The sequence below is a fragment of the Pholcus phalangioides genome, unplaced genomic scaffold, assembly GCF_987345545.1.
Source record: "Pholcus phalangioides strain wild (caught in Gottingen) unplaced genomic scaffold, Ppha-v1.0 ptg000017l_1, whole genome shotgun sequence".
Taxonomy (NCBI): Eukaryota; Metazoa; Arthropoda; class Arachnida; order Araneae; family Pholcidae; genus Pholcus; species Pholcus phalangioides.
The window spans coordinates 14,547,962-14,692,140 of NW_028301610.1; the positions used below are offsets into that span (position 1 = coordinate 14,547,962).

Here is a 144,179-nt window from a genome sequence, read left to right on the forward strand (position 1 = left end):
TTTGTAACCAAGTATATAGTTATTTTCATTATTCGGCTTCAATTATAGCACTAAAATTTACATTATTTTGCTTAAATCACGGTCATGAAATTTCCATTATTTTGCCTAAATCAAGGTCATGAAATTTCAGTAATTTTGCGTAAATCACGGTCATGACATTTCCATTATTTTGCCTAAATCAAGGTCATGAAATTTGTATTATTTTGCCTTAATCAGGGTCATGAAATTTCCATTATTTTGGTGATGAAATCAAGGTGATGAAATTTCAATAGTTTTGCGTTGATCACGGTCATGAAATTTCCAATATTTTGCTTAAATCTCTGTCATGAAATTTTCATTAATTTTCCTAAGTCACGGTCATGAAATTTCCATTGTTTCGCTTAACTCCCGGTAGTGAAATTTTCGTTATTTTGTCCCATAATTTTCATTATTGTGCTTCAATTAGTTACGAATATTTCATTTTATTCTGTTTTAATTCCAGTCCTAAAATTTTCATTACGCTGTTGTATATAGTTCTAGTAAATTTTCTTCTTTCTTTTTTCCGCCATGAAATTTTTGTTATTCAGCTCCAATTATACTGTCATGAGAATTATTATTCTTATTAAGAAGAATTCATTATTTTGCTCAAATTTTAGTCGTATATTTTTCATTATTCTAATTCCATCAGTCATGAAATTTTCATCATTTTGTTCCAGTTGGTCACAAATTTTCTTTATTTTTCTGTGGTCCCAGCCACGAAGTTTTCATTATTCTGCTTCAATTTCAACCGCAAAATTTTTCTCATTCTCAGTCATTAAATTTTCATTATGACTGAGAACATTTTCTTTTGCTTCGTTTACAGTCACAAAATTTTTATTAGTCTGCTGCAATTTTAGTCAAAAAATTTTCATTATTCTACTGCAATTTCAGTCAAGAAATTTTCATTATTCTACTGCAATTTCAGTCAAGAAATTTTCATTATTGTACTGCGATTTCAGTCAAGAAATTTTCATTATATCCCTTCGATCTCACAGTCGTCTCATTCATTCTTTTTTTCTTATTCCGCTTAATTTCAAATTTTTCCTTATTCCGCTTCGATTCCAGTCCGGAAATTTCATTATTCTGCTTCAATTTCAGTCGTAAAATTATCTTTATTCTACTGTGATTCCAGTCACAAAATTTTTATTATTCTGCTTCAATCACAGTCTAGAAATTTTCATTACTCTGCTACATTTTTCAATATTTTGATTCCGTTTGAGAAAAGAAAATTTTCATTATTCTGTTTCATTTCCAGCAGGAAAATTTTCATTATTTCAGTCAAATTGTGGTCACGAAATTTTCCTTATTCTGCTTCGATTCCAGTCTGAAAATTTTCCTTATTTTTCTTTAATTCCAGTCGGAAAATTTTCATTCTTCTGCTATACTCCTATTCACTTTCAATTAGTCTGCTGCAATTTTACAGCAATTAAATTTTCATTATTCTGCTCTAATCATAGTCACAAAAGTTCCATTACATCGCTGTAATTCCAGTCACAAAATTTTCCTTATTCTGCTTCGATTAAAGTCAGAAAATTTTCATTATTCTGATACACTCCTAGACACTTTTCATTCGTCTGTTCCAATTACGCTCACAAAATTTCATGACATTCCTTTAATTCCAGTCACAAAATTTTCCTTATTTTGCTCCTATTCCTGTCACAAAATTTTCCTTATTCTGCTCCGATTCCACTAAAAAAATTTTCATTATTCTGATACACTCCTAGGCACTTTTGATTAGTCTGCTCCAATCACACAAAATTTTCGTGACGTCGCTTTAATTGCAGTCATAAAATTTTCCTTATTTTGCTCCTATTCCTGTCACAAAATTTTCCTTATTCTGTCCCATTCCACTAAGAAAATTTTCATTATTCTGATACACTCCTAAGCACTTTTCATTAGTCTGCTCCAATCACACAAAATTTTCATGACATCGCTTTAATTGCAGTCACAAAACTTTTCTTATTCTGCTATAATTCCAGTCACAAAATTTTACTTATTCTGCTCTAATTCCAGTCACAAAATTTTCCTCATTCTGCTCTAATTCCAGTCACAAAATTTTCCTCATTCTGCTCTAATTCCAGTCACAAAATTTTCCTTATTCTGCTCTAATTCCAGTCACAAAATTTTTCTTATTCGCTCCGATTCCAGTCAGAACATTTTTCATTATTCCGCTACACTCCCATGCACTTTTCATTAGTCTGCTCCAATCACAGTCACAAAATTTTCATGTCATTGCTCTAATCCCAGTCACAAAATTTTCATATCATTGCTCTAATTCCAGTCACAAAATTTTCATGTCATTGCTCTAATTCCAGTCACAAAATTTTCATGTCATTGCTCTAATTCCAGTCACAAAACTTTCCTCATTCTGCTCCGATTCCACACAGTCACGAAATTGTCCTAATTTTCCTTCAATTAATTCCACAAAACTTTCGTAATTCTTCTTCAGTTCCAGTCTAAAAAAAAATCATAAAAAAAAAACTCTTCCACAGTAAAATTTCTATTTAAAGAAGCACAAATGATGAAAAATCAGAAGGAAAGAAAAATCATGTCTTTAAAACCGCAAAATCGACATATATTACACAATTTTATAGAATTTCACCACAAATCCCAGACCTGTATAAAATATATCTCACTTAGTACACCGTACCCCGCACTTTATTCCTTTTTTTTTCAGGATAGGGAAAAAAAAACTGCATATGTACTGGATACATAGAAGGAGCTGAAAAAAGTCATCTGGCCCAAATCTCCTGTATCAGGTCCTTTTTGTTCTGGTTGAAAAGGGAATCATAATTTGACTATCCCTGTGGAGACCTCAACCAAAAAAAAAAAAACCCCGATTTCATTCATTCTCTCTTTTTTTTCTGCCCTTGAAAAAAAAAATTTTCGGCAAAAAATTGGGAAATGGGGTCTCAAGGTCGCCCCCAAAATTGTACCCCATAACCCACTCACTCACTTTGACATCACCGTGGAAAAAAAAGCGAGGGAGTTTTCCAAGTTTGAGGTCGTCTGGAGGACATATTATGACTAACGATGTGGATATTCTCGTACAGGTGAAAACAAAAGCGTACGTTTGTTACGCGCGGTGGATCCGGTTATTATGCATAGTAATGGCAGAATCGCCGACCATTTAGGAAAGTTTGATAATTTTTCTAAATTTGCCACTTTTATCGGCGATTATCAATAATACCCAAACGTCGTTGGTGAATATGATAAATCTTTACTAGATTTATTAAATATCACATTCGCCGGTTATTATGCATAATCGCCAACTATTTTGGTAAGTTTGATAAATTTATTTTAAATTATCTGTTTTATACCGGCGATTATGTATATAACCCAAGCGTCGTTGGTAAATTTGATAAATCGTACTAAATACATCATATTAGCCAGTTATTATACATAATCGCCATTTCGTATTGGTGGATATGATAAATCGGACCCATTGTCATGATAAGATTTATTATTTAAGTGGCCGTACTTGTGAGCCATAGTCTGAACCGGATATAATGAATTCTGATTTATAACCGAGAAGGTGTTAAAACCGAGGTAGTTACAACCGTGTTAGACTGTATTTGCCAAGTTTAACCCTATAAGCGGGAATTAGAAATCACTAACCCCCTCTTCAAAATGCCATATCTTTTTAAATGAAGTAGGTTATCTGGGCTTAGCGCATCTAGGCTAGATCATCGATTGATCGAATCGACTATTTCAACTCGAGAGAATCGATAGTCGATTATTGGGAGATTAGACGTGGATTTTGAATGTTTTACTTGGTGGTAAAAGCTATGGTTTCTCAAGAATATCGAGGATTTTTGTTGCATATTATGATCCTGATAGTGCTTTCGCGATCTCTAATAATGATGATGAGTGACTAGATACGCAAAATTTTTATATCAGATTTGAGATTTGAGGAATAAATTATAACTTTTACGCATCTAGAGCAGTGGTTCTCGACCTTTTCCAGCCCGCGGCCCGGTTTCATTCACTTTTGTGAGTCGAAGGTCCGGTCAAGCACACGACCAACGAAAAATGAATGAGGGAAAATTAAACGGCTAATCTCACTCGCCGCCCGGTATGAATGATGTCAGGGCCCAGAACCGGGCCGCGGGCCGGCGTTTGAGAAACACTGACCATATTTTAACCCTCTATGGCCCGGTATATGCTGTATATTTGGATATATATTCTCTCAAACTCGGTTATAACGACGGCTATAACATAAATGGCAGTTCGAAACGTGATACCCATAGAGAATAATGTTAGTGAACCTTGCTTTGTAATGTCGATGAAGAGCATCCACCTCGGATGTAAAGGCAAAATTTTCCGGCACTTTTGTTTCCGTTTTAATGAAGTTTTCTCAAGAGGTTCTTAAGATCACAAGAAGTTCTTGGATATACTCAATTGTAATATATGGGATCTGTGTTTCTGGAGGTGCATACTACAATAACACATAAACAAGTTAGATAATATATATAATAAAATCAGATTCGCAATAAAAACCTATTCCCTCTAACCAAAACAAAACTGAGTGTCACGCATTATCCATCAGACAGCTATACAGAATAATAAAATTTGCTATAGCAAATGAAGAATAGTTAATAAAGTACCAAAACAGATCATCAACTAGATTAAGTATTAAATATCAAGTGCCAAAAACAAATAAAACTCTATTCTCTCAAAAAAACTTTTGTTACACTGCTCCAAAAATATGAAATAAATATCAAGCTGCTAATCATACTCATAAGAGATTGAATTATAATATTTTTGGTTTCGCGAAGAGTATAGATTTTGAAACACTGAATATATGTATAAAACAGAAATATTTGCATTGAAAAAGGTTTTTTTTCTGATTTTTATATGCAATACATGTGTTTATTTTTTGTTCATAGAGATATTTATCAAAAATATTCAACAATTTGCATGAACACTAATCATCAAAATTCGAAGAGATAATACTAAAAACAGGGTATAGTTATTTTAATTTGCAATTTTTTTGACATATTTTTTTGTTATATATTTTCAAAATTCAATTATCGTGCGTGTAACCAGCACCTCCTAGAGATAGAAGGCCTCTGCACTGTTTGCCATAAACGTCATCCAGACTACCTAACAAGTTTTCCACATTTTGAAACACAGCATCCTATTTCGTTTCTTCTTATTTTGACGTAGAATCTTCCTGATTGGCTCACAAATACCGCATAGTGATTGGATGTGAGGCATAGAAATCGCCAATTCTGAGCCCGATCATTTCTTTTCCTCACAACGATGATACTGGCACGAACAGGGAATTTGTTCCCCCTGAATATTCTGAGGGAAAATGAACTACTTACTGACGTCACAAGCTGAGTGCGGAGGCCTTCTATCTCTAGGAGGTGCTGGTGTAACACGTGTATAAATGATTACTGTTTACGATAATAGAATTATAATGAATGTTGCTTTGAAAAATAGAAATCTAATATTATAAATTATTTCGACCTTCTGGAAGGACAAGCAGTCTCTTGAGAGTGGTATTTTGTATTCTGTATTTTGTAACGTGTTCTGTACAATGAAAAAAAAAGGTTAGAGCTGATCATATCGAAGGAATGTTTGTCTGTTGTTCAAATTATTGCATGATTTGATGTTCTGACTTGCTCTTCGACATGGGAGAGAGAGACACCACTATACCAAATATTTTATTTTTTGGCCCTTCCCGACTGATTTTTATAAAAATGTCCCTTTGTTTTTTTTAGTTTGCTTTAATTCACAATTTTTACTAGAATAAGTAATGAAGGTAATTTATAAAATTTATAAATTGTGTTATATATGAATATTTGTAGTTATGTTCATTATATATCTCGCATATTCGCCACAAATCCATTTTCCCCCCCTGAAATAGGGGTACTCATAAACAATACAGCATCTGGTAATTTGGCAACATTTGTCAACGTGTTTGGCGAGAATCAGTACCAGTTATATGTATATTTAAAAAAACCATTATATATACGCTGGTGAAATAAATTAAGAGAATTTGCATATTTTATCGAATTTCATGAAAAGAACTGAACTGAATGTAAAACCACTGCTTCTAGAGACAAAAATGCAAATTTTGTACGTCAAATACGTAAGCGTACACGTGTGTGTAAGCGGAGCCAGTAGAGAAACAGGCGTTATAAGCGCGCATAAGTTAAGACGCATTTCGTTCGCTAGCACACATCGTTTAGATGATGGAATGAGGTGGTGAATTGTGGGGAGGCTAGAAGCAGGCCAATCTCAAGTAAAGATTTGTAGAGAGTTCAATTTAACGCCCAGCGTCGTGTGTAACTTATGGAAACAGTTCCAGGATACCGGATCCATCGAGAGAAAGCCTGGGCAAGGTCGTCCAAGAGCCACGACGGCCAGAGAAGATCGCCATTTGTCGATTATAGCGAGGCGTAACAGGAGTGCTACAGCTTCTCAGCTCTCTCGTGACTTGTATGCAGCCACAGGAACCAGTGTATCAAGGGTGACTGTTTCCAAAAGACTTCATGAGAGAGGGTTGTTTGCAAGAAGACCTGCTGTTTACGTCCCGCTCACTTCTACGGACAGGAGAATCCGTTTGTCATGGTGCAGAGAGATTGGAGTATGGATCAATGGGCGACCGTTCTCTTCACTGATGAGTCCCGGTTCAACCTAAGCACTGATTCTTACCGTACGTTCATATGGAGAGAACCAGGGACCCGCTACCTACCCTCCAATGTCCGCGAAATCGACCATTATGGCGCAGGAGGTTTAATGGTCTGGGCAGGCATCATGTTGGATGGCCGCACACCTCTCCATGTCTTTGAAAGAGGCACTGTGACTGGTGTGAGGTATAGGGATGAGGTCTTGGAGCCCTATGCTTGCCTTTTCAGGGGTGCAGTTGCTCCTGAGTTCATTTTAATGGACGATAACGCGAGGCCACATAGAGCTCTTCTGCTCGACGATTTTCTAGAGAATGAGGATATTTGCCGGATGGATTGGCCAGCCAGATCTCCAGACCTTAACCCTATAGAGCATGTCTGGGACGCTCTGGGGAGGGCAATTGCAACTCACAACCCCCCTCCGGGAACCATCCAGGGAATGAAAACAGCGTTGCTGAACGAGTGGGACCAATTGCCACAGGAAATGATAAACTTCCTTATTTCAAGTATGAAATCACGCTGCGAGACCTGTATATCTGTAAGAGGGGACCATACCCCCTATTAACCCATTTTTTTGTTTATTCTGCAACCGCTGTTTCATACCTTCCGACTCCAATGAGTGTTACGCACGATCATGCGTGTGTATTACAATTATTGAATGGTTATTTGTTTTTTATTGTATCAATATATGTACATATCAAATTTCATTAAAATCGGTACAGTAGTTCTAGAGATAATCGACCAAGTCTGCAAATTCTCTTAATTTTTTACACCAGTGTATATAAATAACCACCACATAAACACTAATGAAATCTCGGGTTATAAAATCAGCAGCTTTATAAAATCAAATGGAAAAAACGAAATCTAATCAATAACAACAATCACATTACAAAACTTCGTTCAATGAATTCAACCGCGACCTTCGAAAGTAATAATGTCACTCACGTAGGTCACGATTCTCAACCCGCCGCTTTTAAAAATCAAAAACATTTTTGAAATGAATTTCACTTGCTAGAAAAAATTGTGAGAAACTCAAAAAAGGAAATTCAACATTTTGAATTATTTTCTCTAATTTTGGCATTTGGTCTCGTTTGCAATTATTTTTGCTGGGTTTTTTTCCCGAGATGAATACGTCTTATAATTCAGTGTTTCTCAACCGCTGGGCCCTGTCATCCGTAAAACTGGGCTGAGAGTGATTCATCGTTTAATTTTACCCCATTAATCATGTTTATGACCGGGCCTTCCACTCAAAGGAAAAAAAACCCAACCGGACCGCAGGCTTCTAAAATTTGTGAACCACTGTTATAATTCATCTGACAGTACTGGATCCATTATTAAAAATTTGCGTAACAAAATGCTTTGAATGCTTATGTCTCGGGACGTACATCAGTGTTCTTTATGTCTGCGAATAGATCTGATTGAGAGAAATCGAATGATACCACTCTGGTTTTAATACCTTTTCCGGTCTTGGCACCAGGCCAACACCCCCCTATAAATAAGAGGAATATGGACGAGGTGCATGTGTGTGGTTTAGCAGTAGACCGGAATAGTTCTTATAAGGGGTGTTTACAAGGCTCGCGGGCGCATTCGTAACGAAATTGTTACACGCAATATCACTAGCGCTTTGAAATTCGAGATCTTTATACTTTTGCACATTACCAGCCAATCAGAGTCAAGCAACTGTGACGCCATAGAAACGTCACAGTGGACCGCGAGGCTACCGCGACTTTTGATCCCTTTGGCGCCACCATATTTCCTAGCCACACTTAATAATGGATATACTAATCTCTACCCAAATCCTGCATCCACGATTGGTACAGTGGGAAGCTCACGGGACACACAAAACAAAGGTTGTGAATTCGATTCCCCTTCCAACCCATCCTAATTGTTTTCCTTTTTTTTTTGTCTTTACCATCTTCCTTTGAAAAATTTAATTTCTTATTACATTTAATTTCTTTTAACCGTTGCACAGGTTAAATGTGATTTATTATAATTCGCCACCAATTGTCAAATGCACGGGAATGGGGAGAGGTGTTCCCAAACAGCGAACGTGGCAAGACGGGAATGGGGGCCGCCCCCGTACACAATAAGTTATCGTTAATCACTAAAAAACGTTTTCATTTTTTTCTGATTTAATCCAAATGTGGTTCAGCTGCATCAAGGTGACAATAATAACGGCTCGTGAAGCTGGGCCCTGCCGTCATTTATTGCTTCATAGGGTGCTGACCCATTCCTTTGTTATTGGTTCATAATGAAAATAGATTCATTAGGAAACGAAGAACTTGCGTTGTGGCAAGCCGTTGTATTTATTGCATGTCAATATCATTATTATTATATAATATATCAATATTATATATTATGATCGTTATATTATAGTCCGTTATATTAAATTATATGTCATTGTAATATTATCGTGTGAGCAACAAGACGTCATGACAAAATAAAAGCGAAATCGTTAATAGACCCTGGTGTTTGGAGATAAGGTGCCAAACGTATCGGCCCGATTTTTTACAAGAAATCGCCTCTCCTCATATTACGCATACAGTAATGTTTTAGTAGCTCGATTCTGATTGGCTCATAATATGCTCAAGTATAAAGAATACACAATTTCTAAGCGCTAGTCGCAATATCTCGGGGGGGGGGGGGTTTAACAACACCAATGTTGTAGAGTGTTCGCCAAATGGCCGTTGGCGGCTTGCTGGTAGTCTCCTACACAGCCGCCAAGCTTGCTCAGCGAGAGAAACCTGTGGAGCAGCCTTGGGGTGACGCTCTTTTTCTCGACCCCCTTTTTTTTGGTCTTTGGGGTTTCGCCGCGCTACAGAGCGCGTCTTAAAAAGTGATGTTCTACATCGCTCGAGGATTCAATTGCAGAAAGATGCGCTAATTCCCAAATTAAGGGGAGAATAATTCCCCTGATCGATTCCTCCGATGCCTAATCAGATGTGAACTCAAAAATATCCACGGTGATAACTTTCGCCGACAAGATGCTCTCGGATCGGCACATATGACTCCACGTTGAATCAACTTCGTCGTAAAAATTATGTCCATCAAAACACATCACCATTCGCTTCACCAGTTCATCCCATCACAACCCACTACACCATGAGGTTGTTTCCAGCCCATCCGGAGGGAGAATCATCCGTTTCACCAACCCATTTAATCCTTCATCGAAGCTTATACGGGTGAGGAAATGTGATCCAGGACTCGTGAGGCCTCAACCAACATCCGGGACACCACGAAGACATGTCCTTTACTTCCATGAAATTTTGATGTCTTAACTTAAGCCGGGGTTCCCCCTTCTCCCACCAACCCGATTATTGAAAAATTGTATCATGCTTAAATTATTTGAACTATATATGCTAATTAAAGACAACTCATTCTCTGAACCTCCCTTTAGTAATCATTGAGTTTTCATGTGTGTTTTGCAATGTATTTTCCTACACGATCACTGCCATCGCCCCCCTAATTGGAAGGCTTAACTTTCCAACTGAGTCTACCTCGTAACACCAATAGAAGCCTAGTGATATCGTCTTATAGATATTATTGAGACAAATTCGAAAGTACCACTCTGATTTTAACCTTTTGCGGTTTTATGTAGGGACCACATCAGGAAATAACGGCACTTAATTGTTACTGCGACCCTCACGATAATAAGCGGCCCCCTGTGAATTCAGCTTCTTAGCAATACTCATAATGTATACAAAAACCGTAAAGGGACAAACATTCAGAGGCCTTCCTCATTGCACGAGGCGCTATAAAGTGAGAACTGTACCAACAACGTGCGGAAAAAAGGGCCGCAAAGGGGTAATACCTCTTCCGATCTACTACTAAACCCCACATGCACCTCGTCCATATTCCTCTGAGGAACTTCTAACGAATTGGTACTTATAAGCCCCGTTCACATGAGCAAATATTGCGGTAGCATTGGGAGTTCTAGCACCCACTTGGTGGCTTTTTTCCTTCGTAAGGAAAGAAATGGAGAGCAGTCATTGGTGAAAATTCTTGAATCGGGTTTTAACCCCGCTTTTTCTATTCCTCTCCACTTGTTAATACAATATTTATTGAAAGTGAAAAAGACTGGTTACTTATAAAGATATGTGTGTATGTGTAGATTACAAGGAAGAAAATTCATCACTGTGCTCCCACGGGGACTCGAACCCCGGTCTCTTGCTTGCCGAACGAGTGCTCTACCATCCAAGCTATGAAAGCAGATGGAATATTTCAACCTTGGAGGGTATATATGAATTTCCTTCCTTGTAATCTTCATCACTAATAACCAGTCTCAATGAATATTGGAATTTGTACTTGGTTGGAATGTGCGTGTTGTGAACCTAACGCGAAGTTTGTTTCTGTGTAATGCTTGTTATAGTTCTGCCATCTATTTTTCGAACTATGAGGGAAGTGTGATGATTGGGGAGTTTTGTACCGTTGTAGTCCTGTTGCTCTTTGTAGTCCGGTCTCTTTCTTGCTCTACCGTTGTAGTCCTGGCGCAACTTTTTAATTGGGAGATCAGCTCGCATTCACTCCTCGAAGTTAGGAGCCACAAGATACCGACTTCAGCCGACCACCACTGTGGCAATGGTGGGATTCAAACAACTATGACCACTCGACCACTACAGTGGCCTATTCCGGTCTGGGCACTAAGCTCGCGGGCCTCATTCTTAACGAAATCGTTTTACGCAATATCTCGGGAGGTTCACAACGCAAACCGCCAGAAGTGGCTGCTGTATTTGGAGTTTGTAAGAAAACATTTCGAGACAATTTCATAGTATTCTGTGTGTTGACGTCTTGCTCAATGAGCATGCAGTTACAGTGTTGCGGATCGACCCCTTCGGTCCGATAATGTTCTGAACGGCGTGAACGTTTGCTACAGTCGTGGCAGACCGCGGTCGTCTAATGCTGCCTACCAAATCATCTGCAACAGTACCTGTTCGTTTGAATTTCTCGAACGACTTTTTTATTGTACTTGGATGTGCTCCTGGGGTTACCAGACATCCCCTTTTTTGATGTCGTTTCAAGCGGCCCCTATATGTTTCGGAAAATTTGTCATTTTGTCCTTTTCCGGTTTTCGAAGTTATTTTCCTTTTTTTTCTAAGGAAAATTGGGTTTATCCGCTTTTAAACATCTCTTCATTTCATATGAGGGTTTTTCTTTTTTTCTAGTGGTTTTGTGTTTTAGTTGGGAACGATGATCGTTGAGTGGCCGGTGTCGATATCACGGCCACCGGTTTATTCGTCACGGCGTATGAAGGAGACAAAACTAACTCATTCTCACTATATTCTTGATTAAAGCTTTATAGAAAAAAACTTACATATATATACAGGGTGATTCAGAAAACATGGAAAAACTTTAAGTGGTTGTTTGACAATTGTTTGTACACACCAATACAAACAATTGTCATCTAAGAATGCATGGTCTAACATCAAACGCAAATGCGCTAGCGCGTTTCGAAACAGCCACTCCGCAAACGTTAAAACGACATTCCTGTTGAAATTTATCTGGAGAAAAAAAAACACCATGCATATTACAAATGTAACTTGGAGAAGAAGCCGTATGCAAATCTACGTCACGGTGAATAAAAGGCGCGGACGCCAGCCCTGTGAAGCTATTCCAGCGTGCAACCAGCGTTCTAACAGTTGTAACGTACGGGATAATGGCGCACTTTAGTAATACTGAAAAAGCAGACATGCATTTCACAGGGTGTGAGATGCATGTCTGCATACGGTTTCTTCATCCTCACGTTACATTTGCATGCATGGTGTTCTTTTTCTCCCAGTAAATTTCAACAGGAATACCGTTTTAACGTCTGCGGAGCTGTCGTTTCGAAACTCGCTAGCGCGTTTGCGTTTCATGTTAAACCATGCATTCTTTGATGACAATTGTATTGGTGTGTACTATCACCTCTAAAAGTTTTTCCCATCTTTTCTGAATCACCCTGTAATCTCACACTACATATTACTATTGTCCACGAAAAAGCTGCGGACCGAGCATTCCTCACTTTTCCTTTTCTCGGAGTTAGCTGCTCGCCTCTTCCCGCCACAAAAAAGTTCTCTAGAATGTCTCTTTTCATCTCTCTTTTCATCCGGGGAGGACCTTTGGAGTTCCCCCTTCCCTCTTTGAGCAACCCCCCTCACACAAATGTAACGCAATATCTCGGGAGGTTCACAACTCTGAAGGTGATTACTGACAGTTCTGACATGCCCACCCTAATTTTAATAAACAAAGATAAATCATAAACTGGGTGATTCAAAACTCAACGTTCAAACTTTTAGGAGAGGTAGAAAACACAAAAACGAAACAGAATCGCATAGGAGTGTATGGCCGGAAAAACCCCAACCTGATCAGCTACTACACCAAACACCCAACTCTGGCCATATTGCTACATTGCAATTTACTGCCATTAATGAGATGTGTTGGAAATGAAGGCGCTATCTATCAGTGGTCGTCTCAAGCTCGTTAGGGGAAGTATCTATCTATATCCCCCCTCGGGTTTAAACGTGGGACCACGTGACAACAACCTTCACGGTGGTAGACGAGCATCTTACCACCACGCCACTCGCGCCTACCTGATCAGCTGGGGGATAAACGAAGATGCAGAAATGATAAGCCAATAACGGGTGGTGAGCACTTGTTGTAAAACTTGACGTGTACACGTATTGTCCTCGTGTAAAGTATCGCTAAATAAGAGTTTTTCTACCATTACTGGCTTGTCATTTCCGCATCTTCGTTTATCCTCCAGCTGATCAAGTTGGGATTTCCGGTCACACATTCTTATGTGTTTTGTTTTTGTGTTTTCTACTTTCTCTAAAAGTTTGTACGTTGAGTTTTGAATCAACCTGTCTGAATCAACCACCATTAAACAAAAATTTATATGAACGTGCATGAACAAAGAAAAACGTTGCTTTTCATTGATCATGCACCTTGTATGATACAATCACACTATGGCATCATATGCCACGTCTTTTCACAATCGAGACAAAGCATCGGCACTGCGGTGTTGCGCGCCATGTCGGTGTGCGAGTAATTATACCGTTGTAACGCTAGGGTCCATCTCGTCAGCTTGAGGCTCTTAGGAGTGGTCTCCATCAGATATTTGAGTGGATTATGGTCAGTTAAAATCTCGGACCGGCTGACGAAAATCCATTCGTCAAATTTGTTCAACCCGAAGAGTACGGCCTCTACATTTTAGAAAATTCGTCCTTTTCTTCCCTCCTTTTCAGGTTTTCGGAATCATTCCCTCTTTTTCAGGGGATTTTTTATTTCACTCTGAAACATATCTCTTCATTCGTCTGAGTGTTTGCGTGTTTTTCCCCACACATTTTTACACGCTTTGGCCGACGCTCTTGAAATTCCCAGACGAATACACGTTGCCTCCAAGCAAGGCGGATGCTATTCTAATATGGCCCACCTTGCCCAAGAATAACATGAAAAAAGACAGTCAGGAAAACAGCTCTGAAGAAGAAAACCGCAACATCCATCTATAGCAATGATTCCCAACGTGGGTGTTAACGCCCCCTTGGGGGCGATGGAAAGTTCCAGGGGGGAGGTAGAAGCTACGGGTATAACATAGGATCCTATGGGTTAGATTGCGTTGGGGGGCGATGGAAGAAAAAAATTTCTGAAGTAGTGGGGCGATGGGATAAAAAAAGGTTGGGAAACGATGATCTAGACCATAGTCTCCCAAACTTTTTGCTCCATCGCCCCCTTCATCAGAAATTTTTTTCCTCTCATCGCCCCCCAACTCAAGTAAACCCATAGGATCCTATGTTAAACCAGTAGGTTCTATCGCCCCCTTGGACCATTCCATCGCCCACCAGGGGGCGATATTGCCCACTTTGGGAACACTGATCTAACCCATAGGATTCTGTTATTCCCGTAGCTTCTACCACCCCCCCCTGGAACTTTCCATCGCCCCCAAGGGGGCGTTAACGCCCACGTTGGGAATCACTAATCTGGAGTATAGTTTCTCAAACATTTTGTTCCATCGCCCCCTTCAGAAATTTTTTGTCATCGCCCCCGTCCAACTCAAGTGAACCCATAAGATGTTATACCCGTAGCTTCAATCGCCCCCCCCGGACCATTCCATCGCCCACTTTGGAAAACACTGATCTAGGGAATACTATTGTTTGCTCTCCAACAGCAGCAGATGCCATGTACTAAAGTAGTGAAACGGGGGGGTTACCTATTATTTTCAAAAATTTTGAAACTGTGATGTAAACAACACTCTGCTGATTCCTCGGACAAAAAAAGCACTTCCAAAAAATTTACAGAAAAAAACTTCTGAGAGTATAGAAATAAAAATCACCTCCTTGCTCTAGGCGAAATAATAAAACTGACCAGACAGTGGGCACAATTCATTAAAAACGAGGGGAGACGGATCGTTATTTTTTCTTTTTTTGCTCCGACTCATGTCTGTGCTAGAGATATACTATATCAAAACGTCAAGGCGTTTCAAGTCCAAGACTATTGTATAGCTTTTTGGCCGTCATCGTCCTATTCTTATTTCAACCTAGTAAATTCTGAAGGAAAATAAATTATCCAATGGACGGAAACATTAAATGAGCTTGACAATTGTGTGTGTAGGAGCGACGTATCACTTTTTGCAGATAATGACGGTTCTATACTTCACAAATATCTACTATATGATTAATGTATATATTCCTCTCTTTGTTGACAACTTAACCGTTGCGTTCGAATAACCTTTTTCGTTACTAGTGACCGGATTATGCGCAAATGCATTCGCACAAATTTCCGCCTTTTTCAGTTTCATCATCCTAGGCTGGAATTCGAGCAAACTTTCCGGTAAATTTAAATAATTTATAGACGATTTATATCATATTTACCAATACGAGCTGGGGATTACACATAATCACCGGTGAAAAACAAAATTTTTCAAACTTACAAAAATAGTTGGTAGCTATGCATTATATATATATATATATATAATAATAGCATATATAATATATATAATAGCAGGATTTATCAAATTTCCGTAAAAAAACATATAGTGGTTCTGTTTTAGTCGAGAAAAATTATTGTGGTTTCCTTTTTTTTGGAAGAAAGCTGGCGCCATCTATTGCGAAAATTAGAGGTAATGGCGTCATCAAGAGCGCGCGAGGTATCCTTTCTCTATTTTCAAACCTGGAAACCCTATTTTTGTGTAATTAAATTTTCCCCATACATTCCAAAAATGTGCTGCCATCTACCGGGGAAATGTGTGGTCAAGTATTTTTACACTAGAAAAGTATTTCACTGAATTTTTTTTTCAAAAAATTAATTTGACCTCTCAAATTTCCCGAAAGAAATACATGCCCAAAAACCAGCTAGAGCTGCTGTTGGCATGCCTCACATACAGTGATATGCTGTTGCAGCGGCATCTGTTGGGCAAAATTTGTACTACCGAAAAGAAAGCGAAGTAAAAAATTCCTGACCCGTAAGCATCGATTGGGGGGTTCCGATTGGCTGACTTTTGATGACGACGGGGATTTGAATGACGCTTATACGTCATCAACCCCTTTTATAAAATCATGGGCGTGGGGGGGGGGGCATAATGCCCCCCCAGCATCAAAGGTGAAGTCGACTGATCTAATGCATATATGTATAGATGAATCGACATCATCATCATCTTGCCCCCCCAGCAATAATGACCATGCCCCCCCCAGACTTCCAAGTCTATCTCCACCTATGTATAAAATGAGAAATATTCTTAATGGCATCTTACTCGGTGCATCCAAAACGAGAAAAACCTTTCGCTAGGGGCCATTCCATAGGCGGAGATTGACTTGGAAGTCTGGGGGGGCAAGGTCATTATTGCTGGGGGGGGGGGGCACGATGATGATGATGTCAATTCATTTATACATATATTCATTAGATCAGTCGACTCCACGTTTGACTATGGGGCAATGCCCCCCCACGGCCCCACCCCCCGTATCTCCACCCATGGGTCATTCAAGTATTACATAAGCAGATTTTAAACCATTTTTAACCCCCTCCCCCCTGTCAGCAAAACACTGACTCCCTCCCCCTATCAGCAAAATTTCGTCAGCAACTTAGAATATTTCTTATCTTCAAAAAGGGGTGGTTGATGACGTAAGCAACCTTCAGACCCCCCCCCCGTCATCCAAAAGTCAGCAAATCCGAAACCCCTTCACCCCCCCCCCGATGCTGACGTAATACTTGAATGACCCCCCCCCCTAGTTTGTGGGCACCTGAACTAGTATTCTTCCTATTGATAAGTCCCCTACAAAGTCACTTCAGTGATCTCTAAATGTTTCGCGGATCCAAGTGATCTGGAAATGTGTCCGGACAGCAGTGCCGTCTTAAGGCATGGGCCCACCCGGGCACGGCCCGGGGGCCTCAAGAGAAAAGGGGCCTCACAAAAATGAAATGTGGTTGAAATTTCCGAGAATTCACCACGTAGGGCCTCAGAAAAACATTTGGCCCGGGGGCCCACGATGCTCTTAAGACGGCCCTGCCGGACAGCACCTATAGCAGAAAGCCTCCGCGCGAATCTTTGACGCCACTGAAGTCGTCCATTTCAACTGTAGCCATTGGATAAAGCAGAGTGAAGTATGCGAAATCTTTACCTTTTCTGCAGTATATTCAATGACTATAGGTGAAATGGACAACTTCAGTGACGGCACGAACATCGCACGGAGGCTTTCTGCTATAGGTGTTATATTCGCAAAGGCACCGCTATTCCTCGATTACACGATGATTTTTTTCGTAATTTTTTCCACACAACTAATCACGTTGCTTAAGCCTCTACGATAATTTGCGTAACTCTTCGATATCTTCATTTTCGTATCTGATCGCGGAACAGCGGTGCAAAAAAGGTAGACATTTCCACCGATGTTCCGCGAGATATTTCAAATGTGCAATCGCGCTATTTTCAATGTTATATAAACGATTTTATTTTTTAAACCAACAAATTTATACATTGAAAGCAAAAATTCAAACAGTTAAAGGAGGATAACGATTTCAAATTTCTGAAAATGTGATAGAAAATCCTTGCAAATTTTAGTAAAAAATTTCTCCAATTTATCAATGCATTTTTCGATAGCAAATCGACTGAAAATAAACCGATAAATTATAGTATGAAAAAATATATCGTGCATGTTAATAATCGTAAACAACTATGAAATATTTAAATAGCAGAACTTCAGAAGAGTAAAGATATGCTAAAAGGAATTACATTTTTTAGAACATTATTATTGGTCTTAATAATTTTTTCTACCTATTTTTTCTGTTATAATATTTAATTGATTTATTATATACTAAAAGTTTTAAGATTCGGCAAAATATAAATACATTATATATTCGGCACATACGGAAATATTCAAACAGCTAAAGGCGGATCACGAAAATCTTTGCAAATTTTAGCAAAATATCTCTCGAATTTATCAATGCATTTTGCGATAGCAAATCGACTAAAAATAAACAGAAAAATTATAGCATAAAAAAATATACATATATATATATATTATGCACGTTAATCAGCCGTAAACAGCTATAAAATATTTAAAAATTTGAACTTACGAAAAGAAAAGATACTAAAAGACTACGTTTTTTTTATAACATTATTGGTCTCAATTTCTTCTGCATTGCTTTTGTTATAATATTTAACTGATTTACTATAAGCAGTACTTGTATTTTAAGAGTCCGCAAAATATATTGTATATATAAAATGTATTTCATCAGCAAAGAAAATTAAACTGTAAATCATTTTCTGGCGAGGAGTGGAAAAAAACGGATAACTTCCACGAGCTGGATCCGAACCTTGGTCCTCAGTCTGATGCACTATATACAGGGTGATTATAAAAAAACTATCCCGACATATGGGCCCCTAACTATCACACCATTCACAGAAACTGAATGAAATTTTGGCATAAGGTATTTTGATGTATGCGCTCAAGAATGATATGGAAAACAACAGTGTCACTCTAACAGTTACGGTTACAGTGAGAAAATTTCGAAAATATCAAATGGCAATACCAAGTTTTTTGTATTGGAATGTGATCTCCATTGTGAAAAACCCTAAATAGCGTTCGAACGGCAACTGTAGCATGAAAATCACCGGCGGTAGATAGGATAAAAGTGAGGACAACCAATAAGGACAGAGAAGCAGCATAAAATAAAGCATTTTATTGTGTTTCACAAATTTTCCACATGACCTTGTGGAGGACTAATCAGGCTGGGATCTCAGCCGAAGAAACGGTGTGACGAATGAAACGAACATTAATGCTCTGGTGCACGGTAAAGTCCTTTTTACTTTTTCCTTGCCTAGCTCCGGGGATTTTCGTGCTACAGGTGCCATTCCAACGCTATTTAGTGTTTTTCAGTATGGAGATCGCATTCCAATACAAAAAACTTGGTGTTGCCATTTGATATTTTCGAAATTTTCTCACTGTAACCGTAACTGTTAGAGTGACACTGTTGTTTTCCATATCATTCTTGAGCGCATACCTCAAAATACCTTATGCCAAAATTTCATTCAGTTTCTGTGAATGGTATGATAGTTAGGGGCCCATATGTCGGGATAGTTTTTTTATAATCACCCCGTATATCGCCTACATAATAAAAAAAATTTTTCGAAATGTATTACCGATTTCATCACTTGCTACCATTAACCACGGAATTTTAATCCTTACGCGAATTAAAATAAACAATTTTGTTTGGCATACAGCGTGTTAATCTTTCAGAATACATTCCAGTAATTACATAACGGAGCCACCTTAGACCGAAAGCACAACAGATCGTACGATATTAAGGTAGTGGGAATTATCGTAAACCAAAATTTTCGTAAACCAAGAAGAGGCGTGATTGGCTGAAATCGTGCGATCGCAGAATAGCGGTGCATTTGCGAAATTAGCGTCCGAGCCACTTACGTGCTCTGAAATTGTGCCACGTATCACTCAAGTGATCCGTAATTATGTCACGAGTAACTTGAGTGATACAGAACTGCACTGGGGGCCGCTTCCCAAGTATTCGCCTGACGTCAAATATGACGTATAAATTTGGCATTTTCTCTGAATGACGTCAGTCAAAGAAACACGTCATTTCAAAGTCATTTAATGACCACAAACAATAAAGGTCAGGAAATAACGTGATACTTGATGACCTTAATGAAATGACGTGATATTAAATAGTGTAAATGATTTTGCGTCATAAAAATCACGAATTTCTTACGAACTGAAAAAATCTGTTCCGGATGAAAATATCAAAATTATCCAAAATGTTTGTTGATTTATAATTAACAAACATTTTGGATAATTTTGATACGGACGGTTGCGTACGGAACGAACGTAGCCCTATTTTCATTACTGGTTGTCACAAGATAAATGAAGTAATTTTAACCCTTCGACAGTTACGCATATTCAGATAAATCCTTCGAAAATGGGCAGAGCCTGTTCAGGAAAGACGATGCTTTCCCCCATTCTCACCAGCAGGTAGCCGGATTTTCGGTTATTGGGGATCCTCCCATCGCAACAATACCTCAACAACATGAATAGACCTATTGTAGGTTAGCCACAATGGCCTCACTGAGTGTTTAAATGTTTATGAAACCTAGGAAATCATTTTTCCCTGATTTCTTGGAGAAAAATTAGAAATTTTCATTTTCACCAATTTCTTTCTATTTTTTGGATTCATGCAAAAAGATCATTATTTTAATTGAAAGATAATCATAAATAATTATTATTACATGAAAATCTCGAGCGTCAACGTTTTTTCATTCACAACAAAGTATTCGATTGAAAATAATGGAAACTTCGAGAATTCCAATAAATTCTATAAATTTTCACTTCTGAAAAACGTTCAATGTTTACTAATTTATTTTTTTAATCAAGTAATGGTAAAAAAAATTAATAAAGAAATCAAAGAACGTAAGTGGAAACGTACGAAGAATTTTAATCTTTTTTTTTTAAATTCTTTGACGAAAATTATGTGCGTCTTACTTGAGGCTTCGACGACAATATTTTTCCACGAAAACTTTTCTTTTTTCCTTTCTAGATGTGGCTTATACATCCTTACCGGAATTTACGGTGATTGAATCGAAAGTTTCGTGAATACTCAATATAAAATCAATTTCTATTGTGTGACACATCGTGGACATTCAATGTTTACTGGATAAATGTCAGTCTGTTAATTTATCTGTTGGCATTGAGTATGCGATGATACGAATATTCATATATGTACGCTATATTTAAACTTCCGTAAAATGTTTTGAAAAAAAATATTAATAATTAACAGTTGATTAGTTACCATACAAATGAAATAATTTTTTCGTGGATAATTTTGTCTTCGACAAAGTTTCGTGAAATGTTTGTCTTAAGCTGCCCCAATTATTTTCAATATACAAGTTAGTTTTCATCAACTCCTTATACTAGGTGTCCTGTAAGCAGGACCGGAACTACAGGTGTGCGGGAGTGAACTGCCCGGGCGGCAAAATTTAGGGGGAGGTAGTTTTAGGTGGTAACAAGAGCACTTTAAAAAAAAAGTATATCGAATTTTAAAGTTGTGGCGGTTACAAAATAATGTTGGCTCCGGGCGGCAAAAATTCTAGTTACGGTCCTGTCTGTAAGTACTAGCTCTGCCCTTATCTCATTAACCGTCCGTCGTAGAGGTATGATTTCAATTTAAAAAACGCTCAGCATGCGTTCGAAAATTCCCCTGTACTAGTTTTGAGAGTGAAAATACAGTGTGTAGCAAAATAAAAAAACTTAAATTTTTATACCGTCCTCCGTGCTTTCAATTAGAAAGTTGTTGTCCTGTCTCTCCCGATGCCCAACAAAAAAATTCCATGGTTTCTAAATGCTATATTCACAGAGGTATTCGAATTCAAAAAACGGAGGAGATTTCGGAAAAGAACAGCGTTAAATGCGGGAAAACAGTTTTACACGCTTTTAACTCTGTTCTTCCCCAAATTGCCTCCACTTTTCGAATTTGAATATTTCTGTGAATATAGCACTTGGAAACTTGGAATTTTTTTGTGGGTTGTTGGTGTCGCACCAACACGCTTTGATTTTGGTGCCACATTATTTTGTTGAATATATTCTGCAGCAAAGTCATTGATCTACGTTACTATGTTTTCAATAACGGGTTCATAAAAAAAAAAAAAAAAGGTTTAACTAGTTGAATGAATTTGAAACGTTGTATAGTGGGACCTATATGCCTGGGTTCCCACTAAAATGGTGTACTCGAGGTGGTGGTGGAATTTTCAATACAACACGACTGCCCTAATCTCTTACACTCTGGAGTTCATCGGATCATCTAAGATTCGGATGAAACTGATGAAAACGAGCAATCGTTCTCCGAACTTGATATTAACTTCTCTCATCGAATTCCTCTTCACTCAATAGAGCCAGTATTATTGTACTTACGGGGGTTTGCTTTTACTCGCCTGTCAAATAGTATGAATGTTATAGTGAATCATCAAAAACCATTGTGAAGCACACATGGCTAAAAAAGTAGAAAAGAAGAGCGAGGAGAAAGGAAATAGGTGGGAAAGTAGGAATGTGTGAGATCACGAGACAAGCATTGTTCGAAACAACCAAATGCTTATTTGTGTTTACCTCTGGTGTTGGCTATAACAAGCCACGATGATAAGAGGCTTATCCTAATGGGCGGATACAGATAACTTCACGGGTACCAAATGAGAAATTCTTGTCTTTTTCTTGAAATTCTTCCTCTTCCTAGAATTTAGTTCTGCGTCGTTCAGTTATGATCAGCTCTGGTCAATACAACCAATTTATTTTGAATGAACTGCTTGCTTTCTTCCATGGGGGTCCGCAAAACCTACATTTGGGGAGGGGGTAAAAAGAGACACTGGTGGGATTGAAAAGAAGGAGTGTTCACAGAGTCTCTTCCAAAAAAATTGAGTTAACTCCCTAATCCAGACTGATCCGTGGTCCCGTCACATTTGTCAAGCTGTTTTTTCTTTCAAACTTAGGCCGTAAGAGTTGAAGAAAAAAAACCAAGTTTTTCTTCGTTTTATTTGAATGCATTAACACCTTATATAGTTCTCTTTGTATAACCTTATAATCTTCGGACATCAGTATAAATACCTTTCCAGCTCAATCGAATTTCCTATTCAGTTGTGAAATTATCAGGTTAAAAAATTTTTTAAATAAGATGACAAAAGCTAATGCTATACAATTGATCCTAGCTGATAAGACAGTTAAAAAATTTTCACCCATGGCACAGGATACATACGACAGATCACCAATGATCTTTACTGAATAGAAACAGGACGTGAAAGTTTTTGCTCTTTGTGGGAGCTTTCTTTACTTTTTAGCACGCAGACAGATAGTATAAAAACAGTGAGAGAATAAAATAATGCGAGGAAAGAACGAACACAAGGCTTTTCCTTTTCATTGAGTGTAGCACTCACTACGAGGAAAAAACAGATCTCTGATAATACAGATTCAAGAATTGATCGGATAATCTGGTTTTCAATGCTCTGCCCAAAGTATATGCACCTGTTTCTTGGGCATTGTAAAATATATTGAGCATGAGATTTTTTCTTTGGTGACAATGAAATCCGAAATTTTGACACACCACACGCTTTCCACCTTATTCTTCTTTCTACCATCGCCCAACTTCTATTCGGTGATCAACTTCAAAAACTGTCTTTTTTTTCGGAATACCTAACGGCCGTTTCATAAAAGTTTCATCGTACTTTCAAAATGTTATTATTTTGAGAGCGACAGAATTTTCCAATGAACTGCATCGTATATGCAACCCATGTAAGAGGGCATTCTGTGATCCACGCAGTTTCGCTACAAGAGCACTTTTCTGAACACAATATTGACATTTATCAATCACAGAAATAACAGACAAGACTACGCCAAAGAGGTGAATGTGATCATAGGCGTAGGCAGGATTTTCTCAGAGGGAGAGAGGTGCGTTTCAAAATTTAATATTTCCTTGTGGGGGGGGGTTACGTTTTTTCCTGTAAAATAACACTATTATACTGGCTCATGGGGGTAGTTAGACCTTCCCTTTTGCGTTAACTCAGGAATGTGATAAGTTAGGATTGGAAGATTGTGCAGGCTTGGGAAAGTGTCACTTCAAAAACTTCACAGAACTGACTGCAATGTACGACCTAAAGTTCCAGAAGTTTAAAATAACTATGGTAATATTCAAGTTCGATGTTCGCAAAGAACGTGAAAGATGTGTAATGGATACTAACATTTCTATGTTTTTGGAATACATCAGCAGTGTAATAAACTCGATTTATAGACTGTGAGGTCATTGAGGAAATGATATGCATAGATAATAACGAGAGATTGTAGTTGAAAAAATAAAGAAATGCTGAAATTGCGAAATTCCTTACATTTACTCATACAATATTGTTTGTCGAGACCGATGCAAAAGAATGTGTTTGATTGTGACAGACTGTGATCAATGATAGTTGAGGGGAGAGAGTTTTTCCATTCGACTATAGGTGTGAGGAAAAACAAACTATATTTAAAACAGTCAGAAGATGCAGAAATAGGATTTAATTTTTGGGGACGGTTTACATTATGTTAGAGATATAGGATGGATGGCTCAGTTACAGTATCATAATTGACCACGGATAATTTTATATAGCATAGTTTAGCGGAAAATAAGTCAGTTTATGATGAGAGGGTGAAGGAGTGGGGGGGGGGGGGGTTCCTTTCTTTACTACGAAAAAAAATTCAGCTCAAGAGGTGTTAGTTTAACGTTCATAGTTATTTTGAAACATAAATTCTGTATCATATCCATTTCTAAACTAATCATCACCCGAAAGTTTCAAAAAAAAAAAAAAAATCAAATATAGAAGAAAATAACTGAGTGAAAGGGAAAAAAAGCGATACTCTATTTTTGGACTGAAAAAAAAAATACTTCAGACCACAGAAACATCTTCAAGAATTCTCTTTCCCTACAACCCTTTGCACCTCAAGATAGCAATTACAATGCAAGGGATAATAGCATTGTTACCGTATGCTTTCTGTATTGTGTAGCTGTATAGAGCGTCCTACAATGTCATGATCTCTTCTGAATATTGGAGGAGGAGCTCGTCAACTGCAGGGGCGACAGATTTACACAAAGAAAGTAGGGGAAGGCAACTGATCAGGTCGGCCGGATATATACGGCGCTGCCCAGATTCGCCACAACATTTTTGAGCGGATATATACGGCGCTGCCCATCGAAGGGTTAATTGCAATTTTGTTTGTGTGAATGGAAATAAATGTAAAACTTTTCAATGAGTAATTAAATTTATCAACACGTTATATAAATTATAATTGCATCCATATGTTTTTTACGGAAGATCAGAGGATCTGTAAAATTTGTCAACAGTTGGAAAAGATGCAATGGATTCTTTGACATGTACATTAAACTAAAATAAATGAATTTTAAAATCTTTTTCTTTTCGATAATTATAAATAACGCAAATAATTATATTTATAATTATTTTTCAAGGATAAAAAAATAAAATAAACGAAAAAATAACTCAACAGATTAAGCAGAAATTGTAATATAACTAATCAATACTTGTGAAGTCTCTTCATAAAATAACATTCGACGGCTGTTGCTATGATAGCTCGATCTGTAGAGGCATGGCGTGAGATGGGAAAGAGTTAATCCTCAACGCTCTGGGTTCGAATCCGAGCAAAGCTGCATTAAGAGTTGCGGCTTTGAATCTGAGCTATGCCACAACTGCCTACATTTTCCCTTCCGTCTCTTCGAACAGCACCATCTGTCTTCCTAAAGTCGAACTATTTGCAAATGGTCATTTTTTTTACGTCATTTTTGACGTTTCCAAAATGGATATAACGACCATTTTATCACGTCATGTTTGAGACATTTTGACTTCCAAAAAACGTTTTTATTGACGTCAGACGACAACTTGGATTAAGTGCTCTAAAACTGTGCCACAGTCACTCAAGGGATCTCTAAATGTGCCACGGACCGCTTAATATAGCTGTGGAACTGTGTCGCGGCCCAAGTTGTCACCTGACGTCAATAAAGTTTTTTGGAAGTCATAAAATGTCTCAAACGACGTGATAAAAACGGTCACTTTGAAGACGTCAGAAAAATGACCATTTGCAGATAGTTCGACCTTCGGAACATAGATGGCACTATTCGAAGAGAAATAAAAGCGTACGATTGGTGTGCAGAGGTCGGATTCGAACCAAAGCTGTATTAAAGAGTTAAATACGCTTTGATCAAAGCAGCTCTCTTATGCAGCTTTGGATTCGATCCGACACCAGTCTCGTGGGATTTCTCTGTATACCATACCATATCTCTACCGATCATGCCATTGCAACAGTGCTAGTTGGGTGTTATTTTGGAAATATTTCACAAGTATATTGATTTATTACAGAATTGAATATTTCCGTTAAATAACACTGATAAACAAAATTTCACTTTTTCGTGTTTCTTTGATCAAATAGCGTCATTCTTATAGTATTTTTCCCACTGATTCCGAATCTGCTTTCAGAATTTGTGTGTCAGGCATAGTTTTTGCGTAACACGCGTTTAAAATTTTTAAAAACGTATATTTTTCGCATTTGCTCTCACAACTTGAAATAGCTTAAATTCTAATATTAATGGCAGTTCAAAAGGTGTTTTTACATGATTTTCTTCTGTATTTTGCAGCAGGAATATTTCTTTTTAATGTCCAACAGTAATCGGCCAGCATGTTTGGGCTCCACTTGCCTTGATAATGCGATTACATGATGTCCTGGTGGAATCGCTCACCATGCTCATCGCTGGCATCACCTAGGTTTTCTGGGAAAAAATCCAAATGTGAATGAAAAAAATTTATCTTCAGTGACATATTGCAACCAAGAGCTTTATAGTTCTGAAGTAATTCCTCCACAAGGTCCTTATATTTGTTCGTCTTATTTCCAAGAAAGCTCTGACTACTTTGAATGACTCCCATGCTGATGTTTCTTGCTCATTTAGGGTGGCATCGAACTCAGTATCGTTCATTAATTCTTGAATTTGAGGGCCAACGAATATGCCTTCCTTGATTTTAGCGCCACTGACCCGTGAAAATTTGTTTTTTATAAAGCTAAAACCGTCGCCTTTTCAATTCATTCCTTTAACAAAATTTTTCATCAGTCCCAGTTTAATGTGTAGAGGTTTCAGGTAGACATTCTGAGGATCCACCAGGGGCTGACTGACGACATTTTTGGTTCCCGGAACGAGCTTTCTTCATTGGTGGCCATTCTTCTTGGTGTTTTTTAACATAATGGTTTTGTCTATCTCTGCTGTCCCACAAGCACATGAAACAGCAAAATTTGGTATATCCTAGTTGAAAACCGAGTACAAGGGCAATGACTTTCAAATCTCCACAAAAGTGCCAGGCATGTCTTTCATACTGGACCATCCGTAATAAAGCTTCCATGTCTCCTTCATGTGGGCCCCGTAAGCGATGCGAATGGAGGGGTTTTTGTTACCATTGTGCAAAAGTACTGCTTTCAAGCTGGTTTTAGAGGAATCTATGAACCTCCACTCTAGGGGATTATACTGATGACCTAATGCAACGTACAGAGCATCGACATCATTTCAATAGACTAAGTCGTCTTCCTTTGAAAAAAGGTGCTCAAATTGCTTTTGCCAACGAGCAAACCTTGGACAGTTTGGTCAGGAATTCCCTAAAAAGGGTGAAAGGGACTCATAATTCCCTTGTCCCCATGGCTAGCACATGATCAGAGGTATCTCAAAAGAATCTTGATTCCATAAAATTTAGTCAGAGATGAGGCAAGTTTTAATATTCATAATACCCATTATTAGGCTAAAAATGTTGATCTTCTAAGTATAGAGTATTAAGGCTGGTTAGGCTAACCTGCATAAATGGAAAATGCAATTGCGGAAAAGTGGTGCCTGATGGACGATTTCTGACAACGGATTCATAATCAGCATCAAAAAATACATAAGCAGCAGTACTCACCATCAAAGAAACAAAAACCTTGTTTACCAGTGTAATCTTTCCTATTGAGTTTAGCCGATAACAGTTATTTTTTCTGGTTTTCTTTTATTTTTCTTATCCTTAAAAAATTATAACACTAATAATTATTTGAGTTATTTATAATTTGAAGAAAAACGATTTTAAAATTCATTTTTTCAGTTCTATACACGTCAAAGAATCCACTGCATCTTTCAATCATTGACTGATTTTTCACAGATCCTCTGATCTTCGGTGAAAAAACATGGTGTAGATTCAATTATAATTTACATACCGTGTTGATAAATTTCATATGAAGAATTACGTATTGAAAAAAGCTACATTTTCATTCAAATTTGCAATAAACGTACGTTCATTTGTTTTGTGACAATCAGTAACGAATATAAGCCTAGAGATTTTGAAACACATTCTCTGGGTTCATTAACAAACATTTTGGATAATTTTTGATTTTCTAATTCAGAACAGAATATTCCAGTTCGAAAGAAATTTGTGATTTTTATGATGCAAAATCATTTATGCCATTTAATATCAAGTCATTTAATGACCTTTATGACGGATGAAGGTCATGAAATGACATTTCATTAAAGTCATCAAGTATCATGTTATTTCCTGCCATTATTGTTTGTGGTCATTAAATGACGTGGTTTTTTTTTACCGATGTCATTCAGAGAAAATAACCAAATTTCACGTCATATTTGACGTCAGGCGACTACTTGGGCCACAGGCCTACTTGAGTGCTCTGAAATTGTGCAACGGGTCTTTTAAGCGATCTGTAAATGTGCCGCTTAGTTTATTTTCACAAAATTAGATTTGAGAGTAGGTAGGCTACATCAGATAACCCACAGAGCCACATTTGGTCCGTGGGCCAAGGGTTTACCATATACGGCTTAAACAGTGGATAACAATGACTTTCTTAAAAAGAAATTTTGAGTTCTTAGCTTTCAAATAGCATTGAAATTAACAGAAAAAAAGGTTTTTTTTTGGAATTTCCCTTTTTTTAAAAATATTTCTTACATTAAAAACATTCTGGGGAAGGGGGCATGAGCTCCCCATGACTCACCCGTATACGTCTCTGTTCCCACCAATATGCGATAGGAAGCACAACCGACAAAATTTTGCTGACAAGGTGGGGAGGGGGTCAAAAATAGCTAAAATTTTTCTGATGTAGTACTTGAACATCCCCATTGCACATTTGCAAGGACTTCAATGTCTGTCACCGTTTTCTTGCAATCCCGTTTTGAAAACCATCAGTCCATTTTGGTACACTCTGTATGCGAAATGAATATTCATGCAATTTATAAGTTGGAAAACATTTTTAGTACTTGATTTTAATGCAGAATAAAAATTAGAGTGGGCCTTGTTAAAAAAAATACAGGGAAAATGGTCATTACATGTTTTTCCACAGAATTAGTTATAATAAACTGCAATTTGTAATAGTGCTTCATTTCCCGTTATCTGTGATTTTAGCGATAACTAGAAAATTTGGGAACTTTTGGCATTGTTTTTGCAAATTCCCGTACTTTTCTTGAGGAAATATGGTCGGCCTAATAATTTATAAGTTATGAAAATAACTTAGTTTTATTGAAATCAAGAATTAAAGTAATCTTCATTGCGAAGAAATGGGGGTGGGGGGGGGGGAAGACAGGACATTAGTTTTAAAAAAAACAGGATGGCCACACATATATATGGTCACCACAAATATGACAATAGAAATTTTCTTATTTTTCATGTTTAACATTTTTACATAAGATACATTTGAAGTCACATCCTTTACTTCAGCCATTGGCAATATTTCCGCGATTTTAATGGTAATTGGCAACTTTATACTCAATGATATACCACACATATACAAATTGCCATATTGAAAGACTAGTCTGGAATTTAAAAATGAAAAAAATTATATATATAGACAAAAATGTGTCTTTCCATCCCCCCCCCCCCCATCTCATTGATCAAATATGGGCTAACATTTTGGATGAATTTCCTGCATAGTGTGAGAAGGATAAAATGCAATCTCAAGCATAGACACCGGAACCTGGGTGCTGAGGCTGTTTGAACCCCCCCCCCTTTCCAAAAACCAATAATTAATGAATATACAATGCAACACACCACTCCTGCATGAGGGCTTGAATCCTGTATATACAGGACAACTGGCAATTTCAAGTCCCCTCTGGTTTTTTTGTTCATTTTGGTGCCTCTAATTTCAAGTTGTTCAAAAGTAGTTCTAAACTGTATTTCTTTCTCATTAAAGTGCAGAAAATTAAGTGAAATAAAACTGAATAGAAAAAATATTTTTCATCACCTTAAAAAAAAAATCCTCAACACATCTCTGGATATTTAATAAATTTTTATCAATGACTTCAGCACTGTTCATTTTAGCCCTGCCTTATATGAAAATCTCCATTGATAAGGTACTCTCAATGAATGTAATAATGTTATCAACTTTTATATAAGAAGCAACAATTTAAGTATTGGCACACTTTATGCTGATAATATACATTTATTTTCTATTTTTTGTATACAAAATGAAAAACTACATTACTGATCTGAATTCTTTCCTGAATTGTAACGCCAAACATCAGAATCTGTGATAAATTCATTTTATCTGTATATACTCAGTTATAAATATTGAAAAAAAATCCTTAAAATACATAAATTTTAAAAAATATTATCACACAATTGGAAGTACCAAAAAAACTAGTCGTAAAACATACGTCAAAACTTAAACACCTCAGAAGCACAGTGTACTACATCAAACAGGACTCGAAGAACAAATGCAAGGCTGCAAAAAATTCCTGAAAAATAAGTTCAGCAGAAAAATAATAAATGTGTAAAAAAGTGATACAAAAATATACACAAATTGATAATATATTCCTCACACGCACAATCAAATCCCAGTTGTGGTATGGATGTTTACTAACACTAACAATTTCCCTAGACCGCATGCACATCTCTTGAAAAAAAAAGCTATATATATATATATATACAGTAAAACCTCGTTAAGTCATCACCCTAATAAGTCGTCACTCCGGTTAAGTCATCGTTTTTCTTCAGGCCCTTCCACCTCTCATAGACAACAATGTTATTAAACCCTCGTTTACTCATCACTAATAATTTCAGTTAAGTTGTCACTATGAAAAAATTTGAGAAAGAGGAACAGACAATTTTTATGGCTCCTATTAAATAAAAAAGAGCTTGTTAACAGCATTGCCATATGATTAAAAGTCACCATAAAATCATATATGCCCAAACAAAACAGTTTAAGTAACGAAAGTTACGCTGGGGAAGTTCATTTGCCGACTAAGGTTTTTGGAACGTTAGGGACTATTCAAGCTAGATCTCATTTCTGCATGGGCTCTACTGGAGAAACCGCGAGACACCCAAGCTCTGTCGCAAGAAGCAACGTAAGCACTCCCCCCCCCCCCAGGGCATCTCCAGCAAAACCAAAATTTATTGATACGTCAAAGATTATACACAGTGCAAGGAAATTAAAAATTATGTAAATCGATGAATCAAATTAATCAAGTCAAATTGCAACGGCCACGGATAATAAATAATCATAGAAAGCATGGGCTTTACTAATTTAGGGATTGAAATTTAAACAAAATATCTTCGTTGAAAAAAATTTGACATTCTTTCCCAAGTGTTGAGGTCTTCTGTTTACTTTTCCCTGCCCAGGGCCCCTCCATCAAGTCAAAAGTGTTCAAGATTACTTTGTAGTTGTATCATGAACTACTGGTGAAGAATTAAAATGCTAAAATTAAATTTTTGATGTCTATGTAAAATTAATGTGCAATAGCGAGTTCAGATCTATTATGAAGAATAGCTACTTATAGCTTTAGACTAATAGTTGCTCTGTTAGTCTAAATTAAAAATTACTAATATAAATCAAAGTGTACAGTACATTTTACCACAATAATTTAAGTAACAAGAGATAAGAAAGATAAAAAATTGCTATTATTTACTCTTTCGCGATCTATAAATTTTATTAATATTGTTATTCTGATTCATACTTTAATAAATTCCATATTACTTTAAATTTATACGATTTTCACAACATTGCACATTGAAACTGACGGCACTCTGCTTAAGTCGTCACTCCGCTTAATCCGTCATAATTTTTCGATAACTTGAGGTGACGACTTATCACGGTTTTACTGTAATTATATTATTTAAGAAAAAAAATTCTTAGTGGAAACTTCAAGAATAATGAGAGACCATTTTCTTTTGGCCCATCTACCACAGCACTTGTTTGTAAAAACAAAGTATTACAGGCTTGTCATGCTATGCTTACACAGATAATAGCGACTAGATAATTTTTATTTTAAAAACACAATCTCCAAAAAATTGACTGTACATTACCCCATGACATTCAAATAAATTAAATTTATGTTTCAAATATTTAGAACTTGTTTCAGGCATTTTATTAGCATTTTTTTAAAACAGTTATACAATGAAAATCTTATATGACAATACCCTCTATAAGTGTTTCTGAATCTAAAGACCGGTAAGATGTGTGAAACAATTAGACTGACCATAAACTTAAAACATGACAGTGTCCCATATTTTACAGGACTGTCAGAATGGCCAGATTTTTGACTGTTCCGACTATTTTATACACCTGTTCTGCTTTTTTTTTCAACGAAGCCTGGTCCAGTAATCTGATGTTTTTAGGCAAGTTTTTTTTCGAGCATAGAAGAGGAAAACATGTCACTGTACGTCTGTACACAGAAGTTCTAACTTACTTCCAGTAATATGGTGATTTCGGTAATCTGGCACAACCTAGTATGATGTGTGCCAGATTAGCGAGAGTCTACAGCATAGTTTCCCACACACAAACTTTAATTCCATCTCCCCTTCAGAAATGTTTTTCTCTCATCACTCCCAACTCAACTGAACCTATAGGATCCTTTGTTTAATCCGTAACTTCTATCACCCACTTTGGGAAACATTGGTCTACAGCATATTCATGTGTATCATTACACATGCTGAAAACTTGTATGCAAATAACTTGTGAGTCGTGTTTCTCTATACTCACTCCGTTAGTTATAGAAACACACTTTTAGTTACAAAACGTATCAAAATAATGCATATTTTAGATACTGTCATTTGTTTTACTAGAGGAGCGTATGTACTGATGTACAAAATTTAAACTTATGTACGGTCCCCCCCCCTCATCATCTAACATCAGTTTGTAAGTTGTTGCCCTGTCTCTACTGAACCCAACAGAAAGAATTCTATGTTTCTAAGTGCAATGTTAGGTGAGATATTTGAGTTCAAAAATTGCTGAAAATGATGGAAAGAACATATAATAAGGGACAAGCTTGTTTTATGCTTTATATACTCAGTTACTTTTGAACTCAAATATCTCAGCTAACATTGCACTTAGAAACATGGAATTGTTTCAGTTGGGTTCAGCAGAGACTTTCTCAGCAACTTTCTAGCACATACTTTTGTTTACATGAATATTAAAATAAATTAAGAAGTTGCCAACGAATAAGGCACATACACAAAAAATACAAAAACTTATAATGCCTTTCAACACCGATGGGTGTGAAATAAACAATGGGTAATTTATTACATTCCATGCAGTGATTGCCCTCTTGGTTACATAGGACAGACAAGAAGAACCATAAAAGCAAGATTAAATGAGCACGCTCGCTGTGTTAAGAATCAGGAATGTGAAAAAATCGACCATCGCTGCTCACTGTTGGCAAGAGGGCCATAGATTTAAATTTCAGGTCAAGAGTTTTTTCACCAAGTTCACAGTTGATTTAGATTTCTACGAAGGCACATATATTTGGGCCTTCAAAAATATACTGGTAAACGATAATAAATCTACACCACCAATCACAACACAATGGCTTGAATTCCTTTTAAGCGGGAATTCTAAGAAAATTCAAATAGACCAATCTGGTAGCTCCATTCCACAAGCATCCAATCAGGATGCTGCATTAGTATCACACTCAGCCTCCCAACTTCATTGTGACCACAATGTTTGAAGTGAACAGACATACTCTTGCTGAGTAACTGAGAGTTAAGATTTGGTATTCACCCTAAGCGGGATTACTCAGTCGGTGTGATTAGTGGTTAAAAAAATATTTTTTTGCTCTGAAAATGACACCCATTGGTGTTGAAATGCATTAGGAACTATTGTATTTTTTATTTTTATTTTTTTGTATTTTTCGTGTATTTTCCTTATCCGTTGGCAACTTCTTAATATTCTTTTGGCAAAGTTGATTAACTCTTCCATGAGGAATCAAGTTAGGGCAAACAAGTTTAGGAACACTTTTAAAAACACACGTACAATAACAATACATGCATGCATATACCAGAAAATACATACGTGATTAGTTACACCACGAGAAATGTTAAGTTTCAAAATCTGTACAAGTGGCATCCAATCTTTCATCCTGTCGATAGTTTCACCACAAAAATCTGCAGGAATTTCCTCCCCCATAAAATAATGAAACCTGGTGTCCAAATTCCCTGCTGCTTCCTTAAAAACAAAATATACTTATTTTGTATTTGCTACTAAATATGTTATTTAAAGGAATTACCCCTTATATTTCTGAAGAGAAGGTTTTGAACTATAAACACTGTTTATAGCAGATATAGTATAGTAGCAGGTGGATCAACGGTAAAGAGAGAATGTTTGATTAACAAATTGATTACACCATTACTAGGGATAAAGTTTAAAAATTTACCTGAGCAACATTCAGTAAATAAAAGGTTATTCTTCTTGAGATCTCACTTTCGTGTTTTTTTTAAATAGCATATTTCACTTGATTTATGCAAATTAAATAATGTAATTAAAATAAATAAGGGAAAGATAAGATATATATATACACAGTATATATATTTCTGTTTTGGGATGTATAAAGTAAAATACAAAGGCCACAACAGGCAAATTGCCATTGAAGTGGCTGAAAAAAATTCCCATTACATACGAATGTCAAATATAACCAAAATACAGCAACCCAATATAAGAGCATATATCAAGAAAGAAAAATTATAATACACCACCTATACAATAATTACAATGCACTGCCCATAAAAAGATATTATGGTTGTCATATCTAAGTATGGATACCTTCTCGATTTATCCCACTATGTTTGTGGTACTTCTTTTTAAACATGTCAAATACAGAGTAAGGAAGTAGCAAAAATTCTTTATAGTAAGTCACAGAGGTGTATGTAGAAGATGAGGGGGAGTGGTAAAAAATGGGCTTAAAAGAATTGAGAGAGGAAACACAAACAAAACTTTGCAAAACAAAACTTTTTTTGAAATTGGTGAGTTATATATTATGATGAACAAAACTTAGATATATTTTTGCAATGTAAGTGAAAAACACAAGGAAAATTTAAGAATTCTCAAGATTTCCTATTTTGAAAATTCACCAATTTTCCTCATATTTGGAATTGGTGAAATAAAACCTATATCATAATTAAGCACTTCCCATAGAAGAATCTGGCGATAAATTTGAATGATTTGTATTAGACGTATAGGCAATAAATGTGAAAGCATGGTCCATGGTAAAAAAAGGAAGAAAAAGAAAGAAAACAAGGGTGAGGGTGGAACAGTACAGAGATATAAGGATAACAGAGTATTAGTATAGTATCTTGTTGTTTTAGGTCGCATCTTCAAACTTGTTTTGTAGGTTTCTTTTTACTTACTCTTTCTGACTTCCATGTACAGTATGTAATAGAAGGATTAGTTCTAAGAAAGATATATGTGTGTGGAAAAGGGGGGAAAGCTGGGAAGAACCCCCACACCACTGTTATCTCAGTTTACTCGTTATCAGTTGATCACTATCTCATTGAGATATCATGCTGGTGTGTTGGGAAAACCGAGAGGGGGAAACACACACAACTTTGTTTCGTATGGGTGCAATAAGTTTGGCATTGAGGTAAAAAAAGAGGTTGAAGGAATAGAAAGCTTGATTGAAGTCATTTCTCTGGCATATACGTCCCTGATCACAGAGGTTACCATTCACTGTGAATTTTATAAAAGCCCTTCAAACTTTTTGAATTCAAATGGTAATTAGTTGATGATTAATTGACTAAAACAGTTGTAAATATTCCTCAGAGGGCCATTGCAGAACATCTCTGTGGAACCACTCTGGAAACCACCAAACTGTCCTTTCATGGATAAATGGTAAAATCGGCAAGAAAAATAAGTCAATTCACTGTCGCCAAATTATAGATTATAGCCAACCATGACAGTGGCATGCTCCGCATGAAAGAAATGAATGGACTTGCCTCTTCCACTATGTATGTTCTCTACGGTAACGTCTTTTCTTTTCAGTACGTTAGTCTGAACTAGAAAAAAATTCAATCATTTGTCTTGTTAAAAATTGTTTGGCAGACTTAAAAACAAAGGGCTCCTTATCTTGTTTGTTATTTTCCATTCTCAAAATATATATTTATCAGTTTGCTCTAATATGAGCAGAGTTTGACAAATTCATAAAAAAATTAGGTGCCAACCAAATTTCTTAGGAGCAAAATATTTTTTTAACGAGAAACAATCCAGTTTTTTTTTTTCTGGACTTGGTCAATTAGTAAAAATGCTAACATAAATTCTAAAAATTATGTCGTTCTCAGACTCTGAGTAATTGTACTTTTAAGCATCAACAACAATTTTTTAGTCATCAACACAACAATTTCTTGGTTGCCATGGCTACCTGGGATTTTTTTCAAGCCCTAAAGGGACTTAAGCCTTTCACCCACATTTCTCTTATGTGTATACTCGAATCAGCCAGATTTTGCCATTTTAATAATGTAATGTTTCAAATTTGCAAGTTCATTAAAAGGATTAAATTTAAACTCTAGTCCATAGATTTCCAACTGTTGTTCTGCGGAATAGTTTCTTTTAGGTTCTGTAAAATCAAATGTCATGAAACCCTTAAAAATCTTGGAACTGGGAGAGATTTCAAAGAAAAAAACTTCAGCTTTATGAGTATCAATAATAAGAATCTGTTTTGAAATTTAACAAAATAGTGTCATTTAAAAAAATTCAGACTATTTGGATGATAAACAACTGTTAAATAGTAAATTAACCAAAAGCTGGTTCCAACTCCATGCATTCAATGAACATCATAAATGTTATGTTTTATCAAGAAATTAAGTTGTAAAAAAGTTGGTGTTTTGGAAACTTTTTGGAAGAGGTTAGAATTGAGGAATCTTGAACACAGCAGAACTTATATAAACTTTATGGGGCACTCTGTATATCAGAGAAATATTCAAAATTTTAAGGTTCAGTGGAACAGTCTCGTAACCATTAAGGGTTCCGTGAGAGATTTTATCTTGAAAATTTCTGCTCTAAACCAAATTTCACAGGTTGGGGTTTTTTTAAAATTGACTTATAACATTGTGTTATAATAAATGAATTGAGTTATAACAAAAACACAGGAATACTTGCGTACAGGGCGAATTTGGAGTGCACAACCTTTTCAGTCAGTGAGCCATATATCCTCTGAGGAACTTCTGAACAAATGCTGATATTAAATGAAGTTTTGTATCCTATTTGTGTTTCTGGTTTTCTATGCCATTCTTTTTGCCTAACTATCTCAAAACAAACTCCACCAAGTTTTGGAATTCTCTTAGATCAAAATCAGCCAGTCCTTCACCTCTTAAAATTACAATAAAGAAATAATTTCTCTCCTTACTATTGCCTCTAAGTTCAATCAGGTCTTCCATATGTTTTATTTCTTCTGATTCCACTCCTTCCCAATACTCTTTCATCAATTCACTACATAACTCCAATCCACTTTTTTTTCACATAAAGTGCTCTGAATCTTATGAAAAAAAATTAAACCCCAAATTATATTCTCATATTTTGTGCAGCTGAAATCTCAACTACCTATTAATTATTTTTAATGTTTCATTCATCACATAGAAATTGTCCTCTGAATGGAAAAAAAAGTAATAAAATAATATGTATCCATAAATCATCTGCATCACCCAATTTGTTTTTTTTATACATGACTTATATACTGCTATTGACAAAAACCTGCAAACCCATATTATATATTTAGATTTTTCTGAAGTATTTGACACACACAGGGTGCCCTCATAATAATCTACCACTTAAACTCTCAAACTTTGGCCTGACACTTGATTGATAGCTGGTCCTTCTTTCATCTTCATTATAGAACTAAAGCCAACTCAATAACTAATGACTTATCTTTCACAGACTTCTCTCTCTATTAACCCTGCTCTCCAAAACACTTACAATATTAACACTTCTCATATCCTATCAAAATCTTCTCATTTTTCCAATAAATGTAAAAACTTCCAATAAAATATAAGAAAACCTACCTTAGGAAAAGTCTTGTAAAGAGGCAACCATCCTCCTATGCTAAAGATGCCAGCTAGCTTCTGAGGGTACTTGAGTGCAGCATACAATGCCAGCGCACCGCCTTGGCCACAGCCACCTATAATTACTCTTGTTGATGGAATACCAAGGGCGATCTCTTTACTCAAGATTTCATGCACTGTATGTCAAAAGTCGATATTGAAATTCAAAAACATTTTGTACAAGAAAAATGTCAAACATAAATATCAAGCAGGATTGAAAAAAAAATTTAACAATGTAATGTTCAGGTTTTGATAGGCGTTACTTGTGTTGGATAGGTATGGATCCAGATAACATGTCAGGAGGGGAAACATATTTTGTAAGATTGCAGTATCATTTACAGGACAAACCCCTTTCTCATATTTTCCAGCTCTTGAGAGGGGCAATCTCCTTCATCATGCCTGTCTTGTGTCCGAGATTAAATATTTTTATCTTCTTGTTAACCCTTCAGTATGGTATGATGTGCAGTCGAATGAGAAAAAATTACATACCACATACTACTTTTGGTCAATCGATCATTCTTATCACACCATAGTCACTTTCAGCACACAAGGACTAATTAGAATGGGACACACTGGCAGCATTCAACATTATTTTTCATATATCTCAACGAGGGGTTGGAGAGCTAACCCCTTGGTGGGGGTACTTCCTGCAGTAGCAATATATTCTGTAGTCATTTATCATAACTTTTGTTGAACCTCTGCGTCCAGAAAGATACTGAGCAGGACCAATTGGATAACGAACTCATGAGGCCTAAGGCTGTGTGCTTATATTGGAGCAAAAAGTTGCAACTAAGAAGAAAAAACACATAGGGTGGAAGAAGAGGTATCCACACATTAGTAGAAGAGGCTGGAGGGGTTCTCAAATGTAAGGGTGGGATGATGATCCCTCTGCAGAAGAGAAAAAAGAGGAGAAACAGACCAGTTAGCAGATAACAAAAATCAGCAAATAAAGGTGAAAACAAACAGGTTTTTTTAGGTCATGCACTTCACAGAGTGGCCTCTTTCTCTCTTTTGCCTCATTTCTCAAGTATGTGCAGTATAGAACAAAACAATAAAATTGTTTTCCTCGCTGGTCTCTATTATACACTGACGTACCTCGGTAATTGCACCAAGTGTGCGACCTAATGTGCCTTATACTTTTGGTGTTGGTATTCATGTGTGTGAAATGCCGTATTGTAATCCTCTTCACATTTTCTGTGAAGGAACAAAAATCTTTTTCGTTCACTCAAATTTTCTTTTTCTCTACAAAAGCTGTGCTTATGAGTTTTGGAATCACAAAAACTGGTTTTTACCTCAGTCCTGATGAAAAAAAAATTCTGAACTAGAATATATTTTCCTTATTGTTCACCAAGATTTTATTTTTGGAAACTTTTATTTGTAGGGAAATATATAACATTGCATAAAAAAAAAGAAAATCTATACCACATTGAGATAATTTTTGTTGCATCATAGTCATTTTCTATACACAAGGGGCAATTATACCTAGGACATACAGTTGATTGTCAATTCCAACTGGCAGCATTTGTTTTAATTTTGCCGACAGGTTGGTGTTCTGATTCCTTGGTAGAATACTTCCTGTGGTAGCAATGTTTTTTTCTGTGATCTTGTTGCCTTTTCTGTCACATCTCCAGATCAAGAACGATACTGACCAGGAAAAATCTGGTATCAAACTCGCAAAATCTTTAAATATCATTTGTGCATCAGGCAAATGTCTTATTGACCTGAGCGTTCATATTGAAGGATCAATAATGCTTATTTAAATAAGCATTATTGATCCTTCTATATTAATTAACCTTATTAATAATGCTTATTTGATTTTTTAATATAGTGCACCATGCAGTTTTCAATGGTATTCATTGGCGGAGATGGACTTGAAAGGCTTGGGGGGGGGATGACAATGTCAAATCATATATACGCATTGGCTCTTACATTAGATCATTTGGCTTCCCCCCCCCCTTTTGATGCTGGGGGAGGGCCTGCCTTACCCATGGTTATATTTGGTAAGCTAGCATTTATTTGCATTTTGTTAAGGTTGGTTAATGCTATTTGTGCTAATTTATTAATTGGGCATTTTTCAGAAAGTTAAAATTTTGTACCCATCTGAAGTTTTTTGGTAAAATTTAAGAATGACTGCAAAAAAGAATAATATAGCATGGGAAAAAAATTTGAACAGAGTAAATAATTCAGAGATGGTTTGGTTGAGCATAGAAAAGAGAAGGAAAAGTGTATAAAAGTATAACAATCACAAATGTAACTCAATAATGACATTTTTAAGGTAACTATGACAACTTTTGAGCAATAGTGAGAAATTTATAGGTGTAATGCTTGTGCTTATAACACCTTGAAGATTTCAGATACATATAGTATAACAAAGATGCATAAATTTTACAAAAAATTTAAATAGGAAATTTTGCATTAATTTGCAAAAAAAAATTTCAGAAAATTGGCATTTATTGCAAAACTGGTCTGTATATTCTCTTTAGCCTTTGCCTTCTGTCAGTACAATGTTGTAGACACTAAAATATATTGCAGTGCAACATTCCCATGCACTCCTGGATCATTAACACATGCAAGTTTAACAGACAACAATAAAGGCTGAAACATTTTTTAAATTTAAGACTTTACTCATTAACAATGATTATTTCACAAAACATTAAACAAAATTAGTTTTCTAGTACAATTACTATTTTTATCAAGTTAAAATAATTAAATTAGATTCATCATGGAGAGAATCACAGACATTACTAGCAACATGATCAGACTGTTTTCACTCTGGTAAAGTCCAGGCTTTTCTAGATGATCACAAGTGTCCATCAGCTGTGTAATTTTTGCAGAAAATCCATAAAACTCTCACGTTTTTGGCCAAACACTGAGTCATAAATCCAATTCACACTTTAGCACGACCATCATCATATACCAGGAAGTAGAAGTCTCAGGAAACATAGAATGTATCAACTGAGGTCATTGAAGTCACCGAGCAGATCATTAAGAGACACAAAGCAGCAAAGAGGAGGAAATCATCACTGGAAAACAGCCAGAACCATACATGATGAACATCAATGAACTTCAAGTTCAGAGAACCACATTCAGAAGGAATCTGATCTCTTTCTGACCTCTAAAATTAAGTTTTAGGTATATGACATCTAAAACCCAGGGGGTCTATTACGCTCATGTCGTTATGCCCGCGTTTCAAACGTGTTTGGGGTTTGCGGTGCATTGTGGGATAGATTTACGTCACCATCGCTAAAGGTTGATTTTTCTCACATCATTACTAGCGATTTTCGTTATCACTATGTGAAACGTTAACTGACGAGAACCGGAGACCACTCGTTATGTTTGCGTTACGGAAATAAACATGGCCGCTCGCGCATAAATTTTTCGATGGTGAGAGCAACGGAGACAAATTAGTTAGAATTGGAAATTATTCATTCATTATTAATTTATCAAGTTGTTCATTATAATGAATAATAATTCTCTGAATTACGTTACTTAATTTAGTAACATGATTCAGAGACAGCATTATCGTTTAAAATGCTATCTGTACACATACTGATTGAAAAAAATTATTCATAGTAGTAAATCGTTATCAATTATTATACTCGGTACAAAGATAAATCACTCTACACAACTTTCTTTTTTTTTTAAATCTTGCATGGAAATGCTTTTATTCTAATCTTAAACTCATCTCAATATAAGAATATTATTTAACTGGTAAATCTCTCTATCGCGATTTTTTCAAGACATTATGAAATTCGCGCAATATTTTTTTTACATCTCGTTCAAAAAATTGACGTCAATATATATTTAAATGTCTCCAGATTTTCCCCTTCTTAATTCGTTTAATAACATTGATATTTTGTAATATCACTGATAGTGTTAAAGTAATTGTACTTTCTGTGCAGTACACAGAAGTGTAATGCAGTAAACACCATTACACACACTATACTCTGCACGCCGCTGTGGTGGTCGAGTGGTTATAGTGCCGGACTCGTGATGCGAGGATCCGGGTTCGAACCCCACAGTGGTGGTCGGCTGAAGTTGGTTTTCTGTGGTTCCCAACTTCAAGGCGCAAATGCGAGCCAATCTCCCCGTTAAAAAGTCTCGCCACAGAGAGCAACAGTCCTACAACAGTAAATCGTTCAACCATAACACTTCACTCATAGTTAGAAAAACTGGGGGCAGATGACAGCACTACACATAACAAGCATTACACAGAAACAAACTTTACGTCAGGTTGCACTACACGTACACGCACATTCCCGCATGTACCGTTTCGTTGGGGGGTTGCGCGCGGGGGGGGGGGGTGCATGTGTGGTGTAGCAGTAGTAGGTAGGGCCTCCAAAAAATGGCTCGGGGATCCATGATGTTCTTAAGTCAGCCACCTCGTTGGGCAATTTGCCTGTTGTGGCGTCGTATTTGTATTGTATTTGTATTTGTACTAAGTACACTATAAAAAATCAAAGTAAATTTTATTAATCAACAAATAAATTTTTTCTAATCCTTGAGTGCATTTTCTGACCACAGTATAAAAGAGATGTCAACAACAGTGTAAATTTGATGGCACTTCATTTTCATGTGTGAAACAAGGTAACCAATTGTCTAATTAATGATGTAAATAAAAGGTTACTTGTTCTTGATTTTGACTTAATATCAAGACGGTAGATAAATATGTTAAAAACATGGTAATATATGATGATATTTTTGCTAGTCGTTTTGGAAATTCATAATATCATTGAACTTCAACAGAAAATCATTTTTTAAACGTAATAATTTAGAAAATTTCCCAGCGCCAGTATCATGTGCGTGCATAGCCTACCTTTTTCTCAAATATTTGATGAAAATAAAAAGAATCTGGATGAATTTTAAAAAAATTGTAGCTTAGAAAATTAGGGACAATCAACACACACAAACGCGCACAAATAAATAAAAATAAAATAATAATAATGCACGTGTTTCCCCACTCGTTGATAGTGATGATGATTATCAGCAGCGGAGAAAATTATCCGATTGGCCCATCCCTTTCGGAGCTAACGCAACTCTCGGACCAGGGAGTTTTTCGTAAAATAGATGACATACCGCGGGTTGCTGAGAAAAATCAAGTTTTTGACGATGGTCGCTGAGATTTGCGTCATGGGGCTCGTTGAGAATTTGCGTTCAGGGCGTGACATCACTAACGACCTCGTTGTATAACAATGTGAGCATAATACACCCCCAGACCTGCCAGTGACTTGAAGGATGTGAAGGGACACAGATTATTAATGAAGTTACATTTTACGGGATATATTTTCAAGTCAAAAGCCAAATGAAGTGTATGTAGAAGTACAGAGTGAAATACCATGAAAAGTACAAAAGAATGTAATGCAACACGAACCAACCTTAAACAAGAGCTATAATCATACATAAACAAACAAGTTTGAATGGATTAGAAAATAATCCATCTTAAGATAAAACTATTTCAAGAATTTCTCAATAATTTTCATATTCACACAACACAAGTAATATTTCCACTGTAATACGTTAAAATGGCAACACCATGGGATGACAAGGAAACAGTTATTTTGCTGAGGTGAAATTGGAAAGAAAAGTCATCACGTCTCTGCCGGGACACGAACCCAGGCCCTCTTGCATACCAGCCAAGTATGCTACCATCTACACCACTGGAACATGACCTTGCCTTCCTTATTTCACGCACTGTGGCATAAGGTGCTGAAGTAGAGACATTAGTGGCCTTTCTTAACTTCAGGAAATTGACTCCAGGTGGACGATGACTTTTCTTTCAGAGTTCACCTCAGCATAATATCTGGAAAATAACTGTTTCCTTGATATCTTGGGCTGAGAAAAAGCCATCTATCTCTCTCTAAACCATGGGATGAACCGGCCACCCCACTATTGCCAACAGTGGTGGTCGGCTGAAGTTGATTTTCTGTGGTTGCCAACTTCAAGGCTTAAATTTGAGTCGATCTCCCTGTTAAAAAGTTTTGCCACAGAAAGCAACAGGCCTACAATTATTCAATCATTACACATACATAAAAATTATGGTTTAAAATTAAATTATCTGTTACTATATATCTTGCTTTATTAATTATTTTTTCAAAGTGCCAGAAAAAGGTATATTACTGCTTTAAACAGGTAAAAACAAATAAAAAATCGCGAGAATATAGGCGATACCAGTTTCCGCTTTCACCTCTCCCCAAGTGCCAATGTTTGATAAATGGAACATTGTGAAAAACAAAGAAAAAAAAATTTTTCTTCAAATTTCAAAGTTGATCTAGGCATAGGCATGCAAAAGAGCCTCAAATTCCAAATTTCAAAACAATGAGTGATTTTGTTCATAGTTCGGCCTTTAAACGTAATTGCATCATGGAATGTTTTTCTAGCTCTTGCCATCAAATTTGATCCCTCAAAATTTTTTCTTTGTTTTTCACGATGTTCCATTTATCAAACATTGGCACTTGGGGAGAGGTGAAAGCGGAAACTGGTATCGCCTATATTCTCACGATTTTTTATTTCTGGAGTAGTTATCTTACAAAATTTTCTATTTTGGACTACAATTTCAAATTCACAACACATACCGGTTTTTTTAGCATAAAAATGTGTGTGTGTGAAGAAAACTTAAATTTTTTTATAATGTCCGTGGTAAAAGAAGGAAAACATATTTGTTTGACCCATTTGTCACATTGGTAGCATATAGTGTTTTTTGGCAAACCGCACACCATCCTTGCGTTGCAGACACAATATAATGGCCATTAGATGACCTGACATCTTTTTTTCAGTTGACAATGTGGACCTGTGTGTGGATGAATAATTAACCCATCCTTTCGTAGAAGATTCATTGTCACTCCTCTTCGGAATTCCAAATGCAAAATAAGATCTGCTTCTCGCAACTCTGAATGAATTATCCCAACATGCTATAATGGTTATATGGCAAATCTTTTGAAATGAAAGATGCCTGCTTTAGAGTATAGAACTGACTCTAGTACCAGAATGTTTAGGGCCAGTTGCAGGCACCAGATGGCTGGCTCAGGACAGCATGTTTAGAGGGGCATTTTGATCGTTGATGGTCATAATTTTTTTAGGTAATTTAATGAACTGTATTATGTTATTGTGAAATTCTGTTACCGAAATGTAGTAAGTTCTAAAAAGCATTAGTATAGCAAAACATTTAATTACACAACAAACAGGCAAAAGGAATAGACAGAACATAGAATGCTGACACATCCACCATCACAATAATGTATTTTATGCATACTTAAAAGTGTTGTATAAGCCAATTTTAAGATCCTGCTTATAACATACATATTGGTTACAATTAGGGATACATAATTTTTGTATATTTATTTTCAATAGTCTAATATTTTCTGTCGAGAATGGTTTGATACTTTCAATCTAATATTTCCAGTCGAGAGCAATGTGATACTTTTACTTGAAAATGGTCTGATATTTTCAGTCAAGAAAAAAATATAGGATATTTTTGAAAATATGTTTACAAACCCTGCTTCTCTAGTTATATAAATGGATAAAAAACATTTAAAATACAGTCAACCCTCAGTTTACAAATGGCTTGGTTTGCGAACAAATTGGTTTATGAACTATGTCCTTTTTATGTGTTCATAAACCAAGATTAATCTCAGAAGACTGTGGTCATGTAGCTGTTATTTTTATTTCAGAGATTAAGAGGTAGTTGAAGAAAATTTGATTTCATCTGAGTGCCCTAAAATATGACTCCTATTATCCACTCTGTGATCCATGTATCAGCAGTTCATTTCAAACGTCAAGAAGCTTTACATAAGAGAACATTTTCAAAAATGTTTTAATTTTTGCCATAAAACTAACTCTCTCAATGACTTCTCAAAACATTATTTTAATATTCTACATTGCAAATTGCTTATTGGATTTGCTATGATTGAGACAAAGCTTAGCAGCAAATATTTTACAGAAATGAATTTGGCTTGGAAGATATTGCAGCCAGATTATGTTGCAGGCAGATTTTTAGAGCTTTGACACTAGGCTTATAAATTATATTAATTTAACCAGACATGACCCTAGCATTGTTTTCATTACAGCTCTTACATACTGTGGTACTTTTTCAGTAACTTATTATTTTAATGATTTTCATTAGTTTCACTTTATGCACACAGGAGCTGCTGCAAAAATTTACACTAGAAAACTTTGGGGTGCCAGGAACAGATAAATTTGTTTTACACTGATTCTTATGGGGTAAAAGTGTTTTGGCTTACGAACAGACTTCAAGAACAAATTAAGTTTGTAAATCAAGGGTTGACTGTATCTTATTAATAAATACCAAATGGAAGTCTTGATGTCAAGTTTGGAATGTTCTAAATTTTGGTTTAGAACATGCCTGAAAACATTTATAATCAATAAGTTGACTATTCTATTGAACTAGGAGGATTTTTTTTAATGGATAACTATAGTAATGATATGTAAGTTATAAAAATTATGGTTTAAAATTAAATTATCTGTTACTGTACATCTTGCTTTATTAATTATTTTTTCAAAGTGCCAGAAAAAGGTATATTACTGCTTTAAATCTAAAAATTTGAGAAATAAACAAAAGTGGATCCATAATCCTGAATCACCTGGGTCTGAGAAGTCTGGAAGAGGGCCTACTGTACTATATACAAAAAATATGATGATATATATGAACCTGGCTTCTATGCAAAGTCTTTACAGTCTTGCTATGCTGCTGTAACATGCCAGGATGGGATTTACTTTTATTACTCCTTAGTTTTTGAGGCAATGAATGAAGTTGAGTACCTTTAGACCTGTGACCTCCCAGTTACTGGAAACCACAGGTGGTCTCACCTAGCATACTGCCACAGGCTAATTTGTTCATTGAGTCCCTCAACCAGAGGGTAGGGTTCTTCCAGCTGTTAAACAAGAATGGGATTGCAGGTCGGGCTGCTGGTGTCCCATCCAAATTCTTTTTTTTTTTCACTCTCATGGTAAACTAAAGAGTCTATACCAAAAAACTGGTATAGACATGCGTATGCAAATAAAGAGATATGGAACCAATCAGAGTACGGTGCTGCGATCGGCAACGCCTATATAACACAACAAGTGTCTGACATAGTTGTTAGATCGGTTACTGCTGCTACAATGGCAGGTTATCAAGATTTAAGTGAGTTTGAACGTGGTGTTATAGTCGGTGCACGAGAGATGGGACATAGCATCTCCGAGGTAGTGATGAAATTTGGATTTTCACGTACAACCATTTCACGAGTGTACCGTGAATATCGGGAATCCGGTAAAAAATTAAATCTACGACATCGCTGCGGCCGGAAAAAGATCATGCAAGAACGGGACCAATGACGACTGACAAGAATCATCACGTGACAGACGTGCAACCCTTCCGCAAATTGCTGCAGATTTCAATGCTGGGCCATCAACAAGTGTCAGCGTGCGAACCATTCAACGAAACATCATCGATATGGACTTTCAGAGCCGAAGGCCCACTCGTGTACCCTTGATGACTGCACGACACAAAGCTTTACGCCTCGCCTGGGCACGACAACACCAACATTGAACTGGAAACACGTTGCCTGGTCTGACGAGTCTCGGTTCCAATTGCTTCGAGCTGATGGACGTGTACGGGTATGGAGACAACCTCATGAATCCATGGACCCTACATGTCAACAGGGGACTGTTCAAGCTGGTGGAGGCTCTGTGATGGTATGGGGTGTGTGCAGTTGGCGTGATATGGGACCCCTGATACGTCTAGATATGACTCTGACAGGTGACAGGTATGTAAGCATCGATCACCTGCACCCATTCATGTCCATTGTGCATTCCGACGGACTTGGACAATTTCAGCAGAGGACAATGCTACACCCCACACGCCCAGAATTGCTACAAAGTGGCTCCAGGAACACTCTTCTGACTTTAGACACTTCCACTGGCCACCAAAATCCCCAGGCATGAACATTATTGAACATATCTGGGATGCCTTGCAACGTGCTGTTCAGAAGAGATCTCCACCCACTCTTACTCCTACGGATTTATGGACAGCCCTGCAGGATTCATGGTGTCAATTACCTCCAGCACTACTTCAGACCTTAGTCGAGTCCATGCCATGTCGTGTTGCGGCACTTCTGCGTGCTCGCGGGACCCTACACGATATTAGGCAGGTGTACCAGTTTTTTTGGCTCTTCAGTGTAATTTCATACAGAACCTCTGGTCAAAACTTCATCTTGAGTAGTAATTATTTTTGAATTGATTAGAAATTTTGTGAATACATTGTTAAAGTGGTGAAAGCATATTGTTATTGTATGAGAATGCTTATTTGTTTCACTGGCGGACAGCTGTGGACTTACGCTGGTAATAATAGAATCCATTTTTTTAATATCTTGTTCACTACTTAATAGGCCTGTCATGCATATTGAGGGAACCTGGCCAGTTCATCATCCTCCTAACCAGATCATGGCCCACTTTTGTGTTTCAATAAAAAGATTTTAGCAGATGGTAGAAGACCTGAGCCATACCGGAAGCTGTGCATGTATGTGAACATAATGTTTCTGTGTAATGCTTGTTATGTGTGTGTTGCCATCTGCCTTCAATTTTTCCAACTATGAGCGAAGTGTAATGATTGAATAATTGTAGGCCTGTTGCTTTCTGTGGCAAGACTTTTTAACGGGGAGATCGGCTCAAATTTGTACCTTGAAGTTGGACATGGTTGATTTATGGACAGCCCTGCAGGACTCATGGTGTCAGTTACCTCCAGCACTACTTCAGACATTATTCGAGTCCATGCCACGTTGTGTTGCGGCACTTCTGCGTGCTCGCGGGGGCCCTACACGATATTAGTCAGGTCAATAGTTTTTTGGGTCTTCAGTGTAGCATTACACATACATTAGTTGGAACTGTTGTCACTAGATCATTTTCAACAATAACATCATCATCCGTGATGTTCCCATTTTCATTAGCAAGTAATTGGCATATATATGCAAGTTATAAATATCCTACTAATTATGCATACATATATCTAAATGTTTCTAAATATCCTACAGCTTTTTCTCATGTGAGATATCTTCCGGACATGGTTACATACAGCTGAACATAAAAAGACTATGATTACCAATCACAGTTTGATTAGTATGCGGTTCACAAAAACATGTATTTTCAAGAAAGCAAGAATAAAAAGTACTCAACCAATATAAATAAAACATTTTACTTTCCAGAAAGCACATTCCTCTGTTTCATATTACCCAGAATTTGCTCCATACACATGTCCAATGATGACACCACCCTGGGGTTCGAACGATATCTAATGTGCATACTGCACATTAGATATCTCTAGAATCCAGCTCTCTTGCAAGGCCAATGTTCCATAAATGGAACATGCATATTAGAATGTGCGTAGCTCTTCAATGTTTAACAGTACAAAGAAACTAATTGATTTACTTTGATTGATGTATTAAGTGGTAGAAACACACAGAATAATTTTCAATTTACTTCAAAATTGAAATTTTGGTAAATTTTAATCAAAATGGGGAAAAATGCCCCAAAAATGTAAAATTTCAAAATTATGTCAAAAAATATTAAATTAACATGAAGTTTCTGAATTTATTTGAAAAAATACTTTGAACTCTCTTGTATATATGATAAACAACCGGAAATATTTGAATAAATTTTTATCTGATATTTTTGCAAATGAAAACTATGTTACATTTATGGAACATTGGCCTTTAAATGGTTAAAGAGGTTCAAGAATGCTAATTCACGTTTACTTGGGAGTACAAGAATGAGAATCAAGTTCACTGGTCAAAAGGTTAAAAACCACTGGCTTAGAGAGATTCGACTTTACCCAGAATGAGCTTGGGTGAAGCCAGGTATGTTATATGTAAATTTAAACTTATTGTACCATTTCGGCAGGCATTTTTGATGCCTTCTTCATCTTCTTCTTCCTGAATACTCCAGTTTTTGACATCAAAGTATGCCCGCGAATTCTTACCATCGACAGTAAAATAACTAAATGGCCTAAAAAAGGAATTAAGACTTCATATGTGTAAATTAAGGACACAAAAATGTCATTTCAAATCAATCCTCAACAAGCAAATGACAAAATGTATATTAAAATGTACAACATTCTGTTATTTAAGATTAATAGTCCAGTAACACTTGGCTGCAGAAGTGAAAAGAGCTAGGCTGATTATCAACTTCTTTGATAAACAATTTTTGTTCAAAAAAACCAAAAATTCAAAAATGATCAAATAAACATTGTCACTAAATATAAAGTAGTGATATCTTAAGTTTCTTTTTAAATAATACTTGTTTAAATGGCTTGTTGCAGATGCAACTACAGTTTTAAAAAACTCAGTATTATTTTTAAAAGTTAATCATTAATTATTAGAAAATCCTCAAAGGAATGTTGTGGGAGGAAAGTGCTTTTGTGTTGTGTCTTTGTACTGTATTTATATGTATGAAAATAATAGTAATAAATGCTTTTTTCGGAATGTCTTGGAGGTCATTTGTAGCTCAGTATTATTAACTATCAAGTACCAGGTTAATAAATTTGCTATGTACTAATTTTTTTTTAAATTATTTTTTTAGTTTAATTAGAACTAAAATGACCAATCAAAAAATGTGATAATTATTTCATTTTTTCATATTGTGGTAGTGAAAGGGTTAGTAATTTTGTTACTAACTAATAATTTATTTATTTTAATCAAACACAAAATAGTACTATGCAACACACAGCTGGTTAAAATGGTTTGTTTTTTTTTTTTGCATATAATCAGTTTTCATAACCAGGGCCACAACTAGACGCTTGCTCAGCCAGGGCAAGCACGCATTTTGGCGCCCCCTCATAATGTCGAAGGAGAGGTTAAAAAGTGAATTTTGCGCTCCCTCTAATCCGGCACACCAGACCTGCCTGCACCCCCCCCCTAGTTACGGCCCTGTTCATAATGTGTGAATGAGTTAGTGTTTTCTAAACAGATTAATGTGGGTGAGAAAACTGTAATTCTTATACAGCTATTGTTTTGTTTCTCTCGCAAGTAACAGCAATTATATTTCTTTACAAACCACACAAAACAATTTCTTTAAAAAATTTTTTTGAAGAAATAGAAATCTGTATATATATATGTGTATATATTTTTAAAAATCATGTTTGTATAAACTTGACACTAATAAAAGGCATTTCAAATAGATTAACAGCACTTGCATTATGAAAAAAACAGGTAAAATTTTTTATATAAAATTGGAGCTTTTTGGCTTATAAGGCTGACCTCATAAGGATTTCCATGCAGTATTTCACTCTAGTGCCAAGCATCTTCAGGAATAATGTGAAGTTGAGTATGAAGCCATGTTCATATCTTATATCCATTGTGCTGGTTCAATTTATTGTTATTATTAGTGATTAGGTGGTTTGATCAGTGCTATTCAATATAGCCTATTGTTAGACATAAAACTAGTTCGTTTTATCTGTGATTAGGTGATTTCATGTGTGTTATGTGATTGGGTGTTTGTCATGCTGTTGGTCTCTTAGTCCGACAGAGGCAAGATTTTTGAATTTTCACTAAAAACTGGAATCCTCATTTTTGGATTCCAGCATTGAATAAAAAGTAAAAAAAACTCTTGCTTTCTGTCATATACTTCGTATTACTCCTTAAGGTGCTTGATACTACTGTGAGCGAAAATTTTGCATGAAAATCCCAATTCCTGTTGGCCTTACAGCCCAATACACAATATTATGAACCATGACCCCTGATGGCCTTATAATCTATATTTTAATGAACTTACGCAAGAGGACAAAGTAATTTAGAAGAAGTTGGCATTATAGCCCCCAGTTCTTTGCTCCAGCCAATGCTAAAAAAAAATTGTGAAAGTAATTTAAAAATATATTAAAAGGCATTAAGATAATCAAATCCATTTCAACAACTGCAAGAGCACCTTTTCTCTTACCTAGAAGCACCAATATCATTCTAAGTGATTGGTCCAAGGATTATCACTATATAAAACAAGGCTTGAAAAATAGCAAAAAAATCTAGGTGGCAGAATAAATTTTTTTTGTAAAGTTTATTTAAACATGAAATAGTATATAATATTAGAAACAAATTCACCAAGAGATCCCGTAGATCTGTACTGATGAACACAAAGTATCAATGAATAATTATAATGCAATTTTAAGGACAGAACAGATAAACAAGAAAAAGAAAGGAAAAAAAGATTGATAAATGCATCGAAATTAATTCCGCATCTATGAAAAAGTATACAATCAAAATATAGTACGGCATTTCAAATATACAGTACACTTTCATATGCATTATCAATGAAGAATATAAAATGCTAGAATGATGCGAGAATTGTTTAGCAACTTTGACACTTGGAAGCAAATAGCAGGAAGTGTACTTAGAGATTGATAAAATTGGATTTAGCACTGAATGATAGAGCTGTTTTTTTCAGAAATTATCGTTAATATTAGCTATTGAGAAAAGATCATTTTTTAAACGTTTTTTCAGTAATGGTATGGAAGGGGGAAAAATATTATGCAGTAAAAGTATGTTTTTCATGTTTCTTTGTTGTTTTTTTTTCACAGACAAAAACAGGTTGAAAAATATTTCAACTTTTTCCAGACACAGTAACCCCTTTCCATATTGATGGATACGCTGACATGAATTTCAAAATTTTTGTGTTGTCCTGACTAATTTAGCAATTACATATATAAAATTTTAGATGCTGATTCCAATATTTTTAGTCACCATGGCAACCTGGTGACTGGGTCCTGCTATATAATGTCCAGCCCTGTTATATAATGTCAATTTTAGTATTAGTTTTGCCTATTAATGTGTAGATATTTATAAACAAGGAAATAAAAACTTTTATGAAGCTTGATAAAATTAACTTTTATGAAGTTATAGAGAGTGGAAAAGCCCATATTTGCTCCTTCGAAATAAACTACTGATGTGCCATACAGCTGCTTTGGGGAGATTTTTTAGTAAAGATGGGGGAAAAAAGAAACGTCTGTTTCAGTTTCAATGCTAAATCAGACAAATCTAATACACCAGTCAAGTTTTTTGTACTAGTTAAAGCAGGTATTCTACCTTGGTATAAATATTATTGGCATGTATGAAAAAATTACAAAATTTCGACAACTGTGCTAGTTTTAATCATTATTAAGTCTCTTGAAATGACAAACACAAGTCAAACAAAAAGACCCATAAAAACAAGATTAAATGAGAACACTTAATTGTGTTAACAGCCAAGAATGTAATAAATTGACTATTATTTTACATTGCTGACAAAAGAGCCATGAATTAAAATTTGATAAAGTGATAGTTTTGCAAAAAGTATAATCCCTAGCTTACTTGGATTTCTTTAACCTGTACAATGTTTCTGACATAAAATGTTAGTATAAACTGTAAATAAAATCAATGTTCTGATACCAGAAGCTCTATGATTCTTTTGTTTACCAAGTGTGTGTCAATTTGAGATAAGTAACCTCAAGAATTTTTTGTGCAAATTAGGTAAAAAGACGTCACGTTTCCTCCAAAGCTTAGCTATTTTTTGTCAATAGTTGAAAAACAAGCTTATGACAAATAAAAAAAACCATGAAATGTTCTTCAGCTGTGTATATTGTCTATTTGATAGTCTATTGCCTACTCCCTCATTAATAGTATAGGAGTACATTCCAATCAAAGAATGAAAAACCTCCCCATGGAAAAGAATTTTCTAATAAGAGCTTCTAGAAGCCCCTTTCAACAGTCCCTCTCCAGAATAGAACTTATTCCACCCATCACCATCCTTCCTTTATACACGTGAAACCTGCCTTCTTTAATTTGTTAATCACTATCACACACAATCATAAAAATATAAAAAAAATTTAATTTAAATATGATTTTTTTTTTTTTTGTAGTCATGAGATTTCAATTGAGATACCATGCTCTGAACTCAAAAAAGGTGAATTTAACACACTAACTAAACGTACCATATATACCAAACATAACACTATATAAAACATACCAATCTTCATCATGGGCATGAAGAAACAATATCTAAAGAAAGAAAACTAGTAAAAATATCAAGAAAATTTTAACACAGTCATGCAAATACTTCTAAATTAAAAAAAAGTTAACAAGATTGACATGATAAAATTGTTGCGACGCATATTAACCTCTTAACCCATTGAAGCCGGTTGGTAAGAAAATTTGCCATTCAAAATTTAAATTTTTTTCTTTGCCAATAAATGGTGGGAGTGGTTCCACTCAGTGTTTTTTTAAAACTGTCACAAACTTTATTCAATCAAATTCATTCAAAAACACAATACAATATAATGTGATATATCTAAACATATGCAAGTGAATCGATATATATGAGCTGTAAAGGGGTAATTGTGCCCGTACTGACAACCAATCAACAAAATTAATGATCATAGTCAAAACAATTTTCACAGTCATATATAATGTACGTGTTAATAATAGTCATAAACATAAAGCAAAAATTTTAATTCAAGTACTGTATTCGCATAGTCACGTGATATACATTTAAAAATAGTCTTCAATGTTAGTGATAGCAACAACGCGTAACCAAATAATTCCTTCTTAAATTTAGAATATGAAGCTATATTTGTTAATTTGAATGGCAAGGCATTGTAAATTTTGGGAGCTAAATAGAAGAAGTGTTTTTTAAATCTCTTTTCTATGTAAAGGGATTTCAAATATTTACTGTCAAAGAATCAGTCATCTTTGATGGGTAAATATATAGGGGCAAGATATTTAAATCCTGAGTAAATGGCAGAATTACATTAGAGTTCTCTTTCCTTTCTTATAAAACTCTTTATTGGTAACCCGGTAAACAATATTGATATTTTTTCTCATTTACCTCAACATTACCTTTTCCTTTTCTACCTCCTTACTGTTTGACAAATTAAAAGAAAGTAAATGCATAGGGAAAGAGTTACTGGGAGAGGAAAAAAATAGAACATCTACTCTCATCTTTTTTACCCTTCATTTCCTATATGTTAACAATAATACCAGTTTGAGATTTATCTTTAGTATTTTAACTGTATATAGTCCAAATTTGTTGCCAAAAGTCTGAACATAAAGGGGTTAAGAAGTACTTATGACTTTGTAATATCACCGTGTAGAGGTCCAGCAATGACTCCTAAAGGAGTCAGGTCATGTTGAATGAACACATTTAGAAGTTTAACATACTCTGTAGACTCTGCCCACAGCAGAGCCATGACCAAAAATTTAAGCCTTTAAAATTTAATAATGTAAATTTATTATGAATTAATTAAATATTACACAGGACATATTAAATTTTAATTACTTATTAAGCCCCCGTCTAGACTAGAAACAGTGATACTGAGCATGCTCATGAATGCTTCATATCAGCTCAAATTTGTTGCTGGATTGTGGGAATTTTTCAGGGATTTTACAAGCAAAAAATAGCTGTTTCTTGTTTCTGGTCAAAATGGAAAACATTTGTTCCAACGAACAAGTTTCAATTAGTCTGCACGTGTTCAGAAACATTGTTCCATAAACCACACAGGGAATTTAGCAGGGAAAAAACGTTCCAAAAACTAATGTATTTATAAAGGTTTTTTTTATCCACATTAAACACAGCAATATACACATGCGAGAAGTATAAATGAAGAGTGATAAAAAAACTACATAGGTAGATAGATAGCATTTGTGGTAATTTTAAAATGATTCTAACACAATCAACATGTTTTATATATTCTTGCAATTCTCAATAGTTTAATTAGAAAAAGTAATTATGGCTTCAATCTTTTCAGCCATAACTAGCATTGGTTATTTCTTTGATAGGTTGCACAGTGGACCACCCCTTGAAAATGTATTAATTAAAAATAAATAAAAACGTCAAAAGGGGGTCACTGTGCCTCACCTTCCCCTTTTTCTGTGTGGATTACCAATAAAATATTTTGCATTAATTGAATTTATACAAAAAAAAGGGAAACTCCAGTCATTATTGAAAAATTACAAATACAGTGAAACCTTGCTACAATAATACTTGATATAATGATAAATCCCTCTAGAATGATATTTTTAAGACTTGTTTGGAAACGGCTATAGTCTAATGTCAAATAATCGCCTATTGATATGTATAATGATACAGATCCTCAAAGTATTGTTATATTAAAGCTTTACCGTTTACTGTATAAACGCATATTGCTATGAACACTTAAAATTGTATTAATTGCTTTTTAATAATAAGTAACTTGTGCTTATGTATTTTTTATAAAAATTAAAATTTACAAAAAATCCAAAAACAATGGTTTTTTGTTTTTTAATTTAATCTAAGTGATGGTGAAATTTATTATTGTGTTAGCCAAATGATCTGACCCTAGCTGCTTGTACAGCAAAGTTCACTCCAACATTGTCTAGAGCAGCGTTTCCCAACCTTTTGAAGTTCGCGGCACCCTTGGGAATAACATTAAAAATTTGGGGCACCCTTCCTTGAAAACAGAATGCAATTTACTACAACATTTACCACAACAAAAATCACTAAGTAAAAATACATCAGTAGAGTTTTGTTCGATTAATCATTAATCGAAACTTGATTAATCATTAATCGAAATTGATGCCTAGAGAACAGATACTTGAAATCAGGCTTTACACGTAAATTGTTCTCTAGGTCTTGCTCTCTATTTCTTGACAGATGGCAGCACTACACATAACAAGCATCGCACAGAAACAAACGTTGCGTTAGGTTCACAAAACATACACGCACATTCCGGCATGTACCAATTTAATAGAAATTCCATAGAGGAATGTGAATGAGGTGCATGTACGGTTGAGTAGTAGTAGTCTGTTTCTTGCTTTGTATTTTATTGTCGCCATATCAGAGAAAGCTTGCTTGCATAGATATGATGCTGGAAAAAGGCAAAAGTGCATTAATTGCATTCTTCATTGGATTAGGATACTCCTCTCTCACAATTCAAAAAACAGCTACACTAACACCTCACTCTTGGTGAACTTACCTTTGAGTGTGAGATTGGTGCAAAGATCAATAAATTCACCTCGTTCGCAAGCAGTGAAATCCATTTCCTCTGCACTGTCTGCAAAATCAAATGGTGAGATAACCCAGTCGAAATTCTTAGTGGAAAAAGATGGAATCTACATATCTATTGCATCTTGCAATCTTCATGTGTTGACAAATGAGATTTTATCAGCTTATCTGAAGGTGTATGGGTGGGTGTCACACTCTTTTATTACTTTGAAGGTTTCGGCAGCTGGCTGATGCAAAGGTAAATCCAAGAAAGAAAATTGGCCTTGCTGGAAATCGAACCCACGTCCTCTCAATTGCAGGGTGAGCACCCTAGACCATTAAACTAGAAAGCCAATGAATTCTCTTTCCTTAGAGATCGTGTGTGCTGAACGGGGCCGTACCTGGACAGCCAGGCCAAAGCTTACATTGCTGATGCTGCCACCAGATGGCGACTTATCCGATAAATCTGTCATGCATGAGATCTCATGAGTAATTAATTTGACTTAATTTATTTTAAGACCCTAAGTGGACTGTAATATTTTTTTACTTATCTCCATAATATCTCGCGGCACCCCGAATGGGAAACACTGATCTAGAGTTTGGAAACCTAAAAATGTTTACAGAATGCAGAATAGTGTTTAGCAACAGTGTTTATAAACAGTTGTGAAACAAGTTCAGAATTGTTCAGCAACATTGTTTACGGTATGGACCCCCAAAGCAGAATGTTTAGTACTGTTCTGCGACGAGCCCTCGGCTGACTGGAAATGTTCTGCGGTAAAAATCAAAAAACATGTAATAGTGTTTTTTGCACTTTTTCTTAAAGTTCTTCCAAATTGTTCTGCAGTAGCGGTAATTGTTTGGTAATTTCTGCACATTCTGCTTTGGGAGTATGGACTAGGCTTTACAGTTAAATACTGTTATCTTTCATGAAAAAATACTATTAATCTAAAAATATTCTACTCACAATTGAGCTAGTTGGACCAACAGAATTCACTGTATAACATTCATATATGGATTTACCAGCCTCGAATGAGGCACATTCTGCACCATCAGACCCAAATACTACATGAACACAAAAAAAAGTAAGATATATTATTCCTTGAATAACTTAGATTCATGTTGAATTGATTATGCCATTACATTACACACTGGGCTCAAAATTGCTCCAATAAGAAAAATATAAATAATGATTGAATTTTTTGATGAGACGTGAGGATCATTTTGTCCTAAATGGACCAGATGTGTCCTTGCCTTACATTCTTTCAAGATGTTCCCTTTGGGGAGGGGGGGAATACATCTGGAAGTCTTCATTTATCTTTAAGAAATCCACATTGCACATTGGTGTCAGACAACTGATAATTATGACAAATTAATGCATATATATCAGGGATTAACAAATCCCAGTTGCCAGGTCACCATGGCGATTAAAAAGTTGGTACTGGCTAAAATTTGGTTTTATAACAATATTTGTTCTTTTCTGGAATTTGTCACTCCCCTAAAATTGGCTGCTCTGGGAAGTTCTACCTTCCCCCTCCCCAGTTCTGGTCCTTCTTTTAATACTTTAAGTGGTACAGCATAAATGACTAAGCCCATTATAAAATTCTACTTTTTTTAAATTAAGTACACTTTCTTCCAATTTTCAGCAGGTGCAAAGTATAGAGAAAAGTGATTCATTGAGAAATAAATTTTGCATTTTATCTGGGATTGTTAATGCTTAAATAAGTGGCCTTTAAGGAGGTGAGATATCTTGTCAATTCTACCAAAAGGGTTAATATGATATAGCCTATACAGGGCTTGATCTCTCAATACGAGAATACCGTTGGGATCAAAAGCTGGACATTCACTTGAACAATTTATCCATTTACCGAATCATGAGAAATATAAGTGAAATCTGGCTACAATAATACTTGAGATAATGATAATTCTCTCAACTTTGTTTTTTAAATCTTGTTTGGAATTGTCCTTGGTCTCTAATGAAAACTCCTCTCCATACAAAAATATTGTTTACTACAACAAATTCCTTTTATAACAACATTTTTTAGAGAGATTTTGAAACCACCAGGGCTTGACAAATTCCAAGTTGTTATGGCGGCTAAAAAAATCAGCGCATTGGCACCTAAAATTTCCCATGCATGATGACTAAATGGGAGTTTGAGGACAACGCAAAATTTTTATAATTTGTGTTAACTCTCCAACTAATGCTCATCTAGGCCTGGAGAAACATAAGAAAATATATTTTGGCTGCTCTTGTCGAAAAAAAATTATCCTAGAATAATTTGGCTGGTGTGTGCGTGTGTTTAATTTCCTTTTTGATTTGTATAAATCCTTGATATATAGGTTTAAACTGATTTAATTTGGTCATGGTCGAATCAAAAATTAGTTCAATTTGTTAAAAATTTGTTTTATTTTTTGTCTTGAACTTCAACTAATTAAGGATTGAATTGCAAAACGATCCTTGGAATCTGGGTTTTAGTAGTGGGACATAAAATTTCAGGCTCCAACATCAATTTATTTAGTCGAAAAGCCCTGGGGTTTGTCAAGACCCTTGAGTAGATTGCATATACAAGCAGAGGTGTGTTTACAAATGGGATGCTAAATGGGCTATAGCCTAGGACAGCAAATTTTAATAGATGGTAGTTAAGAACAGGGGCATTGAAGTGTCATGGACCTGTGGGTCTTGGGTTTTCAATGTAGACTTCAATTTAATTCTGTGGGTGCTTGAGCACAATGCCACTGGTTAAGAACATCAAATAAAAGAACAGTACAAGAGTGGAAAAGCTATACATAAATCTGCCTTTGCATATAAGATTTGAGAAATAGAACCAAAATGGATACATTGGAAATCAATGAATTACAACTATTTCTTAGATGCAGTGAAGCCAGGATATAACAACATTCCTTGGAACGTAAAAAATATTTGCTCTATATTCCCAATATATTCATTATAACCGATACACGATAAATACTCAAGTTTAATAAGATAGGTCTATTCCAAATGGTCTCTTCAAACCTATGGTCCACAAAGTTGAGACAGGAACTTTTGACTGCATTGAACTTAATCCTATGGGAAAAAATTCAGTTCTTGCCAAAACTTTGTTATATCCAATATCCATAAATAAGACATTTCGTTATAAGCGATAGTTTGAGATTTTTAGCATTGCAGGTTCAAAAATAATTTGTTATATCAGATACTTTGTAGCGTGGGCAGGGATACGGAACATGGGTCAATGACTGAGCGAACTGATCTATAATGTATATACATATATCTCGGGGGGTGATGTTAAAGTGAAGAAAAACCTTAAAATTTAATAATTTGCAAGCCAACGAAATGAAGCTAAAAAGATTGTCTGCACAGAAAGGGTGGCTATGAACAGGGCCGTATTTACACTTTTGCCGCCTGTGGGCTATACAAATTTTGCCGCCCCCCCCCCCTCCCATTTCAGTCTAACTTTTTACCCCCCTCCCCATTATCAATAAATCATAAACAAGCAAAAGACAAAAAAGTGGTACTGTATATAGTTGCACCGAAATTTTACTTTTCTGTCTTGAATTCATATCCCATTCCGATCCATAATGATTGCCATAGGGAATGATTAATAGGGAAGGGGGATGTTCAATCTCCGACCCGTAGGCGTCAACACATCTATGAAAAACACTGATAAATTTAATTTGAATGTATGGTGCATACATTCGAATATTAAAGTATCTCAGCACCAATCAATGGTGACGAGATATTTTCTGCGTTCTTGGTTATAGTCTAGCAACAAAATCAATAATGCGTTACATATCTATACATATAATGTTTAACCGCATGTCCTAAAGAGTATTTTGAAATAGTGAAATACTTTTTCAAAATTGTTTCGTGGACTGACTAAAATTTTAGACGAGGCCCGTCACTGGTTTGTGCACTCTTGTGATTTGAATGTGCTTGCATTACTTGAATATACAAAGTGGTTTAGTAAACAATATAGTTTAATAATTATATATTAGTTACAATAGAAATGATGCATATGACACTTAAACACGTTTACGAAGTGTGAATTAAAGTGTTTTTTTCTCTCCCCACCCTCTTTTATACTCCAAAATTTGCCGCCTCTAAGAATTTGCCGCCCTGGACTATAGCCTGCTTAGCCCCCCTGTAAATACACTACTGGCTATGAAACTGGATTCATTTTCAAAAAAATAATGCAAGAATAATTGGCTTTTTTTACTAACCGAGATGGCACTGCAGTTGGTCTAGCTATGCATTACATAGAATAGTACATCAGATTAGTTCTCGGCTTACAATAGTTCAATGTGGATTCTGTCATTCAGTAACACAGATGTCAGACGAGGAACCATGCTGTCCAAAGCATTAAGCTACATTTCGGTCAGTATAGCATATTATGCTGCCGGATAACATCTCTCAATATTGCTAATGATATTGGTTGATCGCAGTAGACCTTTGACTTCAAATATCCCCATAGCCAAAAGTCACAAGGTGTCATATCGGGAGCTCTACGTGGCCATGCATGCGGAAAGTAGACTGAGGACAAAATCCTTCCCAAACATTGAACATAGTAATATTGTTTCACACACATAGCAAATATGCAGTGGTGCTCCTTGCATAAAGGTGAGTGTATGCAGCTTTTGTTGCACTTACAATTCTGGAATGTTGCTGTTTTGTAACATTACTTCATATCTTTTCGCCAACAAAAGAAGCTGTTTTCACAGTCAGTCTCCAGGGCATGGGCGGACATATGGGGGCATTGCCCCAGCGACAAAGGTGGAGTCGACTGATTTAATGTATATATGAATTGACATCATCGTGCTTCCCCCCCCCCCCCCAAACTTTCACGTCTATCTCCGCCTAAGCTCCAGGACTTGACACCTTTTTATACTACTAATCTGATATATGCAACCCGCCAATGCTATCTGTTAGTCAAAAAATAAACTAATCTCACTTTTTTTTTTGACGAATCCGGCTTCTTAGCCACCCTTACTGTGCAAGCAGAATCTCATTCGATTCATTGGTTTGCGAAGTATTGAATTTTTATCGACTTTCGGATTATATATACCCGGTATATGAATTGACATTCTCATCTTGCGCCCCCCCCCCCCAGTCTTTGAAGATTATCCGATTTCATTATAAGCGGTTCCACTGTACTTATTCTAAAAATAAAAATTTATTTACATATGTTACAAATATGTTAAATTTATAATTACAAGAAATAGTTTCTTCCAACGACATAGCTTTTGATTGTATTCGATTGGAAATCGAAACAAAATTAAACGATCGTATGTACCACTGTATTTGCGTAGATTACACAACTAATTTTACATCCAATCGAGAACACTTTCGTACTCAACGATGACTTCGTCCCTTTCATCAAACAATCGATTTTTTGAAACAATGACGTGATTCCAGTTCTACCAATTTTTATAAGTTAAAACTTCAAAAATCATTTTGTAATCAATGTGGCTAGTGTTTTGAATGAGTATTTAAAAAAATTTGTTTTAATTTTTGAAAAAAAAATTAACTTGAATGAAAGAGAAATTTCATGATTTCTGTTGAAAAAGAAAAATCCATGGAGCATTTGCTTCGGACTATACAGGATGTCTCGTAAGTCCTAACTCGGCCTCCATCTCATCAACCGTTCGTTGTAGAGAGGTGTAGTTCCAATTTGAAATGTCCAAAATATGTTCAAAAATCACCCTGTATGAGTTTTGAGAGTGAAAATGCAGTGTGTCACGAAATACAAAATCTAAATTTTTTATACGGTCCCCTCGTCTTTCTTTTACTTAAAAGGTTGTCTCTTCTGAGCCGAAAAAGAAAATTCTATGTTTTCAAGTGCAATATTCGCCGCGATAGTATATAAAGGTATGAATTAACGGACAATACTTCTTCCCTCATTTTTATGCTGTTCTTTCCCCCCTTTTCTTCGATTTTTGATTTCAAATATCTCGGCGAATATTGCACTTAAAAACGTAGAATTTTTTTTTGTAGTCCTCGAGAGACAAGGCAACAACAACGTTCTAATTGGATTTTAGGAGAGGGTGTCAGTATAAAAATTTTACGGGGCGATGAAAGTTGCTCGTCGTCCCGTATATACGGGACTCAAGCTCGTATACAGGATGGTACGTTACACTGTATATTCGTTAATTATTCGGGTGGGCTCACAAATAGCCTCAGCCAACAGGTTCCAGTGCCTATGATCTTGGAATTTCCCTTCAATAAGAATCCCTGATCTAAAGCATCCCCTCCACGGAATATGCCCCACTTGCCCATGTGGAAATCTGGTCCTGGCAGGGCCGTTTTAATGCATGGGCCCACCTAGGCACTGTCCGATGCCCTCAAGGCCATTAGGGGCCTCGTGAAAAGAACATTTCGTACTGCGATTTTCAGGAGCAACAATATGAATAAGTAGGCAGATACATTGAGTTGAGTGGGGCCCATAAGCGGAGATAGACTTGGAAGTCTGGGTGGCACGGTCATTATTTCTGGGGTGGGGCACGATGATGATGATGTCAATTCATATATGTATATATACATCAGATCAGTAAATTTCACCTTTGACGCTGGAAAGGGGGACAATGCACCCACGCCCCCCCCCGTATCTCCGCCCATGGTGGGGCCCCAGAATATCACTTAGCAGGCCCGTAGCCAGAAATTTCGTTCGTAGGGAGACCACTTTCATTTCGGGGGGAATTAAAGTGATAGAACGGATTTGGGCGTCTTTTCCCTTTTTTCGGTTATTTTCTCACATTTCTGGGGGGGCAGACCCCCCCCCCCCAAGTCCCCCTGCTATGGCCTTGTCACAGCCTGGGGCCCATGGTGCTGTTAAGATGGCTCTGGGTCCTAGATGTGAATCTCACCGGTGTGTCACTGAATTTCAAGCGGCCATTGAATTTCTACTAGAACGGGGGTGCTGCGAGATATTCTAGAACAGAGGTTTCCAACGTAAAAGCTTTCACGGAACCCTTTGGTTATAACTTATAACCAAAGGGTTCCGTGGTAGTCTTTTAACCAAAGGGTTCCGTGGTAGTCTTATAACCAAAGGGTTCCGTGGTAGTCTTATAACCAAAGGGTTCCGTGGGTTATAAGACTACCACGGAACCCTTTGGTTATAAGACTACCACGGAACCCTTGATGATTATGAAGCTGTTTCGCGGAACCCATGCAAATCTCGAGTTTACGCAAGTTCTGCAGTTATCTTTTTCACGACTCATAGATGGAGATGTTTATTCATATATACACATATACAGTGTCGTCTTAACGCATGGGCCCACCAGGGCACCTCAAGAGAAGAGGGGCGTCAGAAAAATGAGAAGTAGTTGAATTTTTTGAGATTTTGCCATGTAGGGCCTCAAAAAAAGTACTTGGCCCGTCTTAAGACGGCCCTGCATATACATTAGATCAGTCGACTCCACCTTTGACGCTGGGGGGGGGGGGGGGGGGCCCGAATTCCGTCCATGTCACGACTTATATTTTATACATGAGTCGTGGAAATGACACTGTTTCGATATTCAAATGGTCTGATTTTTTTATCATTCATTTCATAATTTTTTAAGGCATTGTTTCGTTAGATATTAGAATAACAAAAAAAAAAAAAAAAAAAATTACCAGTAAAAGTAACCAGAAAGTTTTTTTTTTCAATTCAAAAACTCCGGGTTCTCTCTCTGGTATTTTAAAGGGCTCCGTGACATTTGATTTCGTGGAACCCTAGAAAAGCTTTCACAGAACCTAAGGGTTCCGCCATAGGCGGAGATAGACTTGGAAGTCTGGGGGCACGATGATGATGTCAATTCATACATATAGATAAGATCAGTCGACTTCACCTTTGAAGCAGGGGGAGGGCAATGCCCCCCCCCCCGTATCTCCGCCATGAGGTCCGCATAACACCATCACCAGTTGGAAACCTATATGTTCTTGAATTTCAATCTGATTGCCAAAGGGTGTTGAGAGAACAAAAAAAGTTTGGGAATGTCCATTATAGGCAGGATCGTAAAAAGGGGAAGGTATGAGTAGAACTCCTTAATACTAAGACGCCTTCATATATTAAGGAGTTCTACTTAATACACGTATATGAAGTCGTCTTAGGTATGAGCGGGCCTGGCACCCTGAGCAACTGACTAGAGTGATGATTCCTAACGTGGGGCTATTTGAGAATGAGTTTTTCTATTAAGGCTTGGAATTTTTCGGAACACCCACCATTTTTATATCAAATTTATACTTTTACGTTCAAATTTATACTTTTTACAAATTTCTTGATGACTTTTTTTATTCTTCTCTCTTTCAATGTTCTCTTTGGAAGGGGTTTCTAACGTTTTGTGTTCCACGAACAATTTGTGCCAGTAAGATGAGGTTTACGGACTCCCCCCCCCCTCCCTCATCTTGTGTCAAGAAAAATGGAAGCCACAGACCCCCTTTACAAAAGAATATTCAATGTGTATAGCAATGTAAAAACAAAGAGTTAATTATTTTATCATCCAAGATCACGGTCCCCTAGTCAGGGCCGCAACTAGGGGGGGAGCAGGCGGGTCTCGGGCCACGAGCGCTGGACCAGAGGGGGCGCAAATTTTATTCTCATACCTCTCCTTCAGCATTAGAAGGGGACGCCAAAATACGCACTTGCCCCGGGTGAACAAATATCTAGTTGCGGTCCTGCCCCTAGTTAAGAACCTATGCTTTTGATTAAGTAAATGAACTTTTTGGCTCCCTCAATGGATAGGGGTTAACTTTTTGAATAACAAGAATCACAAGTGATGGGAAAAGTAGGCGGAGCTAGGGAAGGGGGGCAAGGGTCCCGGGTTACAAAATTTAAGGATGCAAAACAAAACGAATGGTTTTTACATAACAAAAAAAACGTTGTTATGGAAATATGAAGTTTAACGGGGTGGGGGGGGGGGGAGGAGAAAGGGAATCTTCTGACAAAAGTTCTAGGGATGGCCCTGATGGGGGGGGGGGAAAACATCAGTATTTCAGAGAGAGATGTTTTGGTGGGGCATGGCCTGAAAAAGGTTGTGAACCACTGGACTAGAAGGAACCAAATTCATCTTTTGTTCCTCCAAAATTAAGGGGAGGGGCATTGAAATCGATTGCCAATGGCCAATCACAAACCTGATTCCAGAACAGACTTACCTTTAATTACCGTGGCATGCTGGTTGTAAGTTTTTCACTGCCCTTCCAAAGACAGATGATAGATAACTTATCACACACAAAACACTGTAAACCAGTGATTTCCAAAGTGGGTGCCAGAATGAATGAACGACAGGACCCTGCCACCGGTCTTATCCCGCGCGCTGCCGAGATCTCTTCCAGCCCAGCTTAGTGACAGTCTGGAACAGAGTGTGTAACTAACAGTGAGTGCGTATCCAGTGTCGTGTCTGATTTTTCAGTGTTGCCATATACATTACAAATACGTGGGTGAAGTGTAATGGTTGAATATTTGTACCGTGTAGGCCTGTTGCTCTCTGTGGCAAAACTTTTTAAGGGAAAGATTGGCTCGCATTCGTCCCACGAAGTTGGAAACCACAGAAAACCAACTTCAGCTGACTACCACTGTGGCACCGGTGGGATTCAAATCGGAGTTCTCGAGATGCGAGTCCGTCACTATGACGACTTTTTTTCTTTTTGATTTGTCAAGCCCTGATCTACACACACACACACATCATCCAGCAGAACAAGCCAGCAAAGAACCATAAAATAATAAAACAGTGGAAGTCTGTTACAACGACAGCTCACAATCACGGGAAAAATTGTTGTAACGGACTTCTCGTTATAAGCACAAGTTTCTTGTAACAATAACTCTTTGACAATCACCTGCAAATCACTCGTTATATCGACATTGCCGTTATAAGCCATGCTCGTTATCAGGGCCGCGACTAGATGCCTCATCAACCGGGTAAGTAGGAATTTTGGCGCTCCCCTGTAATGTTGAAGGAGGTGTTGAAGGGTGAAATTGGTGCCGGGGCACCAGACCCACCTGCCCCCCCCCCTAGTTGCGACCCTGCTCGTCATAACGGACTTTTCCTGTAATATATACTACAATACTAAACTGGTTGCCCTGCTGGGTAATTAAACTGCAATGTAGAAAACACTGAAATTTGGCCATTATAAATGGGGCTGAGGTTTTCAGGACCTTCTTGACAAAAAATTATAATCAAAATAATCAAATTACTGTGGATAAATTTGTTTCTTCTGTTTCTAGGAATTTCTTGGGAAAGTACCGTCGTTATATACGAGGTCGTTACATTTTCATCGACGTTATAAGCAAGGTTTTTCCTTAACATTATTCTCTATGGGAATCAGCTTGGACCACCAATTATTTTCGTTATAACCGAAGTCGTTTTACCGAATTTTGATTAGGCTCATAACATGAAGCTTTAGAGTTCAAATTCAAGATGAAAAGCTTCCATATACAGAGAGAAAAATTTCTTCAAAAATTAATGTCTATAATTAATATACGTAATTATCGCACAATTATAAGCAATGATTACCTATATTTCACGGTCATTAGCCGAAAAAATGATTTCCAATTGAAATCGATTTAAGACGATTTATTGGTGAAAATCAGCTTTTCATTAGCTTTTTTAAATAATGTGTAACAATAAATTATTTATTACCATCGCAAATTGATAAATTTTCTTCCATACAAATTTGACAATCATTAGCTATATTTTTTTAAAGGGCAACTTTTTATCTCTCATGCTTTTACAATTATATATTGTGTTAGATTTTATTATAACTTACTAATATCAAATGGAATATATTAATTTGTAATAAACCTTAAAAGTACAATCAAGTTAACAAGGCTAACTACTATTAAAGTCCGATATAACGTGAATCTCGCTAATGAATGAATTAAAATAAAAGTTTAGGGGTTCAAATTCAAGATAAGTTAATAAATAATTATAAGAAATTATATAATATAATGATAATTATAAGGAATATAAACCTTTCAGTAATTAGTGCTATAATTATTAATCCGTAATAGTCAACAATTAATAAAATATTTCGTGGGAATTAGCCGAAAATTCAATAATTTCGGAGTATATCGATTTATTTGCGAATAAGCTCTCTTAATTAGCTTTAATTTTTTTCATTTCCTTCATAATATAGGCTAATTAAAAACTATTAATTACCACAAGATATTGTTGGATTTCTTTATAACAAATTCTATTTTAAAAAAAATTCTACCTCCGCAATCACATTTATTAGATTTTATTATCTTTCCTATTCAATAATAATAAATTTAAGATACTGTATTAACAGCTATGAGGTAACTAATAAGTTTCAAAACACAGAAAAAAAAATTACAAAAAAATAATTATTGCAAGCTATCTAACAATTATTACCAATTCCATGGACATTAAATTAAAATATTCCATGGACATTACCAGAAAATAATTTCCGAACATATATCAGTTCTAAATTATTTATTTGCAAATAATCTATTGGTTAACTTTCATTATTTTTATTAAATGCTATTTTTAAATAAGCATAATTAAAATATCTCAGAATTAATAATACGATAATTAACTACAAAAAGATTTAAATAAGATTTTAATATGTAATAAAATTTCAAGAGAAGAGATTGTAATAAATGACGTAAGGTAAAATGTTTAAAAAAAGATCTATTGAATAAGAATGTAACCTGCTTAGAAAGTGAAAATATAATTAATTTTAACTTCAAATCATTCTCAGTACATGATCTTTCCAACAAGTTTCCATAATAGCAATAAAATTATAAATAAAGCGAAATTATTTTGAAAATTATTTTCTTAAAACATAAATTAGAAAATGAAGAACATATATTCAGCTGAAATGTGATTATAAAAGACATGTAATATATTTTGTTGTTCCATTATTTAAAAGTATTGAAAATACTTACATTCCCAAAAGTTTTAAGTAATTCGTTCGTAATTCTTTCAAACAAGTGAAACATAGCCACTCCATAATATATATGTTAAGAAATTTTCCTACTAAAAACCTTAATTTATACTATTTATTTATTTATTGAGTTAGCTATACGTTAGAAATGCATCAAAGAGAGAAGAAAAACATGGATGCCACATTAAAGAGATAGCAAGCATCCCTGGCTAGCATTGACCTTCAAACGGTTGACACTGCCATCTAGTGATTAAAAAAAGCATTATATTAGCTTTTATTCGACTGCACGTGTCTGCACAAACTCCTGCCCGGGGTCCAATTTGGCCCACAGGCCTGAGCCAGTTTCTTTCAAATCTTATTAATAAGCATATAACCAAATTTTTCAAAAGTAAATGTGGCTCATGGACCTCTACCAAATAAAGATGGAGCACAGGCAGGGCCGTCCTAATCAGACGCGGAGCCCGGTGCATAAATGATTTCGGGGCTTCTTGGCCCCGATTTTGTGTATTTTGTGGGGAGGGTATCGAGCATCCAAAGATCCATCCATGCATCATCACAAAACGTACAGGAATGCTGAAAAATAACTACTTGAAAAAATATATAGACGTAATAATTAAATGTAAATTAACACAAAATGAACGAAAATTTTAAATCGATAAAAGAGGTAATTTCAAAACTGGGACCTTAATGATCTGAGAACTAATGAAAACGTATAATTGATGACATGAAAATGAGAAAGAACTGAGATATAATTCCAGCATCAATGAAAATTCAGAATTAAAGAAAAAATCCCAATATTGATGAAAATTCAGAATTAATGAGAGAAATAATTCCAGAATTGATGAAAGAATTTCACAGTATTGAAGAAAGAATTTCACAGTATTGAAGAAAAAGAATTTTCCACAGAATTGATGAAAATTCCTGAATCAAATCAGTTGAAGCTCAGACATCTTGTTCACTACAATATAATGTATTTGATGTACTAGATGCTTGGTCAACCGAGGTAAGCACGCATTTTGCCCCCCCCCCCCCCTTGTAACGTTGAAGAAGAGGTTGAATGGTAAAATTTGGACCCACTCTGGTCCGGCACCAGGACCACCATCCCCACCTGCTCCCCCCCCCCCGGTTGCGGCCCTTACTATGTATATTTTTTCACTTCTATTACAGTAAGTGCGGCCCCCTCGAACCACGGGGCCCGTTGCAACCACTCCCTAAGGGCAGCTCTAGGCACAGGGCTCCTTGATCTTTAATCCGGGTTCAAGGTAAACAGTCATTTTGGCGCCCAGTGCAATGTTGAAGCAGTTAAAGGGTGGATTCGGCGTCCCCTCTGGTCCAGCGCCCGGAGCACCAAACCCCTTGCCTCCCCAGTTGCGGCCCTTGAAATGCCCTACTTGCCCATGCAGAGATCAGGCTCAGTCCTTCTCCCACCCATATTAAATTTATATTGGGCATATTGGAAGCTTTTTTAAAAGATGATGGCCCTGATAGAGTCGAAAAAAATCAAAAATAATATTGGTTCATATCGGAGTGCTAGCCCACCTTCATGATGCCTTATTTCCGCATGGGCAAGTGAGGCATTTGCCAACGGGACCCTCTAATTTTTTTTTTTGGGGGGGGGGCAAAGAATTCAAACAACATATTCACAAGGATAAATATCTTTCACCAGGCTTACTATAGACTCACGTCCCTAATTTGCCTACGACTTACCAATGTCTAAGTTAGGCTCTGCCCATCTCATGTGGGTCTTCAAAGATGGTTTCGTGAAAAGAAATAAAACATTAGAGAAGTTTATCCCACTTGATTGGGATAAACTTGTCTAAAATGTGTCGCGAGGCGATTAATTCATCGTAGATTGTCCCGTATTTTATGGAACAGACCAATTTCCCCTCATATTCGACTTTTGGTAGGGGCGACTGCCCCTATAGCTCCCACCCCCTGAATCTTTGTTTTATGGCATCCTCAACCCGTTGGTTACGAGTCTCTAGTGGTGCTTATGCGTACAAAGGTAATTCACGCACATTTGCCGCCCGCAGTAGATATCGATTGGCTCACACCCAAAGATGGGTCTTCAATAGGTCAACAAAAAAAATTTTTTTTTTGCGAGACCACTACCTCCCCTATATACATATGTATATAGGAGGTAGGCGCTTGACACGCCGTCCACTCACCAATAGGAAAAGCGGTACGATTGGTTTGCTGCAGAGCGAAACACTCCTCAAGCCAACGCTTTACGTCGGGCGTGATTGGCCGACTGCATCTGGAAGAGTCAAATGCGTCGTAAGCTGCGCATTTCCCTGATATTCTCTTCACTTTTGTTTTCTTTCTCTGTTCCCTCCTTTAGTGTATAAAAATACGTGGATGTGCGGACGACAAAACAGCCGTTGTGATGGTCGAGTGGTCATAGTGACGGACTCGCGTCGCGAAGTCGGTTTCGAACCCCACCGTCGCCACAGTGGTGGTCGGCTGAAGTTGGTTTACTGTGGTTCCTAACTTCAAGGCGTGAATGCGAGCCGATCTCCTCTTTAAAAAGTCTCGTCACAGAGAGCAACAGACCTACAAACAGTACAAATATCTAATTCAATCATAACACATCACTCCCTTCACTTCTGAAATATAGATGGCAGCACTGAAAAATCAAACACAACACTACATACGCATTCAGACTGTTAGGTACACACACAGTTACACTTCTGGCACAACTCACTAGGTAGTAAATCGCCCATAGATGGTGATAGACCTGAGTTGTGCTCGGTTTGAAAGAAAGTAGGCCTATATTAAGTGAGATATTCGAATTCAAAAATCTGAGAAAAGTTGAGAAAGGGCAACATAAATGAAGGAAAGGAGTGCGTTGTCCGTTAGTTTCTGCTGTTCTTTCATAACTTTACTTTGATTTGTGATCAAAGTAACTCAGCGAGCATGTTCATTTAATCTAGTTTTTATGTGTCTCCGTGTTTGTCCCATGTAGCCAAGCAGGCAATCACCACATGGAATATAATAAATGCCCCATTGTTTATTCTGTGGTAGAGCATCTTTAAGGGGTTTGAAACAAAAGTTTTTAGTAGGCACATCTATGGCTGTAAGAGATTAAACTTTTTGAGAATCGGCTTGATCTTAAGTGATACTATTGGATCGTATGTCTCGAGAGCATTTAACATTTGTTCAGATCGAAACATATTAGACCGTGAACTTGAAACCATCAGAGAAATTGCTAAAGACCGGGGTTCAACACCAAGATTGTTGACGAAATGAAAATTCTTGACACCAGGAAGAGCAACCACTTTGGAAAATATTACTGAGAAGCCAGTCAATGAAAGTGTAGTTATATATACATACGATCCAATAGTCTCACTTGAGATCAAGCCGATTATGGACGGTGATTTACCCACCTCTGACTTGGATGGCTTCTCGATTGACACAAAATCACAGGATAAATTGAAATGTGTGCTAATAAATGCCAGGAGCTTGGGTAATAAGAAAGATTTTTTTAGAAACTATGATAGCTAAGGAGGGCCTGGATCTTATAGCCATTACAGAAACTTGGGCAAATGATGGGAATGAGTCTTTCTTACAAATCTCAGCATGCGACACTTTTTTAAGAAATAGATCGTATAGGATATGGGGTGGAGTCTTAATATACGTGAAATCATGTTTGAAAGCTATAGAGTGTAACGTGCAGAGAAGTGATATTGAAACTATATATGTTGAGCTCGAAAACAAAAGGCGTCATAAACTTATTGTTGTCTTTTGTTACAATCCGCCGAATCGAGATCCAAACTATATCACCAAATTTCATGATGAAATTCCCACATGTGCAAGCATAAGAGGGTTGTCATATTAGGCGATTTCAATTACCTGGGTATCGATTGGGAGAACTTTTCAGCTAGAGATCAATATGAAAGAGACTTTCTCAAGTTGGTGCTCGATAATTTTTTGTACCAGAATGTATCAGAAGCCACGAGGGGTACTGGTATTTTGGATTTAGTTCTCACTAGTTCCGAGGATCTTGTTGAACATGTTTCGGTGGGGACGAGTTTTCTTCCAGTGATCATCGTGTCGTTAGTTTTTCTGTAACCTTTCTTCGGGTAAGGTTGATAACAAAAGACTGGTTCCTTGTTTTCGGAGAACTGATTTCAATGTTTTGAAAGAACGGTTAGCGGAAGTTTTCAAAGACCGGTTATCGGAAGTTTTTAAAGACCGGTTGGAATCAGTCGGGGTGATAAGTCAGTGGGAAGAATTTAGTACGAAGTTGTCCTCAGTTTTGCACCACGTCATACCCTTTGTTCGAAAAAAAACGTGTTAGTACATTGCGCCCCTTATGCTACACGGATAGCGTGCGTAACCTTTATCTTGAAAAGAAAAGAACGTTCACAGAGTATAAAAGTGGACGATTTGACCTGTCATTGTTTACTGATAAAAGAAGAGCGTTAAAGAAAGCGATAAGGGATATAGTAAAAAATAAGTTGAATCTAGGTTGGCAGATAAAAGTGATTCTGGGTCAGAGCCAATGTTAGGTACGTCAATAATGGATGTAAGGGGACGTCAGTCAGTCAGTCTCCTCACGATAGGAGAGTCAAGGGTAGAGAGCAATGTAGGCATGTGTAGTGCTTTCAATGACTTTTTCACGTCGGTTTTTAATAGAGAAAACACTATTAAATGTACGGGTGTTACGTGGGATGATAAAATCCTCAACGATAATCAAGTGGAAGACGTGGAGGTTCTAAATCCTCTAAGAAATGTATGTGCAAGCAAAGCACCAGGACCAGATGATATCTATTCCAGGGTCCTCAGGGAATGTGCTAATGAATTGTTGGGGCCAGTCTCGCACAGATTTACAGGACTAATGTTGCTGAGGGTATCGTCCCAAGAGATTGGAAGCTTGCTAATGTTGTTCTGGTATTTAAAAAGGGTAGTAGAGACTAAAGAGACTGTATATCCAATTATCGTCCAGTGAGTTTGACGAGCTCCCTCTCGAAAATTTTGGAAATTATTATCAAAAGGCAATTGGTGAAGTGGATAGACGAGAATAATGTCGGATTAATCAGCTTGGGTTCAGGAAGAGGAAGTCATGTGTAACTAACCTTCTTGTTTTCTTTGATCACGTGACTAAGTCTATGGGTAATGGAAAAAAATGTAGACGTTGTTTACCTCGATTTCCAGAAGGCATTTGATCCGGTCCAACATGACAAACACGCAAGGCATTTTTTTACACGAGAGTAGGATTGGGGGCAACTTCCTGAATTGGATAGAATCGTGGTTAAGAGATAGATCGCAACGAGTTATGGTGAACGGGAATTTTCTAATTGGACAGGCGTCACAAACAGAGTCCCTCAAGGAAATGTCTTCTGCCCATACTTTTTTCACTTTTTATCGATAAAGTTGATCAGGGTATCGATGGGTTTGTTGACAAATTCGCAGATGAAGTGAAGCTAATAAGGGTAGTCGGGAATCAAAGCGACAGGGAGTTGCTCCAGACCAACTTAAACAGGATTGGAGCATGAAGTTTAGCGTTGACAAGTGCATGGTCGCTATTTTGGTTCGAACAACACGTTTCTCTTACGAATTTACGGATGCAACTAGGGTGACCGATTTGGGAATTCTCATTGATGAGCGGCTCGCAGGTTTTCTGAACATTGTTCAGCGGTGATCAAAAAAGCGAATAGAGTGCTCGCGGTTTCATTTTTAAAAAGGTCTCTTCGCGTTCTCCTAAAATCATTCTTCCGCTTTTTCGAGGCTTAGTTCTTCCTGGACTGGAGTATGCTATAAGGTTTTGGAGACCATACCTATAGAGGGACATAGACTTGGTTGAACGGGTGCAGAGAAGAGCTACGTGTGTCCTCATTGGCACATGGGGATTGAGTTATGAAGAGAGACTTCATTTTTTAAATACACGTATGTTTACATTGGATGAGCGCAGGTGTCAGGGAGATATGATCGAAGTGTTCAAAATTTTCAACGGGATGGATAGGATGGACCATGAACTTTTAGTACACTGCCAATCGACTGCTTTTACAAGGGGACACCAGTATCGATTGGTAAGGGACAATGCAAGGTTATGATGTCACGGGGGGGGGGAATTTTTCCTCTAATAGGGTTGTTAATAAATGGAATAGCTTACCCCTGGAGGTAGTAAATTCTAACACAATTGACACGTTTAAAAAGAAATACGATAACATGTTGGCAGTGCCGTCTTAACGCATGGGCCCACCCGGGCACGGCCCGGGGCCTCAAGAGATGGCCTCAGAAAAAATGAGAAGTAGTTGCATTTTTCGAGAATTCGCCTAGTAGTGCCTCAGAAAAGTCACTTGGCCTAGGGGCCCATGATGCTCTTAAGACAGCTCTGCATGTTGGGGTAAATCGACTTATCGATACTTGTAATAAGACAACCATAAGGTGTATGTAACATACAGAAGCTATCCATACTTGGAATAAGACAACCATAAGTATTCTTATGGGCATTGTATAATATTTCATCATGTATATATATGGGCTGCCCATATTTACTCAAGAAAAATACGGGAAATTGATCTTCGAAATATCACAAAATACGGGACATCGCCAATTATCGCCAAAAATGATGCCAAAAGTAAGCAAGTAAGCAAAGTTGCCAACTTGTGCTATAATCAGAGATAAGTCGCCAATCGAGGGAAATGAAGTACCACTTCAAATTGCGGTGAATTGAAAAAAAAAACAAAACAAATGTGTGAGATGTGTGCATATTCCTGTTTGTAGTCGTAATTATCGTAATGTAATCTCTGTATTGGAAAAATAATTTTAATCGTTTATTTGAAGAAAAAGAAGTCAAGTCGACTTCGTTGAAAATAGGTGAAAAACCGAGACATTTTTGAAAAAAAAGTCTGCACAGCCACAAAAGCAGGAAAACCGGGACTGTCCCGAAAAATACGGGACGTATGGTCACTCTTTGTATATATTGTTTGTAATTTCATTTTTAATTGGGTTGCTGTGTAATTTTAAAATATATGACATCCATATTTGTTATGGGCAACTTTTTCCTCAGCCAGCTCCTTGGGCATTTTGCTCTTTGTGGTGTTGTATTTAAGGGCCATTCAAGTATTACGTAAGTACATTTTCAGCCATTTTTAACCCCCTTCCGCTCCTTGTCAGCAAAACACTGACTCCTTCCCCTCGTCAGCAAAACTTTGTCAGCAGCTTAGAATATTTAATATCTTCAAAAAGGGGTGGTTGATGACGGAAGGAACCTTCAAACCCCCACGATACTGACGTAATACTTATAATGACCCCCTTATAATATGATCATAACTTAATATGACTTTGGATACACAGTCATATTAGGGTGACCATACGTCCCGTATTTCCCGGGACAGTCCCGGTATTTTCTGTTTTTTTGGCTGTCCCGACTTTTTAGCAAAAGTGTCCCGGTTTTTCCCGTATTTTGCACGAAGCCTACTTGAATTTTTATTCTTTATTGAAGTCAAAGATTGAAATTATTTTCATCTTAAAAATTATATTATGATAACTACAACTATAAATGAGTATATGAATCTCCCACATTTGTCTTAGTGAAATTTTTTTTTCGTGGAATTCATTTTAATCCACTGCAATTAGCAGTAATGCTGCATTTCCCGTCATTGTGATTTCTCCATTATTTCAACAATATTTGGCAACTTTGTTCGGTTTTGGCGTCATTTTTGGCGATAATTGGCAATGTCCCGTATTTTCCCGTATTTCGAATCCCAATGTCCCGTATTCCTCTCGAGAAAATATGGTCAGCCTAAGTCATATGGATGGTAAGCTCTGTATTTCTTGTTGTAGAAGGATTACTTCTCGTTTCATCATTACGATTGCAGCGACACCTGTTAGCATTTTATGTAATCCCAAGGGACAACAAACTTCCTTTACTTCAAATGAATGAATGAAAACAGTGAATACGGTCGTCACAATCTATGTCTTTATTACTATGACACCTAATGTAGATGCCGGTACTTTACACATTCTATAGCTTTCAATCATTTATATTTCGCACATGACAAACATATAGGACACATTTAATTAATTCTCAAGCAATAAATAGCCAAAATGTTCGCTGACAGTGTTAGTAAATCACGTCTACAACATTTTAAAAATAGAGGGAAGGACCAAGAGGTGAGTCATTTGGATATTTATTAGTTTACTTTTTTACTTTGACACGATGCATAAGTTTATTAATAAATTAAATTATAACTCACTCATTAAAAATTTTTCACGCGCTATCAGTTTCATACACTTGGGAATAATCCAGATTTTTTTTTAAATGGTCATACACACATGATAATAAAATAATTTCCATCAATTTTAAGGTGATAATAACAGATTGTGTTATGAAAAAGAAAAACAGATCAATACTTTTCCCTTTGAATTTTTGACATGTTAATTGAGTAACGATTATCGGATAATTTTTCTGGAGTAGCCTTTTTGTTTAAGATACATATAAAATTCATTATTGTCTTTACCATAAAGCTGAGATAAACTATTAGCAAGGGAATATTTGCAGAAATATTAGTAATTAATTTATTTTTGACACGTGGCCTTAGTTTTAATAGTAATAGAATTTTTAGCGCTTAAGATGATTGAATAACTGGCAGGGCTCTCGTTCAGACTCAGGGATGCATGCAAAAGACACCTACTTAGACTTGTTTAAATTGTCTTTGTTTAAATTGCTTTCTTCATTCTTTCCAGTTGCTCTGTCAGATTATGAACTGAGTCATTGTCATGGTTGTCATGAATTATTTCATCACTCACTTTGTCATTGCCTTCAAGTGAATTTTTTCTTCTGCACTATTTTTGACATATCCAGAACCATGAGTTTAATTTAAAATGGGAGGACACATAAATATATAATTGCTGCTCACCTAGTAATTACACTTACATGAAAACAAGAAACAATTACCAAAACCTGATTTCCTGACTATAATTTGTGGCAGTGTATAAACTGCATGAATGTAAATTTTAGTACTTAGTGGAAAAATAGTCATAGGATCTACACTATATATGAATCTGCATATTCAAATTCCTGGTAGCAATCTGTATCACCACGTCAATCTTAAGGAGTGAAAGGAGTTGTTGTTTATCTGTTTTTAGAAAAACTATTGATTATTCTACTTGCATCTATATATATACACCCCAACTGTTACTTTGAAAAAAATATTTTTTGTGGATTATTTTTAAAAATATTAATTTTAATTCCAACCTCATGAGAAGAATAAATGCTGTGCGCTTTTGAATCTGCATCAACAAATTCAGATGTTTTTATGTACAATCTGGATTGTCGGCAGGGAATTATAGAGATACTTAATATAAACTTTCTTGAATTCTCATTCATGCTACAGATGGATGTTGAAATGAATGATGCGTAGACATAAATAAAAACTGGAATCTCCTACGTTTGTTTATTCATAATGTTTTTAACCCCTTTGTGGCTTATCTCCTGTGATCTGCCATTTTAGCCCTTTTTGAGTTCAGCTCAAGCATAGAAACTTTAACAGATGGTAGCGTTGTGCATTAATCATGTCTGTGCATTAATCCTGTCTGTGCATTAATCATGCTGTTATGCTTGCAAACGTGGAGGCATGAAGATCAGCTATATATATATATATTATTACACGCTGGGAAAAAACTGAACCTAGAAAAGGTTATATAGTAAAAGGCCTATAGTAAGAGTTGAATAGGTATTCTCAACATTTTTGCAAAAAAAGTTTCGTCATTATTTACTATCTTTCTCTAATCTATATTGATTAGGAAATGCGGAGGCGGCGCAATGAAGTGACCTTTGAACTTCGAAAAAACAAACGTGAGGAATCATTACTAAAACGAAGAAATGTGCCTCAACATGATTCTGCTGATGAAGAAGATATTGATAGGAGTGCAAGTCATACAAGCTTGGATCTGATAGTACAAAATGCCAATAGCAGCGAGCCTTCAGTACAGCTTGCTGCGGTTCAAGCCGCAAGGTTAATTTCAGAATAATATATATAGTATAGTTGGTTTATAAAACCATATCCAGTTATAGTACACCTAGCTAACAACTGTGAAATTGTTAGAAAAGTGTGATTATTTTGTATATTGTCGCCTTTTATTTATTTTTTTATTAATATCATTATAAAGGGACATATTCTTCTATTTAATCAGATTTATATAAGTGGTTCTCAGTAAACTGAGTTTTAACATGGTAATGTGTATTTCAGTAGGTCATGATTTTTAATTACAGAAAATTGTTGTCAAGTGATCGTAATCCTCCTATTGATGATTTAATAAATTCAGGAATTTTACCAATTCTAGTTCACAGTTTACAAAGACATGACAAGTGAGTTTCACATATTTGTTGATCAGATTATTTTTGCAAGTGAAGTGTTTAATTTTATTTTCATTGTTTTTTCCCCTCAAAAGCTTTTACTTAGAACATAGAAACAATGTACAAATAGACAATTGAAAAAGTAAAATTCTATGCACATGTTACACAATATAATGAAAAAAATCCAGGAGACTGCAGAAAGTTTTTGTTTGTTTGCTTGCTTGTTAAATATTTGTATAGGGTTTGAAGCCAGAATATTTTTAACTTATCTTGGTGGAAACTTGTGCCTAGAGCATGGTATGAAAATTTCTGGTAAACTATACATGTAAAAATGAAAGCAATGTGCCCAATCGGCGGTGATTTTATTATATTGGGCACAATGCAATGCCAGGCATATTTGTCTTTTAGTTTTCCAAGTACAGTATACACACCACTTATTGTGATCACATTCAGACGAGGTTTTAATGATGATAATCTGTTGATAATGATATTGGAAATAGGCCTATAGATTTTATATTTACAGTGTGGGAAGTGTGTCAAATCTAACTGTAGAATATGATACAACAATTAAGTCTCATAAACTTTATTTACAACTTCACAGAAAAAAAAAGTGGAATTTAAGAATATTTACCACGAATGAAAAAATCTGGAGCTACCTCTATGTATGATTTATTTATTTATTCAATGTTTCTTTGCCGAGGCCTATATAAGGGAATGCTGGGTGAAGTTTGACAGAAGAAACGGTTGATATTACAAAAGAAATCTTAAACTTGTAGAATCAATAATGTTTGATGATTGAGGTTGTTACAATCGGTTATTGTTCGAGAAAAGAAACTAAATTTGAAACAATCTGTGGATGCAAAGATGGGTTTTAATTTTTGGGAATGGTTTATTCTATTGGAAAAGTGAGATCTCTGATTTTCTTTGTGCACACACTGACACAAAGTGTGAATGCAGGGCTATCTTGATACATAGAACATAAGCATAATTTACATTCTGTATGATCGTTCACTACATACATAAGCACAAGAAGGGTAACAGCACATCTCATTTTAAGCGGCAGTCCAGTTTTAAATAATATTTTTAAAACTGGATTATTATAAAAATATTAATATTACTAATTATTATATAAAAATATTTTTCAGCCGTTTCACTTTTCTGGTGAAAATTTTTATTTAATCACAAATCCTTTCCAATTCCTTTATGGAAATTTTGTATTAATTATGGATATTATTTTTGTATTTATGATCTAATGTTGGAGAAACGTATATCAAATTAAGTATAAATTATTCATTGAAAGTTTAACCCTCATTTGGTCTAACAATGTCTTCTATTGGTTTTTTAACTTGAAAACCCATTGTTACTCTTCACAAAACATTTTGATACCTGCACGGAATGAAAAAAAAATGAAATGACTGTATTGTTCAATAAAAGTTTCTTTAATGTAATTTTCATTTTTACTTCTTTTTATTCTAGTACAGACATTAAATATTGCTTTTAATTTTTCTTGAACTTAAGAGTACTATTTAGTTTCATACTAAAAGCAATATGCCTCACTATGTAATACTTATACTAACTACTAGACCTTCGAGCAGGCTTAATGCAACTTGTTACCAATTATTTACAAACATATAAAAAAAAATGCTTCTCTTAAATTACCCTTTATTTTGGCAGTGTTGCTCTCAAGCAACATGGGTATGCTCATATTTTTCTAGTGTAAAGGCATTTTATATTCTTATATTATGAGCTCGTTTTGCCATTGATGCTTCTAAGCAACTCCTAAACATTTGATTTTTACTTGTGAGCTGTTCCTGAAGTTTTTAAAATTACCAGCAGCATGGCTTAAAGGTACACACTTCCTATTACTTGACAAGTCAAGCAAGACAGATTTCTGACCCTTACATTTTGGACGGAAATACCATGCGTGGAGGAGATATATTGTTGTGCATTCTTAAACAATGATAGAAAAGTGAGTTGGCAAACAATAAATGACATTTTTATACTATTCAAATCTACATAAATCATATAAATACACTATGTTAAACTGAAGTGCAACTTCCCATATTTTTTCAAATATTGACAATTTGTTTTCTCTTGTAATATCATACAAGGTTGCTTAATATAACCCCTCAAAAAGTTTCTCCTCTGGATATTTCAATGAGGCTTTTTGGATCACGTGATATTTCCCTTTTTTTTTAGGGACATACAAAGTAACCAATATGGCTACTTCCTGTGCGATTCATGAAAGAAACAAATCAAAATTATAGAAACATAGAAATGAATCGTTTTTCTTCTTTTTAATGGGAGCTGGAAATTTCAAATTGTTTTTTAACTTTAAGTTATCGATCTGCCTGTTTTTCCTTTCAAAAATGCTTGATTAAAGCTGCGGTTCTTCGATGTAATTTATATGGGCCCATAATTAATTTAAAAACATCCTAAACTATATGGATTAATGCAATTGGATAATATAAGACAATACAGAGTCATTAATTCTCATTTTCCTGCTTGAGAAGATATAAATAAAAATTTGAAATCAATTTTATTGCATGAATATTCATTTCAAAAGTTATTTTATGTTTAATTTTCTAGGCTTCATATTTCTAAGCGAGCTCAATATTTAGAAATCCAAAGATTTTGTTTTAGAAAACCAAATTGAATTTTTAAAATTATTGATGTGGCGGAAAACCCCACTAAATTTCTGCATTTCTATGTTAAAATCGGCAATTTTAACATTGATCTCTATGGGGGATCATCCAGTGTCTGTCCCTCAGGAGTGATGCCAATGATGATTATGACAACTATTCGAAAAGTCTCATGCTTGCCAACTAAAGGTTAACATCTAAGTTTATAACTCACTTCCAATTGACAATAAGAATACTTCCACTCTATACAGCTGTAAAAAATATCAAAAAAGTCATTTTTTTCTATTAATATTTCTAGGTACTTTAATTTCAATTTTTTTATACATTCAGAATTTATCATTGTTTTTTTAAAATCAGTTCTAACCTTTAAATGACTTTGCTTTTTGTGCCAGTAGCTCAAAAAATAGCATTCATAATCATTTTCTTTAATTAGGTATTTAAAATACCAACCATTTTCAATCCACTGCTGGATGAAGGTCTCCTCTAAATTTTATTTAAAATATACCCACATATAATTTGTTAACTGTAATTTTCTTCCCCTTTCACTCATTCAATTTCTCAATATTTGACTGATTTCCCCCACCAAATATACCTTATTATTAGTATCATCCTGTGTTACCTATTTATGATAAATACATATCATCCACAGTATGTGACATTTTGATACAAATATGAAGGCCCCAACAGGCAAAATGCCAAATGAGGTAGTTGAAAAAAGATGCCCATTTTGTTCAATAAATAAAATAATGTTCAATGAATTAAAAATAAAATGTAAATCAAAATTCTTCATTAGTCTGTATCAGAAACGCAAGGAGTTTATTCAAAATCTGAAAGTTACTTAATTGACTGAGCAAATTGATTCTTTCTTATTGTCTGACTTTGACACACATTTATTAAAAATAGTACAAAATGCTATTATAATTGAAAGTGTGAAATAAATGCTGTAGACCCTTTTTTGTCTGCCTCCACTCTGCTGTATGAAAACCACTTGTTTTGTTATAAAGTGACTTACTTTATTATGACTCTTTCAAGTCCATCTCTTCAGTTTGAAGCTGCTTGGGCATTGACTAATATTGCATCTGGAACCTCCCAGCAAACACAAGCAGTTGTGAATACTGGTGAGTGATTTGTTGATGTTGATTTTAATCGTCATTTGTTGATGTTGATTTTAATCCTCATTTGTTGCATTGATATATGTGTATATTGTATTCAATTTATATTATATTCATCAACAGATATTGAGGTTGGTTATGGTCCAAGGCTTCAACACAAGGATAAGGGAAAAAAAGAGCATTGGAAAAATACTAACTTTATTAAAATAAAATTGATAAATGTTGTAGACATGTATAAAATTTATGATAATATTTGTAGTCATAGTACCTCATCAATATTCTTTGAAGAATTATTTTTTTTTAAAGAACGTCCAACACAATGTTATGGAAATCATTTTTTTCAACACTTCAAAATATGATGCTAAATATATTTTTTGATTTGATTTAAGAACTGATTTGTATTTAACTACAAATAAACATTTTAAAAAGCACTTTTAAAGTTAAAAATCTATAGATCTGGGAGCAGAAGAGAATTTAAGACTACTGTAGATTGAACTGAATGCTGATATAGTATTCTGTTTCACTTTTAAAAGACTGTAGCAATAGAAAATATATTTTTATGCTTTATTTTCTAAATGTCAATATTTTAATTTTTTTATTTCAGTTTTTTTTCTTAGCCTTTTTGTATCCAAGTTCAAAAACTAAGAGAATTCCAACAAAATTTTGAAAATTTTAGGATATTAATAGGCTGTATTTGCTCCTTGAATTAATGTTGCTGTATTGATCAAGCTATTGAACAGATGATTTTTTTTCTGTTTATAGATCATATGATTTGAAACAAATTTATTTTGCAGGTGCTGTTCCTATGTTCTTGAGCCTTTTGCATTCTCCATATCAAAACGTATGTGAGCAAGCAGTTTGGGCTCTAGGCAATATTATTGGTGAGTAATATCTTTAAGAATTTTTCCTAATAATCAAGTTTGGCAGTTCTGCTATTTTACCAATTTATTCATTCACTATGGCCCCATTCATCTGGACAAATTGCTTACATCTTCTGAGGAGACAGAGCAAGGGCCCAGTTGAACTGATGGTGAGTAATATGAAGTGTTTAAGGATGAAGAAATTTAATTAAATACTCAAAGTGTACTTGCAGCTCAACATAGATAATAATTACTCTGAAATAACATATTATTTGAAATTGCAGTACTAAGAAAGGCATTACCTAACAAAAGCATTTATGTGATAAATGGCACAAATGATTACAGTATAAATGTGGCTACACACATAACTGCAATCTTGACAAGTGCGCACAATTTTTTTTTCTGACACAGCGTGATACAAGTATTTGCTTGCAAAAGAATCAGTTTGTACTTGGAATATATGTTGAGCTCAGGTGATTATGCACTTGCTTTGGTTGCCTTTGGCTGAAAGGAAAACTGCAAAAAAAAAACAAAAAAAAAACAGTATCACAATTCACTGAAACATGAAGATATTGGCTTGTACAAACTCTCCACATGGTACATAGTACACATTTTCAGTTTTGCTTGCTCATGTGTGGCTTCTACAAGAATGCATAATCACAATTGGTGCAATCTTCAAGTCGCTTGTACAATCAAAATGCTTGCACAAAATTTTCCTACAGACATTCAAGCATGCTTGTTGAGCTTGCAGTTATGTGTGTAGCCACCTTAAGGGGCTTATGTAACTGTAAGCACACCTCATAAACATTCCTTTGAAGAATTCCTAAGGAATTGGTACATGCCGAAACATGTGTTCTGAGTGTATACAAGTAGCCTTAACACATTTATGTTGTCTGAGTTGTGCATGTTCTATTGATGTTGCCATCTAGAGGTTTCTGATGCATCAATTCTTTTCCTGCATTTTAATCTTGAAAGTTATAGATGTCTAATTGAACATTAAATCCTTCCTGGTATTTGAAATTTAATGTCATTTGAAGCTAACTGGTCTTAAAATGTATTTTTGCATTTAATTAGCCTTTACATGCACAAAAATAAATCAGAAATACCTTATTAGGACATACATGTTATGAAACATTATTTTTCAATTTATTCTGTTTTAAATGAAAAATAAAAAAGACATTCCATATGGCAAAGATCTGACATCAAGCTCCAGAAGTTGATGCTACTGCACATAAAGAAAATGCTTGCACAAATGTCAACTAAACCTAAAGCAATTTAAAGTCTTTTTTTTTTTTTTTTCCCCTCACTGAAACAGATATTTATTTATTTCAGGGGATGGACCTGAATTTCGAGACTATGTCATAAAATTTGGTGTTGTAGAACCACTTCTGTCTTTCATAAAAACGGACACACCATTATCATTTTTACGGAATGTCACATGGGTTATAGTAAACTTATGTCGTAATAAGGATCCACCCCCTCCAATGGAGACTATTAGTGAACTTCTTCCAGCACTATGCATGCTTATTCATCATACAGATATTAATGTAAGTGTGCTTTCATTAGTAATTTCTGACTTAATGAACTTGATATACTCGACGTCTAATTTTTAAAATATTTTTGTTATACTTATATAAAATGCAATTTCAAATAAACGTAGCAAAAATTTAACAGTAATTTATATTTTTCTATTTCAATCATGATGTATCCTGCTCAATTCTATTATGAATGAGAAGGATACTAAATTACTTAAGTTTCAAAGAAATAATGTTCAGGATTAAATGTAAAATTGTGCATTTCATGATATAGGGTCAGGCAGGGTAATTGGAAACACCATAGCTGAGAGCAACTTAGTGGCTTTTATTGAAATCTAACACACACAGGGTTAAGTTGATGGGTACTGTTGGCAGCCCTGAGCTAATTCTCGCCTCTTTGTCATAAGTTGATTGGGCCTAGATAACAGCTGATAGTTAACAATAAACAAAATTCTGTTGCACCTTTATTTTGTTTTTCAAGTTTTGCTTCCCCACCTGCTGCTACAGAAAGGTAAGGGCCAAATTACTGTTATATGATTAGTATACAGTCACAACTTCATGCAGTGTTTTTTTTCCCATCATACACAATAATTTTTTCTTGAAATATTGATACAAAGCAAAGTCACAACCATAGTCTTTCTGGTGACCCATCTATCCTGTTTTCAATTACCTCAAAGTTCTATTTACTTCTTATTTACATTATTTTTACTATTTGATATTACTTTACTTTATTTTACTATTTAGTTTGTACTACTTCATAATTTACTTGTTATCTACAGTTTCACTGTTATTTATTTACTTGAAATTTAATTATTGTAAGAGACTTTGATGTTATTTGATGGGGAGTTGAAAGAGTATGTTTTCTGTCTTAAAAGAAATAAAATGCCATGAAACTGCAAGAAAAAGACGCTTGGTCCCTTGAAGACCTAAACAATGCAGTATTTGATATGATGAAAAAAAATTTGACTTACCGTGAGGCATAGGAACATTACAGAGTGCCATCACAAATATATACAACCAAATCAAGGGGAGGAAGATAAACATTGATAAAATGGGAGCAAGTCGCCCAGCTGAACTTTCAGCAGAAGTGGAGTTTGGCTAAATGCCTCATTGTTCAATATAAGACTGGATATTCCCATGTGACAAAGCAGATTTGAAAACACTTGTTCAGAAGTATGTGACTGAAAATAATTTAGGAACTAGGTTCCATGACTGGCTACCAGGGTATGACTGGTGCAGTGGATTCATGCAATGGCATCCAAAGTTGGTGTGGAAGAAGCCTGAACACCTACAGAAGTGAAAAAATCAGGGGTAATTGAAGACAGGCTTAGGTGGCTTTAAATCAGCTTACTAACTTTGGTTATCTCATAGTTGTAGTTTCAAAAAAGTGCAGAATAGGTATAATACTTGAAATGAAGCAAATTTTCATTTCTAGCAGATTAATTACATGTTATGTTCCAACTAAGGGGTCATTAAAGTATTACATCAGCATTCAGGGGGGATTTCCAATTTGCTGACTTTTGAGGGGAAGGGGGGGGGGTTTGGTTGATGCTTACGTTATCAACCACCCTTTATAAAAATATGAAATATTCTTAATGGCGTCTTACTCAGTGCGCCAGAAATGAGAAAAACCTTTCCCTATAGTTTGTTGGCACCTGAAATAACATTCTTCCTATTGAGAGTCCCCTACAGTGCCACTTTAGTGATTTCTAAATGGTTTGCGGATCCAAGTGATCTGAAAATGTGTCCGGTTCACTTAAGTGCTCTGGAATTGTGCCACATGATACTCAAGCGATCCATAATTATGCCACAGATCACTTAAGTAATCTGGGAATGTGCCACAGGTAATTTGAGTGATACAGAGCTGCACTGGGGCCGCTTAAGTGCTCTAAAACTGTGAAACTCAAGGGTTCTTTAAATGTACCATGGATAGCTTAAGTGTTGTGGAACTGTGTGAATGTGCCACAGGCCTACTTGAGTGATCTGAAAGTGTGGCATGTGCTGCTTAAATGCTTTGGAAGTGTGCCATGGGTCATCTGAGCGATCTGTAAATGTGCAGCTTAGTTCATTTTTACAAAATTATGTTTGAGGTGGTGTGCCACATCAGATAACCCCCAAGGACACATTTGGTCTGTCGGCCAAGGGTGTGCCATATATGGCTTAGAGGGTGGATCACAATGAATTCTAAAAAAGAAATGTTCAGTTCTTAGCCTTCAAATAGCATTAAAATTGGCAGAAATCGATTATATTAGCATGTAAAGGTATTTTCTTTTGAAATTTAAATTCTTTTAAAAAAATATTTTTTGCATTAAAAAAATCAATTTTTTATTATCTGGCAGGGGGATAAGCCCCCTGTGCCCCCATGTATGTCTCTGATCCCAAATACGTGTTGGGAGGTGATGACAGAGATGAGAAAATTTTGCTGACAAGGGGGAGGGAGGTCAGAGTTTTGCTGTTGCGGGAGGGGGTCAAAAATGGTAGAAAAATTTCCGACGTAATACTTGCACTGCCCCTAAGCAAAAATTGTACCAAAAACCTTATACAGCACATATGTGTATTGTTTTCAATTTGTTACAAGTAGCACTAATGAGAATGGGTGTTTTTATCATTCTAACTATGAATTTATCATTTCAACTTTTAAAATTATTCTAATCTGACAGATTTGACAGATCTGGGAATCTGATTGGCCATTTTAGCATGTTAAATCATCAAAGGCATTGTTAAGAGAGTTGTGTAGTATGTGGTTGAGCATTGTTTTGTGTTAAGGAAGTGGCACCTGAGTGAATTGATAGCATAGATACCAGAGTCTGTGTAAAATGTCATTGATGTACTTGTACAAGCCTTACTAGAATGCACATGCAATCTCAAGATATCTCCACAGAAAAAAAGTCTCATTGTTAAAGACAACATGCCTGTAATCAAATATATTGATAATGATGTCAAATGTATTGTCTATGATGATCAAGCTCACCACCAATTCAAGACAATGATGAGAGGTCAGTTTTAGGACCAAAACCCAGCTTTTTGTCAGGCAGGGATTATAGGTACCACAAGATGTGTGTTCATGGAGTATGGGAAATGCTTTTCTATCAATGAAAATGCCTTGATTTTCTGAACACCTTGAGCAGCTGTTAGCCTGGGCTTGATCCTCTGTGTTGCTTGTTTTTTTTTTTATGATTGACTCTGATTCAACACTACAACTACAAGGTATAAATTATTTAGTCTTCTCTTTTTTTATAGAGGCTATATTCAGTTATTTTGAATAATATTTGTTATAATAAATTCATGATATTTTCAGAAAATAACAAAGGACTTCATTTTTCAATGAACCAATTTGTTTTGTATATCCCATCTTTCGTCCATTCTGGTAATGTGCATGGTTATCAAAGTTGATTGTAGATTATATATCTTTAATAGGTATTGGTTGACACTGTTTGGGCATTGTCATACTTAACTGATGGTGGAAATGAACAAATCCAGGTATTTATTTTTTTTATTTTTCTGGGAATATTGGCTCTTTAATATTATAGTTTCATAATTAATAATTCTTTATAATTTCAATTCTACACTATTATGTGTGCTACACATGATCATGAATATTTATTATGTAGGCAGATCCACTTATAACAAACATGGATATTATTAATTTTCATATATAACAGTTTTTCCATGTCCCATGAATTTTGTATTGCATCTCTGTTATTTTGATTGCTTATAACAAACACTGATTTCAGCAAAGTACGATTATAACAAATTTTCAGCTGGTTTTAAAACACAAATTGTCAGGAATTTCTGTGCTGTCTTATCTGTAAATTTATCTTTCTACAATGACCTTTTTTTCCTTCTAAGAAAACCTGAGTTTTTGAGTATAGTACAAATATTAAAATCCTCTTTTTTCACTTTTGTACTTTTCTCTGTTAAATCCTTAGAGAAGGTGAAGAATATAAAGGGGTTCTAGATGAAAAGTTTGCTATAGCACCTCCTATGCCTCACCTAAAATTAAATCCTATTCCGCTTGCAGAAAAACTTTTAGAAAAAAATTATTAAGGTTATTTATGTTCCTGAGAATTCAATCTTCAAAACACTGGTTGTGGTGGTATTATCATGTATGAGTTCATTTTGAGAATGTCCAAGAGCAAAAAACTAACCTTTGCTTCTAAAATTGAAGCTATATAGCTGGTTGATAGATTAAAAAAAAAAAAAAAAAGTGTATCGAAAAAAATTCAAGATTCAACATAGTGTGTTATCTATGATTTGGAACAAAGGGGAATTGAAGAAAAAGTTCTTCAATGCTTCAAGAAGAGAATCAGCAAAGGAGTCATATTCATGTGGAAGCACTTCTTTTTGAATAGTTCAAAAAATTTGGGCAAACATATACAACAAACAAATATAAATTTTGCATGATTATTAGGCAAAAATTATTTTAGTGCATAATAACCTTACACAATCATATCAATTGAAAAAAAAACAAAAAATGATTGATAAATATTTTAATTGAATTATGTTACATTTAAATTAAATTTTAACCTTTTTTTTTTCTAAAGATATTAATCTTATTTATTTTAGGAATACTTAGAATATTGAAAAATGCTTGTCACATGTATGTAAATTATGCTTTATTTCTCTTGAACTCATCATTTTTAAAATCGTCAAGGATATAACAAAGTTTGTGCTAACAACAAATAGTTTCAGAGTTTTTTTCTGAATTTGTTATAAGCAAGTCTGACTGTATATATGTCTTCACTTCAGCAGTTTCCTTTGATTTGGAGCGTTTCACTTTTACTTTAAAATTATAAACCTGGGTTTTTCAGTAATGTAATGTTGGTTTTATATTATTATATTTTATACTAGCTGTTACCCACGGCTTCGCTCGCTTGCAATTGATAATCTGAAAACTACTCTGACATGATTCCACCATATAACATTTCAACCCCCTCATCACCTTCTTAGGAGATAAATTTTGAGAAATCTGGTCTTAGTGGGCATCTACATAATAAAAATATAATGCGGACTAGATTTCATATTTATGGCTTCAGCAATTTCGGCTCAGCAATAATTGCTCTATATAACCTTTGATCCCTCCCATTAGGGGTTGAATTTTGTAAAATCCCTTCTCAGTGAGTCTCTACATTACAATATTAAAGTACTGACAAAATTTTATATTTATTGCTTCAGCAGTTTTGGCTCGATGTGATTTCCCTGTTACCTTTGACCCCCCCCCCCCCCGTATGACTCCATTAGGTGTCAAATTTTGAAAAACCCTTTTTCAGTTAGTCTCATCATGAAATAAAACTTCTGACCATGAATAGTTTCAGTGGTTTCGGCTCGGCGATGATGAATCAGTCAGTCAGGACATGTTATTTTATATGTATAGACTATCTGTTACCCTCGGCTTCGCTCCCGTGGATTTGGTAATCTGCAAATTGCTCAGCGATGATTCCCATGTATATTATATTTCCCTTCATATAACATTTGAACCTCAGGAATTTTGAATTCCTGTCTTAGTGGGTACCTACATTATAAAATATAATACTGAATAAATTTCATATTCTTGGCTTCAGCGAGTTTGCGTCAGTGATAATTGTTGCATATAACTTTTGAACCCCTCTTTCCTTGGGAGGGAGGGTTAAATTTTTAAAAATCCATTCTCAGTGAGTCTCTACATTACAATATAAAAATGCTGACCAAATTTTATAGCTTAAACGGTTTGCTGCAGCGTGATTTCTCCACATGACCTCCCCCCCATTGAACCCCTTTATCATCACCTTAGGGGTCGAATTTTGAAAAACCCCTTCTTAGTTGGTTTTTATGTCATGAAATTACAAACCAAATTTCATGAATGCCACCCTTGAACCCTCTTAGCTGTCAAAATTTAAAAAAAGCTCTCCTTAGTTAGACTTTACATCATGAACTGAAACTTCTGACCGAATTTCATGAATTTTAGTGGTTTTGGCTAGATGTAATTTCTCTCTGTTACCTTTGAACCCCCTGATGACCCTTTAGAGTTCAAATTTCGAGAAAGCCCCTGTTTGTAAGTCTTTATGTCATGAAGTAAAACTACTGACAAAATTTCACCAATGCTACTTCTGAACCCCCCTATGGCCCTCTTAGGGGTCGAGTTTCGAAAAACCCCTTAGTGAGTCTTTACGTCATGAAATAAAATTACTGACCTATAATTTCAGGAATGTTTTGAGCCCCTTATGACCTCCTTAGGAGCCAAATTTTGAAAATCCCCCCTCTTAGTCTTTACGTCATAAAGTAAAACCTCTGACCAAATTTCATGAACATAGCTTCAGCAGTTTTGGCTCTGCGTTATTTCTCCATATGACCCCCCTTTATTGAACCCTAAATAGAAATAAATGTAAATAGAAAAAGTATGCTGATCTAAACTTAGGAGATTAATTCATTTCTGAAAGTTGCATGAATTTTGTACCCAAAATAAAATTTTTCCATGAAAATTAATGTCCTGTTTTGTGGCAGTCACAAAATATCTCATGTCCTTAAAACCTTTTCATTTTGGCAATGACGAGCCCAAATAGTTTTATTGTGGGCTTCATCTTTGAGTATGTTTTTCATTTCTCCCAAACTGTCGATCAAATGCCAGTGGGTGGAGTCAGTTTTTGTCAAAATTTCATAACCGAAGAGAGTGGCTTCTCTCCCTCTGCTATTTTTTTTAGGGTAATATAGGAATATGCATACAGAATGAACAATAGGAAAAAGTATTTCTTTTTATTATTCTCGGTTTTGGGGGAGTGGGAAGAAGCAATATCATTGCACAAAATCTGAAAAATATTCTTCTTGAAAATAGATAACAATTTCTAGAAGGTTTAGTGATTTCCACTGTGGCGGTTATAATGCAGATCAGAAAAATTTTAAAAACCACTTAAGGGGTTAAAAAGTATAGTCCCTATATAATGAACTTTTTATATAACAAAGTTTTGATAGAATGAAACAACTTCTTATTATGGCAATTTAAATGTATTTCATTTTATGTAATGTGATACATTTATATAGGAATCCCTTTACAGTTTGTTCTAAAACTTCATGCTGTCATACCTTTTAGATTTTTTTCCATTAAGCATACATTATTTTTCGGCCCATCCACCATAACACTTGTGTTTTGAAAACATAATTTTTAGACTATAACATTTAGACTAATGCCCTGTATACATAAATTTTTGTTTCAAAAAACACTCTGCAAGAAGTTTATTAGAAACAACAAATTTTTTGTTTGGTCATGGTACAACATTTATATATATATTTTTGCTTAGTGCTTTGCTTCTTCCAAGAAATATGGCATCTATTATGTAAGCACACCAAATGAAATGCTTAAAATGCATATTTCATTTTAGATGGTTATTGATTCAAATGTTGTGCCTAGCCTTGTGCCCTTGCTGAGTCATAAAGAAGTTAAAGTCCAGGTATGGTTTTTTTTTCAGCTCACTCTATTGCATATATCTTTGTTTTCTCATGATATTCAACTGTAATTTTCACAAAAATTGCTCTATATAATTGGCAACCGAATTATAAAAAATGAAATTGATATCTTTTGCTCATGCATAATTAAAAATTATTTTCTTTAAATGTTCATATCTCATGAAATATCAAATGATTCTATTTTAAATTGCAGTATATTGTGTAATTTTTAGGTTGTCAAGTTGTCTAAGTTTCATGAAATTTTCTTGCATACTCCACTTGTTATAAGCAAAAAAATGTGTGATGAAAATTAGTGTTTGGAAGAAACATTCATATCTTTGTAAAAAAATGTGCAATTTTCACAAAAATACATGTAAGCACTGAAAATTTCAGTTAAAATATTGTATGAAAGTTACAAATTATTTGCACTTTTTCTGATACAGGGTTGATCAAAAAGTATGATATTTAGGTGCACATACCATGAGTAAAACAACTGGTTTGATATAACTTTGGGCATATTGGTATAGCTCGGTGCTTTGAAGCATACATTTCAGATCTCCACTGTCATTTTCAGCATCCATTTCAGATCTCCACTGTCATTTTTAGCATCCATCAATAATGGTGTACGGACGAAGAAACAAATTAGCATCATGCCATCGTTCATCTATGATGTATTGATACTAAGGCTGAGCAGTAATTGTGTCTCACTTTTTTTGCAATGAATGCAGAGCTATAGTGTGTCAAATCACGTGGTTGCTACAATACCAGTGTATATAAGAGAGTATCACATGACACTATGCAGTGAAGACTTTATTTACCATATAGGCCAGCTAGTAGACAGGTGGTGCTGATCTGATGCCTATAGCAAAGTGGCTCTTCAAAGAGGTTTTTAATATAGTTTCATTGCACAAACTACTTGTTAATGTTTTCAAATTATATTGAAATAAGAAATGTATATTTTTAATTTATCTAGACAGCTGCATTGAGAGCTGTTGGAAACATAGTTACTGGAACAGATGAGCAAACTCAAGTTGTTTTAAATAATGATGTACTGAGTCATTTTCCAGCATTATTAACTCATCCAAAGGAGAAAATCAATAAGGTAAATTCTGCACCTTTATTTTATAAAAATTATCTATTTTATTTTGTAAGTTTTTCTCTAAATAAATTCCCTGGGTGGATCATGCTGATCCCTTGGGAATACCTGAAGATCACGCTACACATTATTATAAAAAAAAAGTTAATCTTAGTCATAATCGGTATACTTTAATTATATCTTTGAATTGGATGAGCGTGATAAAATTTAACCCTTTCACTACCACATTATGAAAAAATTAAATAATTATCATGTACATTTTTTTGGTAGGTGAATTTAGTTCTAATTGAAGCATAGGAAAAAAAAATATTTTTTCAAAAATTACTCTGTGCACAATAAATAAATTAACCTGGTACTTGAAAGTTTCATCAGCACTATATGTTTGAGTTTGATAAAAATAAAAAATACCAATTCAAATATGTTGAATAATACACAATAGTGAATATTTATTTATTTTGCCACAAAAAAAGCCATTATATATTTGTTAAGGAAAATTTGTAAAAGGATTTTACTGTGTTACACTTTTGTGTATTTACATCATTTAAACACACACTTTTACAGGGGTGAAAAAACAGACTGAATTTTATTAGTTAACATTTAAAAAAAAAAAAAAACTTTGTCTCACACTCGTGCCGTCATCTGGTAATCATCAAGTAGTTAGTTATACAGCCTTTATACTTCAAAATACCCAACGATGTATTTAAGGGATGTTACAGGGTTAAAAAATTAGTGGTACTTTAAAGTACCATCACATACACAAAGTAGTGAAAGGGTTAAAGGTCTATATAGTCATCATATAGTCTATATAGTCCATCAGTCATGGCTCGTCTCCACCTCTTGTCAAGTTCGAAAAAATATTCTCCTTCCCTTCAAGTGTAGTAGAGGGAAGAATATATTTTTGGAATTGACACAAGATGGAGACGGATGTGTGCAAATGGACCTTAAAGCTTACCTATTCATTATCAACTGAAACTGTTTTTCTTCCATTAGTTGTCTTTTTTGAAGCTAAAAAATAGGGGAAAAAATTAACTTGATCTGTGCCTAACAGTATTAAGACAATTTTAAAGTCAGCAAGGATCTTTGCTGGTTGTAAATTGAATAGGGAAATGAAAATGCTGAGCAACTTGAATGCGCAGGCCGTCATTCCCCCCCCCCCCGGGAAAAGTTGAAATGACGGTCCTGTGAATGCGGTTTTCCTGCATATACCATCATATTTGAATTTTTTATCTAAAAGTTTGCCTACTTTACGCCAGTAACTGATGCTAAGTCAGCTACTGTATCAACATGGAAAATTTAAATGATGCATGAGTCTTTAAAAGAAATAGAAGTACTATATGTATACTCTTTTTTATAAAAGATTCATTTTCTTATTAAGGAAGCTGTCTGGTTCTTATCTAATATTACTGCTGGCAATCAGCAGCAAGATCAAGCTGTAATTGATGCTGGCCTTATACCTATGATCATCCAACATTTGAGCAAAGTGAGTTCATCTTGAAGCTAAGTTTTAGTTATGTAATCTGTTAAGTTTGATTAAAATAAACTTGATAGTTAATCTTTTCTTCATAATAGAAATAGTGAATAGTATAAGTTTCAAAATTTGTTCAACTAAGACCATGATGGAAATATTTATCTGCATGATTTTTGCATCAGATTTTTGAAATGTCCAACTTGCATAATTAAAAAAAAACTGCAGATTTCAACACCATTATCATTTTATAGTTTTACAATGCTCATCAGGGCCAACTTAAGAACATCATTGGCCCCAGTACAAAGTGATTTTTATGAGCCCTACCTGGCGAATTCTCAAAAAATTCAACTACATCCCATTTTCTGAGGCCCCTCTTCTCTTGAGACCCCCCAGGCCATGCATTGACAGCACTGATGATCATTGCAGAGGAGAATTTGTAAAAATCTCTAGTCAAATTATGTAAGGAAATGTTTTTGAAAAGTTTTTATTTTCAGATATCAAAATGTCTATTCAGGTAGACTCTGTGGATTTTGTGGGAATATTATTGGCAAATTGAGCTAGAAGATAAAAGTATGTGGTTGTGTGCAAGCATACCAGGGCTGCACATCATAGTCTTTCTTGTATTCTAAACCGAACGTTAGAGACCTGAACAAATAAGTTTCTTTGAGGCAAAAAGTCAGCTTATGGTTTTTTGTGATTTTCTAATTTCAAATTTCATTGTAGTGAGCAGCAGCTTCAGACATTTCAAAAATACATTCATTCATTCAAACATTGCGATACTCATTACTGATTTAAAAATAGATTGAGAAATGCACCCTACACTTATATTACTTACACTTCCAAGCAGTATAGGTAACACTGGATTGGTAAAATATCTCAAAACTGTAAGAAGCCTGGTTTTAGTGTTGTAATACCAGTAGTGTATGAGTGAGCAAATAGAAAAATATCAGCAAGTATAACTTTCACAGTTTATGGATGCACATTTATACAGTTGACTCAGTAACAGAAAATTCACGTGTTAGTCATGCTATATCATTTGCCATTTCTCAGTGTATTAAGCTAATTGACATTCCATGCATGTTACAATATTCCAATTATGTTTTACTTTGAATGGCTGTCTAAGGCAATATCTGGCCCTATTATGTGCACCATAATGTTATGATAAAATTGTGACTTTCTTTACTTTTAACAGGGGGAATTTCATACGCAAAAAGAAGCAGCATGGGCCATAAGTAATCTCACAATCAGTGGCACCAAAGCCCAAGTTTCTTATTTAGTCAGTCAAGGTGTAATACCACCTCTATGTAATCTGCTCTCAGTTTTTGATGCACAAGTTCTACAAATTGTTTTAGATGCGCTGAACAACATCCTCAAATTGGCAGGGTCTCAGTACTATTCCATTGCAAGCCAGATAGAAGAGTGTGGTGGTAAGGCATATACAGACAATATTGATATAACAGTTCCAATGTGTTTGTGCTACAATTATATTGTAGGGCAATTGCTGATTCAATTTTTTTTCGATTGTGTGAACATGAAACCAAACATGTAAAGGAATTTTAAAAAAAGTTGAATTTTTAAATTTTTTTCAAAATTATTTATTAAATTTTTTCCAAATGCAAGAAATTTAAGACATGCAAGAATAAATAAGTTCTATTTCATGTATTTAAATGTTTCCCTCTTTCCCTTCCCCATTTTGTTCTGTCTCATTTATATTTGCCTCTTTGTCTGATTATTTGCCCCAGTTGAATCATTTTATTCATTTTCTATTGTTTTTTAGATAATCCCTAAGATTTCAGTAATAAAAAGTGGTTTTTTGGTCCTCCATTAATCTCGAATTATCAATAGATCATTATTCAGACAAATTAATAATTTAAATTATAAGGTTTTTAGTGAAATATTTTTATTACTGAATTTTAAATACATGCATGCATCAGAAGTATTTATGTATAAGTTAAGAAATGGGGACTTTAATATATCTTTTAACTGTATATTCAACCACTTGTTTAATTTATTTAAGTTTGCTTCACTTTCCACTAGATTCATAATAGTTTTTCTGTAAATTTAATTCATTGAATTGCATGGATGGCTACTTCATTACACTTCTATGCCTATGATTTAAATCAAAGTTCTCTATAATGCTGTTTCAGTTAACAGAAAAAAGAACAGAATTTTTTACAATTTAATAAGATTTAACGGAAAAAAATGAGCAGAATTTAGATAAATAAAAATTTATTGATTCTGCTGGGTAATGTTTCCAACTGAAAGCTTTACTATTGTTTCACAGCATTGAAAACTAAAATATTTTATTGATGTTGCAATAAAGATATCTGTATTGGAGGAATATTAATGTTTGTTTTGGTTCTGTGTGAGCTAATAGGTTAGAAACCTCTGTGCTGAAACTTGTCCTTGTACATATTTATATCCATTATGTCTGCAAAATATAATGCCATACTTTTTTTTAGGGTTGGATAAAATAGAAGCTGTTCAAAGTCATGAAAATGAAATGGTTTACAAGCTTGCTTATGAAATTATCGAGCAATATTTTTCAGATGATGTAAGTACACCCTATTTATTTCTTGTTTTTGCCAAGAGAAATTATTTTAATGCCCCCCCTTTTTTAAAGGCAATTGTGTTATTTCATTTTTTATTTTTGGGTTGTGGTGACATTTATTTTTTATACATAAAAAGTGTGAAAAGAAAGAAAAGGGTAAATAATAAATTAAAGTTAAATAATTTTTAAATGGGTATTTACCTAGAGAGAGACTATATTTTTATATGAGAATGAAAAATTTATATGCCTGCAGCTGAATATGAAAGTGAATATATTGCCTTAGAGTAAATTATTGATGGTACCGTGAAACCTCATCAAGATGAACTCACTTAATAAAAATACTCATTCCATCGGATGATATGGGAGAGTAATGCTAATTTCTTTTACTATCTGTTTAAGACAAAATGACAATTAGATTTCAAATTAAAAAAAAAAAAACTTGATTCTTCTCATCTCAAAATTTCTCTCTAGAAAGAATTCATGGTATGTGACTGCACATAAATACTATGAAAAAAGTTGAGATTTAAGAATTATTTTCTACAACAGATACAATTACGTAAATACACTTTGCTGGAGGAAAGTGTTATATTGTGTGTAGAAAACCTTGTAAAAAACAAATTAGTATAAATTAAAGGCACCAATACCAATTGTTTAGTCGCCATGGCGACCTGGTACCTGTTATTCGTCCAGCCCTGATACAAAGGTTTGTGAAAAATGTGTATTATCATCCAATTTTTTACTTGTTTTATGACACTGATGGAGTGATAATTTACTGTTAAGTAATAAATTCAAAATTGAGATGAATTGGCATTGTTTGTCCACTATTGTTTTCACTGTTGAAATTTTTAAAAGCAGTTCATTATATGATTATGCATGTTGTTGTATTCTTATCCATCCATATTTTCTTGCTGTACATTTATGATAATATTTTCTTCTTAGCAGCAAGCTGATGAAGACCCTAATCTCATGCCACCATCATCAGACCAGGGATATCAGTTTGAACCAACCACTCCTGTGCCAACTGAAGGGTTTAAATTTTGAAGGAAAAAATTCTATAGAAAAAAAAATCGCTTTTATTTTAAGACTGAAGAACCGGCACTCCATATGTACATTTCTGCATGATAAGACAAGGCAGCTTTTAAATAATTGTTTTTGAACTTGTGCCTTGCCTAACTATGCATTTTTCTTCACTTCCATTTTTGTAGAAAATTAAAATTGAATAATTCATCTCCCTCTAAGTGAATAATAATAATTTATATATGTGAAAATTTTCATGCGTTTTTCATTTTATGACTATTGTAATTTTTATTAGAATCCATTCCTTTACCCATTCAGTAATCAATTATTGAAAATATATATACCTCCTTCCCAAAAGCAAAAATTTTTTGGAAATATGTATTTGTATTTTCACGACACCTCTTAATTTGATGTTTGCAGCAGTTGAAAGTTGATCTCTTAAATCTGATCCCTTAATTATCATAATCAGCTCTGAAACCACATGAACAATTTTATTGATAAGAATCTTGAAAATCCAATAAAAAATATTCTGATAAATTTTAGAATTCCTTTGGATGATTTCATTCATTTAAATGATCAAGATCAAGAGTGCACAACATCCGGCCCATTAAGAGACTTGAAAAATGAATGCTTGCAAAACAATAGTACTCTAGTTTATGGCCTGCTAGTAGTACCCATCTTATTCACATATATCTAGCTCATACACGGATAAAAATGATTACTTAATGCTGAAAATAGAAAAATCACACTACCAAGCATTTTTTATCTATAATTTTCATCCATTCAGTAGGGGAGACTGGGGCTACTTGGTGTAAGGGGCAAGTCGACATGCAGCTTCTCTTTTCTACCGCAGTGAACACTGAGTGCTACTATCGCTACTGTCAAACCACCTAAGGGTGTTGCATCATCCATTTTAGTTTCAGTGTAATGGAAGCTCCCAGAGGAAGGACAGCAAGTTTCCTGATTTCCTGCCAGGAAAATATTTTTTCACTCAGTTTTTTTATTATGAAGCCATGAATTCTATAAAAGTTTCATAAAACTTTTATGAAATAGTGAGGCTGCTGTCTTGTCTAAAGAGTCATGTTGGGGCAAGTTGGCATCCCAGCTGAGGGGCATGTCGGCGTAGAACATCTCATATAGCAACTTTTTTACTGATTTGGTATAACTGCAGAAAAATTGTGTGAAAATTACAACAGTTCAAGTGAGTGATTGACCTACTATCTTGGTGGACATGAAGCTGTGAATGATGACTTCTTTATTCTTTTTAGTTTTTTATAATTTTTTTTTTTACATTCATTTTCTTCAAAATATTGAGTGCTTAACATGCACATAATTTTTTTCTGAATTTTTCTATTGAAATAAAGCTTTCTAGTTACTAACTTATGTTTGTTCCTCAGATCCTAACTGAGGATTAAACTGATTCAACTTACCCCAGATATGGGGTAAGTTGAATCAGTTGAAATATAGTTGAAATATAAGTTGAATCATAGTTTTTAACAACTTTTTAAACAGATTTCACAGAATGAGCATACAATTTCAAGTAATATTTTCATTATTAATTTGTAGTCAAGGAGTACTGCTATCCGCTACATCGGCCACATTTGCTGTAAGTATTACAGGGAAAAATCAAAAGTAAAAATTATGCCAAATAGCCCCAGTCTCCCCTATATATTTTGGAGAAATTTAGAATGTGAATTATTTTTCTTCCCAAACTGCAGGGGTGCAAGAGTTGCACCGAAACGGTTCTCTTGCTACATGATGTGCCAATTCTTATTTGTGGTTCGCGGAGGTATCGCTAATGTGCACTAGTGCTTCAAATACCCGGAACTTAGGAAAAAGAAGCATGAATAGTTTGTTCAGGGGACGCGTTCTTTCCGAGACAAGGAAAAAGATACGGAGGGGGAACTTCAATTTTTTTTCCCTTCTCACCATCTACCACAATCGCGTTATCTCGTGACCTTGGAAAGTAGTTCTTCTACCTTTAAGTACTAAGTCCTGTACTGTTCTTCGTATAACCCTTGGGCTATCAAACTCCCTGAATGAATATGCTGAATTTTCCGATTTCGGAGAGTTTTTCCTTCTGCGGGTTATGTACTTCTCTGAAAATAACGGTAATTTCGCAGCTACCAACCTGCGTTCAAAGAAAGCATATCTACGGCGTAAATTCGCTTTATTCTCCATAAGATTGCACTCGCGCCTTTGCGAAGAATCGAAAAGGGGATTGGTTTACTCGTTTAAATTACCAAAATTTTTCGGGGATCATTGGGAAAAAACGGGATCTAAAAACTCCAACTAAAATATCCATAGTTTTGTCATCTAGCCACTATGCGGTCGTGTGGTTATCGTCGGCGGTTGCCGATCGTGACAATTTCACATCGTGAAAATCAGGATTTGTCGGACGGGCGGTTCGAGGAAAAAAATCTACCCATGCAGAAACTATTTTTGGCGCTACCATGGTTTTTTTTGGTCGACAAAGCTTTTTTCACCCTTTTAACTCCATTTAGCACCCCTCCTATAGCGGTGCCCAATATGGCCTCATGGTCCGCTCTGCATTGAGGGGGAGGGGCATGCTCTTAACAATGGTGAAAGAAGGAGTTTGTAAACTTCTGAGATACCTATTATATATAAATGTCCTACCTTTCCAAAACATGGAGAGAATGAAATGTTTGTATCCTCTCCTTGTTTTACGAACTCCCTGTCGTGCATTGCTGGGATGTAGCTTAACATTGTATCACTAACAGAACCATCAATTATGTGTGATGAATAGGTTGCACTACAATGCAAAGAATTACAAGAAGTGAAATCAGTTCAGAGAATAGATAGATATTATGCAGACATTCAAACTTTGTAACCTTGAAAGCAGCACAAAGTTCAAAATTTTGCCAGTTTTGGTGAAGTTTTTTTATCTTTAGCACATGGTAACGCAAACAATGAAAGAGTTCAGTGTTCTGTTTGAACAGTAAAAAATCTGTCCATCCTATGCTTTAATAGAATAAGACACACAAAATATTATATTCAAGGGCATGAAAAATTTGAAAAAAATTGTCATTGAGATGCTGAACTTCTGAAAACGACTTGTGATTTGTATAGAAAATGCTTCAGGCTGAGAAAACAGCTGAAAAAAAAACAATTTTTAATCTATTAACATCCTATTATGTTGAGAAATTGTTTAAGTAAATAAGGTATTTATATATATTTTTCTCGTTTTTTGCATTTTGTTTTTAAATTTAATCATTTCTTTAAATTCTGTGAGAAGCTAACTTTTTTTCACGGAAGCCGTTATTATATTCTGCACGCACTTTTTTTTGCCATATCAAGAATTACATTTTGGTATTCAAGCAGCAGAAATTCTTGCTGCCTATGTTTTCAGTATGCATGGTGTTAATCTGAAACACAAGTCTAATAATTTGTTCATTTCAGTAATGCATGCTTTAGTAGTGACATATGAGATACTTCAGAAAAAATTTAAATCAATTTTAATTTTTGTGAAGGAAATTTGTTTAGAATTATTCTTTCCAACCATTTTTGGCAAAACTTTTGGCATTTCACAGAAAAATTACTCCTTATATTGCAGATATAGTTAGTTGTTAGTTCTGCTTCAAAAATGAACATTTGCTGCTCCAAAATGGATGAGGGGCGCTTGCACCCCCTGAAACTGCCTGCCGTAGACATGGTATTACATAAAAAAACAGCCAAGAGGGTTAAAGGTGAGTGGCCTACTCACACAAATGGTGGAAATTTTTACAAATGCATTACATTTCCCATTTCTTTAAATTTGAATAATTTGTTGAATTTTTCTTATGGATGTATCCCATTAGAAATTGTGTGCACTCTCGTACTGTGTGATTAGAAGTAGTCTTTTGGTTCACTTCTCACGGATTTCACTTTTTTAATTCACATAACATTTTTTTGGAATTTATTTAGATGAACTATTTGCTACTTATTCATCCCTCATGGAACCCTGTTTGTGAAACGCTTCTCTAGCTGAATACGAGACTTCTGTGAAATCATTCTGAATTAATCGGTGATAAAGCAAGGAATGGTGATGTTTAAACAACTAATGTTCGGTGTACAAGAAGTGATTAGCCTACCGTCTCTTTTCGGTTTATATAATTTTTTGCTCACCATGGCTATTTTCTGCACATGAGGGTTAATTAAACATTGATTTACAGTTTATAATGAATTCATCTTTTGATTCAATAGCTGTGGATGTCAGTTCAGCAGTTCGGAATCGGGACCAAACTGTGCAGATTTTAAAAATAGCTCTTGGCAGTGGAAGATGACATTGGTGTGACAGTCAATAGAAATGACAATTCCATTTCCCTCCCCCCTCCACCATCAGGTGAGAGGAATGCATGCTTATGCAGACCTGCCAACTCTCCCGATTTAGGCGGGAGACTCCGGATTTTTCATCCTTCCTCCCGCTCTCCGGATTTGTTAAAATTTCTCCGGATTTTGGCAGAAAATTAGATTTTACGCGAGCTTTCACGTTGTCGTGGCGTCAATAATTACCGTCGTCGTTAGGGAAAACACCCATAGAGGACAGTCGTAGTCGTTTCCATCGAGCAGCCGTAAAAAAGTCTCTGTGACCGCATTTAAGCAACTAGCAAAGACGCGACTTTGTTTTCGTAGCATTTATCGGCAATCATTAATCAGGGGCATGACCTTGGTTGCCAAAATTCCTGTATAATCATTATTGTATTCCATTAACAGCCGCGCGGTAAACACGTTTTTTCGTCCGCAGCTTTGTAATTTGAATTTTTTAAAATCGTTTCTTCCGATTAAACATCTTCAGAAAGCAAATATAAAACTTTAAGCTATATACAGCTAAATATAAAGCTTTTAAGAATTCATATACCCATGATTATCAATCACTGATAGCATCCACAAAAGGAAACACATACTTTATGAACAGTATGTAGATGTGATTTCTCTATTCTGCATGGAAAGACTGACATGGAATGGGGTGCCCCCCTCTGGAGAATCTCCGGATTTCTGGATTTCAAAAGTTGGCACGTCTGCTTATGTTACTTCGTTGAGGTTGTGACTTAACCCATTAAAGGCGACTTCGATTTTTTTAAAGAAAAGAAAACACTGAGTGGGAACCACTCCCACCATTTATTGGCAAAGAAAAAAAATTAAAATTTCGAATGGCAAGTTTGCTTACCAACCGTCGTTAATGGGTTAATACTGAATGCTTCCCGTGTATAGTTTTTTTCATTACTAAAACCATGAGCTGAGATACGGACATCAGTGTCAATGACTGAGTCGACTGATCTAATGCATATTCATATATATGAATTGTGACATCATCCTCCAGCCTTTCATGTCTGTCTACGCCTACGACTAAAACGTTGAAAATATACTGTTGAATGCTGTCAATGTGCTAGAAGGTGGCAAATGAACATAAGATAGTACGTATGCCGAGTAGAAAGGACAAGGAAAGAAAAAGCTTTTCTGTTCCGAGAAAGCAGTATGGGGCCGTTCAAGTATTACGTCATCATCGAGGGAGGGGGGGAGAAGGGGGTTTCCGATTTGCTGACTTTTGATGACAAGGGGGGGGAGGAGGGGTTTGAATAATGCTTACGTCATCAACCACCCTTTATGAAAATATGAGTTGGATTCAGAGGGGCAGAGTTGATGACAAAATTCTGACAAGGGGGGGGGGTTAAAAATGGCTAAAAATTTGCTTATGTAATACTTGAACGGCCCCTATCCAAATATTCAAGTGGTGTTGGTATCTCGTAAAAGGTATATGAATGGAACTTTCAGTTGTATATATATCGTAAGTTTTGCGAAACGTGTTCTGTGATCGTGGCAATAATGATCCGAGTTTGAACGCGGAAGGATAGTTGCAGCCAGAAGTAGAAGATATTCGATTTTTGAAGTCGTTCAAACATTTAATGCTTCTCTACTCACAGTGCCAAAGATGCATCGCATCAAGAGTACATCACATTCCAGGTATTACCTCCTACTATGAGAAGCGCAGTTTCGCACAACGGTTTGCTCGGTGATCGTGATCTATGAAGTTTGACAGAAAACTGCTCATGTTAGCAGATAAACGGCACTGCGTGAAATAACATCCACATTTAATGTAGTACGTGCTAAAGATGTGCATTTGATGCTAGTGAAATGAATTTCGGCGTTGATGGGATATGGAAGCATAAGACCGACTAGAGTGCCACCAAACACCAACTCTGGCCATATCCCCTATATTGCAATTTACTGCCAATAATGAGATGGGTTGGAAAAATGAAGGCGCTGTCTATCGGTGGTCGCCTCAAGCTCGTTGGGGAAAATATCTTAACTATATATCCTCCCCTCGGATTTGAATCCGGGACCGTGACAGCAACCTTCACGGTGGTAGATGAGCATCTTACCACCACACCACTCGGGCGCTGCTTTTATTACTAGCACTCAATAGGAAGCAAAGCCTTACTTGGGCTCTCAAAGATATTGATTGGATCATGGCCACGCATCCTTTTTGCGGATCTCCAGATCAGGATTTCACTGGCCCCTTTGTGGATGAATTTATAGCGTAAAAAAACAAAAAATGATGAGAATCGTCCCGAGTCCTGTCAGCCCTACCCTTGTGGGGATCATGGATTGGACTTGCGATGGTTGTAAAGATCGCAGCTTGGTCCGATAAGTCACGATTGCAATTGGTACGAGCTGATGTGGTTCGGGTGCGGTGCGGGCCTCGTGAGGCCACGTACTTACATTTTCAACACGGCACAGTGATAGTTGTGAGGGTTACATAATGATCACCTCTGGTCGAATTGAAATTGTCACTTGGCTAGTTGATGGCCATTTGTCTTTCGTGAAGTACCTGGGATATTTTATTTGCACCATTTCATCGTGCCACAATTGTTCTCGATTGGTTTGACGAGCAATATAGATGATGATTCCTACAAATCTTTTTGACTTTCCTGAAACGGGTAACCACAGAAAAAGATTTTTACCGCAGGGAGTTCCACGTCGAGGGGTTAGCACACCAACTTCTCGATGAGTATAAAAAAATGCTGCCATTCGGAATCGGCAATAAATTGTAAGTCCCTGTCTAATTAGCCCTCGTGTGCAGAAAATGACCAAATTAAATGATCAAACGAATCTTTTGGATACTTGAATCATCAGAACTACATGGAACATATTTGAAATTCGATCGAAAGACTCATTCGTATAAAAAAATCTTGCATCTGCAACAATCGCACTATTATGGGAAGCTAGCGAGTGGATTAATGCACAAAATAGTTAAGGCTAGTATTACACTATAAAAGTTTGATAAAATCCCTTTTATAAAACTCAAAAAATTCAATCAATAAAGCTCATAGGTTACATTCAAGCGAATGCAACCGATAATCTTATTGGTTGAATTTTTCAAGTTTTATAAAAGGACTTTTAGAAAATTTTTATAGTGTGATAGCGGCCTAAGGGGATTTTTGCCGACTGATAGTCAAATTTCTGCACTTCACCGAGCTAAAAGAGGTCCACACAATATTGGGTAGGTATCCATGACTTCTGGCACTTCACACTTTCAAGCTTCATGACAGTTTTTAGAAAACTTCAGAGATAGTATATTAGGAATTCCCCTAATAAAACATTTCCTATACAGGGTGTTAGGACAGTAAGTCCTAATTCGACCTTTATTTCGTCAATTGTTCGTCATAGACGTATGGTTCTAAGTAAAAAAAAAAAATGCTCAAAATGTGTTTGAGAATAACTGTCCAGTTTCTCAAAAGTGAAAATACAGTGTCATAAAATAAAAAAATTAAATTCCATGTAGTAAAATTAAAAATTTAATTAAAAAATTAAATTCCCTCGTGAGAGGCCAACATATTTCACGTCTCTAATTGCAATATTCGCTGAGATATTTGAATTTAAAAATAGAGAAATGTTGAGAAAGAACAGCATAAACTGATGGACAACGCTTCTTTCCTTCATTTATGCTGTTACCCAACGTTTCTCTGTTTTAAATTCAAATATCTGTGGTGTTTGGTCAGAACATGACAACTCCAAAATCACATTTTTCAGATATAAGCAATTTCATCGTCATTTAAAAATCAAAAATAAAGCATACAAACAAATAAAAATGACAATATTATACATCAGTATATTGTTGAGCTGTACGCACGTATTTGCTCATTTATCTCGCTTCTTATTAGTTATAATTAGCAAGGCTTACTTTTAGATCAAAAAGCTATTTTTTTGAGTTATGTTCTGACCACACACCACAGATATGTCAGTGAATATTGCACTCAGAAACGTGTAATTTTTTTTGTTCTCCTCAGGAGAGACGGCAACAACTAATTGGAAGTTAGAAGACGGAACCATCTAAAAATTTAGATTTTGATTTTATAATTCGCTGTATTTTTATTCTTGAAACTGGTATAGAGTGATTCTTTAACAAATTTTGAGCATATTTTAAATTAGAACTATACCTCTATGACAAACGGTTGATGAGATAAAAGCCAAATTAGGACTTACAGGACACTCTGTATATAAAATATCGGTTTAAATAACCAAAAGGTAAACTAACTTTAATTGTTAAATTTAATTTAACACCATAGAAAAAAAAATTCTACATCTCCCGTTTTTCTAATAAACTTCATTTCGATCGAGAAAGACTGACGCGAAAACTTTAGCTTTTAAAAACCTTCAGTAAATAAGAAAGAAAACTTAACTTAAAGAAACTAACTGAATGCGACCGAACAGCGAAACGCGATCTGATTCAATTTTCGATAATAATTGAACCGAAATGTATTATTTATATGAATGTGAATAGAAGTATGTTTTTTGAAAAAAGAAATTAATAGCGAGAGAGTATTTGTTATATAGCCGATGTTTACAGAGCTGTGTACGGAACATACATTTGCTTTCATGTTCAAATAGCCCAAAAGCCAGCCGTCGATTTTCAATAGAACACGGACACCGTTCAGAAAATGCAATTTCAGAAGATGTTATCACGAAACATATATAGAGGAAGAGATTAGTTTTCTTGGTATAATCAGCGCTCCATTTCTCAGTATCAACCCTTGTTCTTACTAAGAAAACACAATTATTTCATATTCGGGGATACAATAAAAACGTAGAGAAATTATTGAACAAGAAAACTGGAAATGAAAGATGACTCCATGTTTGTGAAGCTATTCCATTGTCTTAATGGCAATCAGGCAGCAAAGTAATTCTTGGAATCGCAAGAGAAGTTTCTTTCCCTTAAAACTTCTGTATAAAAATAGTACACAGTGATACCTCAGCGCGCGCGCTAAGGAACGCCTCTTATTACGAATTTTTCGGTTAACGAAGATTTTTTTCGTGATTTTTCTGTCTCGGCTAACGAACATTCTCATTGATATGGATGCACTGATAATATACTACTACGCTTATAAAAAGTTCCGAGACCTATTTCATTACGGAAAAATGAATTCAGATAGAACTTGTTTATTTGGTGTTTCCTTCGAAGTAACTACCCTCTGCAAGTATGCATTTTTGCCATTGCTTGTACAAAGATTGTAAATGCGGATTGCAAGCATTTATTTGTCACACCCCTCAGTGCTTTCGTCGCTGCTCGCTGCACTTCTTCGGAACCTGATAATCGTTGCCTTTTAAGCAAATTCTTTATCCAAGGAAAAACACATGGGGCAAGATCATGGGAATAAGCTGGCTGTGGAACTATTGGAATGTGATATTTAGATAGGTAATCTGACACCAGGAGAGACCCGTGAGCCGGCGCATTATCGTGATGGAGCGATATCCCACGACTTGGACTTACTACCAAACCAGAACATGGCTCCCACTCTTTCCCAAAGAGCGACTTGGACTTGACGAATCATGCAGACATTTAAGGACTCGCAAGTTCCTCCTGGTATCAGATTACCTGTCTCTATAAACATCACATTCCGATACTTCCACAACCAGCTTATTCCCATGATCTTGCCACATGTGACATTTTCCTCGGATAAAGAATTTGCTTAAAAAGCAACAATTATCAGGTTCCGAAGAAGTGCAGCGAGCAGCGACGAAGGTACTGGAGGGTGTGACAAAAAAAAAAAAAAAAAAAAAAAAATGCTTACAATCCGCATTTACATCTTTGTACGAACAATGGCAAAAATGCATAATTACAGAGGGTAGTTACTTCGAAGGAAACACCAAATATAAACAAGTTCTATCTGTATTTATTTTATCGTAATGAATTAAGTCTCGGAATTTTTTAAACGTACTAGTAAAACAGTCGCATCATGAGCTGAATTGCAATGCCAATCATCGCATCAGAATCCGATTACTCTCGAGTCCAATTAACTCACGCCCTCCTCGGAGTTTTTTCCAGGTGTAGCTTCAATTCTCTTTCTAAAAGTTTTTGAACTGTTTCGTGTAAAATGAAAGATTCAGCTGATGGGCTCCTTTTTCCAATGCATTTCCTATGTTTCAGAGCATGCGTTCTTTCAGCGCAAAACTCTTGGCATCAAATCAAACTGAACAGTCTGGAAACATTCTAGGAAATTTTTTTCTCTATCTGCATGTGTATCAAACACAGAAATGAGCTGACCAAATCACAAGTGAATCGGGACACATACAATCTCAACTGGGTTGTGTCAACACCAGCTTTAGTCTACTAAATCCGAGGAAATGGTGTTGATTGTGTGTGCGCGTACAATAGTGTGTAAAATAAGATCTTCAGAAACTATCTCATCCTCCTGTAGATTCTTATTTACGCAATTTTGAAGCTGTTCATTTCAGCCTTTAGTCAGTTTTTGTCTTTTTTTATACATTGGTGTTTTAAAAGAAAACTTGTCTTCAAATTTTGAGCCGTTTCTGGAACGAATTAAATGATTTTTCTTAGAAACCTATAGAACATCACGTTTGGATACATAGTGTTTCAACGAACGTGATTCCGGAACGAATCATCTTCGGTAGCCGAGGTATCACTGTATAACTATGATTCTCTTGAATGACTGAACAGTTTCTATTTGATTTTATTTTAGTCAGATGGGAAAACAAAATATTGATTTTTCTTGTTTTTTGATTTTATTATTTGCATCAAAAGACTGGTTCAATGAGATGTCACTGGATTATTGGAATTGTGTGGGGGTTGTAGTTAATTAACTTACTTGTGCCAATACATTGAGCCTAGTTTGTCGCTATTACATTACGAAGGACAAAAAAGATGTCGACTCGGAAGAATTGGTGTCGTACTCTGTTATTGAATAAGTATGAAAAATGTATCCATTGCTGTCGTAAATTATCTGGGAAGGTACAGGGTCGAAATGCACTAACGGTGTTTAAAAAAGCAATATCAGAAGACGCTTTTGTTAAAGTTATTCTGGTAGCAGATTTGCGGTTCTGTGGTTTTCGAACTTCGAGGCGTGAATATGAACTGATCTTCCCCTTGAAATGTCTTGCCACAGAGAACAACAGACCCTACTATGGTAAAAGTATTCAATATCATTATATTCACTCATAATTTGCAATATATATGGCGGCACTAACTTCACACGCAAATCTGAATCAAGTCGCCCATGACAAAATATTGAGTATTTCACAAAGAGTGTGTCAATGGACTTGAAAATTTCACGGTTGATTCTAAAATTTAAATGAAATACAAAAAATTATCAGACAAAAAATTAAATCGAACTGTGATATTGGCACCATCTTAAAACAATAATTTGGGCGAGATAGAAAAATTCAAATTTTTATACGGCCCTAATCAAAAAATGTCAATAAAATTTATGATTTTCTTTATTGTACTTCAAAAAAGTTTTACCCCGTGAAATTTAGATAAAAATTCGCCGAGATATCGATGATTAAATTTCTATTTTTTGCCTTTTCTCATGTTTTTTTTTTGAAGTCTGGAAAATTTTTTGTCAGTTATTTCAACACAGAAGTAACAAAATCAAGAATATCAATCACCGATATCTTAGCAAATTTTTATCTACTAGTTTGTATTTTTCCAGCAGGGGTTAGAGTCTTGATTTTGGGGATAATTGTCTCCAGATCCGACAGCAGCCATACATTCCCCACGTGACTTAGAATGAGACTCGTCCTTGCAACTCAGAAGAGGTTTCCAAACTTGATATCACCCTGAAAATTGAAGTCGGCAACTTCGTTAGCATGAGTCCAGTGACTCTCCATCTGCTTTGTGCATAATTGTGCATAATGCGCGATGCATAATTAATCGGTGACGTTTTAAACGTATGTCTGGTAGCTGCTATGTTCATATGGGCATTGGGGTGAGGTAGCCCAGGTCGATAAGATATTTGCCTCAAGTACCAAAGGATGTTTAGAGGTGTCGCGAGGTCGATACCCGATTCGTCCTTGTCAGCAACTTTACTGACGCGGAAGTACTACAGATAGGACGAGAATATGACCACACGCACAGAAAAAGATTGCTCCCGCAGGGAATCCCACACCGATGTGTTAGCGCACCAACCTCTCGGTGAATATAAAAAAAGCAAAATGTCAAGCTGCCGTTTGGAATTGGCAATCAAAAGTAGGTCCCGGTAAAATTAGCCCTCGTGTGCAGAAACTGACCGTGGTGCGAGAAAAATGATCATTTGGACATTGCTGAACTGTATGGTGTAGGTCGTCCTTCACGTACTTTCCCAGCCAACGTTAAATTCAAGCGTTAACGACACTTGGTACTTCGCTGTGTTTAGTTCAGCCAATCGCAGTGGTGCCACTTGTTTAGTTACGGTACACTCGAACGACAACAGCACAGGAATATTTCACAAACTACCGAGTTTTAGACATACTATGATGCTCGGCTGGGAAGCCGACAATCTTTTTTTTTCAACTTCTATACAGGGTGATTAAAATTATTTCTCCATAGTATCTCTGCAACACCGTTTGCTTTGAAAATATACTTTCAGTTACAAAAAATTTGTAACCTCTTTACGATCACGTCCAAACACCAGTGAAATAAATTCAAACAATCTTCACCATCCCACCATCCTCTCTTCACCATCGCGAAGCTTTATAGCAACTCTATTATCACGATTGTCGATTATCTACGCGAAAGTTGCTTTTCCTCTTTCCATCCTTTCTTTATGATGCATTTTACTACTATGTACATGTAAGAGCGAAAGAACTCTAAAAAAATCTCTTATCTATATAAGAGGAAAAAGTATAATAGGTAATTTTTTTTCTTTCCCCTTCTTTTTTTTCAACGTACGATCGGTTAGCACAAGGTTACCATATTTATCGCCGATTCGTTAAATAGAGATAATTCAAATTTCTTGCCAAAACCTTCTGCGTGAAGTGGTTAAATGTCACGCGGTTTCGTAAAATGCAATTTATTTGAGGGATCGTATACAAGGAAATAAAGAAATGAACACTTTTTATAGTGTCCCCGTGTGATAAAAAGCCCAATAAGGAAATTGTTTTCCTGCCTCTCTCTCACACACACACGCGCGCGCGCGCACACACACACACATATATATATATATATATATATATATATATATATATATAATTCCCCACTTTCAAGTGCAACATTCACTCAGATATTTTGATTCAAACATCGGAGAAAAATTAGGAAAAAAAGAACATCACACGAATGAAGAAAACAAGCGTTGTCCGTTAATTTATGCTGCGCTTTCCCAACTTTTCTCCGGTTTTGAATTCAAATATCTCAGCAAATATTGCGCTTAAAACATAGAATTTTCTTGTTAGCCTCATGAGAGACAGGAGAACTTTCTAATTTGGTTTTTTAGGTAACGGGGACTATATGCAAAGTTAATTTCTTTATTCTTTATGTAAAGAATAAAGGACATGTATCAAATAAATTCCGACATTTTAAGATAGCGCATGTGATTTGAAAACTTTTTTTGTTTTTTAACCCTTTAAGTGGTTTTTAAAATGTTCTTGATTCGCACTATAACTTAAAAATTTGAAACTGCGAAACATTCACAAATTGCCACCTATTTTCAAGAATTTTTTTCCCGATATCGAGGTGATAACTGTTTTTCCCCAAACAAAAAAATTTACTCTGGTCATCGCTTTTATTTCCCTCACTATGATACAAAAACAACTGCCATGACGTGTGTGGCTTTCTAGGAAGAGAAATCCTTTTTTTTGGAAAAAAATATTTTATTTTTTCTCCTATCTAACTTTGAACAAGAGCTGACTCCGCCCACTGGCAGTTGATTGATTAGAGGGGGGAGGCCTTTAATGTGTCCTGTCGCTTCCAAGAAGCCGAGATATTGTGGATAGGCCGATATAAAGCAGATCAAGTTTGACGAGATATTTCGGAATGACTGGAACAAATCAGATCAAGTTTCACGAGATATCTCGGGATTGGCGTTGAAAGGGTTAAAGTATACTTCTTAAGTCAACGGTTGCATAGATTGTCCTATGGACAAACAATTTGGATCACCCTGTATATCTAACTCGTGAGACAGTAACGACTGATAATTTTTCAGAACGCTTACATCTAACTTTATATTGGCACCGAGCTAGGTCCCGAACCAACGCAGTTGATGTTAAAAATAGGAAATGGTAAGAATTACGTCACTCGACTGTGTATTTTTGTAATATATACAGGGTGTTCGAGAAAGATCTTTATTATTCCAAACATTAATAACAAAAATACGAAATGGTGAAATGAATTGCAGTTTGCGGCAAAAGAATGAAGAAATCTAACATTTTTTTAGTATCAATTGCCTGAGGTGGACGGCGCTAGTTGCCCGGCAGCTGTAATAAGAAACGAAAATGGCAACCGCGCAGGAGAAAGCGCAGTGTGTATTGTGGTTAATGGAAACAAAATCACCGAAAACCGTGTAAAGGAAGTTTCGTCTGATGAACCATAAAAACCCACCAAGTATGCCTTCAATGTATGCATGGATGCTGAAGTTTAAAGACACAGGAAATGTCGAGCATGTAAATTTCTTGATTTCTCACCAAGTTTCAATTACAGCGTCATGTAAAAGACCACACCAAACATTACATTTGGGGCTGTCTCGTTCATGTTCGACTGAAATGCGTCTCTGATTCGCTGGACACTTCCTTCTGATGTCGATGGTGGGCCGTAATTTTTCAAATGCTCAACATTTCCCGTGTCTTCAAACTTCTGCATCCATGCATAAACTGAAGGCATACTTGGTGAATTTCTATGGTACATCAGGCGAAATTTTCTTTTCACGGTTTACGGTGATCTCGTTTCCATACACATTGCGCTTTCTCCTGCGCGGACGCCATTTTCGTTTCTCATTACAGCTTCCGAGTAACTAGCGCCGTCTACCTCAGGCAATTGATACTAAAAAAACTGTTATATTTCTTCATTCTTTTGCCGCAAACTGCATTTCTTTTCACCTTTTCTCGTAATTTTGTTATTAATTTTTAGAATGATAAAGTTCTTTCTCGGACACCCTATATTAACTAATACAATGTGCGTGTGGGTGTTTCTTAACTTGATAGAGAAATCTACGAAAATACGAGCCACGGTAAAAATAACGAGAAACGACCCCGTAAAAGCTAATGATGACAACACATCAATGATTTCGTGTTAGGGTAAGCAACTCTAATCAATATTGTGCTGTCTCACTAGTGATCACTCGTTAAAATACACTTTGCTTTGCAGCGATAACTAAAAAGCTTTCAGAAATGTTTTCCCATCTTGTCATTTCATACGATGATCGATGGTATCGGCGTGATTGAATACCGAGAACGGATAACTTTTTGATGTCCTACCGAAAAATGATTTCACTATTCTTACCTATATAGGGCCTACAGGCTATTTCACCATAATTGACCGAAATTAATATAAATTTTTGTGGTTCAGTTTAAAATCCAACAAAAATATGAAAAATGATCAGATGTAAAATATGAAAATTATAACCCCCTACCCACACGAAAAAAAAAATAAAAATTCATTATTAAGGGAAATACAAAAATTAAAATTTGTATACGGTCTCCAATCTAAAAATTGTCAATTAGTAAATTTTGCTTTACGGAACTCGAAGTAATTTAACCCCGTGAAATTTGGATCAAAATTTGCCGAGATATTAGTTTTTCTCATCTAACGGTATTTGCTGGGCCGTCTTAAGAATATCATGGGCCCCCGGGCCAAGTGGTTTTTCGGAGGCCCTATCTGGTAAATCCTAGAAAATTTCAACCGGATCTCATTTTTGTGAGGTCCCTCTTGTCATGAGGCCCTCCGGGGCGTGCCCGGGTGGGCCCATGCGTTAAGATGGCACTGGGTATTTGGGGGATTAACCAGCACATGCAAAAGTGAAACACACAAAAATAATAAAATAAAAACTGAGGGAATTTTGAACAAAATTCTACGGGGTAAATTTTGAGTTTCATAGAGAAAGGCGCGAAATTTACTAATTGGCATTTTTTAGATTGGGGCCATATACAAATTTAAATTTTTGTTTATTAATTTCACGGGATGGCCGTGCCTATCACAGATAAATTCCGTTCTCTTTGCCGATAACTTTTCATGTTTTTGTTAAATTTTATAATGACCCATAGAATTTATATTTCTTTCGGTCAACCATGGTGAAACAGCTAGTATACAGGGTCTCCTGTAAGTGCTATTGCGGCTTTTATCTCATCAACCGTCCATTGTAGAGGTATGATTCTAATTTAAAAAATGTTCAAAAGACTTTCAAAAATTACCCTGTACCAGTTTTGAAAGTGAAAACACAGTGTGTGCGACAAAATAAAAAAAAATCTAAATTTTTATACGGTTCTCCTGTCTTCTAACTTCCAATTAGAAAGTTGCTGCCCTGTCTCTTCTAAGGCAAAAAATCCAAGTTTCTAGATGCAATATTCGCTGAGATATTCGAATTCAAAAATCGGAGAAAAGTTGGGAAAGGAGCGTTGTCCGTTGGTTTTTGCTGTTCTTTCATAACTTTCCTCAAATTTTTAAATTCAAAAAAATATCTTAGCGAATATTGCACTTAGAAACATGGAATTTTTTCTGTTGGTCTCAGAAGATACAGGGCAACAATTCTCTAATTAGAAGTTAGGTGAAAGGGACCGTATAAAAATGTGTGTAAGTTCTTTATTTAGTTATTTACACAATGTGGTTGGCCCTGGGGCCTATACTATTTTGTGACACACCGTATTCTTACTCTCAAACCTGGCACAGGGTAATTTTCGAAAGCCTTTTGTGCATTTTTTAAACTGGACATACTTTTACAACGGACGGTTGATGAGATAAAGACCGCATTAGTACTTACAGGACATCCTGTATATACCAACGTCATTTAAAAAGACCAGAGTAGAGAACGATATATTAAGATTAAAATGAATGAGTTGAAAAAATAATATTTTACGAAGGAAATAGAAATATTTTCAATCGATTTCGGAAATGAAAACCCAGATATATAATACCCATCGATCGTAAAATTTTTTCGAAATAACTCATCTAAAACTAAATTTTGTATAGAATTCGTGAGTGGTGGGGGGAAAGTATTTCAAAGATTAACCAATATTTTATTCTACTGTATGTCAAGCGGGGAAAATAGACGGAAACTAAAATATTTTGGTATTTTCTTTTTAAAAATGTAAAGAAATCTTTTATTTATGGATATATTTTCCCATGGATTCACGTATGAGTTATTTTTTTTTTCTCCCAAACATATCCTGCTTCTGACCGGAATGATCAATAAGGAACGTCAAAAACAGGAAAAATATCAGCAATTATAATAATGGTTGGAAGTGGGAAACAAAACCTTCTCATATTTTTAATTGCTTTACATGTTCAGCAATGCAATTAGTGTTCTTTTTTTTTTTTCGTCCCTTGTTAGAGCTTATTCAGATTTTTAAGCTTTTATGTTTCGTTATTTGGAATAAATTATTGAAACTACGTGTCTCTGACATATAAACACACTGTCAGGAATTCGTTTGTTTTCATGGAATTTTCCAAAGCCACGGATCGTGAGTTGTTTTTCCTAAAGGAACGCGGAAAATGGTTTTGAATATATGCCAGCAGGAACCATTGTCGATTAAGCACGACGTTCCATAACTAGCTTCGTGAATAGTCGAAAAGTGCGAGTGCGAGGGAGAATAAAACGTGCTAAAACTAAATTACGAATCATTATGGGAATTAGTTTCCGCCTACGTTAGCCCTTCGGGTAAATCAAACACTTCCAGCCGGAACGAGAGAATTTGGTTATTCAAAGTTTAGGAATGAGGAGGAGGAGGTGATATATATATATATATATATATATATATATATATAGAGAGAGAGAGAGAGAGAGTCCTGGAATTCACAAAAATTCTGGTAATTAACTGTGCACACAAGTTCATTATAGGGGGACACCCCCGCTAATAAACAATAAATCTGGGCATAACAGACATTTCTAAGAAATCAAATCATTTCATACAAATAATAACAGACAATATTTTTGCTATCAAAATTATTTGCTCATTTTTTTAAATATTAAAATTATTTGTTCATTTCATATAAATAATAACAGACTATATTTTTACTATCGAAATTATTTGTTAGTTTTTTTTAATATTGAAATTATTTGTTCATTTTTTTAATATTAAAATTATTTGTTCGTTTTTTTTAAAATTAAAATTTTGTTCATTTTTTTAAAATTAAAATTTCGTTCATTTTTTTAAAATTAAAATTATTTGTTCGTTTTTTTAAAATTAAAATTATTTGTTCGTTTTTTTAAAATTAAAATTATTTGTTCATTTCATACAAATAATAACAGACCATATTTTTAATATTAAATTATTGTTATTTGTTCAAAATTATTTATTCCTTATAATATGACATTTCAGATTGTCCGAAAGCAATGGAAATTCCACGATTGATTCTAAAATTGAAGTAAAATATGAAAAATTATCATTAAATATTTTATATCACCTAATATAAATTATAAAAAAAAGGCAGTAAAAAGTCGTAAAACATGACTTTAAGAAATTAGAAAATTTCCAAGATATCGATGATTGGTATTTTTAATCTTTTTTCAGTTTGTTTTTTAACAATTATTTCATAATCACTTTTCACAAATTAATGTCGAAAATCAAGGATTTCAATCAATGAAACCTCTGCAAATATTTATCTGAATATCACTGGGAAAATTTCTTTGAGTGCGAAATAAGTAAAGGCTCAAATTTTAAACTAAATGAAATTGTTTTTCATTGTTACTATCGATAATCCATGATACAATCGTTTAAGAATCTGAAACAACGTGATTGTGATCGCAGCATATGCACCAAATATATTTTTTTCAGTAGCAAATGCATTGATAACTTCTGAAGCCATCGCAAGAACCCCCAAGATAGCCATTACGCAAGCAAACCTTGACGCAACCCTCCACATTCTTTGGGCAAGCGTATTTTCTAGTCAAGACGAACGAGGGAACTGAAAGAGAAATGAAATTTGATAAATATGAAATTCTCGATGAACGCATAAAAACAATACAGTTTACACAGATGCAAAAATACACATACGCATGACTGCACATAGTATCAAAAAACAACCAAATAGTTTTTATATTTTGCTCCAGAATTATGAATTCGTAACTCGTACCGGCTGTATAAAGTCATTTCCATATAAACTCCCGATTTACAGTATCGAAAGTGGGTTTGCAATTAACGAATAAAAACAAAGGAGGAGCTTATTTTCAAAAGGGAACTTCCACTTTTTCCCAAAATGCACTTTTTAACGGTTTCTGAATCTTTGGGGTAAGCTCTGTCAGATTATGCAACCGGGATTATTCAAACGGGAATATTTTTGGTAAAAATTGCAATGTAAAGTTAGTCGTTTTTATCAAAAGGGAGCATATCTACTTTTTCATACACTTCGATATATTTCATATCTCGATAACGGACGCCCATGGGACCGAAATTTTTTTATTAACGAAGAGTGTCCGTTAATGGACAATTAGATACATTGAGTCCCGTCGATGTAATTCGAAATTGTATCCGTCAGTACAGGTGTCTGTCCGTTGTGGGAGGTTCCACTGTAGAAAGATCATGTTTCTTATGTTAATGACGAGAGGGCTGTAAGAATACCTTCCTGGGCTAGTTACAACCTTCTGGAATCAACAGGTGACGTAGAAAATTTCCAATTTTTCAGACTAACCATCTCTAAGTTTAATCAAAAGGCCACATTTCCACTGATTTTCTTTCAAAACGGAACATTTCCGAAATTCAAACGTGAATAACTCTCTTGAATGTTTATCAAGAAACATAATATTCAAGAATGTCGTTCCCTACATTGGTTGTGATTAGATATAGATGCGATTCAGCTAATTTTAATTTTACTCACCGAGTGTGCAGATCAGCAAACAGAGAAGAAGAATATACACGGTGTTCATTATTGAGGGTGTTGATCAAGTTTCGACACTATGCAACAAATAAAAAAAATAACATCTTAAAAAAACTTTGTCAATTTTTATTAATGTATCTCGACCTCAAAATGATACCATACAAAATTTTGTGTATAACTATGCAATAGAAATTAACGCATTTCAAACATTTTTTAGCTAACTTCTTATTGATGGATGATGATTTTTGCTCGCGGCCAAAATACATGATGTCAATAGGATATCTGGATGTTATGAATCAACATCCGAACCGAACCCAGAAAATCTTGCATACCGGGTCAGCACACTGGCCATTATACTGCAGAGAGATGGTCGTTTTACCCTTAAAACATACGCAGTAGTTTGCTGAGTAGAGACTAATGAACCAGACATGCACCTCGTCAATATTCCTCTGCGGAACTTCTAACGAATTGGTACATGTTTGAATGTGTGTGTATGTGTAGTGAACCTGACGTGAAGTTTGTTTCTGTGTAATGCTTGTTGTGTGTAGTGCTTCCATCTGCCATCAAGTTTTATAACTATCGATGAAGTGTAATGATCGAGTAATTGTATTGTTGTAGGCCAAGAGTAATTGTATTGTTGTAGTGGCGAGACTTTAACGGGGAGATCGGCTCGCATTCGCGCCTCGAAGTTGGGAACCACATAAAACCAACTTCAGCCGACACCACTATGGCGACGGTGGGGATGAGTGTAGAGACTGCAGTCTCTCTTAACTTCAGCTAATGGACTCCAGATGGAGTCAGTATAGATAAATGGTGATTTTTGTTCTTCCAAGGTACACGAAATTGTCCATCTAGATATTATGCAGAGGTGAACTTGGGAAAAAAAGTGTCGTTCTCTGCACCGGGAACAGAACCCAGGACCTCTCGCATACCCTATGCGCTTCCCCGGTATGCAAGAGGTCCTGGGTTCGATTCCCGGTGGAGCGAACGATACTTTTTTTTCCCAAGCCCACCTCAGCATAATATCCAGATAGCCTATCGATTTCGATTTCTTACTGTTTTACTGTTTTTAAATGCACCGGATAAAAGAAATGTTTTTTCAGAAAAAAAGTGTTTATTGAACGATTCTAAGCATAGAGATGAATAAAACTCCTAACACTGAGTAAAAATGAACACTCACCTGAAATTTAACCAAAATTCGTTAGTAAGAATAAATACCGATCTCATCACACATTCTTTACATTTATATATATTTGATGAGAAATTGCTGCACACATATTACTATAATACTGACGTTGCAAATTTGGCTTCCGAGAATTGCTGTTTGTGATTACACCTGTTGTTTTTATGAAAACAATTTTTCTTCCGTGTGAAATTCTTTTAATATGTTTTAGCTTATTTTTTTTTTATTGCATTTTGCTTGCTTTATTCAAAACAATTAAAAAACACCTGTATGATTGTCACCATAAGTTTGCAACACGCACATACAATGTGCCCAGAAAGTTCGTATATCCAGGGCTTTTTCCTCTCAACCTTGGTTCTAGACAAAGGCTTCCGGTTACAAAAATGTCTCGATGAAGCAAATATTTATATTATACTACTTTTTATATAAACAAATTAATTTTTTTAAATAACTGCAAAATTTACATTTTTGTATTTTCCCCAGATTCCTATAATCATGAGAAAAAGTTTGTTGTTCCAGCAAAAAAAAAAAATTTCAGCGTGAATACGTTTTTTGTGCCTTGAACCCCAGGGTAGGGTCTTAATGAAAAAGATTGTTACCACATTGAGTCCCACACCGAGGGGTTAGCGCACCAAACTCTCAGCAAATATGAACAAAGGCAAAATGACGAACGCTGAAGTTCGAAATCGGCAATAAATTGTAGGCTCTGGTCCAATTGGCCATCGTGTACAGAAAATGACTGCGGTGTGGCAAAAATGATCGAATGATATAATGAAATTAGTATCGTCGGATTCGTCTTTTGAGTAGCTAACAGACCATACCATTGTCTTTTATTTGCGTTGTGAACCCCCGGGATATAGCGCAAAACAATTTCGTTGCGAAAGCGGGCCACGAGACTGGTGCCCAGACCAAAAAAAAGCATTGAAACCGGAGTGGTATCATTGGATTTGTCTTAAAAATGCCTACCAAATGACACCGTTTACTTCTATTCGCGTTGCGTACCTCTCGAGATATAGTATAAAAGAATTTCGTTACGAAAGCGCGCCGCGAGCCTGGTACCAAAACCGGAAGAGGTATTGAAACCGGAATGGTATCGTTGAAATTGACATAAAAATGCCTATAAGACAACACCATTGGTTTTTATTACGAGCTTCTTTTTTACGACAAAAACTACGTGATTATTAAAATATTTTTAGCAAAGTTTTCATCGCTAACAACTTTCCAAGATTATACTGTGGCCTCTCAAAAGTCAGAGTAATTTAGTTACACTTGCTATTCCGATCAACTAACGGAATTCTTTCGTAATCATCAGTTAATAATAGTCACAATCTAGCAATAATTCCGTGATTATGCTTGAATTTGAGAAAAGGAAAAAAAATGCTTTTTTTTTTGCTCCGAGCTGAGGTTGCCGTGATTTTTTTCTTATACAGTTGTCACAAACAAGTTGCTATCGGAATTGTCCTGCCGTGTTTGTCTGCTGAAGGAGAAAACAAAAGTTTCTGCATAAAGAGTCACGTAAAGAATTACCTGATAACGAGGTGCGTGTCCAACTGACCCATAAAGTTGTTCTCAGAAGCACACAGTTCCATAATAATACCTTATGAAGAGAGAGATAAGCACATAAAGATACTGTCCGGTGAAACATTTCGATGTATGACTTGTCAAAGACTGATATACCGTATATATATGAAGCTGATGATGATAACATTGTTAGGACGCGATGAAGGACGACGCTGCATTTGTTGATACTGCCCGTGGGTACCGTGATTGGCAAGAGAGAAATATATATATAAGGGATAAGAGTTATTTTTAGTTGTCTTTTTTTTAAGGCAGTTCCTACCAGTTTTGTTGCCAAAAACTATGTGGTTGAGCTCAAAAAAATTGGTTGTATCCCAAATATTTATAGTAAGGATTCTCTTATAGGCATCTTCAGCCTTTCAGACAAGGTGGGCCAAATTGTAACTTCCCACAAATCCCGTGGGCCAGCAACTTATGTAATTTAGTAACATCTTAAGGGGGTTGGTGTACAATCTTGGCTTCCCATGTTTCCTATGGGAAAAATCTCCTTCCTTTAAGGAACATATAAAATTTTTCTGTTCACTTTAGGCACTCAATTTTTTTTACTCAAATATACTATGGATATTTTTATACAATTTAACGCAAGCTTTTAGGGTTTTAACTGTTGATTTTTTTTATCGAATTTTAACTTCAACTTTTTCAAAAATCACCAAAATTTATGCAAGTACAAATACAAGGCCACAACAGGCAACGAGATGGCTGAGGAAAGATGCCCATAACAAATACGGATGTCATATATTACTAAAATACCCAATATCCATATATTTTGTTATACCCAATACCCATAAAATTGTTTAAAATAGTTTTAATAAAAATTCCTCACGTTAAACTATGTAACACCATAGTGTTGACAGACACACAAAGCTTCAAGACATTTGAATGAGTTTTGTTCGAAAAAATCTGGCCCGTGGGCCGTGCATTGAAGACCCCGTCTCATTCTTATGGGTTCAAATAAAAATATAAAACCTTCATACTCTAGATTTTTAAATCAATGAAATACTAAAACCCGGAGACATTTTAATGTGTATATCAGACACAATTCAGTTCATCAAATATCCTAGTTTTCTCCCCCTTATCTAATCAAATAAACTAAATTAGTTTTCAGACGATTCTCTCCAATAGAAAAAAAAGAACAATTCTTTATAATACGCAACAAATAAATTTTTTAGCGCCGAAAAGCGAAAAACAGCAGATTTTTCAGTGTTAATGAGTCTTCGGGAACGTTATTACGTACTGATAAAAAGCGAGAGATACCAGACGTTTGAAAAAAGACCCAGAAATTATGTCCGAGAGAAAAAAAAAATATCTGTAGAGAATTTCAAACGAAATTTAAAAATATTTGCGGTTTAGAAATCTAGAAATTATCAGCGTAATATAATACTTGGAAACTGAAAGTGATGATACAATATAACTATTTCGCCAGAAACATAGAATTTGTCGTGAAATGGATGTTTCTTAATTTATGATAATATAATGGACTTAAGAATTTAATATCAATAGAAATTCACTGTTAAATAAGAATTATTCGCAACTTTAGTTAAATTATTCGAATAACGTCACGCTGGGAACCATAAAATGTCAATTAACAAAATCTTCCATTTAATTTCACAAGCTGAATTTTCATTTAATATTATACCTTTCCACATGCATAAAATTCCTTTTCTAGCAATCAGAGAGTTTACTAGTATATATGTTTTAATTACCGCACGCTCTAATTATGCCGTAAACTTCAGTGTAGAGCGTTGAAAGGATTAATTAAAATTAGGACGAAAACGTAGGAAATTGAATATCACGATAATTTTAACTGAGTGCGAGATTAAATGACATCTGTAAGATGTTCATTTTTGTTCATGCTGCACGAACACGCGAATTGAATATGTCAAAAGTTCACGCTCCGTCGTTTCTTCAGACGTCTTAAGGTTTTTACATCTCTTCGGGAGGGAATTTCGTGACGTCTTTTCAAGTATTATTTTCGCAAATCCCACGTCGATTTGAAAACCACAAAACAACACAGGGCAAAACGCTAGTTTCTCTCGAATTTCCATAAATAATTCGTGAAAATACGTATCAAATAATTTTATATCAACATCGCACACAATAACACGTCTTCAGAGACCGATAAATATTTATCGATATTCACGAGCTAGAAAATAACTACTGATTTACAAGTATGCAAATGGCAGAATATCAATGATATCTTTTTAGGAAAATCTTGTCTCTAGAAACTAACCTAAGAGAGCTTCTTACGCTTCAGGCAACTCGTGAAAAATTAGTAAAAGATAATAAGATGTTTATATAGGCTCCGAAGTTTGTCCAAGGAACTTCATAAAACGTCAATTCTTTTCCCAAAAGTCCTAGCATGAAAAGCTTTCTAAATTAACAATTCGTTAAGACGTTCGAAACATTTCAATCAATATGCTGAGACCGTTCTTGAAAGAAACCATTAGTGGCTTCTTAGTGACTTACACAAAACGTTAAATAGGTGAAACATCTTGAGGTTTTGTGCATAACAACTTTATGATTACTTTAACTCTCGGGTAATTATGTACCTTGATGATTTAAAGGTAAAGTGATATCTCATAGAAGAGCCTTCTTGGAGTTTACGGATAGTTCTAGAGTGTTGAAGATCATTCTGAAGAAGAGTTGTGTGGATAATGTTGCTCGAGCATGTACATTAAGTAAAATCGTATGATTTGTGCTGTTTGCGTCAAGTTTCTGTTGATTAATTGTTTAAGGGTGGGGTTGAATACAACATACACGATGTTGTTGAAGCTTCTCTAACAGGCAACGTCTTTTCAAGCATTTAATTTCACAAATCCCACGACTATTTACCACCAACAACAGAGCGAAACGCTAGTTTCCCTAGAATTTCCATAAATAATTCGTGAAAATACGTATTGAATAATTTTATATCAACGCCGTATACATTTTAATAGACCGATAAATTATTTATCAATATTCTCCAGCTAGGAATTAATTACTGATTTTATAGAACACAAACACCAGAATATCAATGATACCTTTTTTAAGAAAGTTTACTCTTTAGAAATTAAACCCCTAAGAGCTTATTATGCCTTAGGTAAGTCATGAAAAGTTACTAAAAGATAATAATATGTTTAGGTTCCGAAAAGAATTCAGTCGAAGTCTATTCTATTCAAGGGACTGCATAAAACGTCGATTCTTTCCCCAGAAGTTCGGTTATGAAAAGTTTCGAAATTCACAATTCATTAAGGATGTTCAAAAGATTTAATCAATCAATACACTAAGATAAGTTGGTGAAAGAAACCATCAGCGGCTTCTTTCTGACCGACACAAAACGTTTAATAAATGAAACATCTTGCAGTTTTGCTGTGCATAAGGGGCCGTTCAAGTATTACGTAAGCAAATTTTCAGCCATTTCTGACCCCCTCCCCCCCCCTTGTCAGCAAAATTTCGTCATCAGCTCTGCCCCTCTGAATCGTAACACATATTGGTGGGATCAGAGACGTACACGAGGGGGGGGGTACATAGGGGGCTCGTGCCCCCCCCCCCATGATCAAAAATTTATTATTTAACGCCAAAAAAAAGATTTTTTCTTAAAATTGAAATTTCGAAGAAAACCATTATATCAAGGAAACAGTTATTTTGCGGATATTATGCTGAGGTGAGCTCGGAAAGAAAAGTCATCACGTCTCCGCCGGGACTCGAACCCAGGCCTCTTGCATACCGGGCAAGCATGCTACCATCTACACCACTGGAGACACATGAACCTGCCTTCCTAATTTCACGCACTGTGTCGTGAGGCGCTGAAGTAGAGGCATTAGTAGCCTCTTAACTTCAGGAAATGGCCCCCGGGTGGGACGGTTTAGAGAGATATAGATGGCTTCTTTCTCAGCCAGAGATATCAAGGAAACAGTTATTTTCCGGATATTATGCTGAGGTGAGCTCGGAAAGAATAGTCATCACGTCTCCGCCGGGACTCGAACCCAGGCCTCTTGCATACCGGGCAAGCTTGCTACCATCTACACCACTGGAGACACATGAATCTGCCTTCCTAATTTCACGCACTGTGTCGTGAGGCGCTGAAACGAGCTCACCTCAGCATAATATCCGGAAAATAACTGTTTCCTTGATATCTCTGGCTGAGAAAGAAGCCATCTATATCTCTCTAAACCATTATATGTTGTTATAATCAATTTCTGTTAATTTCAATGTCATTTTAAGGCTATGAACTCAAAATTTAGCTTTGATAAATTCATTGTGACTCACCCTCTAAGCCATATAATGATAAATCGCATAAAGGCCCTTGGCCCGCGGACCAAATATGTCCCTGGGGGTTATATGATGTGGTCTGCCCTCCTCAAACCTAATTTTGTAAAAATGAACTAATCGGCACATTTACAGATCGGTTAAGTGCCCCGTGGTACAATTCCAGAACATTTAAGCGATCCGTGACATATTTAGAGATCCCTTGAGTGACATGTGACGTGATTTTAGAGCACTTAAGTGGCCCCCAGTGCGGTTCTACATCACTCAAGTTACCCGCGGCACATTCTCAGATTATTTAAGTGATCCGCGGCATATAATTACGGATCACTTGAGTGATGCGTGGCACAGTTCCAGAGCACATAAGCGGCCCGGACACATTCCCAGATCACTTGGATCCGCGAAACATTTAGAGATCACTAAAGTGGCTCTGTAGGGCACTTATCAATAGGGGAAATGTTACTTCAAGTGCCCACAAACTATCGAAAGGTTTTTGTTTTCGTTTTCGCGCACCGAGTAAGATGCCATTAAGAATATTTCATATTTTCATAAAGGGTGGTTGATGACGTAAGCATTACCCGAACCCCCCCTTCCCCACGTCATCAAAAATCAGCAAATCGGAACCCCCCCCCCCCCCCATCGATGATGACGTTATACTTGAACGGCCCCCTAACAGCTTTATAATTATTTTAACTCTGGGTACATTTTACGTACCTTGATGAATCAAAGGTAAAGTGATATCTCATAGAAGAACCTTCTTGAAGTTTACGGATAGTTTTATTAGAGTATTGAAGATCATTCTGCAGAAGAGTTGTGAGGAGTTGTTGTTGCCCGAGCATGCGCATTAAGTAAAATCGTACGATTTGTGCTGTTTGCGTCAAGTTTTTGTTGATCAATTGTTCAAGGGTGGGATTGAGCATACAACATACACTGTGTTGTTGAAGCTTTTCTAACAGGCAACCTCTTTTCAAGTACTAATTCCACAAATCCCACGCCTATTTGAAAACCACCAATAACATATCAAAACGGCAGTTTCTCTGGAACTTCCGTAAATTCTAAGTGAAAATACGTTTCGAATAATTTTATATCAACATCGTACACAATAACACGTCTTAAGAGATCGATAAATATTGATCAATATTCTCAAGCTGGGAAATAAGTAGGGATTTACGAGCATACAAATGGCAAAAAATTAATGAAAACTTTTTAAGAAAATTTAGTCCTTAGAAACTTACCTAATGAGCTTATTATGCCTCAAGTCTCTCGTGAAAAGTTGCTAAAACATGATAAGATGTTTAAGCCCTGAAAAGGATTCAGTCGAACTTTATTTAAGGGACAGCATAAAACGTCAATCAAAGTTCGAGTATGAGAAAAGCTTTCTAAATTAACAATTTATTAAGGATGTTCAAAACATTTCAACTCAATATGCAGAGACCGTTTTTAAAAAGAAAACCATTAGTGGCTTCTTTCGTACTGACACAATACGTTAAATAGGTGTAACATCTACAGGTTTTGTGCATAACAACTTTATAATTATTTTAACTCTCAGGTAATTATGTACCTTGATGAATTAAGTGTAGGAACCTTCTTGGAATTCACGGATGAGATCGCTGTGTAGGAGAGTCGTGAGGATAACAAATATTGCTCAAGCACGTGTATTAAGGAAATTCGTATGATTTGTACCGTTTGCACCAAGTTCCTGTTGATTAATTGTTCTAGGGTGTGGTTGAGCACAACATAAACGATGCTGCTGAAGCTTTTCTAACACCTTAACTACATGTGGAACATTTTGAGTCTGTGATCGCATTGCTGGAACTTATTGGAAACCCTGAATATTGAGAGTCAAGTACAGTCAAACACATTTATTTTGCCATTACAACCGAGGCTTTTAAGACTTCGGTTAAGGTAACGAACTTTCATGAAAAGAATTTACGTTTTATGCTGTCCCTTAAATAAAGTTCGACTGAATTCTTTCCAGGACTTAAACATCTTATCTTTTAGTAACTTTTCCCGAGTTACCTGAGGCATAATAAGCTCTTAGGTATGTTTCTAAAGACTAAATTTTCCTAAAAAGTTATCATTCATATTTTGCCATTCGTATGCTCGTAAATTCCTACTTATTTCCCAGCTTGAGAATATTGATCAATATTTATCGATCTCTTAAGACGTGTTATTGTGTATGATGTTGATATAAAATTATTCGAAACGTATTTTCACTTAGAATTTACGGAAGTTCCAGAGAAACTGTCGTTTTGATATGTTATTGGTGGTTTTCAAATAGGCGTGGGATTTGTGGAATTAGTACTTGAAAAGAGATTGCCTGTTAGAAAACCTTCAACAACATCGTGTATGTTGTATACTCAATCCCACCCTTGAACTGTAAGTCCCAATTCAGCCTCTAACTCATCAACCATTCGTCGTAGAGGTATGGTTCCAATTTAAAAAATGCTCAAAATGTGTTCAAAAATCGCCCTGTATGAATTTTGAGAATGAAAATACTGCGTCAAAAAATTAAAAAAAATCTAAATTTTTATATGGTTGCCCTGTTCCCTGACTTTCAATTAGAAAGTTGTTGCTCTGTCTTTTCTGATCCCAAAAAGAAATCCACGTTTTTAACTGCAATATTCGCTGGGAATTCCAAAAGCGGTGAAAAAGAGGGGAAAGAATAACATAATGAACTTGTCCGCTAGTATATAAGCCGTTCTCTCTCTTTCTCACCTTTTCTCTAGTTTGTGAATTCAAATGTCTCAGCGAATATTGCAGTTGAAAACACGGGATTTTTTTGATGGTGTCAGAAGAGACAGGACAACAACTTTCTGATTGGAAGTTAGAGGACAGGGGGAGACCGTATAAAAATTTAGATTTTTTTTATTCTGTGACACTCTGTATTTTCACATTCAAGTTTAATATAGCGTGATTTCTGAACACATTTTGAGCATTTTTTGAATTAAAACCATACCTCTACGACGACCGGTTGATGAGATAAAGGCTGAATTAGAACTTATAGGACACCCTGTATAGTCAGATGCAATTAAATGCCGAGCATGAAGTTGTTATTTATTATGATTTGGAATGACTATATTCGATCGAAAAAATAAATTCTTGAAAATTGGGATGATAAATACCTAACAACATCAGTTCTGGCCAATAATGCTGAAAATTGTTAATAAAATTGCTAAATTTTGTTTACAAACGCTGGTCCACATTTTAATTGCACGAGACGTTTGAAATTTAGTGAAATTTCGGAGACTACAAAATGTTATTGGTGTAAATGATGGATATTTTGAAAATATCGCATTTTAGTTTTTTTTCAGACTGTAGCGTCATCTGTAGTAAACATTTTCAACTAATTTTGAAATTCTGTCTGACTAAAAATTTACTGTTTTCTCAAGCAGAATGCAGCGAATGCCGTGTTTCTTTCATTTCCCGTTTTTTTTATTCATCTTCCAAATCGACCCGTTAATTTTGGGACACCCTGTATCTTCTTACGCTGCTAAACAAATCAGAAACTTCTCTGCATTTATTGTATTCATGCTGTAAAACCAAATTTACAGACATACTGTAAATATAACTTCTTTGCATATGTAATGTATATGCAGTGAAACGAATTTTTTAACGATTAATTTTAGAGTGACCATATTCGAACGAAAAAAATTTGTGGAAATTAGGATGATAAATACCGGATATCACTAATTTTCACCATTAATGTTGATAATCGTGAATGAAATTGCTGAAATGTTGCTTATACATGCTGCTACAAATTTTAATTTTATGAGACGTTTTTTTGCCGAGGTTTCTGTGAATTTTGTTCCGAGACTACATGTTATTGCTGCAAAAGAAATTTTAAAACATCGAATTTTAGTTTTTCCAGACTGTAACGTAATCTCCAGCAAATATTTGCAACTAATTTCCAATTTCTGTGTAACTGAAAATTTACTGTTTTCTCTGCAAGCACAGTGCAGTAAACGATGCAATCCTGTCGCTCTTCTCTTCTTTTTTTTGAATTCATTTTTCAAATGAGCCCGTTAATTTTGGGACACCCTGTATTTCACACGCTGTGGTACAAATTCGAAATCTCTCTGCATTAATTGTAGTTATGCTGTAAAACCAAATTTACAGACATACTGTAAATGTAACTTCGTTGCATATGTAATATTTATGCAGTGAAAAACGAATCTATACTGTGGTGCAACACTCAACCGTTTACGGGAAGTCTGACCCCGACATTTCGCCCTCGGAAATTTTACCCTTGACATATTTCGCCCGACATTTCAATTGCCCTGACCGTATGAGTGACTATGACCAAGTGAGTGACTGTATGAGTGACCGTATGAGGGACCAAGTGAGTGACAATGCGAGAAAAAGTGAGTGATCATATGTGACCAAGTGAGAAAAAGTGAGTGACCGCATGAGTAATCAAGTTGTGACTGTATGAATGTTCAAGGAAGTGTCTATATGAGTGACCAGGTGAGTGGATGAGTGACTATAAAAGTGACCAGGTGAGTGGATGGGTGACGATACAAGTGACCAAGTGAGTGGCAGTCATTCACTTGGTCACTCATACGCTCATTCACTCATGCAGTCACTCACTTGGTCACTCATACGCTCATTCACTCATGCAGTCACTCACTTGGTCACTCATACGCTCATTCACTCATGCAGTCACTCACTTGGTCACTCATACGCTCATTCACTCATGCAGTCACTCACTTGGTCACTCATACGGTCAATCATATGGTCAGGGCAGGCAGAATATCAAGGGCGAAACGTACCAGGCACGAAATATCAGAGGCGAAATTCCCGGATCTAATTTCTGTCATATACATAAAAATTCTGAAATTTTTTTCTCTCTCACTAATGTTTTACATTCATTTTAAGAATTATTTTTCGTTAGTTTTGTAATAATTTTTCATTAATTCTGGAATTATGTTGTGCTTTCATTTCGAATTCTCATCACATCTGAATTTCTAGAAATGTTTATTCAATGCATACATGCTCAACCCATGGCCCGCGGGACAAATGAGACGCTCGAAGTTATCCGAGGCTGCCACATTTGCCACCATCTAAATTCTGCCACCAGGGGCAGTTGCTCCCTTTGCCCCCTTTTTTGTTCCTGTCCCGACTTAATCGACCCAGAACACTTAAGTGTCCCGCGGCACATTTTTTGATCACACGAGTGACCCCACGTCATATTTACAGATAACCATGGCGCAGTTCAATTTCAGGGCACTTAGGTGGCCCGCGGTACATTTTCAGATCACTCAAGTGACCCGCGGCACATTTACAGGTGACTTAAGTGATCCGCAGGATTTACAGAGAGTATTTACACCGCGGCACATTTAAAAATAACTCGAGTGACATACGGTACATTTACAGATCACGTGAGTGACCTGCGGTAACAGTTCTAGATCATTCTAGCGGCCCACGGTCAGGAAACACTGGTGTTTCCACATTCTGGTCTTCCTCGCTGTTTCCTGGCATGCCGGGGAAAGCGAAGTTTTTAAGGATCACCGTATACTAAAGAGAGCTCAACCTTTTGAGGAGTGTGGACCACTACATTCGTTTGAAAACGTGTCGCGGGCCACTTGAGGTATCTGAAAACGTGCCGCGGACCACTTAAGTTGTTTGGAAATGTGCCGCGGCGGGCCTCTTCAATGATTTGTAAATGTGTTGCGGACAGTTTAAGTAATCTGAAAATGTGCCAAGAGCTGCTCAAGTGACCTGTAAAAATACAGCGGACCGCTTAAGTGAATTGTAAATGTGTCGCGGGCCACTTTAGTGATGTCCAAGTGTTCTGTCTATCACTCAAGTGATTTTGAAATGCCCTCGGGGGTCGCTTCAGTGATCGGAAAATGCGCTGTTCGAAGCTCAAATGATCTGGAAATGTGCCGCGAGCCACTCAAGTGATTTGATAATCTTTCGTAGGCCACTCGAGTGATTTGTTTATCAGTCTTGGGCCACATTTGGCCCGAAGGGCAATGGGTTGAGCATGTATGCATCCAGCCAATTCAGTGGATTTTTATAAATTTTTCAAAGATGTTTAAGAATTTTCCACAATCCATGATTCGAATTTCCCGGCATTCTGGTATTCCTCGCTGCTTCCCGGCATGCCGGTTAATGCGGGGGAGCACAGCAACTACTATTCAACGATCGCTCAACTCAATAAATAACACGGGAAGATGAAAAACAAGTAACGAGATCCATATGATTCAATAAAAAGAGTCTATTTACGAGTCTTTAATCACTTGTATATATATATGGTGATTCCAATTTTCGATAGCTTCTAATTCCAAATTAATGATTTCTGGCAAATTCATTAAGAAAGACTTTTTTTTTCCTTCTCCCTAACGTGATTCCATTCATCTTTTCCACTCCTAAGTCACTGAAGAACTTTTAATGAAGAATTTTTGGATTTTCCTGCGCTTTTGCGGGCATTTAATGAAATACGTATAAATGCAATTAATTCATGAGAGAAGTTTTTAAGCAGACACAAACCTATCTCGTAAGTTTTAGAACTTTTATTTCAAGTTATTTTGTTTTATTTAGAGATTAGAGAAGAGTCAAAGTATTTATTATTTAATTTCCGGTGAAAAAAGAATGATTTAATTACTTTGATTGGAATAATCACTAATTAATCATTTAATGTAAATGATTATGTCCACGTATATTTTGATGACTAGCTCAAACATGCACAGTGTCGATTAAAAAATTTATAATTATGAAGATATGGATATTGGAGTCTTATCATGTTTATTTAATTATATTTTTTTTAACTATCTTACAGGCATTGACGAAATATCTCGCTTTTTTAAAAGCCTCTTCGCGATCAGATAATTTGGGAAGTTGATTTTTCAATGATGAACACGTTTTTCTATTGCTGAAGAAAGTCTAAAGGCCGCTACAAACACTACTCTGATGTGACGTGCAACCACATCACGTCAGAGTGGTGCTTTTGGTGGCCTCTAAAGACTTTTTTTCAGACGTGAATACGTCTTTCAAATCACCTAACGATACTGGACGCATTGGGAAAAAAGTTGCGTAACGAAATCACTGAAACACTTGTGCCTCAGGAAATATTCAGAATCTCTCGGTGTTTTTTATGTCTGAGGGCAGATTTCGTTAAGGTAAATCCAATGGTATCACTCTGGTTTTGATACCTTTCCTGGTCTGGGTACCAGGCTCACGGCCCGCGTTCGTAACGGAATTGGTTTACGCTATATCTCTGGGAGTACGTTACGAAGATAGATGAGATAATGGTATACGTAGAATCATGTTTGAAGGGTAGAGAGTTTAACGTGCAGAGAAGTGATATTGAAACTACATGGGTTGAGCTCGAAAACAAAAGACGTCATCAACTTATTATTGGGTTTGTTACAATCCACCGAATAGGGATCCAAACTACATCGCCAAATTTAATGATGGAATTTCCTACATGTGTAAGGGTAAGAGGGTTCTCATACTAGGGGAATTTCAATTACCCGGGTATCGATTGGGAGAACCTTTCAGCTAGAGATCAATATGAAAGAGACTTTCTCAAGTTGGTGCTCGATAATTTTTTGTACCAGAATGTATCAGAAGCCACTAGGGGTACTGCTATTTTGGAATTAGTCCTCACTAGTTCCGAGGATCTTGCTGAACATGTTGCGGTGGGGACGAGTTTTCTTTCAGTGTGTGATCATCGTGTCGTCAGTTTTCCCTGTAAGTTTTCTTCGGGTGAGGTTGATAACAAAAGACTGGTTCCTTGTTTTCGGGGAACTAACTTTGATCTTTGATGTTTTGAGAGAAAGGTTAGCGGAAGATTCAAAGAGAGAGACCGGTTGGAATCAGTCGGGGTGGTAAGTCAATGGGACGAATTTAGTACGAAGCTATCTTCTGTTTCGCACGGCGTCATACCCTTTGTTCGAAAAAAGCGTGTTTGTACATCGTGCCTCCTGTGGTTGACGGATAACGTGCTTAATCTTTATCTTAAAAAGAAAAGAGCATTCACAGAGTATAAAAAGTTGACGAGGTGACCTGCCATTGTTTACTGATAAAAGAAGGGCGTTGAAGAAAGCGATAAGGGATAGTAAAAAGGAAGTTGAATCTCGGTTGGCAGATAACATTGGCTCTGACCCAAAATAATTTTTTAGGTACGTCAATAATGGATGTAAGGGAGCAGTTGGCCCCCTCCCGATAGGTAGGATATCTCTAGAGGTTTGCAATGCAAGTAGAGTCCAATGATGTCGTCAGTCAGCTATTTCAAAGACAAATCCGATGATACCAATTTCATTATGGCAGTACTTACCACGCGAATCAGGGCGCAAGGAATGTATTCACATTAAAAATTCCGGTCGTGTTTATGACAGCCTACCACAATTTTTGACGTGAGTACACGTCTTTTCAACTTTCTGACGATAACTGGGTGCATTCGTAAAAAGCTGCGTAACGAAATTAGCCTGCGTAACGAAATACCTTAGGAAGTATTCATACTATATCAGTGTTTTGGATGTCTGCGAGTACGTAAATCGCGTTAAGAGAAATTAAATGATTCTACTCTGATTTTAACATATCTTTTCGTCTATCGCCTGGCTCGTACTTGCTTTACGCTGTATCTCGAGAAGTTCACAATGCAAATAGAAGCCAATAAGTGTCGTATGATAGGAATTTCTGAGAAAAATCCAATGATATCACTCTCGTTTTAATATCTCTTCCGGTCTGAGCACCAGGCTCACGGCCCGTTTTCGTAATTGTTTAACGCTATATCCCGGAAGGTTCGCAATGCAAATAGACAACATTGGTATTGCCTGTCAGCTATTGCAAAGACAAATCCGATGACACTTATTTCATTATTAGTGCTTAAAACGCGATTCAAGGGACAAAGAACGTATTCACGTAAAAGCTTGCGGTCGTGTTATGTCATAGCCACAATTCTAATTTTTGTTTCACTAAAAACAGAATATGGCATTTTACAGGGTATTTAGTGATTTCTGCTGTGCCGGCTGAAGGGTTAATGTGCAGCTCATGATTAAATCGTCATTGAGATTTTTAACATGACTATCCAAAACCCTCTAATCGGATTCCAACTAGTCATTTGATATACTAGTTAAAATGTCTTTGCTAATGGAATGACACGAAAGATGTAACGACACTACTCTCCTATTATCCATAAATGGCAGTTTTGTAAGTCCTCTCGATGGCTTTGTACTTCTAATTCAAGAATTAAGCGGAACACCCATTTGATGATCCATATAACTCTCGAGACTTGCATACATACCCATCTAGGATTTAACTGACGAATTACGTGTGGTTTCAGAGAGAGTGAGCGTATTATACTCGAGAGCTTGTTGGGAAAGAGACTGAGTGGATGTGATACTGTCCTAACAACAAGGTTTAACAATATCATGAATTAGCTTCTTAGAATGTCAAGAATACATTAGGAGGGTCTTTGATTCAGGTTTGATGGAAATTCGAGATGGTTGTAGATTTACATTTCGTGTTGTGTTCAAATTATATATACATACGGTTTCATTATAACTATACAGGCTCTCTCAAATTGTTTTTACAGCCAATATCTCTGCAACAGTTGGTTGACTTTTGAATTATACTTTCAGTTACAAAAAGTTTCCAAATGACATGCGATTAGCCAAAATATCTCTAATTTTCCAAAGGGTCGTATACTTTAAAAAATTGAAAAATTTACTTTTTATGTAGATCCTGTGTGAAAAACTTCCAGTTGGTGAAATGTAAATACTGCTCTGAAAAGTCATTTAGAAAAAATTCGGATTTTTAAATGCAATATTAACGGATATATATTTGACTTTGAAATTTACAGCATTTATCGCCAATGATTAAGGGTGTGGTTCACAAATCGCGAAACGTGAATTAAATTCAAAGTTGTAAAAATTATGTAATAGCCAAAACAATTATGTAATAGTTATTTATTGCAAATTAAAAAAATAAAATGGTTGAGTTCATTTTGTTTGTGTACAGTCTCTAAAACTGGCAACTTTTAAGCTAACGAAAACTTGCTAACGCAGTGATAAAGTTGCCGAAACATAGTGCTTTTATATATTTAATACTCAATAAATAATGCATCTAAAAATATACATTTTTTGCAAATGAATTTTTAAAGCGGGATCTACATTTCAATAATATGAAATTTTAGCTTACAGGGTATATATACGTAAGAAGTTAACTTTCTTATTTTCTACATACACGACCCCTCAAACAAATTTTGACACTTTATATAACTGCACGTCATTCGAAAACCTTTTTGTAATATTGTAAGTATATTTCTGAAGTGTCAACGGTTGCAGAGATATCTGCTGTGCAAACAATTTGGGACAGCCTGTATACTATTAGGTGATCTTGTCAATATACTAAACCAGGGTTGAACAAATCGCAAAAAAATCTAGGCACCAGAAAACATTTATAGGCGTCAAAAACTTTTTTACCCGAAGAAAAAAAGGTCCAAAATAATGCTTCTTTTGACTTTTTTCAGGGCCTCCTTTCATGCTGGCAGATATGATGCTATAAATTCCAAACATATTGTGCTGCTCTCAAGAAGCCTACAATTTATAACTACAAAAAGAATTTTGGGTGCCAATACCAACTTTTTAGTCTCCTTGGTGACCTGGTGCCTAGACTTATCCAGCAATGTACTAAACCATTAATTACGAACATTTTTCACAGTTTTCTAATTTTATAACGAGATGACATCCAAAAATTTCCAAAAAACTGCACGATATTTGAGCATCGGCATCCAAAAACAAAATTTATAATAGTAATCAAATCTATAAAAGTCCCCTACTCTTGCGGTTTTTTTGGCATAAAATTGGTAAGGAGTGATTATTGGTATGGAATAATTACGTCACGTTACGCAAAAATGGTCGGGGTCAGAGTGTGGACATTGAAATTGACCAATACAGTAGCGTTGAGCACTAACATAGTCATATCTCGAGCGATGGCATAGAGATATCGAAGTGCTGAAGTTATTTGTTTTTGGGTTTGTCCACTTTAGCACTTTAAGGTGGGTTTGTCCAAGAAAAGATTGTGGAAATAAGCACCACAGAGGCAAGCCGTTCAAGTTGAGCAATTGTGTACTCAGCAAATTGTCAAAAGCCACTATGCAACAAAGAGTGAAAGCCAGTGAATGAACGCAATACGTGGCATGGTATCTAGAAGCAGGACCGCCCTTACTAGACGCGGGGCCGGATGCAAAAATAATAGCGGGGCCAGAGGCGTCTTAATGCGTAATTTCAGGCTTCCTTGGCCCCGGGAGAAGGGAATCGGGCATCCAACTATACATTATTACAAAATATACAGGAATGTACATGCAAAAAAATATAGACACAACTAAATGTAAATTAGCAAAAAAAACAATGTAAAAAATTAATGTAAATTTTGAACTGAAAGAAAATTTGAAACCCATGAAAGAAACAATTTCAAAACCAATCAAAATTAGGTTCTAATAAAAGAGATTGTCTGAGAAGTAAGGAAAATTAAGAATCAATCAATTCAAAATCAGAAAAATAACTAACAGAGATAATTCCAGCACCTATAATGTAAGTTCAGAATAAATGGGAAAAAAATAGGCAGTTACAGGTCCTGGGCGACGAGGGCCTGAAGGTGTCCATGGAGCAGTGGTCCTCATCCTCTGAAAGCCCGTAGAACGGTTGAGTAGAAGGTCCGGTCATACACCCGACTAATGAAAAATAAATGAGGAAAAATTAAACAGTAAATCGATCACCGCCCGATTTGACTAATGTCAGGGCTCGGTGGTTGAGAAACACTGTCATAGAGGACAGCAGCTAAACGTGGGGCTACCTTTCCCGAATACTCTTAGGTATCCGATGAAATAATCAGATTTCACCTGCACTGCATAGGCAAGCCGTGCAAGTGGGTATCCAACGTGATGCCAGGAGTCACCATGCAACCAGGGCTATATAGTAAGGGCTGCCTCATTCCTTTCAAGTTGCTCTTGCCACCTTGGCTCAGTGGGCGTGATCTCGGATCAGGTACATGACGTCACTATTTAGGTACATGACGTCACTGTTTGAATACTTTTTAACCAAAGCATCACCTTGAAATATGAGGGTAGCCACTGGAAATTAACCGGTCTGTCAAGGAGATGACGTCAGCTGATACCGACTCTGACACGTCACGAGACAGCCCTTATTATATGATCCTGCATGTAATAACGAGTGAAAGTTTGTTTCTCGTTGCTGTTTTGGGCACCATAACACATTTTTTAAATCGAATGCTCATCGATGACAAAAAAAAAATATTGGTGCTCCATTCCACTCCTTACCGTGCCAGACATTATTCATCATCAAGGGACCGCGTGATCATCTCTACAGTCACCCAAGACCATGTTCTGTATCTGGTGGATAAATAGCTAAGTGGTGCACTGCTAGCTACTATCAATGGACCGAACCATCACTGACGGCACATACTTGCAGCAACTGGAACGTGGGCGACTGGAACTGAAGCAAGACAAAATATTGGTTGCTCGCACGGAATGTTTCTCTTCACGGCAATGCCAGGATGGATAAGATATCACTAGTGACCTGGCTACTTTACCGCACACCAACTCAGGTCATATCGCCATACGGCAATTTCCTACCGATGGAGTTGGGTGGGAAATTAAAACACACGATCTATATCGATGGGTCGTCCCCAGGGACATATAAGAAGGGCTGTCTCATGAGGCGCTGGTGTCTGTTCTACAACAGAATCAAGTGCCCCACTGCCCATTTTACTGAATTTTTTTTCCAAAATTATCTTTTCGGGCATATTCATTACTGTCTGTTTATTTATTGACTTGCTTTGTTCAGCAATTTAAACATTTAAAATAAGAAATTTTCCATTTGCTTATGAGGTAACTTCCACTAAGAATATTTTTCTCGTATCCATTTCAGTTGAATCACGTACGAGAACTTTTATTGAGTTGATTGAAAGCCAACTCGACACAGATAATTTCAATTATCTTCCGAACTTTCTAATAATTTTTAATTACCTTTTTTTTAATTTGAATTAAGTGTAGCTTTTAAAACCTAAGACTTCGTTATTACGATACAACTGCAACATGAAAACATGGGAAGCAAATATAAACTTACAGTTTACTCGATCGAGCCTATTACATTTGGACCCCCCATGTTTTGCCCCATATTATCTTTTGAATATTCAATTTTAAAATATTGTTGTTACATGTTGTGTTGTTGTTATTATTTACATATTGTTGTTGTTATTGTATATTACAATTTTAAAATAAGGTTCAACTTGCATGTTGAACCTTACATCAGTCAATTGATAACGAAATGTGTCAAATCGATAACTTTTAGTTCATTGGATCCAGAACACTAATACCATATTGAGAATATATTGTAAATATTACCTGTGTGAGATGTCTTGAAGACACCCCTAACTCGCATGTATAATAGACTAATAAAAGGTAACCAAAAAACTTCTTGCCATTCTTGATCGTCAGAAACAAAAATTTAGGCAGCGGATATCACAACCCGTCAGTCTTTGAAGTAATCCATTGGCATCCAGTAACTTTTGCCAATGCACCTCCAGCTGCGCAATGCCAATGGCTTTAAAAATCTGGATTTTAGCCACGAAACATTTAAAAAAAGGGGGCCGGTCACGTGATTAACCGCGACCAATGAAATGCGGGCCAGGGCAGACTCCAAAGATCCCAGATAGAAAAATGGGCTTTTGGAACCGATGTTATGGTGAGGAGAGCACGTATGCCCTGGGGCACTCTGGAAACGTTATCTACCTAATAAGACGGACCAAGATGGCCGGGAAGCGGCGCCCTTCTCCCCTCCTTGCTGAGCTCCATGGTCTGCTAAGAAGCTGTTCAAGACCGAATAGTCATAGTCAACTGACAACCGACGCTAAAGAGGATATTCATGATCGCTCCTACACCATAGGGTACCCTCCTCCATTCGTTGGCGGGGGACTGAGCCATCCCCGGCTCCCTAGACGTATCACTATGGCCTCGCCAGTTCTCCATAGACTGATTCCATTTTCATAGACTTTCTGCGAGTTGGTGGCGGTACGTGTTATGCCTTTTTATAGTCGTTGTTCTGACCGACTAGGGTAACCGATCAACGGGTCGTTCCGCCCTCGATATCACATGAATACTAAAGTAACCTGAAGTAATATTTCCCATTGTTCCGCTAAGTTTGAGAGAATTTCTCTGATTATTTATTTACTCCAAACGATGTGATAAAAACTGAAGAGCCAAAAAAACTGGTACAGGCATGCGTATGCAAATAAAGAGATATGGAACCAATCAGAGTACGGCGCTGCGGTCGGCAACGCCTATATAACACAACAAGTGTCTGGCATAGTTGTTAGATCGGTTACTGCTGCTACAATGGCAGGTTATCGAAATTTAAGTGAGTTTGAACGTGGTGTTATAGTCGGCGCACGAGGGATGGGACATAGCATCTCCGAGGTAGCGATGAAATTTGGATTTTCACGTACGACCATTTCACGAGTGTACCGTGAATATCGGGAATCCGGTAAAAAAATTAAATCTACGACATCGCTGCGGCCGGAAAAAGATCATGCAAGAACGGGACCAACGACGACTGACGAGAATCATTAAACGTGACAGACGTGCAACCCTTCCGCAAATTGCTGCAGATTTCAATGCTGGGCCATCAACAAGTGTCAGCGTGTGAACCATTCAACGAAACATCATCGATATGGGCTTTCGGAGCTGAAGGCCCAATCATGTACCCTTGATGACTGCACGACACAAAGCTTTACGCCTCGCCTGGGCTCGACAACACCGACATTGGACTGTTGAGGACTGGAAACACGTTGCCTGGTCTGACGAGTCTCGGTTCCAATTGCTTCGAGCTGATGGACGTGTACGGGTATGGAGACAACCTCATGAATACATGGACCCTACATGTCAACAGGGGACTGTTCAAGCTGGTGGAGGCTCTGTGATGGTATGGGGCGTGTGCAGTTGGCGTGATGTGGGACCCCTGATACGTCTAGATACGACTCTGACAGGTGACAGGTACGAAAGCATCCTGTCTGATCACCTGCACCCATTCATTTCCAATGTGCATTCCGACGGACTTGGACAATTTCAGCAGGACAATGCGACACCCCACACGTCCAGAATTGCTACAAAGTGGCTCCAGGTTTAAACATACAGATCTGTTCTGGAACCCAGTATAATTCCACCGCAAACGAGCAATGCTGCACCACCGTAACGGTGTCGTTCAATGATGTTGTCTTGGTGGTAACGGGTACCTGGCGTTCTCCATATGAAAGTCCGACGTGAATCAGACTGCAAGCTAAACCTGGACTCGTCGGAAAACATCACACAAGCCCACTGTGACGATGTCCACATTGCATGTTCTCTACTCCAGGCTAATCGCTGCCGACAGTGAGTTGCCGTGAGCGGAACACATCTGACAGGCCTGCGAGCATATAGACCAATATCTCCCAAACGTCTGTACACAGTTTGCCTTGAAACTGTGGACCCGTGGCTGCAGATAGCTAACGAGACAGGTCGGATGCTGTGCTCCGTCTGCTTCTTTTGGCAGTTACTGCCAAATACCGGTCTTCATTCGGCGTTGTAACTCGGGGGTGACCTGTACTGTAACGTCTACTGACATTTCTGTTATCTTGGAATCGTTGCCAAAGCCTAGAGATGACACTTTGGGCAATTTCAAGTTCCTCGGATACTTCCATCTGAGTACGCCTACATTCCAGGTGGCAGATAATTCTACCACGTAAAAAATCATCCACATGCGTCCTCTGTGTCATAACTATTCGCTTATGGCCCTAAGCGCCTTACAGAACTCTTGTGAACAATTTCACTTCTGTGCCACCATTCCTCATATACCTTATACCCTCTTACACTCTCGTCATTGTGACGTACTATCGGCATCATCTGGTGGCTTCCTGAAATTTGCATATCATTCTTGCAGATGTGTGTGATAATTCTACAGGTGAAATTTTTACTTTAGATTTCGATTTCCGTGTGATTCTGAATTATTCTTAATTTATGGACATGAGTGTAGTAAATGCAGTGTTTAAGATGAAAAAGGTGTGTTGAGAGTTGATCTATTCTATTGTGTCAATATTTTCTGAGTGAATTAATTTTAAGATGTTCTTCTTTAGATAACGAACCTGGGTGAAGTACTGAAGAACCTTCCCCCTCTCTTCACCGCCAACCCTTCTAGTTAATTTTAAATAATTTAAATGGTATTTGGTTGCTTAACTCAAATAAAACATATAATAGTTACTGTGTACCATCCACTCAGCGATTCGTGACGTGGCTGGTACACATCAACTACCCTAATCTTACACCAACAGATTCTCAATTCTTATTCAAATATCCAAAATCACATATTCATGGAAAATACTTCATAAAAGAGATAGACTCGTGGTAACATATTTACGCTAAAATCCAGATTTTTAAAGCCATTGGCATGGCGCAGCTGGAGGTGCATTGGCAAAAGTTGCTGGATGCCAATGGATTACTTCAAAGACTGACGGGTTGTGATATTCGCTGTATAAATTTTTGTTTCTGACGATCAAGAATGGCAAGAACGTTTTCGGTTACCTTTTATTAGTCTATTATACATGCGAGTTAATTAGGGGTGTCTTCAAGACATCACAGACAGTCCTGATAATATTTATAACATTTTCTAAAGATTGGATTAGTGTTCTGGATCCAATGAACTAAAAGTTATCGATTTGACACATTTCGTCATCAATTGACTTTGATGTAAGGTTCAACATACAAGTTTGTAATATTTTAAAATTGAATTTTCAAAAGGTAATATCTCCATTTTTTAGACCATATTCGAGTATACAATATCATTCTAAACCAAAAGAAAATTCCATAGAAATTCTTCAGAGGATATACACTTGCTAAACTGATCTAAAAGATAAGCTTTTATGTTTCTATTCCCAATTCCATTTTCTATTCCATTTCCTCACATGTATGCAAAAATATTGCTTGTTCAAGACCATCTAAATTCTTCGTGAATATTTTAAGATATTCTTGAGAAATTTCTTCTGGTATCAACCTCAATTTTCCCAGGAAACATTTCACATGACATCTGACGAGCCATATTTCAAAAATTTTCGGAAGCAAGGCGTATTTCGAAGAATTGTAACATCACACTAAAATTCCATGATCCAGAGTTGAGTGCATTTCATTTTTCATTTGTTCCAATACTTTAGGAATTCCAAGTATTTGAATTTTGGATCCACTCTGTTTCAGAGAAGAAACCATCAGAAGTGTATTAAGGAACATAAGGCAGTTCCCAAGAGAGTATTTCAATAACTCGAAGCTGGAGAATATTTAGATACAAGGATCTTGAAAAGATATGATGAATATATAGAACTTATTAGATGGTTGTAATCGATTTTTCATTTAAGTACCACTTTATCTCTTTTCGCCAAAAATTCTTATTTCTTCGTCTAATCAAAAGTGTCTTCGGAATTTTTTGATTAGACGAGTCTTTTGGAGAAAAGTGGAATTTCGGCCCTTAAAAAACATAGAACAATCATTTTCAGTTCATTCACACAGTTACTGCCAGTCCTACTTGGCGTATCATACCATATGTTTTGAACATTGTTCATGTCATCCATCTTGAACGTGGACGGGAAAATCCACGAATTTACCATCGAAGATTGGAAGGAATTATCATAGTGTGATTGGTCCCGTTTTCAAATGCACCTACGGTGATGGGAGACTGAGAATATCGTGACAGCAGAAGTTTTAAATTTTGCATGCTGGTTTGACCCTATATATTGTTGTGGTTGCTCAATAATGGCTTGGGATGTCTTCCCTTGGGGATGTTTGGGATTTTTGATGCTTGTACTAAACAATCTCAAGGCTCTTCGGTATGTAAACCTACTGTGTGTCCGATCTACATCCAATTATATCTGTCATCCATCGCGGTGTACGTAGAGTGTACCAGCTGTACACCTTGTCTTCTTGAAAGTGCCTGTTGGCTACCGGATGATTTTGATGTGATGACCATTTCGTGGACTCTTCTGCAATAGGCTAACCTCATAGAAGCATAAACTTAAATCCTATTTGGCGTCTTTGGGACACTCACTTGGGCTAAAAAAAGACTATCAATCATCTCATCTGACCATTTACCGCT

At 36.0% G+C, this 144,179-nt stretch overlaps 2 protein-coding genes and 1 long non-coding RNA gene across 5 annotated transcripts; 1 reads left to right on the plus strand and 2 right to left on the minus strand.

Annotated features, from left to right (window-relative positions):
- Positions 1-30,081: 30,081 nt before the first annotated feature.
- LOC149072424 (acyl-protein thioesterase 1-like) lies at positions 30,082-68,994 on the minus strand. Of its 2 annotated transcripts, XM_089246757.1 has the most exons (8): positions 62,131-62,316; positions 57,890-57,987; positions 53,935-53,966; positions 51,715-51,780; positions 49,835-49,950; positions 37,918-38,093; positions 33,944-34,096; positions 30,082-30,392 (listed from the first exon to the last, which is right to left on the minus strand). In XM_089246757.1, exons 1-8 carry the CDS (start codon positions 62,153-62,155, stop codon positions 30,345-30,347), a joined length of 714 nt encoding a protein of 237 aa, XP_089102883.1. In that variant the 5' UTR covers positions 62,156-62,316; the 3' UTR covers positions 30,082-30,344. The 2 variants fall into 2 exon arrangements, with proteins under 2 accessions (XP_089102883.1, XP_089102884.1); XM_089246758.1 differs by lacking the exons at positions 57,890-57,987; positions 62,131-62,316 and adding an exon at positions 68,799-68,994.
- A 7,692-nt stretch (positions 68,995-76,686) lies between these two features.
- On the plus strand, positions 76,687-99,051 carry LOC149072425 (importin subunit alpha-3-like). Of its 2 annotated transcripts, none has more exons than XM_089246289.1 (13): positions 76,687-76,918; positions 78,551-78,762; positions 79,020-79,115; positions 82,778-82,863; positions 83,652-83,738; positions 85,050-85,264; positions 88,670-88,732; positions 92,605-92,673; positions 93,642-93,770; positions 95,140-95,244; positions 96,425-96,659; positions 97,695-97,786; positions 98,723-99,051. In XM_089246289.1, exons 1-13 carry the CDS (start codon positions 76,853-76,855, stop codon positions 98,822-98,824), a joined length of 1,557 nt encoding a protein of 518 aa, XP_089102415.1. In that variant the 5' UTR covers positions 76,687-76,852; the 3' UTR covers positions 98,825-99,051. The 2 variants fall into 2 exon arrangements, with proteins under 2 accessions (XP_089102415.1, XP_089102417.1); XM_089246291.1 differs by having other exon boundaries at positions 76,704-76,918; positions 98,726-99,051.
- Positions 99,052-117,843: 18,792 nt separating this feature from the next.
- On the minus strand, positions 117,844-120,288 carry LOC149072426 (uncharacterized). Its single transcript, XR_016194333.1, has 3 exons — positions 120,214-120,288; positions 119,034-119,110; positions 117,844-118,124 (listed from the first exon to the last, which is right to left on the minus strand). It is a non-coding gene; the product is annotated as an uncharacterized LOC149072426 (long non-coding RNA).
- Between the last annotated feature and the right edge of the window lie 23,891 nt (positions 120,289-144,179).

Coding starts and splice junctions, on each gene's coding strand:
- LOC149072425 (XM_089246289.1), top strand. CDS start 76,853: ATGTTCGCTGACAGTGTTAGTAAATCACGTCTACAACATTTTAAAAAT. Junction 82,864..83,651: donor ACAAGCAGTTGTGAATACTG/GTGAGTGATTTG, acceptor TTTATTTTGCAG/GTGCTGTTCCTATGTTCTTG. Junction 95,245..96,424: donor TCATCCAACATTTGAGCAAA/GTGAGTTCATCT, acceptor TACTTTTAACAG/GGGGAATTTCATACGCAAAA.
- LOC149072424 (XM_089246757.1), bottom strand. CDS start 62,155: ATGTCGTTGGAAGAAACTATTTCTT. Junction 49,951..51,714: donor AAATTACTTTGTCCTCTTGC/GTAAGTTCATTA, acceptor TTCCTTTTTTAG/GCCATTTAGTTATTTTACTG. Junction 38,094..49,834: donor CAAAAATGCCTGCCGAAATG/GTACAATAAGTT, acceptor TTTGACATACAG/TGCATGAAATCTTGAGTAAA.